The 122,261-nt window shown below is 40.0% G+C and overlaps 1 protein-coding gene and 1 long non-coding RNA gene across 3 annotated transcripts; one reads left to right on the forward strand and one right to left on the reverse strand.

Annotated features, from left to right (window-relative positions):
• Window positions 1-60,810: 60,810 nt before the first annotated feature.
• Window positions 60,811-105,149, reverse strand: LOC122219134. Its single transcript, XR_006202274.1, has 5 exons — window positions 104,685-105,149; window positions 96,983-97,070; window positions 93,490-93,613; window positions 87,024-87,110; window positions 60,811-60,902 (listed from the first exon to the last, which is right to left on the reverse strand). It is a non-coding gene; the product is annotated as an uncharacterized LOC122219134 (long non-coding RNA).
• A 2,026-nt stretch (window positions 105,150-107,175) lies between these two features.
• MARCKS (myristoylated alanine rich protein kinase C substrate) lies at window positions 107,176-111,823 on the forward strand. Of its 2 annotated transcripts, none has more exons than XM_042939648.1 (2): window positions 107,176-107,851; window positions 109,683-111,823. In XM_042939648.1, the coding sequence occupies exons 1-2, from the start codon at window positions 107,750-107,752 to the stop codon at window positions 110,586-110,588; spliced, it is 1,008 nt and encodes a 335-aa protein (XP_042795582.1). In that variant the 5' UTR covers window positions 107,176-107,749; the 3' UTR covers window positions 110,589-111,823. The 2 variants fall into 2 exon arrangements, with proteins under 2 accessions (XP_042795582.1, XP_042795583.1); XM_042939649.1 differs by lacking the exon at window positions 107,176-107,851 and adding an exon at window positions 108,315-108,566.
• The last annotated feature ends 10,438 nt before the right edge of the window (window positions 111,824-122,261 follow it).

A 122,261-nucleotide genomic window follows, 5' to 3' on the forward strand; every position in this document is an offset into this window, starting at 1 on the left:
ACTTCTTTATTTTGAGACAGAGTATAGGCAGGGAAGAACAGAGAGAGAGGGAGACACAGAAATCGAAGCAGGCTCCAGGCTCCGAGTTGTCAGCACAGAGCCTGACCTGGGGCTCAACCTCACAAACCGCGAGATCATGACCTGAGCTGAAATCGGACGCTTAACTGACTGAGCCACCCAGGCACCCCTGTAAATCAACTGTGAAAAATAAAACAAAATAAAATCAGAGTGATAAAATTTAGCCGCATGGTTTGAAAAAATCAATCAATCAAATGTTGATAGTTTCTAGTTGCAATTAACATTTTCTTGAGACCGTTTTATGATTTCTGTTAATCCAAGTCTATTTCTCATGAGCTCCAGTTGCTGTCCTATCACTATAATCTACGTTTAAGGATACTGTACTGCCAAATGAATTTGGGAAATTTAGACCTAAACATGCAAGAACATTCGTGCTTAGAGAATCCGACAAGTTTGGCTTCTAATCCAAACTCCATCCCTCAGCACCTGGTAAAACGAGATGATCTAATTAACTGTAGCGAGCTATACTTGATATTCACATTTCCAGGAACAGGGATAGAATGCAGAGACCTGCCATTAGGTAACTGCAGTTCAGAGGCAGCATTTCTCTCTTCTGACAACGAACTGTAAGAACTGTTTTCTAGAACCACAGAACTCCAGAACAGAAAGCACGATGGAGACCTTCAAGTAGAGGACTTAAAGTTCCCCACTTAGTAGCTGAATATCAGAGAATGTATTGTGCTGCATATTCAAGAAGCAATGATAAAGCTTAGGATAGATTGTATCACTACGCCCAATATTCACTTCCTTTTCCCATGAAAGGATTCGTCAATTCCACCCACTACCATATAACATGCCTTGCACAGGAGAGGTGTATATCCCCACTTTATTGCCATTGGGCCTGGCTGTGTGCTTCGTTTGGCCATTGGCACGTGAGGGGACACTGCATGTGACCCGGGAAGCAGAGGCTTTAGCAGTCATTGTGTGGTTTTGCCAACTCCCTATTCTTTTCCCTCTGCCACAGCCACAACGTCCTGGAGGGAACAGCTCCTGGAGGGAACAGCTCCCAGAGGGAGTAGCTCCCCAAGGGAGCTCTTTCAGGGCGGAACAAAAAGGACACATACCTCTTACCCATCTTCTCACACGTCAGGAACATAAAAATCAAACGTTGTTCGCTCTTTTTTGTTGTCAGCCACAGAAATTTTATACTTACTCACGACTAGAACAAGGCTGGGTAACTTAGAACACGAAACCAAACGGGACATGTGATTTGCTCAGGTTTGTACAATTAGGGAGCTAAATGGCAGAACCAGACTTAAAGCTCAGTTCTCTTGATGTCTAGTCCGGTAGTCTCTCAATATTTCTTAAGTGACAAATGTACATAGCTACACAGCATGTTTTACTGAGATAGTTAGAACATCCCCCAAAGTGACTTATTGCCTGGCTACAGCTTTGTCCAATTAATTTTTCCTTATTAGGCTGAGGGCAACTAAAAGGCTAGTCATAATCCAGGAAACTTTCACTCATTGCGGTCATTACTGACCGTACTGACCAGGCGCCATCCCTCCTGTGGTGAACTGGGTGGCATGGAGCTGGGGATTGAGTGAGATTTGCCCTTTTTCATCTGCTCTTGTTGGCCTGGTCATCTTCGAGTGCCTGTTATCTGGGCTGAGATAGAGGATTCTAGCCACACCTCCATTGTATAGTCTTATCTTAGGAACACATGGGCCCTTTCACACTTGGTTTCCACACTTGGTTTTATTTGCCTTTAAAAGCGATGGCAAATTCTGTCAACACTTCATACCTGTTTTGTGTCCTCTGTTCAGGAGTTTCCAGAAGCTCCTTCTACTATGGGGCTACTTCATGTCACTGTTTCACTTACTCGTGTAACCACTCTCTGCCAGAAGTATTGTCAAAATTTATGTCTTCAATAAGCCCTTTCAGTTAAAACTAGAACCTCCTGTCTATGAATTATGACGTCCTTTGGATCTTTATGTCGCATTTAAACAGCATGACATAGATTTTCTATATCCAGCTCAATGTTTGCTCCACATTCACTTTTGGGTAACTCTTGGTCTTGCCATCATATTAGACTGTTAAAATTTGGATGTGGAACTCAAGCCAAGTAATTCATTACTAGTGGTATGGACCTTTAAAGGTATTCAGTATATGCTACATGATGATAAGTTGGGCTTGTCTCATTAGGAGTTACTCCTCTTTGTTAACTCAAAGTTGGGATCTTGAGTTTGGGGAAGTTAGAAAACACACAGATAATATAAAGTGAAGGGTATTTTGTGCTGAGTAATCACTGTAGACTACCAATCTGAGCCATTCATTTCACTGATAGATTCAGTTTTTATTCCAAACTATAGAAAGGTTTTATTTTAGTTTTCCTGATTATATCAAAAGATGATTCATTGATCTATATCTGATATGATATACTGAGATAAGTTTCATAGGGATCAGAGATTTAAATATGAAAAATTAAACCATAGAATATTTAGAAGAAAAGGACAATCCTTTCACTTTGGAGTACTGAAGTCTTTTCTATGGATGTGTCAAAATTTAAAGGCCATAAAAGAAAAAGTTGGTAAGTTCAACATGTTTAAAAGAATTTTTGAAATACACACACACACACACACACACACACACACAAACAGGACATAATAAACAAGCAAAAATAATTTTTCAACTTAAATTGCAAAATGTTAATTTTCCTAATATATAAAGAGCTACTAAAAATCAACAATAAAAAGAATGACAACCCAAAAGTGGGAAAATTATATGAAGAGAGCATTCAAAAAGTGGGAAAATAAATGACTCATACATATAGAGAGACACTGGCTTCACTCATGATAAGGGTGACACAAATTTAAACTACACGAGGATATTATTTTTTGTCTAGGAGATTGGCAAAAATTAAAAAGTTTTGAATATGCCTGTGGGAAAATAGCCAATCTCTGATGTTACAAGTATATATTTGGACAGCCCCTATGATGATAATTTGTTAACATTAACAAGTTAATAAGTGCACACAGAAATTGTTCCAGTAATTCTATTTTTGAGGATTTATTTGATCATATACTTGCTTATTTGTAAAATGACAAATGTATAAATATATTCATCCAATCATTATTTACAATAGCAAAACATTGGAAACAACCTAAATGTGTATCAATAGAAGACGGGTTACATTAACTTTGGTATGTCCTTACCACCAAATACTCTGTAGCTATAAAAGAGAATGAGAAAGGGGCATCTGGGTGGCTCAGTCGGTCAAGTGTCCAACTCTTGACTTTGGCTCAAGTCACGATCTCACGGTTCGTGAGATCAAGCCCCGCGTCACACTCTGCTCTGACAGTGCAGCCTGTTTAGGATTCTCTCTCTCCCTCTCTCTTGGTCCCTCCCCTGCTCACACTCTTTCTCTCTCTCAAAATAAATAAATAAACATTAAAAAATAAAAATAGCTGCTTAAAAAAAAGAGAATGAGAAAACTCTTAATGTACAATATAAAGGAATATTGTTTACTGAAAAAAGATAGCAACGGGGGTACAGACAGGTAAGGGATTAAGACAGAAGAATTATCTGAATAGTTTTCATAACTTCCTGTTTTAGAACCATGAAATAATTTTACCTACTCAGAAAGTTTTAGCACATAAAGAAGAGACCATTTAAAGGGTAAGTGGAGTTCAACAGAACTCAAGGAATACAAATCAGTTAGGTTAGTTTTCAAAATCTACTTAGGATCAGTATAAGTAGAGTCTTAGACATTTTTATTCTTTTTTTCCTTTTTAAAACTCACTCTGGAGAAATGGTGTGGACTAGATCAATACTGCACTTCATAGTGTCATGAAGCAAAATCCGCATGAAGCGTGTTCTAACACATTTAAAATATATAGGCCCTGAACACTATTTCCTGGCACCTTTTTAAGAGTAAGTGTGTGAGAATAATTTGGGGATATAGCAATTTGTATTTTGGTATTCTTATACATTTCCTATGGTGTCTGAAGAGGTAATGGCATATTGCATTCCTTTGTTTTGGCAAAAGCCATACCGGTTAATCTATTTTCAACCATATGGTTTCACACCCAATGGCTATAGGGAAGGAGGGTCGTGTTGTGTTTCCTTGGAAATTATTAAAGATCCATGATACAAAATATTTTAAACACTAGGAGTATGGGGTTTTTGTAGTCAGATCACTATCCAGGAACCTCCTAGGTTGAACTGTTTAGTGAAAAGGGGAAAAAGGGGTGTGGGCAATAAACGCTCCTTGAATAATGAATAAAAAGAACAGATAGATAAGCCATATGTCTTCTCCATAGTGTGAAAGACAGAATTACAGGCACAAAAAGAAGCAGAGAGATTAATAGAATGATTCCTTCTTAATACAGTTCATCAAAATACAAATTGGAATGTAGTCAGTTGTTAAGAAGCAGATTTATGGAGCACAGAGAAATCACCTCCACCTGGACAGTTGCAATGTCAAGAAAAAACAAGAAATGAAAACTCAAACTTTTGAGCACAGCTTCACCATTGTGTAAGGAAGAGAGACCTTCTGAGGACTAATGAAGATGAGACAATTTCTCATCGTCCAGACAAAATAGTCCCCAAGATTTATGGGCTTCCCATTGTGTGTGGGCATTCTTTTCTCTCTGAGAAACCTTCTGGGTGGTTACTAACCTAGGATGTCTTGAGACTCAAGAATTCTTTGTAGTCCAGTTTCAACGACAGTCTATCTGTATTTCACATTACAAATGACTATCTATGAACAAGTCTCTTATAAGGAGATTAGCATGAGAGAGCCACCTCCAAACCCAGTCAACCCTGTATGGCCAGAAACCATCACATTTCAGGGGCTGCTGAGATGAGCACCAGGCGCAAGGCCTGCTGGGACCTCGGGGAAATGGCGGCGCCCAGAGCTGCTCAACCAGACACAAAGAGGCAGCTTCCCTCAAGCCCATGCTCAACAATGTCACTTCATCCAATAGCAAATTTTAATACTTTTGGAAACTAAAACTTGGGGAGCCAATAAATATGAAAACAGGGGACTATTTTCGAAGCAAATGCATGTTTTTCCAACAATGTGAGCAAGTCTGTTATAACAAGTCCCAGGACAGATGATCTAAAATATTTGCCAGAAGACTGTCCAACTTAAAAGCATGGTTGGGCAAAGCTTCATTTTTACAACCGATCATTAAACATTGATGAGTTACCTTCAGGTCGTTTGAGGTGTGTGTGTGTGTTTTGTGTGTGTTATAATCAGAATATATAATCTTATATATAAATACAACTTCAACAGAAACTTCACAAATTGTGAAACACTTCTAAAAATTGTAATATGGTGAATTAGGAATTTGCGAAGAAATTAATTCTTGTTTTAAAGCAGATTGCAACAAAAAAGTCTAATCTGAACTAATTTTTTTTTAAATGTTCATTCATTTTTGAGAGAGAGAGAGAAAGACAGACTGTGAACAGGGAAGGGACAGAGACAGAGAGGGAGTCACAGAATCCGAAGCAGGCTCCGGGCTCTGAGCTGTCAGCACAGAGCCCAACGCGGGGCTTAATTAAACCCACAAACCGTGAGATGATGACCTGAGCTGAAGTCAGACGCTTAACCAACTGAGCCACCCAGGTGCCCCAAATGTGAACTAATTTTTAAAGTAAGATGCATAGGATTATGCTAAGTGTAATCTAACTTCCTATCGGAGTATCATTCATATAGGCACTTATAGTTTTCTTCCAATACTAGCCTTTTTATGTTTGCGCATGTCTGGAGTACGCTGGGGCAATAGCGAAATTCTTCTCCAGGAACCTGAATCTTCTCCAGAGAGCTCGCTTTCCTTTCCTCCCTGTGTTTTTGTCTCCCTGCCATCCATCTGCTCTCACTCCTTTCACGCCTTTCTTGCAGTGTCAAAGTTATGAATCCTCAAACTACGCTTAAAATTTTGTTAGCAATAGCTTTATTATTTGGTCTCTGATTATACACCCTGCTCAGAGTTACATTTTCATTAAAGAGTTAAGGTTACCAAAGTTCACCATGTGTTTGGCGTTATTTTAAAAGGCGTAACTCTCTAGAAAGCTACAGAGACAATGTAAGCCTCCAAACCTGGAAACTAGCAACCAAAAGTGGATTTGCTGCTTTCTTGCAATAGAAATCTTCACTTTTTACAATAGGTGTATTTCCTCCTGATTTTGGTTAGATCAGCCTAAATGGGAAAGGACCCATGACACTATCACCAACAGCAAATTTCAGTTACAAACTAAGCACTGTATTTATGCAAGACGTGGTCTCTGCCCTCCCAGGAGGCAGACAACATCAAAATGCCTTCATCCTACAAAGATTAGAGAAAATCCTGGAGTCGAGCTGGGAGGATTCTAAACCCTTAAGAATGTTTAGAGGAAGGAAGTTTTGATACCAAGGTCTAATATGAAACAGGGAATCCATTTTCATTCTGGCCCTGGTATAAATTTTTTCATTTTTAATTGTGCTCCCCCCCCCCCCCCCAGTATATTCTCTTCCTTTAGCTGGAAGCAAATCACTAAATGACTTAAACTCACTCTATCCCTTCATTTGCCCACACCCCTGTGTGTGTGTGTATGTGTGTGCCTCTTTCTCTTTCTCCCCCATCCCTTCTCCCGTCTTTTTCTCCCTGTTTTAATAATACTTTACCTCAAAGTGTTGCTGGAAGGATTCGTAAGTATTTTAAGTGCTTTGAAGATGAAAAGCAATATATAAATGCTTAAGTATTACTATAAAAGTTCAAGTAAATGAGCTCATAGCATGTGATTTAAATGGAATGCATGTGAATACACAATCCACAGATAACCAAACAACTAAAGAAGCTTCAGCTAAGACTCATAACCCACATGACACTAAGCCTTTAATATCATAGAATGTTTTCAGAGCTGAAGAGCTCTCAGAGATCATTTAGTACAAGCCTTTTATTTTACAGATGGAGAAAAGGGAAGTCACAAATGACCAGTCCAAGGCACAGGCATGGATTGGGACACATGTGGGATAAGAAATCAAGTCTTTTTAAGTGCCCATCAATGCTTTTTATACCACGCCATGCTACCCACAAGATGTCAAATATACGGGGTGGGGGTGGGGGGAGGAAGAGCATGTTCAAATACTCACACTTCAATAATATATTGAAATGTTGATTATTTGTTGGCACACATCTGGATATTGGTAAATACACTGATTTAAGACTGAAATCTTCTTCATTCAGAGTAAGTATCCTCCTGTAAACATATCTTGACTCTTATTTGTATATTCAAAACTATTTTCCCATTAGAAGAGCAGTTGCAAGGATCTATATCTACATCTATATCATGTTCTGTTGATCCTCAAAAAACTATTCAAGGGCTGCTGTGCAAAATAGAGAAATGTGGGTGGGAGAGGAAATGGGAATACCTTCAATGGACACCACGCACAACTGGAGGAGTTGGCACGAATGAGTAAATGATCATTGACCCCACTCTGTAAACTGACAGCTGTTCTTTAGCAAACTTCTTAAATGAGACTCTCTGTGCTCCTTTGGAATTATATCTTTTTAAAAGAGACGTGTCAAAGTATCTATGAACAGCATAATAATACCCAGCATCATGTGGAATGTCACATAACCAGTGAGTTCTGGCTCTGGATGCTGGTAAGGAATTCATCTTATTGCCAACCCAGTAGATCTGTTTTGGTTTAATGAGGCTGCCTTAAATTCTCTTCAAGTAAATTGGGGCCCTCAAAGAGTTAGTGGGCATCCGAATCACATGGAGGGGCTTGTTAAAACAGATTTCTGGCTCCATTCCCAGAGTTGGTGATTCAGTAAAGCCGGGGGGTGGGGGGAGCTCATCTCAAATATGCCCAGTTGGGGTGGGCAAACCTAATGTGCATTTCTAGCAAGTTTCCAGATGATGATGATGATGATGATGATGATGTGATTTAGGACCACACTTTGAGAAACAGTAGATTAAAGAAAAACCATGCAAATAGTAGTCAACACAGTTTTGCCTCCACTTTGATTAGCTGCCTGGATAGAAATTTGTCCTGAGAGCAAAGAGGAGCTGGTAATTAACCAGGTAAAATTAATCCCTGAAGGCTGGAGTTTACAGATTAGTAAGGCCAAATCTGGCCCCACAGGTGTTTTGTTTGACTCCCATAGTATAATTTTTTAAATTGAATCTGTTGTCAACTTTTTTTTTCAAGTTTCTATTTAAATTCTAGTTTGTTGACATATAGTGTTATATTGGTTTCGGGAGTAGAAGTTACTGACTCATCACTTACATATGACACCCAGGGCTCATCACAAATGCCCTCTTTCATACTTGTCACCTATTTAAACCATCCCTCCCACTTCCCCTCCAGCAGCCCTCGGTTTGTTCTCTATAGTTAAAAGTCTCTTATGGTTTGTCACCCTCTTTATTTTTCCCACTCCCCTATGTTCATCTGTTTTGTTTCTGAAATTCCACATATGAGTGAAATTACATGGTATCTGTCTTTCCCTGATTGACTTATTTCATTTAGTCTAATACATTCCAGCTCCATCCATGTTATTGCAAATGGCAAGATTTCATTCTTTTTGATGGCTAATATTCCATTGTATATATACAATGTATATATGTATGTATCCATATATACATACATATACATACATACACACACACATATATATGTGTATATATATATGTGTGTGCGTATATATATACACCTGTATCTATATCATGTTCTATTGACCCTCAAAAAATATTCAAGGGCTGCTGTGCAAAACAGATAAATGTAGGGGGGAGAGGAAATGAGAATATCTTCGATGGACACCAAGCACAACTGGAGGAGTTGGCACAAATGAGTAAACGATCATTGACCCCAATCCCTAAACTGACAGCTGTTCTTTGGCCAACCACATCTTCTTTATCCATTCGTCAGTTGATGGACATTTGGGCTCTTTCCATAGTCTGCCTATTGTAAATAATGCTGCTCTGAACATCGGGATGTATGTGTCCCTTCGAATCACTATTTTTGCATCCTTTGGATGAATAGCTAGTAGTGCCATTGCTGGGTTGTGGGGCAGTTCTGTTTTCAACTTTTTGAGGAACGTCCATACACTTTTCCAGAGTGGCTGCACCAGTGTGCATTCCCACCAGTGGTATTTTCTGCATCCTCACCATTACCTGTTGTTTACTGTGTTGTTAATTTTAGCCATTCTGACAGGTGTGAAGTGATATCTCATTATCGTTATTGTCAACATTAAAAATTCACGACATTCCGTAGAAAAATCCAAGTCCTGGTTTTTCTCAATAAATCAACTGTCCAGCACAGGGCCATGGATGCCCCTGTTAGACAGGGTGCCATATCAAGGTATCTCAGTCTCCACCTGAACTGCTTCATTTGCTCATGTGGACTACTGCTCTTGACTTTTCATTCCTATGCAGATAATGATTCTAAGAATTTTAAACTTCCGAAATTTTTTCAGTTTAGTTACATACTATATACAGCTTTATTAAATAAACCAGGCATGTCCCCATTATTCCATTTCACTACATTCTGTTTGAAATCTATTTACATAAAGAAGAACACAATAAAATCTCATACCATTGGCTGGTATCCCTAGGATTGGCCAAGCAACTTCCATTTTTACTTCACTAAATATTATAATAATTAAGATTCAAAGCAATTCAGAAATAAGAAAAAGCTCAGAAATGGTATGATTTGTTATACAGAACTGATATTCTCTGGGGCGCCTGGGTGGCTCAGTTGGTTAAATATCTGACTTTGGTTCACGTCATGATCTCATGGTTCGTGAGTTCGAGCCCTGCATCAGGCTCTGTGCTGACAGCTCAAAGACTGGAGGCTGCTTTAGATTCTGTGTCTCCCTCTCTCTCTGCCCCTCCTCCACTTGTGCTCTGTCTCTCTTTCTCTCAAAAATAAATAAACATTAAAAAATACTTATAAAAAATAATTGATACTCTCAAATACATATTTTGATAAATAATGAAATAAATTTTATCTTCTTAAAATAATTCATTTCTATGTGTATGCGCTGTTTGATTTTTACTACTTAAATCTTCTCACCCAAATTTTCTTACATTTGTTTAATCAATTGTGTGTACTTTTAAATGTTTATTTATTTTGAGAGAGAGAGACACACACACACACACACATGTGCATGCAAGGAAGTGAGCAGGGGAAGGGCAGAGACAGAGGGAGAGACAGCCTCCCAAACAGTCTCTGTGCTGTCAGCATGGAACCAGACATGGGGCTCGATCTCATGAACACTGAGATCACGACCTGAGCTGAAATCAAGAGTTGGATGCTCAACCGAGCCACGCAGGCACCCCATGTTGTGTATACTTTCAGAGAATTGTTCAAATCCATTTTGGAATGCAACAAAATACTACTAAATTAAATATTCTCATTAGTCTTCACACCCTTATAATAAGCTTTTTTGGGGGAGGACCTCAAGCTCTACCTTAGTTTGCTGTGGTCCCAGCGTAACTAAACTAACTGAGTCTGCTTCTTGGTGAGTAACAGATAGAAACTGTACCAGATGAGCTGTTACCCAAAGGAAACTTTATCTGCAGCAATTAAAGAGACCACGGGGAATAATTTCCAAAGCTGTGACTCCCTTAGCAAGGGTACATGAGTTCCTTTTATTTAGGGTTGAAATGAATATTTAGAAAGGGTCGTCTTGTCACTGTATGGAGAAGCGGGGCATAAGGTGGCATATGAGCTTAAGGAAACATGTTTATACGTACATTTTATGTTACGTAAATGAGGCTTGTGCTCCTCCTCAGGCAAAGATCTTAGTATTATAATGAGGTAAAGGTAACAACCGGTTCGTGAGTCCATGGGTCACTCCATGGTCCATCTGTGGAGCATGAGTTAGGGCTTAAGTTCAACCTGGTCTGGGGTGGTCTGGGCCAGCCAGAACTTTGTCAGGGCAGTTGTTGTTGATTGAAGGGTAGTTTCCATTTCCATCACAGAGTGTTATGCCTCTCCGGTCTTTTGCCTGAGTTAAGAGATAAGCTGGAAAGAAGAACTTCAGGAAAAATGTGGGACAAAGGTCACTGAGTACAAGCCGGTAAACAGTAAAGATCAGATCTTGGGGATCCAGCTGGAGACACCAGAACACCTGGAAACTCACTAAAAATGAAATTATTGGGTCTCACCCCGGGAACCCCAAGAATGGGACCCAGCAATTTGGATGTCACAAGATCCCTGGGTGATCTGGATGCACGATAAAGTGTGAGAACCACTCCTTTAAAACATGAAATAGGTAGAGTCGATCCTTGAGCCAGTGCGAATAGTCAAGTGTAAAGTGAGAGGACTTTGTGAAAGTGATTCCTGAAGAATTTTAAAGCACGCTTATTTTTCAGTCAGAGAAAGACAGATACCATATGTTTTCACTCATAGGTGGATCTGGAGAAACTTAACAGAAGACCATGGGAGAGGGGAGTTAGGGAGGGAGGCAAACCACAAGAGACTCTTGGATACTGGGAACAAACTGAGGGTTGATGGGGGTGGGGGAGAGGGGAAAGGGGGTGATGGGCATGGAGGCAGGCACTTGTCGGGATGAGCACCAGGTGTTGTACGGAAACCAATTTGTCGATAAATTCTATTAAAAGAAAAAAAAGACAGCCACCCAGGTGTCCCTGAGACCTTGATCTTTGAGACCTTGACGGTAGGGGAAAAAAAAAATTACACTTATTTTGGTAAATATTGTTCTTTTCTATTCAGAACATGGAGATTTTTCTTTTTCGTTTTTCTGGAGGAACTTTCATGTTTTAGAACTTGCTTTCATCTCTAGTTTTGGGAAGTGTAAAGCACATTTGATTTTCAACTGATACAGAAGGCCACAAGGCTAGTGAAAAAGGCAAGAAGGTAAACCCACCCTGTCATTTTGCTTCATCTATTGTCAGAATTCTTAAAATGTCAAACGTCTGGGGACCATTTGGACAATTAAGCTAAAGAATTCTCTTTTTTATACTTCCCACCATCAGCATGATGACATCCAGGATGAATCAAATGAGTCTCAACCATAGATGCTTTCAAGTCACTGGGGAGCTTTTAGAAAATAGCCTGAGCAGGCACCTGGGTAGCTCAGTTGGTTAAGTGTCTGACTTCGGCTCAGGACACGATCTCGTGGTTCGTGAGTTCGAGCCCCGTGTTGAGCTCTGTACTGATGGCTCAGAGCCCGGTGCCTGCTTCAGATTCTGTGTCTATCTCCTTCTGCCCCTCCCTTGCTCATTCTCTCTCTCTCTCTGAAAAATAAGTAAACATTAAAAGAAAAAAGGAAGAAAAGAAAATATCCTGACCTAAGCCTCCTCCCTATGAATCCTGTGTTGGTTGGCCTTAGCTGGGACCAGGGCCATGGGTATGGTTTTAAAACCTCCTCAGATGATTTTTCTGCGCAGCTGGGGCTGAGAAGCCCTGCTTACATCCTCCCCCAGCATTGGCAGTAATGTAAAACCCAAATTTCAGACCTCGGCCCTTCTCTCCCTATGGATGTTGAAGCTACCTTTCCGGACATGAAAATAGTTAAGTTTAGTCATTTGAAAACCTTGAATAAGTATCAACTGAAATGGCCTGAACACTGTCACTCTGTTTGTACCAAGCAACTATGAGAATTTGTGTAAATAATTCAGGTTTCCAAACACTTTGGCCAGATAATTAAGGCCAAATTACTTTCTACGTGGCTTGAAATTTTGGATAATTGGCTTAAGTCTCCATCTTGCTCTTGGGTGAAGGCATAGCCCATAGGGGAAATAGTGCGTTCTGTTGTTTTCTTGACCTCAAGCTCAAGAGAGAGAAGGGGGGGGGAGGTGGTCATGGGTCCTTAATTTTACTTTGTGGGTGGAGTGTTGAAACAACAAAATCCCAATGCCTGAGTCTTTGGCTGGATTATTCCTTCCGAAAACATTACATTTGGATCAGGATTCAGCAACAAAATATTAATTCCTTCTCTCCATCCCTCTCAAAACTCTCCTCTGTATGTATGTATGTACGTATGTAAAAAACTCCCGGTGTTTTTGTAACAATGCTCTCTTCCCACTATTTCCTCGTGGCAAGCTAAAGGATCTTTGATTTTTGACCTTTTGATATAAAAACATGCATTAAGCCATGTTTTTGTGGGATTTTTTTTTTCTTTAATTTAGGGAAGTGGCAAAAATGTGTGGAACAATCACAAAGTTCACATTTCCTCTTACAAGCAAAGGAAAAGGGCAACTCTCTCGAGTTCCTCACTGACTTCAGGGACATTTTCTTTAAAATGAAAGAGAGAGAGACAAGAAAATTTAGAAAATATTCCATCTTATCATATCCACACAGACCATGGCGTCCGGATGGTCCAACATTCATTGTCAGTTTCAGGAAAATTGCTCGATTGTGTATGGCAGCATAGAGATCTGAGAAGGAATCAAAGCTTTATCCACAAACTCATTACCTAACTTCCCTAAACTTTGTTTTGTCGCCCATAAAATGATCTCACAGGATTCTTATGTAGATTAAATTAGATAATACAAACAAAGCGTTTGCACAGTGCCTGGCAAGGTGTATCGAGTCAATAAACGGTAACTCATCCTTATTATTACTCTAGGCAGATGCCCTGAGGGCGGGCTTGTCTCCACTTCTCAAACTCTTCCCACCAAACTGAGGTATTAAACAATTAGCAGAAAGTGAGCTGGGACACAGTTATAAGAAACGGAGAGAGCTAACAAACTAAAAACCACAGGGTATGTGAGATCTGCAGAGGCAGGCTTCCATAAAGCAGCATTCCCTCCGAGGAAAGGACCCACAAATACGAGGGCAATCAATCCAGTGCATCAGTCATTCCCAAACCCAAGGCCTAAGAGGAAACTGAGCGAGCATCGTAGGGGCTGACTCTTGTCGGAGTCTGGAGCGATGGGACTTTGACCGAAGCACTGGCACGAGGCGTCCCTTCAGCGGGCAGGACAGGATGAGCCCACGCCGGCCTGCGGCCGCCTTCCCCAGCGCTGTCATCTCTCGGAGAAGGCAGCTCCAGCTGACCTATTGGCTCGGAGCCTCGGTGGGACCACCCTGACCAGCAGCAACCCCACTTCCGGCTGCACTCGGGATTCCTCCCCAGGGGGTTGCATTCCAAGGCCTCCGGATTTTCCCTCCCAGGCGCTCCCCCCACCCCCACCCCCTCCCAGCCTGAGGAATGCTACCACTGTAAGAAGAAGCTCCAAGAAGACTGAGGATGGGAAGGAACTATTTTAACTCACAAACAAATCTGAAAGGGGAATGTGGCTGTGTACTCCCAGATGAAAGAGATTTAGGCCGGTGAATCACTCAAAATAGCAGGAAATCAGACAAGAAGGGCCTTGTCCCAGAGTCACAGCCTCACTCAGAAATTAAAATAGGTCTGACCTTTGTCTATGGGATTGTGTTGTTGCAGTCATATTTAGCTGCGCCAGCTGAGGACTTCTGAAACCGTCCATCTGCATGTTAGGAAACCGCATCTCTGGGTCAGGGGGTGGTCTCTCCCTGGGCACAGAGGAGCTACTTATTCAGCGTGGCACTTAACTGGAGCTTGTGGCTTCGAAACCAAGAACACAGAGTTCACTGAAATTCCAAAGTTGCTTTCCTTCCTGCTCAAATTCAGTTAGAACCCGTGAAATAGGGCAGTCAGAGACCTTGAGGTTCTCCAGCCAGCGCTGAAGTTATGTCACTGTCATCCACTCATCTTCGAGGGGACCTGCAAAGTCCAGATCTCTTTGTGTGGCTTGTCCACTTTGAGAGCTGATGAATGGAGCCAACTGTTGCTGTGTTTGGGGACTTTGGGGTACAGCTTTGTCGAGCAGGATCAACAGGACAGAGGGCAAGCCGTTTATACGCAGCAGGCCTGGAGATCAGGAAGAAGCAGCCTGTTTTCTACTTCATATCCCCTGCCAATGAGTCACTCCTTCAAACTCAAATTATTTCTCTGTGCCTCAGTTTCACCTTCTATAAAGTGAGGATAATAATACCTATTCCTCCCCACTTTCTCAGTATATCGTAAGTGGAAATTATTGCATATGTGAGCCCTGGGGAGGAGAGGCTTAAATCAAAGCATCATTATTACTATTTCTTCTTGGCAAATAGTCTCCATGGTAATCACAGCTTTCTTTAACTAATAACCCATGCCGCCACTGGCCTGGTAACCTCAATGTCAAAAGACAGATATCGCAGTACAGCTCTTGAAGGCCTCTGCTCATCAAAACTTTGCTCTTAATTCACATAACCTCTCATTTTGCTTGGCGTCATTTACTTCATTTTGCCAAAACTTCTTTTGCCTGAGCAACCCCAACTAAGATACAAGAGCTAAGTGGACATTCCGATCAGTAAATACAACAGCGATGAGTTTGAGAGGTGAACTCTCAATCTCAGAACATAGTCCAATTAGACAGTGGGGCCTGTTCACGATTTGCTCTTCTGCTGGTCCCTTTGATCTGGAAAGACTAAAGGGACACTGCTCAACTCCCTGTCCTACTTGAACCACGCCAACCGCTAAGCATCAAATTTTGCCAGTCATGCCATCAGATTCAAACTCCCCCCAAAATAGTCCTTTTAATTTAATATTAAGAGTGATGTGTAACAATCAAACTTGGAATTCTACTTTTAAAATTATCTTTTACCCCTGAAATACACATAATTATGTTCCTCATGTTGTTTTCTGGGATTAAGGAATAACTACTGTCAGATTCTCTCTCTCTCTCTCTCTCTTTGATTATGGTAAAACACACATAACATTAGTTTGTTTTTTGTTTCTTTTCTTTTTTTTGAGAGAGAGAGAAACAGCATGAGCAGGGGAACGGCAGAGAGAGAAGGGGAAAGAAAGAATCTCAAGCAAGCTCCTGCTATCAGTGCAAAGCCTGACGAGGGGCTCAATCTCACGAATTGTGAGATCGTGACCTGAGCTGAGATCAGAAGTCAGATGCTTAACCGACTGAGCCACCCAGGCACCCCACACCTTAACCATTTTTAAGTGTATAGTTCAGTAGTGTTACGTATAAATAATCACATTGCTGTACAAGAGTTAAATTTTATGCTAACCATTTGTAAGTGTACAATTCAGTGGCATTAAGTACATTCCTATGGTTATATCATCATCACCACCATCCATCTCTGAAACGCTTTCACTCATGAAATTCTGTACTCATTAAATAACTTCTCTCCCTTTTTCTCTCCCCCCAGTTCCTGGCAATCACATTCTGCTTTCTGTCTCTATGAATTTGGCTACTCTAGGTATCCTATGTAAAGGAAATTATATAATATTTGTCCTTTTGTGACTGTCTGATTTCACTTGGTGTCGCATCCTCAAGGTTCATCCGTGGCGTAAAATGTGCCAGAATCTCCTTCCTTTTAAGGTTGTCTCATATTTCATTGTATGTTTCTGACATTTTGTTTATCCATCCCTCCATTGATAGATACTTGGTAGCTTCCGCCTCTTGGCTATTTTGAATAAAGCTGCTACAAACACGGGTGTTCATATCTCCTCATGACCCTGCTTTCAATTCTTCAAGGTATATGCCCAGAAGTGGAAATCCTTGATCATCTATTAGTTGTATCTTCAGTTTTTTGAGGAACCATCATAGTATTTTCCATAGTGGCCGTACCATTTAACATTCTCACCAGGAGTGTTCAAGGGTTCCAATTTCTCGACATCCTCGCCAACACTTGTTATTTTCAGTTTGTGTTTCTGTTTTGTTTCTCACAGTAGCCATCCTAATGGGGATGTCGAAAGCATATTTTTGGTAAGAAAAAAGAAGATGGAGGGGCTGAGATTAAACATGATACAGGGAATTGGCCTATATTTGCATGAGACTTTCTCTTAATAAAGCAGAGTGGCTGAGAGCCATCTCAAAGAACTGTACTTCTTGGTTACTTTGCTCCTGCTGGAGAGGAAGTGCATAAAATGCCCGCAAAGGACTGTGGGGGCTTCCTTGCCAACTCTAAGTCAGCGAGAGCAGAGGGAACCAGAGAAGAGAAGAAAGTCAGAGAGAATGTAACTCGAAGCCCCCCTTCTTGCACCACGCACTGGGCATACAAAGCTTCTGCTGACCCTGAGATGCACTTTGGTGCTACACTGTTTTGCACAGTTCTCACCATGGAATTGCCTGACAGAAGCAGATAAGGCCCAGGAGGAAGAATGGGAGGGGTCTTCTCAGGAACTGGGCAACAGCAAGGGGAAAACATGTATGGGTAACCCTGGTCAAAGGTAGAAATGAAAAGTATGAGATGGGAAGTTAAGCCTAGAAAAACTGACTTCCTCCTGCTCTTTCCACCACCAGTCCAAGATGATCCCCAACAGAACTTAACATCAGGTCTTTGTTCTCCTGCTTACTTCCCTTTCTAAATTGCTGATGTCCTCGCTTTTCTGTCCCCAGGAGCCCAACGTTCGGCCGGCCGACTCCTTTCTGAGGGACCACAGACCCCTCCTGTGAGATTTCACCCATCCCCCACCCTCTCTTTTACTTAGGCGTCCAAAAAATATTTATTGGATACCCGCAAAAGGTCAAAGCCAATCTAAAGCAGATAACCTGAGACTTCTAACTTTATTTTTCCCTAAAATTGTGTTCAAAGCAAAATTAAGCTCTTCCATAGTAGGGTGCCAAGCAAAGGGCAATGGGAGTGGTCTGCCCCAAGTGCAAGCAATTCATCGTTGTCTGTAGAGAATTGAAGAAAGCAAAAATAACAAGAAGAATTTTAAATAATAAACGAAATAATGAACCGAAAGGCATGTTGCTTTTTATTTTCCCCATGCTCTGTCAACCCTCAACAATGTCAGTGATAAAATACTCCTCCCTCCCAAAATATCTTTTGTGGGTCCAAGTTCTAAACAATTGCTGTGGTTACTGTTGAGTTTCAATGACACATATGTAATCTTCAAATATGTAAAGAATATACTATTGTCTAAAAAGCATTACTTTCTATGCAGAAGTTAAATCCATTAACTCGCATTTGTACACCCAGGGACTCAGCTGTCCACATTTGTTTTTAGAGTAAGTTCAAAATGGTTTGGAATCCTTTGAGCTTGCCTGAGGGGTGGAGAGTGTCACCAACCCCTGGGGTATTTCAGCTTCATACGTTTAAAACAATAGATATTTAAAAAAAAAAAAAAAAAAAAAACAATGATGATGAAGAGAAGGAAAACTTGAGTCATTTCAACTCTGTCTCTAGAAGTAATGGAACGAAATAAAATATTTTCTCTTTTCTCAAGAAATCATTAATGTATTATACGGTAACTTACATATCATACATAACTAAAGTATTTTTGTTGTGTAATGCTTATTTTCTCTTTATTTTTTATTTATTTCCATGATGATATATATTAAATTGTATTACCTATTTTTCTTTTTTCTGGCTGCTATTATTCATTTTGTGTCACAGTTATCACTGAAACACATTTTTTATCTGGAGGAATGAAAAGTGATCAGTGCTGCGTGTCAAAAATACTAGATATATGACTGCTCTTACTACTTTATTTCTCTAACTGGTGAATGATTCACTGTTCAATCATCCGACAGAGCATCTGATGTCCGCCAGGCACTAGGCTCCGCTATGGACATAAAAGGACCACACTAAGCACAGATCAAGCCTTGAGGTCAGTGTCTCTGGGATATGGTGACTTGGAAAAGCCTTACTTAGAACTAGAATAGAAGGTCAAGCTAAACATACTGATACAAGTCTAACGCAATGGAGAACAAATTCTAGACATCCCAAGATCATATCGATCAGATGACTCACTTCATTCATTTTACCCATACATGACAGGCTTGGCATATACCTAAAAGAAGCGTCCTGAGGGTGCCTGGGTGGCTCAGTCGGTTAAGTGCCCAACTTCGGCTCAGGTCATGATCTCACAGTTTGTGGATTCAAGCCCTGCATCAGGCTCTGTGCTGACAGCTCGCAGCTGGGAGCCTGGAGCCTGCTTCGGATTCTGCGTCTCCCTCTCTCTCTCTGCCCCTCCCTCCTGGTGCTCTATCTCTCTCTGTTTCTCAAAAATAAATAAACGTTTAAAAAAAAACAATGTAAAAGAAAGGGTCTGATATTTTTCCCACCTACTTAAAAAAGATATTTATAAACCTTTTCTAATCCAGTTCTGTGATTATGTTTAAGAAATGCCCACTATAGGGACACCTGGGTGGCTCAGTCAGTTAAGCAGACGACTTCAGCTCAGGTCATGATCTCACAGTTCTTGAGTTCAAGTCCTGTATCGGGCTCTGTGCTGATGGCCTGGAGCCTGGAGCCTGGAGCCTGGAGCCTGGAGCCTGCTTCGGATTCTGTGTCTCCCTCTCTCTCTCTGCCCCTCCCCTTCTCACACTCTGTCTCTCTCTCTCTCTCAAAAATAAATAAACATTAAAAGAAATTAAAAAAAAAAAAGAAATGCCCACTATAATAATGTCCCTTTATGCAATGTCAATAAACATGCCATAAATAAAGAAGGCTTATGCAAATCAAATGTAAATGAAACCAGTTCTCCATAATTATTTTCAGGGTTTGGGGTTGAAAAGTAGAAAGGTACAGATGGAGAGCTTCCTCTTGTTCTTGGTATCTCGATGATCAGAAAGGATTAGAGAAGGAACAAGCTTAAGATAAAAAAAGTTAGAGGGAACACAGGGCCAAAGGCCCTGTGAAGAGAAGTGTTCAATATATTTCCATTTTATCCATACAACTCACACACACACACACACACACACACACGCGCGCGCGCGCACACACACACACACACACACACACACACACACAACCATATAACCCTCACTCTTTAGGGAAACCAGAGTTCCCTCAATTTTCTGGAAAAAAGGAATCACTCAACTGAATCTAAAATACAAGAGGATTGAGGCTTCTGGGGGCTCAGGCGGTTGAGCTTCCGACTTCAGAGCAAGTCATGATCTTGCGGTTAGTGAGTTCGAGCCCCTCATCGGGCATGCTGCTGTCAGCCTGTCAGCACAGAGCCTGCTTGGGATCTTCTGCCCCCGTGTCTCTGCCCCTCCCCCGCTTGTGCTCTCTCAAAAATAAACAAACATTAAACAACATTAACACAAAAATAAAATAAAATGCAAGAGGGTTGATTATTGCTGAGCAACTAAGACCTACGAATTTTTTCCTTGAAATGCTCTTCCGTAACTATGATCGACCTGAGACTCCGTATGTTCTTTTTTATCCTTAATGGACTTTGGCAGGGGGTTCCATTTCCTATCACACAGAGCACCTTGCAACCTTCTGTGAGAAACTGTACAGGTGGTCCAAGGGGTAATGAGTGAAATTGAGCAAAAGAAATTTGAGGTTGAAAATCAGGAAAAAACATATACCTACAGCACGTCCCATTCTTTTGTAGACTAATCTCCCAGGGGAATCGGTAATGGCCCCATCACTAGTGTAATTCTAAATGAGCATGGAAAATATTTCAGAGTATTTTATAAGGAAACAGCCTGTATTGGAAAAAAAAAAAAAAAAAGAGAGAGAGAGAAAATGACCTAATTTTCTATCTGTAATTTTCATGATTCTGCCTTGAATGGCCTCTTCACACATAATATCTGACAATGCGGGCCGGGAGGCTAAAAAACACAAAACTGATCTTTGGCTAATTCTTCAAGGCAAGAGTCAGAGAACTTTGAAAAGAAATAGTCGACAATAAAAATCCGACTTACAGTTAGGATAAGGTACTCATACTGATTTCATGCACGTTCATATACTTATTCAGTGTGTGTGGCTTATTCTAAGATCAAAATTCAAACGTGTTTCCATGTGCTAGTCACTGTTCCCACATCTCTGTCACTGCAGCTGATCCTGATCCTGCCGCTTCCCGTTAGGAGTCCAATCCCATTTTTTGAGACGGAGACAGGAAATACCACTCAGCACTGGAATACACATGACAATCAGAACACTTTCAAAGATGTAATGCAGGAAATCAACCAGGGAATATTCAAATAGTCACAATGTGCTTAACATTTTAAACATTTTCTTCCTCTTTTAAACAAATGCTGAGCAAGGCTTCCTGTGTTTCCAAAGCAAAATCAATGGACTCTCAAAATGGCAAGTCCCACATAGTTATTACTCCTTCCCTTCACACTTAATTTCCCTGGCTTTGTATGAGATTTCCAGGACTTTAGGGATGGCCTGGAGAGCACTTCTGTGCATTTCTGTTTAAAGTCCTGTCTTCAGGGAGTAGATAGAAAGCAGTATCAGTCACTAACATCAACAATTTGCTCCTTCGAGTTCCCACTACATGTGGGGGAATTAAGATGCCAAGAAGTAAGAAACCTGTTTGAATTTCTTGAGAAGCTTACAGGTTAGGTGGGAAGGGGTGATATAATGCTAATAACATAAGTACCTATTCAATGTTACCTGCATTTCCTTACCTATAAAACTTACCTGGTGGTAGCAACTGGAAAGAATGATTATTACAAAGCACTCAGCACAGTGCTTGGCACACGTAAGTGCTCTATCAGAAAATTGCCAGATAAGTACATTTTTAAAATAAAGGGGAGCTGGGAAGTTGGGGAGAAGCAGAGGTCAAGGAGAGGTGAGGCAGTCTGTGGCAACCCGGGAAAGTTTCTTGGACAAAGCAGGACTTACACTGGGCCTTGAAAAATGAGGAAGACCAGCCAAAAGACAAAAAAAAAGTCCCTGTTCACTTCCCAAAATGGCAATTGGCAGGACTATCCAAGTTGATGACACATTCTTTCAAACTTCTTTCTTGAATGATCCTGTGGCCTGATTTCCCGTATCTTTTAAACCTGTTTTTCCAGGTAAGGGCGAACATCAGAGCATTAGTTCATTTACAATGTAGTCCTAGTCCATTTTGGTCCCATTTCAAACTCTGTAGCACATCCCAAGAGCACTCATCAGCCAGTACTCCTGGGATATGTATGGGGTATTACCCAAAGACCCTTGGGAAACAACAGGGGATGGGATTTCAGAGTGGGCCTAAGTTAACATTTCAACATAAGTCAAAGCTAACCAGGTGATTCCTTTCTAGTAAGGATGGACCAGTGACAGCCCCACACCCTTTGAGTCAGTGGGAAATAGTTTCTTAACTCACTTTTGGGAAATGTTTCCAGTGATTCAGCACTACAGGCTGGATCACTAGGACATCATAAGGGATATATCCTTCAACAGCCTTCCCACCTCCTTGGTAAGAGATGAGTTTCCCAAACTGTAGTATTTCCCATAAGCACCCCTGCTATGATAGGAAAGCATATCAGAGGGTCTAGGACAGTGTTTTCTTTATCAACATTGTGGAGATTCTAGAATGCTCTCTGACTAGACACTTTATAATTTGTTATCCACACTGGAAACCTTTGGAAAATAATACGTGGCACTATTAATAATTATACCACAAGAGCAGACATAAATCAGGAATGTTCCAGGCAAATCAGGATATATGATCATCTTGTCTCAAGGTTTTGGGGCCCTGTCTTCTAAGAATGAATATATTCATTTGTCAAGCATTTATTAAACAAATACTATGTAGCAGTCACTATGATGTATGCTAGAAGTGATATATTAACTGGTTTTGCCCTAGAGGTCTCAGGCTGGTAGGGGAGAGAAACACATAAATACGCATTTATAAAGCTTTGTAGAGGTCAAGGAACCTGGGGAGTACCTAACTCAGCCTGAAGAGTGAGAAAAGACTTTCTAGAAAAGGTGCTGACCTACCTTCACCTTCATCGGACAGTGAGTAACAGTAACCAAACTCCAGGCTGAAGTGTCATTGAAAACCAGGAATATTTTATATTTATCGATCATTTACTATATATTGGCCCCTCTCTATATCACATCTCATTTAACCCACACTTCTAGTATCTCCGTTTTACAGATGAGAAAAATGAACACAGAAACAGTAATTTTCAAGGTATGACCATTTTAAAAGAGTGAGAGAACCTAGCTTCCCTTCCCATGAATCTTGTTCTGACCAATAGAGTACAGTGCGATGTGATTTTTGAGGCCAGGTGTTAAGCAGTCGAGTGACTACCACCTGATTTATTGGAACACATGTGTTGGATCCCTGAGCAGCTAATAAAATATCCCACAACCCGGAGATTGCCACGCAGAAGTGGCCACACAGAGTCATTCTGGCAGACCAGACCGGCTGAGTATATCCTTAAGTCCCAGCCCAAACACCAGATAGACATGTAAGAAGTCATCTTAAAAATGAATCCTCCAGGGGCCCCTGGGTGGCTCGGTCGGTGAAGTGTCCAACTTCGGCTCAGGTCACGATCTCATGGCTCGGCTCGTGGGTTTGAGCCCCGCATCGGGCTCTGTGCTGACCGCTCAGAGCCTGGAGCCTGCTTCAGATTCTGTGTCTCCCTCTCTCCCTGCCCAGCACCGCCCCCCCTCAAAAATAAATAAACATTAAAAAAAAAAGTGGATCCTCCAAAGAAGTGAAAGAGCTGTCCACACTGGCCCTTTTTCAGAATCCAGACCCACAGAATCTGTAGTCTTAAAATGGATATCATTTTGTACTAATAAGTTTTGGTACAGCAATAGTAACCGGATCACAAGAAACAGAATTCAAATCCAAAAAGTCTGGAATTTTTTAAAAAACACTTATTTTTATTTTTATTTTTTTACAACACAACGATTCAACAAGTAATTCTCTTTTAATTGTTGCTTCCCAAACAACATGACTTTTTTTGTACGCCTATAAGCACCTGTGGTAACTGACATAGAAAGTTCAGTGAAATGATTAGAGATGGTTTTAGAAAGAAAACAAGAGGGGCGCCTGGGTGGCTCAGTCGGTTAAGCGGCCGACTTTGGCTCAGGTCATGATCTCGCGGTCCGTGAGTTCGAGCCCCGTGTCGGGCTCTGTGCTGACAGCTCAGAACCTGGAGCCTGTTTCAGATTCTGTGTCTCCCTCTCTCTGACCCTCCCCCGTTCATGCTCTGTCTCTCTCTGTCTCAAAAATAAATAAACGTTAAAAAAAAAAAAAAAATTCAAAAAAAAAAAGAAAGAAAACAAGAATCCATCCAGTGACAGAAGTCCTCATAAATCGCGTCATGGTGTTTGGAGCAATAGCACAGCACTGAAAGATTGTAAAGCAGTTGAGTGTTGCACTCAGCTTTGTGGTTTAAAGGGATCGCTCTGGGGTTTATGCAGAAGAAGATCTTGAGGGGAACACGATGGAGAACAATTGAGGAGCCTATTAAAGCAATTCAAGGGTCGCCTGGGTGACTCAGTCAGTTACGCCTTGGACTCTTGGTTTCAACTCAGGTCTTGATCCCACCGTTCATGGCTTCAAGCCCCACATGGGGCCCCGTCCTGACTGTGCGGAGCCTGCTTGAGATTCTCTCTTTCTCGCCCTCTCTCTCTGCCCCTCCCCCACTTGCATGTTTGTGCACATTCTTTCTCTCTCTCTCAAACTAAATCAATAAACTTAAAAAAAAAAAAAACAGTTCAAGCAAAACAATGGCAGTGGCAGAACAGAAGAGGAGAAAGGGGGGTAAAATCTGTAAATAGCAGCTACACAGAGAAAATTGTTGAATGTTACTGACCACTCCACCAAATCTGGGGCCAGAGAGAAATTCAAAGACAGGTAAAATGATTAGTGAATGCACTGTAGTGAGAGTTCAGGACCATACCTGCCCAGTAAGTAGAAAGGTGCAGTGGTACCTGTCATTCCCTTCTCTTCCCTCCCTTTCTTTTCCCTTCCCTCTTCCCTTCCCTCTTCTGTTGATCCTTCCCTTTCTTTCTCTTTCTTTCTCTTCCCTCTCCTTTGAGATGGTGAAAGAGGAACAAAGCATGTTAGGAAGGTTAATTATAGACAATCATTTTGAGAAAATAGAACTATATTGTTCAATTATGAGAGTCAGGTTCCTCACTCTTAAAGAACATGAAAGAGGAAAGCTAGAAATAACTTTCAGATTATGAATTGGAGATGGAAATATTGGCGTGAAGTCAGTTTTAGATAGATGGATGATAGTTAAATACATTGCCATATGGAAAAAATAGATATAGATTTATGTGTATAAATATATGTACATCCATATATGTATCTGTGTGTGTGTGTGTGTGTGTGTGTGTGTGTATATATATATATATATATATATGTAAAATTTTAGCTCTGTTTCCCAAGAAGCAGTGACACTCCAGTGGCAATGAGCACTTTGAGAACACATTTTGGTTTCCAAATAACATTCTCTAACTAAAAGGAACTCCTTAGATAAACAATTGATTTCAGCCTTTGGGTAGGGAAGATACAAAATCAGTTTGGATTATCTTGTACCAGCAAGTAAGGAAGTGCTCAAAGAATGATGTAAACAATGTCAAAATGACCTGAGAGTCAACTTACAAGGGTTCTTACTGGCCAAATCTGGAAAACTTTGAGAATCAGTATAAAGAATGATAGTAATAGTTCACAATCTATTGAATAAATTAGGAATCCATAAATCTATACTGATAAAAATGATTGAATGAATTAATAAATTAAGGAGGTGAAAAAGATTTATCCAGTAGTAGAAAACCAACTAATAAACAATGGAAATAGAAAAATCACCGTTTGATAGCCATATAATGGTCATTAATTTAGGCAGGAATCAGGGAAGAATGCTAAGGGTGGTCAGTGCAGGCTTAATGAGTTTGAGGCTATTGGTATAATTCTGAAATATCTCAACACAAAATCATTATCAATTACAAAAGGAGAAGATGGGAATTTTAAGGTGAAGAAGACTGGCCACTTAACCAGGTTATCAAAGTTGGCATCCGCAGGTGTGGGATGGCTGGTCGCTTTGTGCCTTCCATCATGCAATCAACTGGGGAAGAACACAGCATCATTTCCAAGGTCTTCCTGCCAGGAATGGGTGATCTGAGTCTGGTCATAAGAAAACTTCATAAAGACCCAGGTTGAGGGGCATCCTACCAAATGAAACATCTATCTTCTTTAATCTCTCAAGGTCATGAATCGCAGGGAAAGACTAAGGAAATGCTCCAGATTAAAGAGGAGTACAAAGTGGTATAAACAAAAACACAAACAAACAAGGAAAAAGACACTCTTGGAATAACTGTCAAAATTTGAATGGGGCTTGTGGAGTGGAAGGTAGCATTGTATCAATTCCCTAATTTGGAAGATTACTTGGCATCAAGAAGAGAGTGTCTTTTTTTTGAGAAATGTACACGGGACTTTCAGGCATCGTGTCTACATGAATACATGAGATATGAAAGCATTGTGAACAGTTCTTTCAACTTTTCTGTAAGTTTGAAATATTTTTTTAAAAAAACCTTAAAGAAAAGTTAAAAAAAAAAAGAAATTTGCAACACATATGAAAAAAGAAATAAAGTACAGATGCTAGAATTTTCCTTCATAACAGGAGGTAGAACACGAAGCTTTAAATTCATTATTAAAAAAAAAAAAAAAAAAAAAAAAGTTAGGGGCTCCTGGCTGGCTCATGCGATTCTTGATCTCAGGATTGTAAATTTGAGTCCTACATTGGTTGTAGAGATTACTTAAAAAAAGAAATGTTACAGACCATTTTAAATGTATCAGACTCTGAAAACCATCAAGTACAGATGATAAAATACTTGCAGTTTTGACTCACCGGTATCATTGGCATTTAAATAAGTAAAAAAAAAGAAAGCAAGAAAGCAAGCAAGGGAAAGGGAAGGGAAAGGGAAAGGAAAGGGAAGGGAAGGGAAGGGAAGGGAAGGAAAGGAAAGGAAAGGAAAGAAAGGAAAGGAAAGGAAAGGAAAGGAAAGGAAAGGAAAGGAAAGGAAAGGAAAGGAAAGGAAAGGAAAGGAAGGAAAGGAAAGGAAAGGAAAGGAAAGGAAAGGAAAGGAAAGGAAAGTTAAGTTCATGGTTTTCAAACTGTCTTTCCCCGAATTTCAAGGAAGTGACTCAAGTGTTCCATAGATATTTAGTTTGAATTTCATTATAAAAATATGCTTTCAAATAAACAAAAATATTTAAAAATAACAAAAATACATTCAGCACTATATAAAAACAATAATTTTAAAAGAACATCTACACTATGATAAAATATGTTCTATACTGAATAAGAAGCCACCAATACATTAGCTTACCATCTCCATCTAGATATTTGAATTTACTGTAAATGTGTTATTTATTGATTAGATAGAGCTCTGATTTTTGCCTTTTATTCAGGACAGCTTCTATCAGCCTAGCTAAATTTATAAATTCAGATACTAATCACTATTGGTATGAAGTATAACTTCTCTTTAATCAATTTTATTTTTCGAATAAAAATACAGAAATTAATTTGATGGTAAAACTGATATAATCCAACAACTCTGTTTTCTAACTCGTAAAGTTCTTTTTCTTTTTTTCCCAAAGTTTTTAATTTTAATTCCAGTATAGTTAACATACAATGTTATATTAACTTCAGTATATACTAGTATATAGTAGTTTCAGGTATATAATGTAATGTAATTCATTATCTTTTCTTTTTTTTTTTTTTTTTAAGTGTATTTATTTTGAGAGACAGAGAGAGAGCACAAGCAGGAAAGGCGCAGAGAGAGAGGGAGTGAGAAGAATCCCAAGCAGGCTCTGCACTGTCATCACAGAGCCCAACGTGGGGCTCAAACTCACAAACTGTGAGACCATCACCTAAACTGAAATCAACTCAGATGCTTAACTGCCTGAGCCACACAAGCACCCTTCAACAGTATCTTTCCCAACTCTTGATTTTGAATACCAGTGTTCATAGGAACAGTTTCTTAACATGATTGACTTTATAATAAGCAAATACTATCAATTTCACCTTATAAACACACATATTAGTAAGATCCTAGTTTTATCTATTTTGTATACTGATTTTTTTCTAACGGATATCTAAGGAAAGAATTATACTAAAAATTATAACAATATACTGAATTGAAAGCCATTTGTATAAGATATTGCTTTAAAATAAGTTGTAGGATAAGATACATTTCCTCTTTCATTTTGTTAGGCAATTAGTAAGAACAAAATATAAAGGCAGCTCACTCTGGAAAAACGTGCCCCTGATCCTTTAAATGGCATATTTTGCCAGATAATCTGGAGGAGGGTAGAATTAATGACCAATAATGAAACACAATTGTGTATCATTTGATGTCTTCAGCTCCTTTGTGATACAAGAACCTGTGTTGTTCGCATCAGTCAAAGCCAACTGACAGCAGTAAATAGACTCTTCACGTTTGAGAACCATGCATTTCATTAATTGGTTTCTCCAACACTTGCAGAAGAAAACATCAAAAGAAAACAACACACACCAAGAAAAACTATTTTACTAAAGAATTGTGCCCTAATCCTCCCAGAGCCTTAGATCCTTGGGCTTCAACAAGAGAAATTTCGTACCTTGTCGCCTCTCGACATTTGGCAATGTTGAGGACACCTAACTGCCACTTCTGGGGGAATGCTACTGGCATCTAGTAAGTAGAATCCAGGAATGCTGCTAAAGCACCCTATGAAGCACAGGACAGCCCCCACCACAAATTGTCCAGCTCGAAGTATCAACAGGGCCACAGTTGAGAAATCCTGCCTTGAGGTGCCCTTACAGAAGATCCTCAAGTAAGTATTACTTTCTTACAGAAGAGCCAAGGAAAATTTTTAGACTGTTCTCGATTCATACCTGAGCTTCTAAGTGCTTTCCCCCCACCGCCCTTCATTCCCTGTTTCTTCTTAGCTCCCCAGTGATGGATTGATCTTTCAACTTCACTTCCTGTTTAACTCAGAAATGGGATTTATTATTCTATGATACTTAGACTTTTCCCCACCTCCCCCCAAATTCTAAATTCTAGACGATTTACTCTTCCTTATGTTTAAAGAGACAGGACAGTAAATGAGAAAGTCTTCACCAAAAAAGTAATACACAGCACAGTCTTCAGCTTTATAGGTCAAGAAATTTGACTTTACTGGGGCGCCTGGGTGGCTCAGTCGGTTGAGTGACCAACTTTGGCTCAGGTCATGATCTCACAGTTTGTGAGTTCAAGCCCCAGATCAGACTCTGTGCTGACAGCTCAGAACCTGGAGCCTGCTTCGGATTCTGGGTCTCCCTCTATCTCTGCCCCCCGCCCCCCTTGCTCACTCTCTGTCTCTCTCTGTCTCAGAAATAAATAAACATTAAAAAAGAATTAAAAAAAAAGAAATTTGACTTTACTAATTCAAACACAGTGTGTTTATTCAAACAGTGATTCCCATCCTGTTTCTAAGAAGGATTGCTGAGATTGTTTCCTTTTTACACCCAGCCATACTCTTTATATTTTAGAATACTTTGTCTAACAAACTGCATTTAATCATCTATTAGTCAAAAACATAATTGCTAGGGGCGCCTGGGTGGCGCAGTCGGTTAAGCGTCCGACTTCAGCCAGGTCACGATCTTGCGGTCCGTGAGTTCGAGCCCCGCGTCAGGCTCTGGGCTGATGGCTCGGAGCCTGGAGCCTGTTTCCGATTCTGTGTCTCCCTCTCTCTCTGCCCCTCCCCCGTTCATGCTCTGTCTCTCTCTGTCCCAAAAATAAAATAAAAAACATTGAAAAAAAAAATTAAAAAAAAAAAAAAAAAAAAAAAAAAACATAATTGCTAGAACCACTGAACAGTAACCAATGTAGCTGTCCTATGATGTGACAGAATTCTTGCAAAGAATCTTTAGCTAGAATAATCGGCTATTATAACCCAGTTGACAATAAGCATGTGATTTCTATAAGGTGTATTGATATATTGGCAATAGTTTGAAATTTCTCATTTCTACCTTCATGGACTAACCTTTTCCAAACTCTTAAGAAGTTAATTAAGACAATGACTTATATGATCAATTTATTTAAAAGGACTAGAACTGATGCAAAATAATAGCGCTTGTAATATATCCTGAGGTTTCCTTCCTGTTTGGGGCTTAGATAAAATATTGGCGAGAGACAAATGAGAGAAAATAAAGTTGGAAAGTTTCCCAAGGAAATTTCCACTAACCTGGTGGTCACATACGATTTCTCCAGAATGAATTTAGTCCAGGGGAATCAACACTTCATTTGGGAGAAGTTATTCCTGGTTCCTGGCAGGAGAAGCTGGAAGGTAGGTCTGGATTCCAAACAATTCCTGCCCTTAATTCATCCCTATCAGATTCCACCCCACTGAAATGACTTCAGTCTTTCTACATCATCACATTCCAGTCAGAAATCCTTTGCGAACACACCCACTCTCTAAATGAAGATTGGGGAAACACCCTCTGTGTATCAGCAAGGTGGGTTTCTCGTCACAGGAATATTCTGTCATTCTGTGTTGATTTTTTACTACATGGAGAAGACAAACTTCTCTTGACCTCTTTCTCATATTTGGGGACCATCTTACTGGAGTTCCCTATTAAATAAGTACACTGATAACATGAAATACTCAACTAAAAATGTCAGCTCAGGTGTAATTCTACCAAGAAGTACAACTGCCTTATGCCCCAACATCTGCGCCCTCATCTGTAGGCACAATTCCCAGATTCTCAACTTTTAATAATAGCAGGATGGATGGCTTTTCCTTTTCACAAGTTATCAGTGTTGACCAGACAGAAGAGAATTCATTTTAATTGAATGTCTCTGAAATCCTTACTAAAAGGAACTGAGTGGTTTTCCATCAATTTCCTTCTGAACCGTGTGTGACCTGATACTTCTCAACAATACACAACATTGGCACACTTCATTGGATGCTTCTTCCAGGTCAGGACTGAGATTTAAGAGCTGAGATTTACTGACCAAAAATCTTGTAGAAATTGTATGCTGGATTTGTATTATCTATCTCTTCCCTTCTTCACCTTTGCCCCAGGCAGCTTCAGATCACGTTGTATCTCCAAATCTAGATTCTGATTCAGCAGTCAGTGCCTTCAGTTAGTTTCCACTTAACTGATTTTTTTGAGGGATTTGGAAATGACAAATAATGATCTTTCTTTATTAAACAATTTAAAAATATCAATTACCAGGGCGCTTGGGTGGCTCAGTCAGTTAAGTGACTGACTCTTAGTTTCAGCTTAGGTCATCATCTCATGGTTTTGTGGGTTCAAGCCCCCAATAGGGCTCTCTTCTGATAACGTGGAGTCTGCCTGGGATTCTCTCTCTCTCTCCCTCTCTTGTACCTCCGCTGCTCGCTTGCTCTCTCTCTCTCTCTCAAAATAAACAAACATTTTTTTTTTTTAAATAGCAATTACCTTTAAAATGCTTTCATAGATAAGCTTAGTTTGAATTTCCTGAGAAAACTGAACATTTGTTTTCTCGGGTTTCCACAAATGGTAAGATTTCACCTAGAAACATAATTTTAGGAAATCATAGTCATCTTTACTAATTTTTAAAAACTGCTAATACATTTTAAGTTCACGAGATCTTCACCAGTAGAGTCCTCATTACAGTTTGGCAGCAGAGGTCAATGATGCAATTGTAGTTAACAGAAGATCCATTCTGTAGAAGTTATGCCCCTACGAAAGATCGATTCTGAAGAGGAAATTCTCTTTTAATTTAGTAATCTCCTACAACATATTCTGACTCACCTGATACAAGAGGTCATTTTCAAAAAAGAAGAAAATCAGAGTGATTTCTATTTTATATATGGAAGACATATTAAATGTATATTAAGTATATAAATTGAGCCTAAGGATCAGCACTTTACATAGAACTGGTTGTTGCTGAGTAATACCCTGCATTTTACATATATATGTACATGTGTATATGCAAACATATGTCTATGTGTAAATATATAATATATGCATGTTTGTAAATGCATAATGTTTGGGGTGCCTGGGTGGCTCAGTCAGTGAAAAGTCCGACTTTGGCTCAGGTCACGATCTCATGGTTCGTGGGTTCGAGCCCCGCATCGGGCTCTGTGCTGACAGCTCAGAGCCTGGACCCTGCTTCTGATTCTGTGTCTCCCTCTCTCTCTGTCCCTCCCCTGCTCACGCTCTGACTCTCTCTTTCAATAATAAATAAATGTAAAAAAAAAAAAATTTAAATGCATAATGTTCGTTTGTTTATTATAAAAATAGGATCTTCACCCAGCAGTGAACGGTGAGAGTGGCTATCACAGAAGTTAACCAGTCAGTGCTCAGATTCTACTAGAAGTGTGCAGGAGCTCACAGTCCATCCCCAGAGGCCTGTGTCTGCCAGGAGAGGAGGGCTGAAGCAATACAGGAACAAGCGAGGGGTGCAGATGGGGAGAAGGCTGTCAGAAATAAGCAGATACCATGAAAGCCATTCTAGCAGCAGAGGTGATTTCAGATCTCTTCAGCTACACATCAGAATCAGTCCTAGAGGCGGAGCCAGGCCTCAGCATGAGGGCAGAAGGGCCCCTTGCAAAAAAAGAGGGAAGAGCTAAAACTAAGAGCTGAGGGTGGCCTGCAGAAAATTTATAGCATGGAGGTTATGAGCCCCAGTCTGACCTAGACTGATCTGTTTACCAACCTCACATTGTTACTGGGAGACTTAAATGAGGTAGTAAATTTAGGAACACATAGAGAACCATGCGATATGGTTAAGCTCTCCACAAGCGCCAGTGGTTCTAATAATATTTGTTACCACCATTACTATTATGGCTAGATCCATAAAACAAATAATTATGGAAAACATTCATAGCCCAGATGTGATAGAAAAAGCACTACGACACAGATCTTTTATCTAGAACCTGCGTGATGGTGACATATCTCCCCCGGATGTCATTTCCTTATCTAATTGAACGAGCTGATTGAACCCCGGATACTTAAAATCTTTTTGAGTCTACATACTATGGGAAAATTGTCATATGGCAGAGGTATTTAAGAATCTCAGAAAATTTCACGTCATCAACCTATATTTAATTTTGTGGGGGAAAAAATGTATGTTACTTAAAGTTGCAAAAGCCTACCAATGCAGTGCAAAATCACTGCGGTATGAAACGACTCCACTCTCTGTTGAAAACAATTTAGTATCACTAAGATTTCTTTCATGTCATGCAAACTTGGGTTTGAACTTCAGCTCGGCTATATATTAACTACCTTGCGTAAATTATTTAGCTGCCATTGTAGCTGCCATAAGCTACAATTATGTACAAAATGAATTTTTCCAACGTTCTCATAAAACTAAAATACAAGAAAGTATGGAAAGTGCTTAGAATAATAATGAGTACTTAGTAAATCCACAAAAGTGGTATCTTATTATATGATATATTAATAAATATAAATAAATAAATAAATAAATAAATAAATAAATAAATAAATGCAAATATTCTTGTGCATTTTTTGGAATTTTTGGTAGAAACCACGGTAACATATTTATCTCTTGAAGAGATTACTGCTGCCCTTGAGCAAGTTATGTACTCTCTGACCCTTGATTATCTTGTGTATAAAATGGGAAAGTACTGCCTAGAATATTGTGAGAATAAAATAAAGTATAGAAGGGGTTCTAGCATAATGCCTGCCCAAAATAAAGGTTGCTTTGAAGTCAGTGTGAATGTAATTCATCACGCTTAACAAAACATTGTTTACATTTAACTATTTAAGGTGTAAATATTTACCCTTTTTTTTTTTTAATAGTGAAATGAATCGTATTTACAGTTGCCCTTGTTTTTAAGGAATGAGGAGACCCGAAGAATAGGCATGTGACTGGGAGGAGTGCTGGGAGATAGCTCTGAGTAGTGATCCAGACTTTAATCTACTTTCCTTGATGAGGTCATTTGTACAATAGAGAAAGCATTCACTTGTTTGTAAAGTGATCTGATTGAAAGTGCCAGGCATTGTTTGTTAAAATGCTTCTTTTCAGTTGTAGATCTCCAATCTTTGCTCTTATAGGCAGCCTGACCTATGAAGTGGAATGCCAATGACCTTTTCTCAACAAATTTAAGAGGGGATAGAGCAGAGAAGGAAAGAAATGTACTTAAAGAAATGGTCCAGGACTTCACAGACGACATATGCTTAGGAAAAAATAAAAAAATAAACTTTAGTTTTAGCTGAGGCAGAACAAGCTTCAGATTTTTCCACAATGTGAAACTGGGATTTATCCCATGTTGGATCCAAGTAATGCTAACAAATTAATCCCAATTGGTTTACTCATTTCACCTAGACACATACGAAAATCATCTGCTAAAGGCTCCACCTAGTTGATTGTTCATAGGTATTCCAACAATTTTCCAAAAGTACCAAGTACATCAAAAGCACTGGATTGGGGCGCATGGGTGGCTCAGATGGCTGAGCATCTGACTTTGGTTCAGGTCATGGTCTCATGGTTCATGAGTTTGAGCTGCACATCGGGGTCTCTGTTGTCAGTGTGGAGTCTGCTTTGGATCTTTCTGTCCCTTCCCCCCAACTCCCAGCCCTGCCCCATTCACTGCGCTCTCTCTCCCTCCCTCCCTCTCTCTCAAAAACAAAAAAATAAAAAAAAAAAAAAAACCACTTGATTGGCCTAATGTGTGTAAGTGCACAGTGAAAAAAGGGTAACAGCAAGTTTATTGGGTATATTATCTATACTTAATGAATTGCCATGGCTTCCCATAAACTTCTATTCGTGCAACTCTGGCATTGGCATTAGAAAATAGTTGGGGCACCTGGGTGGCTCAGTGGGTGAAGCATCTGACTCTTGATATTGGCTCAGTTCTAGATCTCATGGTCAAGCACCCTTGTGAGTTCAAGCCCCGACCATCGTGCTTGGCTCAGTTCTAGATCTCATGGTCAAGCACCCTTGTGAGTTCAAGCCCCGACCATCGTGCTTGGCTCAGTTCTAGATCTCATGGTCAAGCACCCTTGTGAGTTCAAGCCCCGACCATTGTGCTCCGCACTGGATGTGAAGCCTACTTTAAAAAAAAAAAAAAAAAAAAGAGCTAGTTATCTCCTTCCGCCACTTAATTCTGATAACCATTGCCTGCTTGTTCTCAGGTTCTTATCTTCTTGGCCTTTGCTCTCCCATCCCCTTTATTAGGTGAGCAAAGAGATTCAGTAGAGCACAGTGCACTGAAAATAATCCACAAATGCTGCGTGACGTTGGACACATTCACAAAATGCTCATCTGGAAAATGAGTATGATTCTTATCTCATAAAGTTTGAGAATTGAGCTAATTCGTGCAAAACTGTTTACAGTAAGACCTAGCACAAGATAGGTACTATTTAAGTTGGGGGATCACATGTCCCAGCTTGCCTGGGAGGGTCCCAATTTATGCTTGTTGTCTCAGCTTCCCAATTAGTTTGGCATTTGTCATTCTTAAGGTGTCCTGGTTTGGAGGATCATTCATGTGCCCAGCCCATGTGCAAGTAGCAAAGCTGCTATATTATTAATAATGATAAATTATACACATGTATTTCCGGTAGGTTAGTGGAGTCCTGATTATGAATGCACATACACATTGAAATACTAATACATGTCGAAATACTCCATAATCAGAAGAGTGTAATAAAAAGAACTAATTCTTACACACTCGCTGTGTGATTTGATGGAAGTTACCTAACCTTTCTCAAATACAGATCCTTTATGTCAAAGCCTATGAACTCAATGGTTGTAGGAATCCAATGAGAAAATATATATGAAAATAATTTGTAAATTATAGCACTTGATATAAGTGAAACATAATTCTTGGACTTTTGGAAGTCCAATCCTTGGAGATCCTTTTCCACTCCTTGGAAAATTTCAAGGATCATGTTTCTATAAATCCATATTTAGAAGCTGGCCCCATGCTGCCACAAGCCTTCTATGTTCCTAGTGTTACATACGTACTACTGAATTTATAATATTTGGTTAGAAAGAAGGCATCATGTAATCAAAATGATCTGCTTGCTCAACCATGCACTGAGACCTCTAGAACTTAACAGTTCCCACTTCTTGACTTGCTTGGGCACTTGAATAGGTACAATAGGATCAGTAGTTAGGTGTATGGGTTAAAGTCATTGTTTTGCCATTAGTGGGCCGAATAGCACTGAGCAAATTATTTAATGAATCTGGGTCTCAACGAGGGGAAGACTACTACCAATTTCACAAAATTATAATGAGACATAAATGAGATCATGATTATAAAAGTCCTAGCACAGTGACCTCATTGCGCTTGACACAGAGTAAAATCGACATAAATGTTAACTATTGCATATAATTTTTAAAGTTCTTAACAAAGTATCAAGGTGAGCTGAATCTTTCTATTTTAGGAGACATGTTATCACTGTGCAGTAGGAGGCTAATAGGCAGATGACTTAGCCCCTGACCTTAAGAAAATTCTAGATTGTGTCTTAAGGTTGCCGGGAAGGCAGCAGCTCATTCAGGTGGACAAATATGTATTAAGTAATTGTTATATGCAAAACACTGTGCTCAGCACAGTGGAATATAAGAAAATAAGTCAAGGTTGACGAGAAGCTTATACCAATAGCAGTCTAACAAATTATACAGGAAATAAGCAGAATACAGAAAGTGGTATAAGAAAGATATAATAAATATTTAAGCTCCGTGAAGATTATGATATTTGAAGCTAAATTTTAGAGATCTCATGAAGACAGGTCCATGGATGTTACATTTGGATTTGCTCTGAAAGTGTGGACAGGCAGGGGGGAAGGCAAGAACGTTCTAGGAACTGAAGGAAAAAAAGAAGGATTTATTCCCAATATTTAGCGGTCTGTCAGAGTCAAAGTGCATTCATGGGCTATTGGTGTGGAACTTAAAAACAAGGTAATAGATTTTTTAAATCTCTGCATCAACCCTGCTCAGGATAATCTATAAAATGTTACTACTCACTCACTAAGTTGTATCATTTTTAACTTGTCTTGCGTGCTTCAGGGATCAAAGATATTTGGCCCATTCTGATCGTTTGAAAACTATTTCAAGTAGGATGACTTGGCTTTTGATATTGTATGTTTTATGTATATAAACCCACATTATAATCATGATGCATAATCATGCTGATAAATTTTCTAATAATGAGTGGTATAGAGAAAATATGCCAATAAAACTAGTTTGAATTGTTAGCCCATTCAGTGGCATTCATTACTTTAGTAAAAGTTTAACATATATTTTGGAATATGTGTCAAGAATGTGAATAAGGAATTAAAAACTAAGATTATGGGACTTTCTCTACCGTTAATCTACTGTTAAACAACAGGAAATAAAGTTGGTTCATAGTTCCTATAGCCATATACTGTGCATACCAAAAATTGATTACGTCTGCTGTTTTTACTCCATTTGAACTGATGTAGTCTTTTCTAAATTGGTTTGTCTTTTTAGATAGATTTTTCTTGTTGTTGTTGTGATTGTGGTTGGATTTCAGAAAATGAGATTCTCTGCTTACATGTTGCAGTTGGGCTAAGGCACTATAAATCATTCCTATTGAAAAAGCTACCTAAGTGTGAATGCATTGAGTAAAATACAGTTGCTACATCTATCTAATGGATAAATTTAGCTTTTCAAGCAAATTAAAGCTGCCAATCCTTTATTGAAAGGGATGTTTTCAATCCTGATTGCAAATACATATATTTATTCTCTATGGATAATTGTATTTTCTCCTTTGGTAAAGCAGATATCCTTTCTGCATTTGGATATCAGAAAGAAATATAACGGGCTCTGTCTCTCTACCCTCTCCCACTCATGCTGTTTCTCTCTCTCAAAAACAAATAAACATTTAAAAAATTAAAAAAAAAAAAAAAGAAAAGAAAAAGGAGGCACCTGGGTGGCTCAGTCAGTTAAGCACCCAACTTCGGCTCAGGTCATGATCTCGTGGTTCATGGGTTCAAGCCCCACATCGGGCTCTGTGCTGACAGCTCAGAGTATGGAGCACAACTTGGAGTTCTGTCTGTCTGTCTCGCTGTCTGTCCCTCTCCTGCTCATGCTCTGTCTCTCTATCAAAAATAAATAAACATTTTTAAAAATTAAAAAAAAAAGAAATATAACTGGGATTATAACATCTCCCAATACTCTCATTTTCAACCTCAGATTCTTCCCCTCACTAATCTGATGTTCTGACTCTCTGTTATATCTTTTATAGATGTTTCATTGAATCGGCAACCATCTTGAAAAATGCATGTAGGCCAAAGAGTTTTACATGCTTTTAAATTGTCCATCTGCAAAATTACTTAAAGCTACTTATATACATCATCAAATCAATTATTCTGGTGTTCAACGCAATAAAAATAACACTCATAATTTTTAAAAGTGGAACCACTTTGGTTGAATTAGAAGCCTTCATATTAAACCAATCTACATGCATGACATCATAGATAAACTTAATTTGGATGCACTTTTGTATCCAAAACATGACATTTAAAGAAAAGATGTAAAAGGTAAATTTTTTGTTAAGAGGCAGATTAATTTTTTTTTTTCCCATGGTACCCAGGGCTACAGGCGAAAAGAACCCTGGAATAGAAAGTATCTCTAGGGGCGCCTGGGTGGCTCAGTCAGTAAAGTGACCGACTTGGGTTCAGGTCATGATCTCGTGGTTCATGGGTTCAAGCCCCACACCGGACTCTGTGTTGACAGCTCAGAGCCTGGAGCCTGCTTCAGAGTCTGTGTCTCCCTGTCTCTCTGCTCCCCCCCCCCCCCGACTTATGCTCTGTTTCTCTCCATCTCTCAAAAATGAATAAAAGTTAAAAAAAAAAAAAATAACGAAAAGAAAGTATCTCTGTATTCTAGTCCTAGAGCTGATTGATTCCAAGAAAGCCTTTTAGCTCCCTATGAAAAGCAAAAAGAAATACTTCTCCACAAACATTTTATAGATATATTGCTTTAAAAATGCAATAAAGAGGGGCCTGAGTGGCTCACTCGGATAAGCGTCCAACTTCGGCTCAGGTCATGATCTTACAGTTTGTAAGTTTGAGCCCCACATCGGGCTCTCTTCAGATCACAGCCCCCTTCAATCCTCTGTCGCCCTCTCTGTCTGCCCCCTCCCCCTCTCACATGTGTGTGCGCTCTCTCTCTCTAAAAAATAAATAAAAATTTTTTAAAAATGTAGTAAATATTATTGGTAATATCAGCAACAAAAATAATTTTATATTTTAAATAAATACTAAATGATCGCTTTAAAGAAAAGGGAGAATTTGAGTGCTGGCCTTGAACGTTGCTCAGCCAACCGAGTGAGAGGGTCACAGCCATGCTCTGCTTACAGTATCTCTAAGATCAAAGAAAATGCTGGGATTGGTCGGGCTGTGTGTGTGTTTAAGTGGTCCTACTTCTGTTATTGGGGTCATCAAAGTAATAACACCGAACCTGAAAAACATCGGTTTGGGGCAGAGGAAATAACCCTGAAATGTGATGACACAAAGCACTAATGTGTAGGAAAATGCAAAAGCTGGCTGGGCGGGGTGGTGAGCCTCCTCCTTAGGCTGCAATTCATTCTCAGCGTCCCTGACAACACTGATTTGGATATGCACGTTAGGCCTTCAGAATGAATGAAGCAGTCAAGTTGTCTTTTACCCACCCAAGAAGGCTTTTTGTCCATACTCCTCAGTAAGAAGGAATAAATGAGTTAACCCAAGATTTTTTTTTTTATTTTTACCATTAAGAATTTATTTTCTTCTATTACATTATGGAAGAAAATTCCACACCTACTTGCCCTTTGCTCTTTCAGTGACAGAACAGATGAACTCTTGAAGTCGCTTTTGGCTTTAAGATGTGGGCTCTCCATGCTCCCTTTGTGGAGTAAGGGACAAAGGGGGGTGCTGGGTGTAGGAAACGCAGGTGTAGGAAAGGGGCGAGTTAGTGCTCATTATCCTCCAATTTATCAGGGTGGTGCCATCGGCTGCAGAAGCATTGAACCCTGCTGAGCAAATAGCATAAATTCCAAAAGGCACTTTCTGGAACAGAGAGAACTAGGGCAGCATCAGTTCTACTACTGTTCTTCCAGCAACTCTGTGACATGCGGGAATATACACACTACAGGGGTCTGTGACATCGGTCTCTTAATTTCAGTAGCCTGCACAATGTTGGGCACTGACTGTCACTGTATTTTCCTCCACTCCCCTGTCTTTCCCTCAAAGGGAAAACCAGAGACATCCCTCCCTGACTAAATGGTCTCTAGATCCAAAAAAAAAAAAAAAAGTAACTACTGTAAGGAGAGAATAAAGAATCCAATATGTCTCCATTTCTATAATTACTTTTTTTCCCTAAAATCTGAACTGTACAATCTGTGAACACAGGCATTCCAACATGAGAGCTAGGTTCTTTAATTCTGTATCACTCTATTACCCCCCAAGGAATTCAAATTTAACATAGTCTGCAGCTTAAAAGCAGCATAAAATAAAATCTCAGAAAATGTCATGGCAGCACGTCAAATATTTAATGTCAGGTTCCCTTATGTTCATTGCATTGCAAAAGGCAACCACCAATTATGCAATTTTGGAATGATATTTTACTTTGTAATTAAAAACCAAGCTCCCCGTGCTTGGTATTTGTAGCACATATGTGCAAAGCAATTGCTCCTTGGGAAGGAAAGAGGGTATCTTTGCACTTTGAAAGACCTCTGCTTACAAGCTGTTATAAATAAGCTGTTCTTTGTTAGTGGAGAGCACCTCACGTGGCACTTGGGCACGTTATAGGGGAATCACCAAATGGCATACAAGAGTAAGCCCACTGTTCAGAAAGTGTTATTATACCGTTTCTTTGTTCAATATTACCAATAATATTGCCTTAATTTACTTATAAGACCGAAAGCGTCATCTCATATGTTCTCAGCTTCTCCTTGTCTTTCAGCCCGAAATTGGCATGATTGGACTATTTGAATATAATTTAAATAACAACATACCCCTTGATATGATGCTGTGGAACAAAAAGTACCTGTAAAACTTGAAACAAACACCATCTTGTTGATGGTCTCTTGCTTCTCCTTTATGTGTAGAGCTCCAAGAATGAGAAGCATGCATTTTAATGAGGTCTCTTCATTTGAAGTCCATTCCTCTTTATGAACTGCCCCTGTAGGCCGAGAATGTGGGCTTTCCTTCATTCTGATACAATGTAGCTCTCAACTTGCCTAAATAAGGAAGAGCACTACAAACATTTAAGTATTGGTTCACAATTTACTTTCAACCAATGGAATTAATGTTCTATCTTAACCAAGGGCCAGTTAAATTAAGGTACAATACTCATGTAATGCAATACTTATGCAAGCAAATACAATACTTTAATTGGGACACTAAGAAAATCTCAAATACCTATAGAGCAAAATTTTGCAGATAACCAAATCTTCACTTCCATGTATACCAAATCTTCTCCCCCCCAAATCCTTTTAATGTTTGCAAAGTTTTAGGTGGAAATCATTCTTAAATATATTACCCAATTTTCTACCACCTTCAATATTGATCGCAATAAAAATTTTTTCACAATGACTCAGGGCCACTTTAGAGCATCAGTTATTATTTAGTACTCTAATATAAGAATGACCTCAAGACCTAAAGCACTGTTTTCCCTGTTACTAAATTATTCCACCCAATTGTTTTCAACGTACCGTAGCATTTTACAGTTTTTGGTTCCTTCCTAGCTACTGAGAGTTTAAACTTTCCTTCTTAGTCTTGTCATTGTGCATACAAGGAGTAAAATATTGCCTTTTTTAAATGACTTTTACTCTACTTTGTTTTTTTTTTAATTTTTAAATGTTTATTTATTTTTGAGGGGAAGAGGGGCAAAGAGAGAGGAAGACACAGAATCCGAAGCAAGCTCCAGGCTCTGAGCTTTCAGCACAGAGCTTGACATGGGGCTCGAACACACGAACCACCAGATCATGACTTGAGCTGAAGTCGGTCGCTTAACCCACTGAGCCACCCAGGCGCCCCTACTCTACTTTGGACTCATGATAAGTTGTTGGAGCTATATTTGAACACGAACATACACACACCAATTAACAACTTCTGGGACATGTCTGTTGATAAAGGTCTGAGCTTTCTTGTGCAGATTTTGCAATGTTCATTTAGTCTATTCAGAGACCTTTATACCTAAAGTCCTAGTCTATTATTTCAGGTAGGTGAGCTACTGGTTTATTGAGTTCTCTATAAAAGGGGTATCACTGTACTATAACGGACTCAAACTTCAGAGAAGGCAGGTCATTTAGTATTGGTTCCTAGAAAAAGGCTTTAACAAGATGAAGTCCGTTGTTTTTTCCTTAACTATAAAAATATTTTAAGTAGTAAACGAAACAAAGCCAGGAAAAAAACAAAGTTGATAGTTGATTTTTAAAAAAATTCTTCCTTGGTTGGTACTATACTAAATTCTAAACATGTGACCTATTATAGGATGTAACTTAAAATACTAGGCCTATTTTATAGCTTACCCATGGTGCTGAGATAACAGAAGTATATAAAAGCCCACTTATAACATGGTCCCATAGTACAGACTCTTAAATGTACTGTTTTAGCAGAACTCCGGTATCAGACTGGAATTGTATTAAAGTTTGTACAGTGTAACATTAAGAATCTAGCACTGTAAAAATACAATGCTAGATATCAAACAGCAAAGTGCTAGGGAGGTATTTAAAACTGAGGAAAGAGGACTGGAAAATAGCTTTTATTTTACATTCTATATTTCTATATAGTTTAACTTTTTTAACAACACTTATGGGAGCATATGAATGCATATATGTGTATATATGTGTAGGTATATGTGTGTGTGTATAATTGTTTTTCAGTTAAAAAAAAGTCTTTTGATTACAAATAAAACCATACAAAAAAAGATACCCAGTTTCATTTCAAACAAACCAAATAAGTTTCACTTCTCTGTGGGAAGACTCCAATACAATCAGAATTTTTTGCTGCTTACTTATTCCTTGAATGTATTCAGGCTGAGTGTTGTGTCAGTTTTCTAGGGCTGCTGAACAAAGTACCACGACATGGGTTCCTTAAATAAGAGAAACTTATTATCTCACAGTTCAGGAGGCTAGAAATCCAAAATCAAGAGTTAAATTGGGTTGACTCCTTCTGATGGCAGTGTGGGGAGTTGATTCCTTCTGAGGGCTGTGTGGGAAGGGTCTGTTTTGGGCCTCACTCCTTGCCTTGTAGGAGGCTGTCTTCATGTTCCCATGGCCTTCTTCCCGTATATGTATGTTTCCATATTTCCCCTTTTAATACAAACAGCAGTTATATAATGGACTCGTTTTACCTGGATTACCTCTGCAAAGCCACTGTCTCCCCTTAAAGTCATATCCTGAGGTCCTAGGCGATAGGACTTCCACAAATGAATTTGAGAGGGACTCAGTTCAACCCACACCAGCTGTCAGCAATCGATAGCCCTCATGGAGATCCAGTCAGTCGGACCATTTTCCGCAAAAGCTTTGGGCCCACCGCCTCCCAGCCCCTCTGACCACACCTCCTGTCTCTTTCCTCTCAGCTTCTGTTCGCAACTCAGGTAAAGTTGGAGGCAGCCACAGGTCACTTCTGCCATCAAGCAAGTCGTGTTTTTAGGGAAATAATTCAAAAGGTAGCTGGGAAATCTCTTTTTGTAAAGACAGAAATTTTCCTGGAAGCCGAGAGTCCTGCCTACACACTGCCTACACAGACCACAACTGACAATTAATTTTTTTTCTTTAGGGAAAACGTTACTGCTTAAAAACTCATTTTGTTAGGGCAGGCACAGTTGCACATTAAAATGTAAAACCAAAACAATATTCCATACATGCACATACCAATCCTGGGATTTTCATTTCACCTAATCCTGAATGAGATTTTTTACATGAAAGTATATATCTGGCTAATTCCTGCTTATATCTTCCTGATTCCTATTTTCTTAAATTTTTATGCTAAAAGATCCCAAACTTCCCATATATCTTATGTTAAAAGGAAATCTCAAAAGTAATTGTTTTTATAGAATCACAAAAAGAGGACCCTTAGCAATTAGCCATGGCAAAACCTTCATTTCACAGATAAGGAAACTAGACCCAAAGGGGTATTTCTTGGTGATGTTGAGTGAATCACTGGAAGAAAATCATGTTCCTTAGGTGGATGACCTCTAAGGTTCCATGCCTGTCTTCTTAATATTAGCAATTACGATCAAGCTTACAAGACTCACAGAGTCTTTACAAAAGTAATGAATTTGTGGGAAAAAAACAAAAAACAAAAACAAGAAACAGAAAGCACTGCATATATACCTAAAATCAAGAATGTATTTGTTTAGTTTTTTTTGTAATGTTTTTATTTTTTTTTTTGAAAGAGACAGAACGTGAGCAGGGCTGGGGCAGAGAGAGAGGGAGACACAGAATCTGAAGCAGGCTCCAGGCTCCGAGCTGTCAGCACAAAGCCCGAAGCGGGCTTGAACTCCTGAACCACCAGATCATGACCTGAGTCGAAGTCAGACACTTAACCAACTGAGCCACCCAGGCTCCCCAGTGTATTTGTCTAGTTTTAAATAAGGCCTGGTGTGAAAGGAAGATAAAGCTCACCTCCAATAAGTGCACATTTATAATGAGCTTGCCCATGAAAACAGATTACTGACAGACATATAGCACATAAAATATTGACATGTTAAAACAGACCACATAAATCAATTTAAAGAGCTGGCTTCTATTTTTCATACAATGTTTGCATCATCTTTCTCTATAAAGATAGAGGCCTATTTTAAATATTTGTTTCATTGACTTACTAAATTATATTCTTCTTCTTGCCAAAATTGTCATCCACTCAAAATCTGGAATGAGATGGTTGGCCAAATTTCCTTTGTTATGGATATTACAAAACCATACAAATAATAATTTCCCAGGTCTTTGGGACCTTCCTTGTTGAGTAAATTAGCACCAATAGAAGTTAAACACAGACACACACACATACACAAATACACATTGTTCAAAGCAGATGATCATTTGATCATGACTACACGGATAATTCATTTGGGAGCAGAAAGGTAGTTTGAATTCCACGACACGCTAATATGAAATTTTAAGTGTTTTCAAAATTTCAGGAAACGGTTCTGGTAATTCCTAAATAGTTTATTCTTTTAGCGACTGAAATTCATTTTAGAAATACCAAGACCTAGCCCCGAACAAAATAGAAGGTTAAGACGGATTTAAATGGAATCCCTTTTTGTTTCAAACTTAGGGCTTGATAATTTTCCTAAAAATGTTCAGTAGGTTTCCTACGTTAGTAAGCGGAGTATATACAAATGGCTTTAATCCCTTTTTATGATTGAAACATTACAGTGCCTTAGAGTTACTGCCTGCTGACAATTACGAATACACGGTGATGCAGATTTGACTGGGAAAGTAGAAGCTGATGTGAATCTATGTTGACCCCGGGAAATAGCCCACAGTTATTTTGTTGCTCTGTAGTCTTTGAAGTGAGTTGCTTTTCTGTGCGTGTGTCTGTGTCTCTCATGGACACTGAGTAGATGTATGGCACAGTTCTGTTCTTTCCTCAAACAGACCACCATGCATCCTGCCAATTCCTGGGAGTTGTCTTCTTCTTATAGAGAAATCCTAAGAGGGGCGCCTGGGTGGCTCAGTGGGTTGAGCATCTGACTCTTGATTTCGGCTCAGGTCATGATCTCATGGTTCCTGGGATGGAGCCTGGCGTTGGGCTCTGCAGTGATAGCACGGAGCCTACGTGGGATCCTCTCTCTCCCTCTCTCCCTGCCCCTGCCCCTGCCCCCACTGGCATTCCCTCTGTCTCTCTCAAAATATAAAAGATAAAAAAATAAATAATAGATGTTTGAAAAGAAAAGAAATAAAGAATTCAAGCTACCTTTCTGCTCCCAAATTAATTACACATGTAGTCATGATCAAAGAAATACATTAATCCTATTGTACAATTACCTATACATATTAATCAGTCCCTTTGTATAAAAATTAGGATAAAGCACTCCCTTGAAGTCCCGCGTATTTCCTTAATTTTTTTGGCTGTTAATAGCTTAGAGAATAATTGCCTTTTTTTTCAGATGTTAGAAATAATGTATTACACTTTGATATCTAAGAAAGTATAAGTGTGTAGGAGGAGGTCATAGAGTACTAAAAGGAAAGAGTGCTTGAAATAAACAGGCTCTGAGAACAGTTTCATCGTGTAGAAATCTGCAATCTAATGGGTTTTACTGCAATGGAATTTCTACACAAATATCCATGTATACATGGGCATATATATGTACATATACATAAACATACATCGATTTAATGGGATTTCTCGTGAGGACCATTCTAAGAAAGCAAGGATATTGTTCAAACCGCCCCATAAAATACCTTAGAATAGCAACAGAAGAACCACCGTGCTAAAAAAGAGAGAGGTTTCTACCCTATTGTATCACAAGCATCCTGACTTATTCACAATATTCCTTAGCTACAGTTGGAAGAAAATGCCTCTTAAAAAATAAATATGTAGGGGCAACTGGGTGGCTTAGTCATTTGAGCATCTGACACTTCGGCTCAGGTCATGATCTTGCAGTTGAGAGGTTTGAGCCCTGCTTCGGGCTCTGTGCTGACAGCTCAGAGCCTGGAGCCTGCTTCAGATTCTGTGTCTCCCTCTCTTTCTGCCCCCTCCTTGCTCGCGCTCTCTCTTTCTCTCTCAAAATAAATAAACATAAATTTTTTTAAGAAGATAAATATGTAAAGTAAATGACTGCTGGTTTCATCGCCCCCAACACAGAAAGGACAGAGCTATGCTTTGATGGTGGGGCACAATGACCACGATCAGCCTATGCAGGGCCCGTGCCCGAAGAAATGTACACACTTGTCCAACAGGGCCTGCCAGACCCAAGATAACTCCCTGGAGGGCAGGAGCTGTGGCTCCACTGGTCCCACATCCATGGTGCCCTGTCACTTCAGGTCTCATCTGTGCTTCATCACTGGGTAGCAGGGTTCCCACACTCCTGTCATTGTTTCATCTCCTGTCCTGCTCCACTATGCACGGACTCAGTTTCTCAGTGTCAGTCATAAACATGTTTTAGATATTAAAAATATATCCTCTTCAAAATCAAATATTATTCAACGTCATTTATAATCCTGAGGAAAATTTTCAGCCACAGAAGATGAACAGTTTAATCAATACCTTGCAAGGGTTAACATTTTCCAAAAAGTTTTCTTTTTTTTCCGTGAGTAAAATAATATCTTCTGTGCTTAGCTTCAGGGAAATATTATTTGAGGCAGACTCAGACCTTACTTTTGTTACTTACACCCTTGACTTTCCACTGGCCCAACTTCTCATTGCTAATATGTGCCAAGAACACTGTAATAACTGGCTGCGGTATTTTAGGCATATTCTTTGCCTCTGCTCAATCTGATTCTTCTGCCTTCCTATTCCCCAAACCATCCCTGTCTGCTATTCATATTACTTATCACATATAATCTTCCCTTACAGCTATCTGTTTACATGTTGTTCTTCCCTACGAGGTTGACGACTTCTCAACACAATCTTTCTTACCCTTGAACCTTCTGTTCTGTCTTACAACCAGTGGACTCACAATGAACCAGAAGGCTTCCTTCAACCTTGGTCCATTTTGTTATGCATCATCTTGCCTTGCTCGCCTCTGGGAATGTTATGGAGGTCAGGGGAGATGCAGGACACGAAATTGTTGAAAATGAGACAAAAACCCCAATCCAAATGCAAGACGCAGCCATGAATGAATAGATAATAAACAATAAAACGGCTTTCTTTGAAGTGTTTAATTTTTATGGCTGATTTTTTGAGTCCATTATTCCAGCTCTCTATTGATGTCTTAAGTATATTAATCAATATAGAAAACAGCATGAACATTTCTAAAAGCCTTGTAAAAATCATATATGGTATGGAAGAAAGATGCAGTATTGATGTATAATATTGTGTGTGTGGCTCATGTTAAGTGAATCTGAGTAAGCAAAATTAGTCACAAGTACCATGTTAACCAGTAAGAGGTGATCATTTGGAGAAGCCAGCTGTGATGGTTAATTTTATGTGTCAGCTTGACTGGCTATGGGATGCACAGATTAAACATTATTTCTGGGTATATCTGTGTGGGTAGTTTCTGGATGAGAATAGCATTTCACCAGTGGATGCAGTAAATTAACCTCCCTATGTGGGTGGGTCTTTTCCAATCCTTTGAGGGCCCAAAAAGAACAAAAATCAAAGGAAGGAAGAATTGGTTCCTTTTCTTCTCCCTCACCAATTGATTTGGAACATCCCATTTCATCTTTTCTGACTCCTGGATTGAGATTTATACCATCAGCTCTCTTGGCTCTCAGGCCTTCAGACTCAGGCTGAATTATACCCACTGGCTCTCCTGGGTCTCTAGCTTGCAGACAGAAAATCATGGCATTTCTCAGCCAGCTGCTCATTATAAATCCTTCCCCTTCCATATATAGTATCTATAGAGATCTGTATAGAGATCTGTATAGAGATCTCTATCCTCACACCTGTTAGTTGGCTATCATCAAGAAGAGAAGAGGTAAGTGTTGGCAAGAATGTGGAGAAAAGGGAACTCTCACGCATTGTTGGTGAGGATGTAAATTGGATCAGCCATTATGAAAAACAGTACAGAAGCTGAAAAACACATATATATGGTTCTATTTTCTCTGAAGAATCTTCACTAGCATGAGAAGAAAGAAAATGTCAGGACTGAAAAGGTCTGACTTTATAGCTTCCTGCTGTTTCAAACCTGTCTGACTACAGAACACATTGGAAACTTCTGTGCTTCAGAAGTCTTGGTCCAAGTCACCATCATCTCTTACCCACATTTCAGCAATGGCCTGCTAACTGGTTTCCCTGCTTGGGCTCTTGATCCCTTTGAAAATGTAGGTCAGATCATGTCATTCCTCTGTTCTAAACCCTCAGTGGTTTCCCATAGTGCTCGGAATAAAAGTCCTGACCCGACTTTCTGTTACCTCTTTGAATTTACCCTTCCCTCTTCTCCCACTGTCTCCTGGCTGTCCTCTGAAAAAGCCTAGCTCATTTTTACTTCAGAGCTTTTGTACTTGCTGTTCCCAATGGGAGAACCTTCCTCTCTTCTTTAAATGGCTGGATAGTAATTTCTCATTGTTTGGTCTCTGCTCAAATGCCATCTCTTCCAAGAAGCCTTTCCTGACCACCTTAGTAAACTCTCACCCCATATCCAAATAATCTAGTCTCCCCGTATCTCACTCTCTAGTTTCCCTACATCCCACTGTCTAGTCTCCCCACATCCCACCATCCAGTCTCCCTGTATCCCACCCTCTAATCTCTCCACATCCCATTCTCTAGTCATCTCATATCCCACTACCTCATTTTCTTTTCTTAACACTTCTCACTTTCTGATACTGTATTTTTATTTGTTGGGAGGTTTACTTAGAGGGCTTATTTTTTATACGTTGGTTTCTTATCTTTTCCCACTAAGATACAAGTTCCGTTAGGCAGTCATCTTGTGTGTTTTACTTATTAATGTATCCCGAGGATCTAGAACTAAGCCTAGTGCATACCAGCTATGTTGGCTTTGTAAAGTGTTGACCTGGTTAAGCCAAACGGCAGACCCCAGAATTCCCTTTCTATTGTGTTTCCAAATAGGGTGGCCTACAAAGGACCCATAAGATCTGGAGAAAGGAAGGGAGGCGGTAGCCATTTTGGGGCACACATACATACATACATACATACTTCTCCCAGTTTCTCAATCAAACACTAAGCTAGGTGCTGCTATGAGGGGACTTCGCAAATGTAATTGAAGTCTCAAGTTGGCTTCAAATTAACCCAAGGAGAGACTACTTTTGGTGGGCCTGTCTAAGTCAGTTGGAAGGCCTTTAAAAGAAAGCTTAGGACTTCTCTGAGCTACAAGACTACAAACCAGCAGCTGAATGTTCACCTGTTCTCCCTTCCCTCTGGATCTTTCTTCCTGACTGATTGTTGCCTGTGGACAAACTTCAGCCTAAGCTCATGGGGCTCCAATCCACTTCTGATCATCCCTTCCTAACTGCCTGCCCCATGGACTTCAGGCTTGCTTAGACACCCCCATGCTGGCATATGTAGGTCAATTCGTTGTAATAAATACACACATACACATATTCCATTTATATTCCCTTCTGGTTCTGTTTCTCTGGTTTCATCCTCCCTGATGTAGCAAATGTTCAGTGAACATTTGCTGAATGAAAAAACAAATATAATAGAAAAAAGTGGAAGAATACTCTATTACGTATCTATTGTTGTATCACGAATCACCCCAAAATTCGTGCTTACAAACAACAATAATCATTTATTAGCTCTCATGGTTTTTACAGGTCAGAAATCTGGGAGCTTAGTTTGGTGGTTCTTGCTTCGGTTCTCTCATGGGGTTGTAAGCAGATGTTAGCTGGGGCAGTAGTCATCTGAAGGTGTGACCAGCACTGGAGACCCAATTCCAAGGTGGCTCACTCACATGGATGGTCAGCTGATGCTGGCTGTTGGTAGGAGGTTTCAGAACCTCCCTCCGTGGGCCTCTCCAGAGACGCTTGACTGTCTTCGAGCAGGGTGGTTGGAGTCCCTCAGCGGGAACAACCCCAAAGACCAAACAGAAGCTGTAACCCCTTTAGTGCCTTAGCCTTAAAAAGTCACACATCATCCCTTTCAAAGTCTTTTAATGTTCACACAGATCAGCTTGTTTCAATATACAAGGAAGCTCCTCGAGGGCCCGAGTACTAGGAGGTGAGGATCATTGGGCAGCCTCTTGGAAGCCAGCCACAAAACACAGAAAAATTTTAATATTCGTTATCTCTGAATACTGGGATAAAGTATATGCTTTTCCTCTTTGTACTTTTCTGTCTTTTCTAAAATCTTTACAATGGACGTATATTATTTTGATATCAGAGAAAAATATGTGTCTCTATCTGTATGTATATATACATGTGTGTATATTTATGTACACCCACATGTTTCTTGGTACTGGTAGATATATATGTCATCATCTATATGGACAGATCCAGGAAATAAAGTTCTCTAAATTCTTCTTATATTTAGGACTGAATTTCCATAGGCCTAAATATAAAATTTCATTCATTATAATGTAAATAATTCAAGTCATTTGTAAGAGGATGCACCTGGTTGTGTGTTAGGAAAAAAAAAAAATTTTTTTAAAAGAATCCATGACACTAAAATAGAGAAGGAGGAAAGAGGAAAAACACTGTTGTACAGAAGAATGCCAGCTAGTAAATGTGAAAAACAGGATAGAATTAGAAAAACATTTTGTAACTGTCACTGTAATAACTGAATCAGGTAAGAATCATTTGTTAATGTTAAAATTATTGGGTGAGTGGTACTGGAAGACAGGAGAGTCATATGATCACTCCACAGATGATATTTTATTTCCAAAGAGAAAATGGTGATCTGGTAAAAATATCCTCACCAAGAGATCAAACTTAATTTCAACAGTAAAATAACACAGTGACATTATATAATGTAACACATTATACACATCACTCATGCAGCGTTCTTGCCAAAAATGTTTAACCTGAACTTAATCATGAGGAAATAATCAGACAAATCCAGGTTGTGGAACATTCTACAAGACAGTTGTTTTGGACAGCTCAAAATACCAATATATGTCAGACAGAAAAAATATAGAGGGATTATTCTAGAATATGTTAAAGGAGATTAAGGAAATAACCAAATGCAATGCATTATCTTTGTTTGGATACTGACTCAAAAAACATATAAAGGACAGTTTGGGGACAATTTAGCAAATTTGAATATGCACTCTCTATTTTTTTTTTTAACATTTATTTATTTTTTGAGAGACAGACAGTGAGCAGGGGAGGGACAGAGAGAGAGGGAGTCACAGATTCTGAAGCAGGCTCCAGGCTCTGAGCTGTCAGCACAGAGCCCGACGCAGGGCTTGAACCCATAAATGTGAGATCATGACCTGAGATCAAGGCAGATGCTTAACCGACTGAGCCACCGAGGTGCCCTGAATATGCACTCTATATTTAACATTATTAAATACAACAACATTATTGCATCAATGTTAAGTTTATTGAGAGTAACCATTTTTGTTGTAATTTCATAGGTTATTACCTTTGTTTCCACATGCTGAAGTAACATGTACAACTTAAGAAAATGTGTATAAACACACACACACACACACACTCACAGAATGCAATGCGGCAAAATGTTAAGAATTAGTGAGCCTAGGTGAAGGATATTTAAGATATTCATTATACTCTTATTTTTCTGTAGGATTGAATTTTTTCAAAATAAAAAGTTGGCTAAAATATAATAGGCAGGAGGTGGGGAGGAGGGAGAAAGAAAGAGGGAAAAGAAGAGGGAGAGAGAAGAAGAAGGGGGGAGGAAGGAAGGAAAGAAATGAAAGAGGGAGGAAGGGATAAAGGATACAAGGAAAGAGAGAGGGAGGGAAGGAACGAGCGAATAAAGGAAGGAATGAAGGGACAGAGGAAGGGAGAAAGGATAGAAGGAAGGAAGGATAGAAGGGAGGGAGGGAAGAAGGAGGGAGGGAGGGAAAGAAGGAAGGAAGGAAAGAAGGTCCAGCAGGAAATACCTAATGATGAAAGACCTTTAATCCTCATTGCCTAATTAGGAACACCAGATTTCCTTGATATAAAACCTTAAATATAATGTTCCCATAATCACAAATGCACACAGAACAAGATACTTAAAAGAAAATTCATCCGTGCTTTTTTATAAAATTCAGGATTAATCTTAACATTTATAATTTCAATTTTAATATATTTCTATCATGAAACCATTATGTAGCCATCAAAACACTTTCTCAAACAATACTGAAGGGCACCAGAAAACATTCACAGTATAATATTATGTCAAAGAAGCAATAAATAAAACTCTGTGATCATTTTTATTTTCTATTACAGCATTATTAACATATAATAGAATGTACAGATCTTGGTGTCCAGTTTTATAAGTTTTGGAAATTGTGCACACTAGTGTAACTATCGTCCAAAACAAGAACTAGAACATTTTCAGAATCCCCCCAGATAGTCCCCTCTTGCCTCTTTCCAATTGATTCTCTTCTCCCATCCTCACTAGGCAACCATTTTCTTATTTTTATCTCTATAGACTAGTTTTGCCTATTCTTGGACTTCATAGAAATGGAATTATACAACATTTACTCTTTTGGGTCTGGCTTCTTTTGCTGAATCATTAGATCCTTACACTTTGAGTCTCACTCTTGATGTTGATGTTTTAGGAGCTCACTCTTTTGCATTGCTCAGTAATATTTGATTGTGTGAACATACCATTTTATAAGTATTCCATTGTCTAAGTCTGTTTTTCCTTCTCCCTGTCAATAAACATTAGAATGTTTCCAGTTTTAAATGTTTATGCATAAACTAATATAAATATTGCCACGTCTAAAGTTTTGTGGACATGTTTTTCTTTCTCTCGGGAAAATACCAGATGTGGAGTAAGCATTAAAGTTAACCTGATAAGACACTGCTAACCAAGTCACCAAAATGTTTGTCCTATTTTACATTCTCACCAGCGGCGATGAGAGGTCCAGTTGCTTCACATCCTCGTCAACATTTGGTGTTGTCGATCTTTTTCTTCCTAGCCATCCTAATGGGTTGAAATGGTACTTCACAGTGGATTTAATTTGCATGTATTAATTGACTGATGAAGTGGCCACGTGTCTTTCTATACGTATTGTTCATTTACATACATCATCTTTTGTGGTTGCTTTAAAACATGTGCAGAAAACATTGGCTATCCCTCCATCCAAAAGCGGAGCCTAGTTGCCCTCACCTTAAATATGGGCTGTACTTCGTGAGTTGCTTTTAATGAATAGACTATGGGAAAAGTGGTGCTGTGGATGTCTAAATTACAACATAAAGATATCATGACTTCCTCCTTGCTCTGCTTTTTGGATTGCTCGCTCTAGGGGAAGACAGCTGCTATATCATGAGGACATTCAAGCCGTCTAGAAAGAAGCCCACGTAGCAAGAGAATGAGGCCTCCTGCCAACGGCCCTGTGAGTAAGTCATCTTGGAAGTGAGTCCTCCAGCTCCAGTCAGGCCTTCAGTTGACTGCAGCCCCAGCTTGTACCTCAAATGCAGCCTCACGAGTGACACTAAAACATAGCCACCCACCTAATCTGCCCCCAAATTCCTGGTCCTCAGACAGCATGAGATAATAAATGTTTGTTGCTTTAAACTAAGTTGTAGACTAACTCATTATGTAGCAATAAATAATGCAGTCATTTTTAAATTCACTTGGCCTTTTATTATTGATTTTTAGGAGTTCTTTATATATTCTAGATACAAGTCTTTTATCACGTATATGTGTTCAGAATATTTTTTTCTCTCAGTTTATGACTTGTCTAGTCATTTCTGAATGGTGTCTTTTATAGAGCAGAAAAAACTGCACCATCCAATTTAACCTTTTCTTTCTCTGATGATTAATGCCTTATGTGTTTTTTTAAGTTTATTTATTTATTTTGAGAGAGAGAGAGAGAGAGAGAGAGAGAGAGAGCATGGTGGAGGGGAAAAGAGAAAAGGAGACAGAGAATCCCAAGCAAGCTTCGTGCTGTCAGCGCAGAGCCCGATGTAGGGCTCAAACTCACGAACTGTGAGATCATGACCTGGGCTGAAGTCAGACGCTTAACCGACTGAGCCACCCAGGCGCCCCATATCTTAAATAAATTTTTTATGTATGGAGTGAGATATGGGTCCAAGTTTATTTGTTTTCTTCCATATGGATATTCAGTTGCCCCAGCTGCATTGTTAAATCCTTTGGATGGACCGGCACATTAGTTGATTTTGATTTTTTTTTTGTTTCAAATAATATACAGACAAAAAGGCTACAAGTGATACTAAAAATGTTAATGACGATTACTATTAAGTGGTAAAATTGTAAGTGGTTTTCTTGCCTTTAGATTTTTCTGTATTTCCATGATTTTTAGCAATGAACCTGTAATACTTTATAATAAAAAGGTATAAAACATTTAATTTTTCTTGTTTATTTTTCCTCCTTTTCTTGAACTATAACATAAAATCTGTAAAATTGTGGCTTTTAAATGCACATAAACAAATGTAACAAAAAGCATCTTAACTAATTTAAATGGCGGTCCATCTGAATAAGTGGACACATTGTAAAAAGTACTGTAAAAATTATTTTATATTTGAACTCCATTTATGACCTTGCTTTACATTGAATAATTCTGAAAGTCCATACAATTTGCCGAGTAGAAAGCTGTGGACAGGGCTTTCAAATATGAACACTTTGTCATTTCAGTTTTGGAATTATTCATATTCTAATTGTCTCTGTGCTGGCAAAGTGTTTTTCGAAGGCTCCGAAGTCCCTTTTTCCTTGCCTAGGTTAAACAGTTATGTCACAAGCTACACCATTCTTTGGAAACTCTTTCTTGTAAGTTCAAAAGTAAACATCAATTTCTATGTGTCTGAGTATCACAAATGCAGTCAAAATGAAAGCAGTTTTCCTGTAACATGGTATTATGCCCGAAGAGATAAATATATACTGGCAAAAGAGGAAGACAGGCTAAGTATCAACAGTGAAAATTTATAACTCATCAGTTTCGATCACAGAAATGTCACATAAAACTCTCTTCTTTCTGTTTTGAATTGCCTTTGGATTCCCTGAGGTTCGCCTGAGGTTTGCATTTTTGCCTTAAATGATCAAACACCCGTTCTCTCAGTGTGGCTTTCTCACTTTAGCAGCAATTCAAAGGAGCTTAGAAAATTCAACTTCACCAAAATACAGGCAAACCTTTGGAAAACTCTTAGCACACCTGGCTGAGCAGCATATGTTTGAGCAGTATGCCAGCCTGGCTTTCAAGCGTCTCTGTGTTCATCCGTGGGACACGCATTAGCTGCACACTTTGAGGGGTGGGTTGTATCTCAACCCGGAGGTTGAAAGTGGGGGTACAGACAGGAGCCTGACAGCAGCTCTTCTAACAGATTACATCATCAAACCATTTACTTTTACTGCTAAAGCCACAGTGTCAAGTGTACTAACACACACGCCCCGGTGACACCAAATAGAACATCAGAAAACCGTGGGAGAGCAGCACTGTGAGAAACACATCTACCAGAGGGGACCTTGCAGCGTGGAACAAATAGTTAAAATGGATAAACGCTGGTGGGAAAAAAGGATCCTGGAAAAGTGATCCCCAAACTGCAAAATGACCGGTTAGGACTGAAAGATTTCATGTGGAAACTTTTCTGCAGCTGTGACCACTTGTCTGTATTAACAACAGACCTGTTTTGTTTTGTTTGGGGGTTTGACAAATTACAGTATCCTGTGCTGTTCTCTTGTCTTGTGGAAAACTGAGGGGAAATGTAACACTATGGACTCTTCGTCCTGTATTTTTTCATTTTCCCCAGTTCTCTTGAGCTCACACACAGTCGCAGAGGAGCTGAGAAAGTCTTCGCACTTCAACTGTAGAGTCAGAGGGAAAGGCTTGATCTTGGCGATTGTCAGTCAGGCACTAATGGAAATGAAATCTGTCCACTCTGGAAACCCTGGCTTTGGTGCTGGGCGATCATGTGCGAACTGGAGGGCAAGTGGCTGGGCCGGAACCTGGAACGCCTTCCCTCTGCCTTTGCCCAGTCTCCTGTCCTCACAGTTTCCATGACTGCCTCTCCCAACCCCACGTCTCTGCTTGCACTCATCCAATACCAATTAACAGTTTCATCAAAAGTAGTTGTGAAGCGCCTAATGCTGACAAAGGCAAGGTACCATACCAGGAAGTGAAATCATTTCCTCTCCTCCAGGACAAATGTGAAGTTGTAAGAAAACCAAAATGAGTTCAGAAAGGATTACTTTTCAAAGACCAGTAGATGCGATGCTTGTGTTTTATTTTTCAAGCTTAGGGGGAAGGAGTTGGTATGTCTTAGGCAAAAAGGAGAATATTCTTCGTGCTTGAACCAAGGCACCCAACATACACACACATACACACACACACGCACTTAATGATTTTTTTTTTAACAAAAATGAGTTTGTCTTTGGATGATAACTGATTGAGGAGAACTACAGTAACAGAGTGTATGTCTACTACCTTCTATCCATTGTTATTACATGGGATCTAGAAGGAAGATGAGGATTACCTGTCTCTTTCCAATTTCTATGTAGAGATACCATCTCTGTTTTTCTCGCAGTCCCTTCAGTGGGTTGAATGGTGGCCCCCAGCAAGATGTGTCCAGGTCCCAGCCACCAGAACTTGTGATGGGACCTTATTTGGAAAAAGGGTCCTTGCAGAGGAAATTAAGCTCAGGATCTCAAGATGAGGTCATCCTGGACTATCCAGATGGGCCCTAAAAACAGTAAGTGTTCTTATAAGAGACAGACTAGAAGAGGAGAAAATGGGACAGAGATTGAAGTGGTAACAGCAACAGGCCGAGGAATAGCTGGTCTGGAAAAGAAAAGGAAGGAATCTCTCCTTAGAGCCTTCAGAGAGTACACAGCCCCCCAACACTTTGACTTGAGGCTTCCGGCCTCCAGGACTCAGAGGGAATATATTTCGGTTCTTGTAAGCAGACTCGGGAGACTAATGCAGTCCCCAAAGGTCTTTATCAGCTGCTTCTCCCTCGATCACTGATTCATTCATTTGTTCAGAAAACAAGGTGACTGACGTGTCAGGCACTGAGCAATGCGCCAGGAACACCAGGCTGAAAAAATAATTTTTTTTGTTCTCAAGACTTTTATAATCCGGTATTACTGGCATCATCATCATCATGCGCGGGCACGAGAAGAAAGAACTCACTACTTCCTGGGATGGTCACAGTAAGGGTCCAGAGGAGAGACACATGAAAGTTGAGGTGTTTGGTAGTTTAGCAGGTTGGGAAAAATGGGAAGGGAAGAATTCTGGGAAGAGAAAGGAGCACAAAATCGTGTAGCCTCAATGGGAATTGGTTGTTTTTAAGGAAAATTCCAAAGTAGGTGTGGTGAGAGAAAAGGTGAGACAAGTCAGATTACAGAGAGCCAAGTCAGCCAAGCTGAAGAGTTTGGAAGGCATCTTGTGGCAAACGGGAAGCCACCAAGGGTTTTAAGCAGGGCGAGAATACCATCACTCCTGTATTTTATAAAGATCGCTCAGGTAGAGGTGGGGAGAATGGCTTGGAGACTCAACCAAGGCAGAAGGATTCAGTAGGAAAGTAGTGACATGATCTAGGTGGCAGATGATAAGGGGCTGAACTAAAGCACAGTTGTGGGGCTAAAGCACGGGGACGGAAAAAAAAGAGAAATTTACGTAAGAGTCTGAAATTAGAACAGAGTTAGAAAAGTAGGAAGCAAAAAGAGAAAATTCTATTACTGTACCCAAGAGAGATGAGGGTTCAAGAGGGGAGCAACAATGGTCAGAAGCCACTGAGAAGCCAAGAAATGTGAAGACCAAAAGGAACCCATTGGGTTTGTCCATCAAGAGACCACTAGTGATTCTGTCAGAGCTCTTTGAAGGTAGATGTTGTCCACTAGCAGTGGCAATTGTTGACAAGTCCCTTAGCATCAGCAAAATGAGAGGGGTGGTTAATAGCTCGTTAGCTGTCAGAGTGTGCTCCCTGCTCCTTCCCCAGCATCATCTGAGAATTCAGAAATGCAAACCCTGGGGCCTCATTCCCATTGATTGAGGTACTTGGGGTGGAGGCCAAAACTCCATGTTCTAACAAGCCCTCCATCCCTTCTGGCACTGGCTAAAATTAGAGAACCTACACACCTACACACACCAGACAGGGCCTCACTACTGAAAATGTAATGTTGTGGACCCACAACATCAATATTATTTGTGAATTTCTTACCCGGGCAGAATTGTGAACCCCACGCCTGGCCCACTGAATCAAAATCTGCATCTTTAACAAGATCCTAGGGGTTCAGATGCACTGCTGAAGAATTTCAATCTCAAGAACTTCCTTGGCCAATGTCTCAGATTATGTATTACATAAAGCCAGTGAATGGCTAATTCAAAGAACAGGAGAGAATGCAATATATAACACACCCAAATTTCCTCGTCTCAAATGGAATAATAAATAAGAGATAGAAAAGAGCCTAAATGTCCATCAACTGATGAATGGATAAAGAAACTGTGGTTTATATACACAATGGAATACTACTTGGCAATGAGAAAGAATGAAATCTGGCCTTTTGTGGCAACGTGGATGGAACTGGAGAGTGTTATGCTAAGTGAAATAAATCATACAGAGAAAGACAGATACCATATGGTTTCACTCTTATGTGGATCCTGAGAAACTTAACAGAAGACCATGGGGGGAGGGGAAGGGAAAAAAAAAAAGTTAGAGAGGGAGAGAGCCAAACCATAAGAGACTCTTAAAAACTGAGAAGAAACTGAGGGTTGATGGGGGGTGGGGGAGAAGGGAAAAGTTGGTGACAGGTATTGAGGAGGGCACCTGTTGGGATGAGCACTGTGTGTTGTATGGAAACCAATTTGACAATAAATTTCATGTTAAAAAAATGGGCTATAGCTTACATGAGCCTGGGAATATTCCAGGAATAAACAAGATAATGTAGGTGCTTTCTAGTTCTTTGGCATTCAATGCCAGGTTATAGAATATATGTTTTTCTTCAAAGAGCTAAAAAACTCACTGAAGTTCATTTTATTATTCGGGAACACTAGGACTGTGTTCAAAAAAGTCTCCTGCTATCCTCGATGGAGACAGGTAAATCTTCACATGACTTAGGAGGGAATTGCTTAGGGTAGCAAACCAAGACCATTATAATCTGTGCAATTCACTATGTATAAAAACATAGCTCAATTTAAAAAAAGCAGAGAACTACTATTTTTATTTTGTGTGACTATAGTATGACCCAGAGGTTCTCAAAGTGTCCTCAGACCGGCAGTCTCAGTGTCCCCCTCTGGACTTGTTAGAATTTGCATTAGGCTCCACTCTAACCTATTGGATCGGGATCCCTGCAGATGGGACTCAGGAAATTGTTCTAACAAGTCCTCCGGTCTATTCTGATGTACATTACAGCCTGCAAAGCACTGGTCTGGCATCAGAAACACTTCAATAGAAAACCCTTCTGCCTGGAGCGTCTCCTGTTTGGCTCTTAAACTCTTCTCCATTTAAGTGGTTTCATTTATCTTTCATGTCTTTTCAAGTCTCCTTCTTTCCTCCTTCCTCTTTTTTCTTCCTCTATCTACCTATGTCTTTCCGTTCTACTTTTTCACTTCCTATTTCTTTCCTAGCTCACTTTAGCTTCAAACTGCCCAATTCTCGAAGATGCATACAAATCTAGCACTTCTGCTCAAAAGTTTGCCAGCCTAAGCAAGTCTATCAGATACCCATGCTCAGCATTATGAAAGGAAAGAAACAGTACATCAGCCGCTTTGTCCTTGGAACAATGCAGCTTGCAGAAATGACAGTATAGAACCAGCCATTGTACAGTTCTTTGGTATTAATGCGACTTTAATTAGCAAGAGCACTCATGATAGTCATGTGCTAATTGTCCACAAAACGTCTGATGGCACGCAAGAGTACAAGATTTTCAGTCTACAGGCAATTTATCTGAACAATGGGCCCTGTTTTAGGATTAAGTATTCACGCCTTCACCGCAGGAGGTGGCTAATAAGCACAGCAGGAATAAATATTAATAATATTAATATTCGTAAAGAGTGTTCTTTTGTTCAACTAAAAATAGTTTGTCTTTATTATACAGCCTACTGTTAATAATAGAATTGCTCCTAATTACTTGGTAGTAAATACGGTCCAGGCCTTCTCCTAGGAGCTTTACAGTTATTAATGTATTGAAATCTCCCACAACCTTATGAGTTCGGTACAATTACCATCTCCATTTCACAGATAAAGAAATGGAGGCATGGAGACATTAAATAACTCAACTAGGTTCCCATTGCTGGTGAGTGCTAGAGATGGGATTTGTGTAGAGGGTACTGTATGGACCCTTTGGGGTCCCAGGTCAGAACCACTGTGTTATACAGTTTCTCAGGTGAAAATGAGTTGAACTACACAAGACACATTTGGCTTTCACACTCCCTCCTATTTCACATTAAGAGGCCAGATTTATTAAATATTTTCATGTCCTAACACTTTCCGTTGGAGAGCCTATGGTGTAGGAAGACAAACCCTAGACTGGGAGCCAGAAATCCTCAATTTTGATCTTCGTGTTATAGGCAGCTTGCGGGATGATTATGGGAAAGTCACGGGTTTAAGCTCAACAGGTAACAATTTCCTCTCCTGTGAAAAGAGGATTACATTTTATTAGATCATATTCACGGTTCTCTCCAGATCCAATATTCTAGGAATTCTAAGAATAAAAAGTAGTCCCAGGGAATAATTAAATGTAGGAATATAATGGTACACAGAGGCATAGTTAGTCAATTTGCTAGGTATTCCTTTAGCTATCATATAAACAATAACATGAAATAATTCTTGATTATTAAGGCAGAATGGAAGTATTTGCTATCACACACGTGAACAACATGCATAGAAATACATTAAAGACGAAGGTACATTTGCTCAATATAGTAAAGGCCAGAGCTGACGAACTATACTAATTTCCCATTGTTGTTGCAACAAATTATCACAAAAATAGTGGCTTGAAACGAAACAGATTGATTATCTCATAGCTCTGGAGGTTAGAAAACAAAAATGTGTTTCATGGGGCTAACATCAAAGTTTCAAAGGGCTGCATTCCTTCTGGAGGTTCTAGGGGAGAATCCATTTCTTTGACTTTTCCAGCTCTTAGAGGCTGCCCACATTCCTTGGCTGATGGGTCCCTTCATTCATTTTCAAAGCCAACAGTAGCAGGTTCATTTCTCACATCACATCACTCTCACCTCTTTCCTTTCCTCTTCCACATATAAGGACCCTTGTGATTAGATTGACCCCCACCTAGATAATCCAGGCTACCCTCTCCTTCTGGAGAGGGAGATTTTACTCACATCTATGTAAGCAACATATTAACAGGATTTGGGGGTTAAGACATGGGCATGCGAGGGGGGAGTCATTTTGTGCCTACTATACAGGATATTTTTGGGTTCTCCAGGAAGGCTTATATTTCATATACTTAAGAACAAAACAGTGTTCACAGTGAAGAGGAAAATACTCAATTCTGGAATATTGTCATCTTAATGAGGTTTTCACATTTAGAAAAGGAAGTGCAAATGTCTTACTGAACATTTTCTAGAGTTGAAATTGCTTTGAGCACAAAAGACTATCAGAGCCCAAAAAGACTACGGGGGTCATCCAGCGAAGTCAACCGTCCTTATTTAACATACACAGAAACTAAGGCCCAGTGGGGCCAGTGAGTTGCCAGTGATGATAGAAATGAGCCTCCGGCCTCCCGGCTTCGTTCTCAGGTGTAGGCCTCTTCTGTCACATCTCGAGGCTGTCTCTCATTTTTTTCACACTACCAGTAACTATTTAGCTAAATGTCCTTTGGCATATCATGCAACTCAGACACTCTTTCACAGCTACTACTAATGATTAGAATAGCCCTCTGACTCTTCCTTTTTCTTTAGGGAAGTATGTGGAGAAGCACAGTACTGCAGGGAAAAAAAAAAAAAAAAAAAGCCATGGTCTTTTGATTGCCATGTGACGATAAAGAGTAGGAGGAAAACTATGCTGTGGTAAGGAAAGCAGCTAAACCACAGACGAGGGGCTCACGGAAGAAACATTTTGTAAATACCTTTTCTCCCCCTTAAGATGCGTCCGATGCGATGCCTTACTTATCATGAGGAGACTGAATTCCATATGGGCCGTGTATGAAGCAAAAACTATATTAAACACACAAAAAATGTCAGGATCACAACAAACTTAGCTGACTCCTTAAAGTATGCCATCATTTTTCTCGGCCAAATGCTTGTTTTGAAAAGGAAAATCGTAACTTCTGCATGGCATAGAGCAGAAAGAGGGCAGTGCCCGCCCTAAACACAGGCAGCATGAATGGCATGGTCAACCTTCCCACCCTTTTCTTAAAAAGTAGAAAATTTTAGCTTCTCCTTGGAGAAGGGCAGCAAAGCCCTTCTGAAATACTGCTGTTAGAAACCCTACCATTAGGAAATTATACCGACAGATTAAAGGTTAAAGAGTATATGATGACTTCAGTAGATGCCAAGAAAACACTGCTGAAATACAAAATCCATCCCAGTTTTTTTTTTCTTTTCATCGTAACAAGCTAGTAATAGAAATTTTCCGAAATAAATTTGTTACGGAGGACCTACTAGAATTCTATCTAGTGCAGAAGTCATAATGGTGAAACCCCTGTTCCCAGATTCTAATTAGCTTTCTAATGCTTCACTCATAATATGAATAAATAGTCAAGGATCCTTAGACATTTGGTTAAAACCTCTAACAAGAGAGGCGCCTGCATGGCTCAGGCGGTTAAGCAGCGGGCTCTTGGTTTCGGCTCAGGCCATGATCTTACAGTTCATGCGTTTGAGCCCCAGGTCAGGCTTTGAGCTCTGACAGTGCAGAGTCTCTGTAGGATTCTCTCTTCCTCTTTCTCTGCCCCTCCCCCACTCTCACTCTTAAAATAAATAAACATTAAAAAATTAAAAAAACTCTAACAAGCTCATAGGTGGAAAAAACAGCACAGCATAGGGGGAAAATGAAGGAAGCAGAAAAGCACATAAAAAATTTTTTTAAAAAACAAAAACTACAGGGGCTCTTAGGTGGCTTAGTTGGTTAAGTGTCTGAGTTTGGGTCAGGTCATGATCTCCCAGTTCATGAGTTTGAGCCCTACATCGGGCTGTCTTCTGTCAGCACAGAGCCCCTTTTGGATCCTCTGTCCCCCTCTGTATGCCCCTCTCCTGCTCACTCTCTCTCCTCTCAAAAATAAATATTAAAAAAAAAAAAAAAAAAAACTATAGACAGGAAGGAAGGGTGGGAAGAGGGAGGGAGATAGAAAAGAAAGGAAAAAAAAAGAAAGAAAAATACATTCAGAAAAGAGCTCTGGAAATTTAAAAATAACATGGAAAAACAAAACAAAGCAAAAACAAGAGAAAGGTTGGAAGATAAAGTTGAGAACATCTCCAGGAAAGTAGAATGAAAAGATAAAGGCCTTGAAAATAGTGGAGAAAAGATAAGATAATTAGAGGATCAATGCAGGAGATCAATAGCTGAATAACAGAAATTCTGAAAAGAAAGCTCAGCTAAATTGGCAGACAGGACATTATTAAAGAAATAATATAAGAAATTTCCAGAACTAATAAGCATAGATTTCTGGACTCAATTTCAAGGCCTAAAGGCACACCAAGGCACATCACTGTGAAACTGCAGAGCACTTGGAACAAAGAGAAGATTCTGTAAGTTTCCAGAAGGTTACATAAAAATAGCATTGAATTTTGGGGCACCTACGTGGTTCAGTTGATTAAGCGTCTGACTTCAGCTCAGGTCACGATCTCACGGTTTGTGAGTTCAAGGCCTGCATCAGGCTCTGTACTGACAGCTCAGAGCCCTGGATCCTGCTTCAGTTCTATGTCTCCCCTTCTCTCTCTGTTCTCCCCCCCAAACCCCTGCTCAAGCTCTGTCTCTCTCTCTCTCTCTCAAAAATAAACATTAAAAAAATTAAAAATAAAAAAAATTACTAAAAAATAGCATCGAATTTCAAATAATAGCACTTTTAGTGAAAAATTAAAGAATTAACGTCTTCTAATTTTTGAGGGAAAAATATTTTGTTTTCAAGCTTATTTATTTATTTTGAGAGGAAGAAGCAGCAGAGACAGGGCAGATAAAGAGGGGGACAGAGGATCAGAAGCAGGCCCTGTGCTGACAGAGAAAGCCTGATGTGGGGCTCAAACTCACAAACCTTGAGATCATGACCTGAGACAAAGTTGGACACTTAGCCAACTGAGCCACCCAGGTGCACTGGGAAAGATATTCTTTCTTTTTCTTTTCTTTCTTTCTTTCTTTTGTGTTTTTTTTTTTAATGTTTATTTATTTTTGAGAGAGGGAGAGTGAGAGAGCACATGCATGTGAGAGAGAGAGAGAGAGAGAGAGAGAGAGAGAGTGCAAGGAGGGGAGGGGCAGTGAGAGAGGGAGAGATCATGACTTGAGCCGAAGTCAGATGCTTAATGAACTGAGTCACCCAGGTACCCGCCACCCCCCCGCCCCAGGAGTATAGTATAGTTTGTATCTTAGCGGTGAACAAAATTTTTAACCATGTCAATATTAACAAAAAACGCGTAATATAACAAATAGGAGTAAGTGGGACTAAAGAAGTCTGTGTTGGGATAATATAAGAGAGTTCAAACCTTATCTTTTAAAACATAAAATAAATAGGAAATAAAATAAATGGGAAAATAAAAAATAGAAGTGCAAGATCAATATTAAAAATATAAAGTAAATATTATTAGAAATAACTTAAAAATTGGAAAATATTTACCACAGTGGAGTGATTTTTTATCTGTGTCATTTCTGGATTAATTTCAATCGATTGCTATTTCCCACCCACCCCCATCTTGAGCTGCATTTTCTTGCTTATTTGAATGCTTGTTAATTTTTTACTGGATGTCAGATGTTATGAATTTTATTTTGTGGGGTCCTGGATGTTTTTGTATTCTTATGAATATCCTTGATTCTGCTCTGGGACATGGTTAAGGTACTTGGAAACCGTCTGACTCCTTTTAAGTTCTCTTTTAGAGGTGGGACTGAACGTCTAGACTAATCATCCAACCAAGTACCCCTTGTGAGGATTCTACCTGATATTGATACCTTGTGTCAATATCAAGGAGGTCTTTCCACTCTGGGTGGTAGGGATACAAACCATTTTCATCCTGTGTGAAGTTTGGGGACTGTCTGTTTGATCTTTTTGTGAAGGCCTTTTCCTGACTTTAAATAGTTTCTTTGCACACCTGTGCTGATCCTTAGCCAGCAGCAGATTCTCAAATCCTCTGCAGAATTCTAGAGTTCTTTTCAGCTCTCTCTCTCTTTTTTTTTTTTTAGAAAGAGACAGAACGAGTGCACACACAAGCCGGTGATTGGTAGAGGGAGAGGGGAGAGAGACTCTTTTTTTTTTTTCAATATATGAAGTTTATTGTCAAATTGGTTTCCATACAACACCCAGTGCTCATCCCAAAAGGTGCCCTCCTCAATACCCATCACCCACCCTCCCCTCCCTCCCACCCCCCATCAACCCTCAGTTTGTTCTCGGTTTTTAAGACTCTCTTATGCTTTGGCTCTCTCCCACTCTAACCTCCTTTTTTTGTTTTTCCTTCCCTTCCCCCATGGGTTTCTGTTAAGTTTCTCGGGATCCACATAAGAGTGAAACCATATGGTATCTGTCTTTCTCTGTATGGCTTATTTCACTTAGCATCACACTCTCCAGTTCCATCCACGTTGCTACAAAAGGCCATATTTCATTCTTTCTCATTGCCAAGTAGTATTTCATTGTGTATATAAACCACAATTTCTTTATCCATTCATCAGTTGATGGACATTTAGGCTCTTTCCGTAATTTGGCTATTGTTGAGCGTGCTGCTATAAACATTGGGGTACAAGTGCCCCTATGCATCAGTACTCCTGTATCCCTTGGGTAAATTCCTAGCAGTGCTATTGCTGGGTCATAGGGTAGGGGGAGAGAGACTCTTAAAAGGGCTCTATGCTGAGCATGCAGGGCTCAGTCCCCCAACCCTGGGATCATGACCTGAGGGGAAATCAAGAGTCCAACCCTTAACTGACTGAGCCCCCCAGGCGCCCCTCAGCTCTTTCATCTGCGTTGCTCTGCCTTGAGAATTCAGCAGCCCCGGTACCTTTGAATCTTGAGCTCAGTATCCTGGATTCAAGGAGCCCGCCAGGCTGTTCAGGTTCTCCCCCACTGTACTTCAGCCTGGAATTCTCCCCAGGTAACAAACAGGCATTTATAGGGCTCTCCTCATTTATTTTCCTTCCTCTAGGGCCACAGTTCTGCACTGCCTGTTGTCTAAAGTCTGAAAATCACTGTCTTATATACAAAATCAGTAGGCAAAATCAACTGAATTTCTAAGCTCCAGAAGCAAAATGTTAAAAATCTAGTTTTTAAAAAACATACCATTACAACATGGATCAATCATACAAACATAATGTTGAATAAAAGAAACACAACAGAGAATGCATAAAGATTCCGTTCATAAGAAGTCCAAAAACAGACAAAAGTAAACTACATTATTTAAGATGGTATATCTAGGTGTTAAAACTAAAAAAAGAAAAATAAAGTAAATTTGTGATTATTTAAAAAGTCAGGACAGTAGTTACTTCTGGAAGGGACTGGGGGTTGCAACTTGGAATATTTGCTACAAGGCTAAAAATACCCTATTGGTTGACCTGAGTACTGTTAATTAACATGGGTGTTCACTTTAAAATCATTTGTTAAACTGGGCCACCTGGGTCGCTCAGTAGGTTAAGCATCCAACCCTTGGTTTTGGTTCAGGTCATGATCTCAAGGTTTGTGAGTTCGAGCCCCAAGTTGGGCTCTGTGCTGACAGTGCAGAGCCTGCTTGGGATTCTCTCTTTCCTTCTCTCTCTGGTCCTCTCCCGCTTGTATTCTCTCTCTCTCTCTCTCAAAATAAATAAATCAACTTAAAAAAATTATTAAAATTATTTGTTAAACTCCAAATACAGGTGTATTTTCTATATATATTAAACTTCATGATTAAGAGAGTAAAGAATATATTATTTGTAATAATAAGAAAAATATAAGATCCATATGTTATCTAACAAATAAAGTATAATACCTTCATGGAGAGAATTATATAAGACATTAAAGAAAATCCTAAAAAACAAAAACCTTCAACGATACACCACATAATCTATAGGGAAATTTAATATTCTAGAGATGACAATTCTCATTAAATTAGCTTGTAGATACAAAGCAAACCCAAACAAAATCCTAAAAAGGATTTTTGTGGAATTGACAAATTTATTCTAAATTCATATGGAGCTGCAAATGGCCACAAATTGTCAAGATACTCTTGAAAGAAGTAAAGTGTTGGAAACTTTGGAAATCTGGTAATCAGGGTGGTGTGGTCCCAATACAAGAACAGATAAATAGATCGATGGAACAAAACACAGAGTCTAGAAACAAACCCATGAGTATATAGAAAGTTAATCTGTGACAGCGCTGGGATAGGAGTAGCTCAAAGAAGAAAAAAAGGGGGCTACTCCAAATATAATGCAGGGATGATTCAACTATATGTGGAAAAAAACAGAATTGAATTTCTTCTTCAAATGAGTCTCAAAAATCAGCTGCAAGTTGATTAAATACTTATAACCTAAAAGTTTTTAAAATTTTGAAAGATAAAACTATAAAACTTTCAGGTGTACACACCATGGAAATACATCTTTATTACTTTGAGTTAGGGAGGACATAACAGTGTATAAACTATAAAGGAAAAGACTGATATATTTGTCTATATTTTAGAAATATTACCTATCAAAAGGTGCACAGAGGATGCAAATATGTTAATAGAAGAGAATAGCACTGGAGGCACATGCATACAATCATCTGATTTATAACAAAGATGTCACCGCAATGCAGTGAAAAAATGTTTCAACAATTTGTTGAAATTGTCGGGCCAACTGGGTATCCATATAGGAAGAAAAATAGGAAGCCTGACTTCCTCACACTATACGACCAAAAGAATTTCAAATTTTGGGCATCGGGCTGGCTCAGTCGGTAGAGCATGAGACTCTTGATCTCGGGATTGTGAGTTCGAGCCCCACAACGGGCATGGTGTCTACTACTTAAAATTTTTTTTCAAAACGTACTATAGACCAAAACATGAAAGCTGAAACAGCCAGACTTCTAGATTGAGAACATATAACCTTGGCATAGGCAAAGATTTCTTAAAGATGAATGTTTAACGTAATGTTAAACATTATTATAAAAGTAATAAATCGGATATCATTAAAATTAAGCACATCTGTTTATCCAAACACAATACGAAGAGACTGAAAAGGCAAGTCATAAACTGAAAGAAGATAGTTGTGTTACATGTGTCTAACCACGGACTCGAATCCATAGTTTACAAAGAAATACAGATCAAAATCAGAAAAACTGACAATCCAAAAAAAAAAAGAAAAGAGCAAAAGAAAATAAAAGAAATTTACGAATGACGATTTAGCCTATGAAAAGTTGTTCAACATCGTTAGTCGTCAGGCGAATGTACACTAAAGAGAAAACGAGACAGTTTGGCAAACATGCAATACATCAATGCCCAGAAATTCCACTCCTGGGTATAAACCCAAGGAAACTGAGGACTGTTGTTCATCAAAAGACAAGTACAGGAATGTTTACAGCAAGAATATTTAATTGCTTGACACATGAACCCACGTGCACATCAACTGTAGAATGAAAAATTGCAAAATGGCTGCACCGTGGAATACTACACAGCAATAAAAAAGAAGAGCATTTTTACACACATCTCTCAAATACAATGTTGGGTCAAAGAACCCAGGTAAAAATAGTAGATGTTATTCCATTCTTTAAGAGTTAACACCAAATAAAATTAAACCAGCGTGGTAAAAGTAGAGTACTGTGAGTTTGTGCAGTTCAGGAGCTTCAAATAGAAGGGAGGCATAAGGGATTCTATTGCAGTCCTGGACATAGCTTATATCCTGATGTAGGTCATGGCTACCTGGGTATACAGAGAGACAGTAGCTCTGTACACGTAAGACCATTCACTTTGCAGAATACAAGTGAAACCTCCACGATAAAATATACATACGTTGTAAGTTTACCTGAGAAAATATATTTGCAAAGCATAATTTGCAAAGGAGTAGCATCCAAATATATGAAAATTTTCTGTATATTTGAAGAAGAATATTAACAATCCAATCGAAAAAAGAGGCATAAGTGAAAATAAAACAGAAATGTATGAAAACAATATTAGAAGATGTTCAAAGATGTCCAATCCTGTCAGTTATCATGGAAATGCAAACCAAAATTGCAAGATACCATTGCCAAACACCGGAAAGGCAAAATTTTTAAGTTTGTTGATATCAGGGGGTGGGAGGCCAGGCAAAATGAATGAAGGGGAGTGAAAGGTATAGGCTGCCAGTTATGGAATGAGTAAGCAACAGGGAATCAAAGGCACAGCGCGAAGAATACAGTCAACGATGGTGTAGTAGCGATGTAACAATGTAACAGCAAAGAGGGTAACTACACTTGTGGTGGACATACCAGAATGTACAAACGTGTTAGCTCACTGAGTTGCACATCTGAAACGAATGCAACATTGTGTGTCAACTATACTCCAATAAAAAAAGAAAAATGAAGTTCATCAGTACCAAGTGTTGGTGAGGACGGTAGAACGATCAGAACATAAATTCTGATTGTTGGTGGCACTGATGATCCCCATCTACATCAAGTTGCAAAAACAGACAAAACTAAGGTATATAGTGACTGGAATAAATACACAGATGTATGTGTTATTTTTCACAAATGTTTTCATTGAGCTTCTATATCATATTTATATTAAGAAAAAATTGATAATATTTGGTTTAGCTTCAGAGCCTAAGTGATCCTTTAAATATCTTGAAAAAAAAAAAACACTTTAGCCTTTTAAGTAATTTCTACACTCAACAGGGGCACAAGCCCACAGCCCTGAGATCAGGAGTTATATGTTCCACCAACTGAGCCAGCCAGGTCAGGTGCCCCTTAAATATCTTCTAATTCTAGTAAATCAAAGGGTTCATTAAAAGTCTTTCTACCTAGCTCTAATATTCTAGTTAGCTGTGCTTTCATAAATTGGAAGACTGAAAAGTTTTATATAGAAGCTGGACTAATAGGCACTCTTTTTCTTTTTGTAATATGGTACCTGGAAAAACATCATTTTGCACCCCTGCCTTTTTTCAAAGTATGTGAACACAATGTTCAAGGACATTGAAACAATTTACTTTACAAGTTCTACCAGACAGGGAGCTAGAAGGCAGGGAGAAAGAAAAAGATAAGATTTGATTCCCAAGGACCTTCTAATGTATGAAAAGTCTGTTGGAAAATTAGTACCTTTACAAAGTAAATACTTTAGTAATCATTCCATTCTGTTGGTGTTGCATAAGCCTAAAACAGATTTAAAGTGAGGAAGAAATGGAACTGACCAGCTGAAGCTGTACTGTGCTTTCAGAGTGTCATTCTCTTTAGACATTGCACATTTATTTATTTTATGTTTATTTATTTTTGAGACAGAGAGAGACAGAGCGTGAGCGGGGGGAGGGGCACAGAGAGAGGGAGACACAGAACCTGAAGCAGGCTCCAGCCTCTGAGCTGTCGGCACAGAGCCCGACGCGGGGCTTGAACTCACAATCCATGAGAACATGATCTGAAGTCAGACGCTTAACCGACTGAACCACTCAGGCGTCCCTGGACATTACACGTTTAGAAGACAAACTCCAAGTAAATAAAATTCAGTGTCACAAAAATGTACTTTTCTATTAGTAGTTATAGAGACATTACCAAAAACTCCTTCCACAGAACCTTTGGAATAATGAAATATCTCTGACTTGCCCATATTAACCATTGGACTAAGAAAACATGCCACAGTTATTCAAAACTATTACAAGGACACTTTGGTGCATATATTGTAATTTTCTTTTGGTTAAAGGTATGATATGGTATGTAGGGACCTTATAGAAATTGTCCATTTCTTCAGGATTATCTTTGTCATTTCATGAAATATTATTATTTATCCTTGGCATAATTAAATTACCCCAATAACCCTTAATTAGATATGTGAGTATTACTACCTTTTCTCCTCATTCTATCCCCTTATCCTCTAGATTCAAAACATAGCCCAACTTGCAAACTGGATATGTGTATTAATTTCACTTATAGGTTCTATCTGAAATTCATCTCTTAAACATTTACTTGCTATGCTGTTTCAGTGAATCAGGAGACACAAAAATCTTGCGTTAAAGCAAAACAAAACAAAAAAACCTCCTTCAGCATAACTCTTTATCTGTAATACCTCACAAACCTGAAACTGAAATTCATGTTGCTTTTTAAAATTGCTTTTCCCTTTTTTTTTTCATTTCTGTGGCGATAAGGAGAAGAAAGTGGTGGTTAGTAAATATTTGTGAAAGCAAAGTGAGCTTACTGACAACCTGACTTCCTGGTTCAAGGCCAGTCCAGCCACGGGGCTGTCCCAGCCACCCACAAGGCCAGGTAGAGTGGCACAATCCCTGCAGCAGTTACCTGAGGCTCTCAACAGCAGGGCCCAAACTGTTCCCTTGATCCAACACCTTCTCTATTACTCTTGCCCCATTTACAATGGAAGGCTTCTTGGTTAAATCATTGTCATTTTTCCGGTCAACTGTTGTGCCCTTTTGTTCAGCCATTTTGACATTATAGTGACCTTTAAAACTGAAAGTCCTTTGTAAACAAAAATGGAATTGGGGAGAAGCAGCAGTGTCCTTACTTTCTCTTACAGCTGTAAGAGGAAGAGAGAGCTACTTGCGAGACCCTCCCACCACATACAGTTGAATGGTACATTTGCTAAATAGAAAGCAAAAGGCTTTAATCTCCTTGAAAACATCTACCGAAGTGTGCACCACCTGTATGCTCTATTGCTAAATCCTTAATTTCAGTGTTTGTTCTGAAATAAATGGGGAATTTCAGCTATAAATCCATGTCAAATAAAATATAATAAAATCAAACTAAAAGGAAAATCAAAGTAAAAGCAAAGTTATTAAGCATATTTTCTGGAATGCTAATATGTCCTAGTATAATTTAGACTTCCCCCCTCTGGGAAATTTTAAATTGTAACATTTCCAAATAGACACCATAGGGGTAAGAAAGTGGGACTGAACGAGTAGATGTGTCGAAAGAAGAAAAAAACCAAAAAATCGATGGACTCTGTAACCCACCGTTAGTGTTTATTATAGAGTAGACATCTAGTTCACACCTACAAGTGTAAGTAAACAAAATGATGGAGTTTATAAAATAGTAAGAACAGTATGATTCGATTTCATTATTTTTAAATCTACGCATCTAAAAAAAATCTATACATACATTTGAGGAAAATACAGATATTTTCAGTTATGAGGTTGTGTATGTTTTGTCTTTTTTTTACTTTTCAAAAACTATATACATATACATAAGATGTATATGGTTTTATAATATGTATACTTAACTTATAATATGCATACTTAACAGATACACTATATATTCTATGTATGCATATTTTACATGTGCATATATATTATGTATTTTATATATAACTTTTCTTTTTATATATACTATTAGTCCTAACGCTAAAAATGATTTCAAATTTAAAAATAAATTACGCTATTTCATCGTGACTCAAGTGGTTGCTAAATTAAACTTTGAAAAGTTTGACAATTTATTTCATTCATTCATTTATTCAAACATTTATAGCAAATTTTGAGCATTCACCATATGTCAGGCCCTCTTATAGGGACCAAGGACTCAGCATAAGACATAGGATATATGGCAGTGCCCTGTTCTTTTCTCAGGCAACCAAGAGTCAAGTCCCAAACCCACAGAAGTCAGCTGTTTCCCAACACTCTCTAGATGATTTCAACAAATATTTATTGAGCAACTTCTACGTGCAGAATCTTGTGTTCAGTCTTCAGAGGATGAAAAGAAAAGAGACTGGGGTGAGACATAGCTTCAGACAGTGAAGACCAGTGAAACGTTGAATGTGTGTGAGTAAGTAGTGTTCACCGTGTGAAGACCCATTCTAAGCTCTATGTGAACTGACTCATTCAGTCTTTACAACAGCCTTATCAAGTAAGGTCCTATTATCATCTCCATATTAAAGATGAAGATATTGAGGCTCAGGTAGTTTAAGTGTCTTGTACAACAGGAATCAGATGGCAAATGGCAGAGCTAGAATTTGAACCCAGGACATCTGGCCCCTAGCACCCAAGCTCTAAGCCACTGCTCCATATAGACATGGATTTGGCAAATAAAAGGAAGGAGTGCATTCCAGAACAGGGGAAAAGACGTTGAGCACCTTTGGGAGTAGACCCGTGGGAGGGATATGACTGACAATGGCCAAGGCTTTATAGAAAAAGTATATGTAGCCTACAATGAGGAAACTTAAGTAATGGGAGTCTGGGAGCTTTGCCCTAAAAGTTACATGTGGATACATTAAAGGTAAAGCTAAACATGAGAAAAATCTGATAAAAGAATTTGAAGCCAAGTGGGTTGCAAACACACCAGAAAGTAAAGAAATTTTTGTTCTGAAATATTTTGTAGTGATCAAAGTTGAGAAACTTCACGTAGGGAGACCCAGTGAAGTTATAGGCATGGGATAACTAAGAATGAGAGGGTCCGTCACGGGCACAAGAATGCCAGGTTCTGGGACTGGCCAGGCGAGAACATGGGGCAGCGTTTTGAGTAGGGCGGCCAACAGTAGGACCTAAAGGAAGAGAATTTTCTATAGAAAATGACTTGACTTTTGTGACCAATCTATCAGGCAGTTATTGTTGCAGCAGACCCACCACAAGTCTGTCAGAGATGAGACCAGAGTGATGGACAGATACCTGGTTGGTGCTGTGGTCATCAGACCAGGATGAAGACATTACCTGATGGAGAAGGAACAAAATGCCGTGTGGATTCCACAGTGGACAAGGAAGGGAGACATCTCCAAAAGCGGAGACAGAAGTCAAGAAGGGAAAAATAAATGAAAACAAGAGGGGAAAAAAAGTCAATGCAAGACAGCCCAGATCAGAAAAAAGATTTTAAGGAGTTAAAAAAAATCAATATTTAATATTTTCACACATCTTCCATAATATTTGAAATATGTGCTTTCAGAACTTTACTGTGATCTTAAACTACATAAGTTGCCCATGTTAAAAATGAGAAAAAGTTGAATTCTGAAGGACACTGACTTTTTTTTTTTTTTTAGAAAACAACTATGATTGCAGTTATATTAATCACACACAAAGAAGCATGACAGTAACTTAACTTTCTTGGAGATTTCTGAAGTCAGATATACAAATCACATATTAATGTTGCTGCTTTTTAGAATCAATGCTGATCTATTCCTGTAGCCGAGCCCTGCAGTTCAAAGGTATTTAACGTTAAGATCTGAGCTCACTGCTGCTCTGTAGAGATACGGCGTCGCAGAATTGTCCCAATGCTTAACAGGCTCAGGTTCTCATTTGCTGAGCAGATCATGCTCCCTGCACAAATGGCTTCTGCAGAACTGACTGTCACTGGGGAGGAAACAACTATTGAAAAGCATCCCCTGTCCTGCTTGGGAACACAAAGAGCCATCACATTCGAGATAAAATAAAGGAGAATCCTTTTGCAATGCAGAGAATCAGAGTCCCGCATCAGAAAACTGGTTACTTCTTATGAACCATTTTTACTTCTTTAAAGCCTTACCCAGTAGGAGAAGGCAACAGGGAAGAAATTCTTTCAAACACACCAACTTCTGTTATATCTCATAGACAAAGAATCTGTAGTCTTTTTCAACGTTTAGGGTTCCCACCAACACACACAAAAGGTATCAAATTTTTACTTGTGCCAAAGACTGATCTTTTTCTCCAGCTGTTTACTTACCGCTCATCCACGAACCAATTACTAAGTGTTTCTAGAAGAAGAGTAACATGTGGTGACCCACCCCTGGCACGGAGATTCGTTTCATAAGACGCCCATGGCCAAGCGGACATGAACTGCCCCTTGAACATCTCCCAGACAGACGCCATGACCCATTCACTCCTGACGGACCATATTCTTCATAGCCTCTATTCTAGAGCACATGGGATGTCTGCTAAATTGTTATTTGTTCCAAAGCATGCTTTTGCTGTGACAGATGCCCCCAACCCCTTCTCCCCGCTGAGCTCACGGAATCACAGCTGTGTTGTACCACAAGTACAGTGTTGTCAAATCTTTGCTTTGTTTAATTATTCAAGTTGGTTCTACCACAGAATTAAGCTGCCTGGGGGACATTATGGGATTTCAGCGTGAACAACACGCATGAGCAGAGAGATGCCAACCCCCGCCAAGGGTCTGCACCAACCCCGTTTCCCACTCACAGTGGCAACCGAAAGCTCGCCCCCTAATAACCAGAAGCAGAGCTAGGTGGAAGGGTTTATTTAATCAGAAGCTGGTTTGCCTCCATGCTGTAACTTAGTCCTTCAGGCCGGGAGCCCCGCGTACACGTTCAAGGCCAGCCTACAAGTTCAGCCTACAAGTGGTTACCACCTCAAAACTCAGGTTCTGGCCAATTTATGAACCCTAGATCAAGGTTGTGGTTTCCCGAATTTAACAGAAAGGTGAAGGGCAATTTTATCCTCCGAACATACTTTTTCTTTATTCTTCCCAGGGTATTTAAAAAGCATAGAGAAGTGTTTATCTGTGACCTAGACATGGCCTAGTAATCCAGTGGTATTATGACAAGACTAACTTAAAGTGTTTATTTCTTTCACCCCATAAAATTGAAAAAGAATAGAATATTAGGAAAGGAAAGAGGCTTTAGAGATCATCTAGTTGGAGACCCACACTTTGCAAAGAGGAAATGCAGGCTCAGAGTGGGAGAGTAACTTGAAAAGAGCCACACAGCTAAGGAGTAGCACCCCTCCTGCTGTGTCCCAATTCAGGGCTTTGCGATGATGCCACACCTCCTCCAGTCACTGCAGCAGAAACCAAAAAAAGGCCCTTTCCTACCATCCTGCCGTCCTTTCTTTCTCTGCAGCTTGGCAGGGGTGCGTGTCTTTTTCAGAAGGGAGGAGAGACTTCCCTGTGTCGTCTCCGTGCTGCATTAGTGTAAACCGTAGTTTAGGCTAGAGCGAGGAGGAAGGGGGGCAACTCGGGGAGGTCATACTTATAGGGCAGAGCGCCTCCCCATTCCTTGCAACATCCTGGTGCCTCGGTGTCTACGGGCTGAGAAATCAGGGCATAGAAAGGGACTTTTCTTGGTCAGCGTGTAACCAGGAGCGCAGCTGCGCTGGCGGCCGCACAATTCTCCAGGAGCAACCAGGCATCGGTCCAGCACCTCTGAGAACTGACTTCTTCCCTGCACCCGTGGAAAGATGCATCGCTCCAGCACTCCCAGGCTGGGAGGAGAGAAGCAGACCACAAAGCTGCAGAAGTGGAACCAAAACGTCCCGTTCGCAAGTCTCAGTGATCATTTTCAGTACTGGATTACTTTACAGAGCAGCATGGGGCCAACGGGAGGGGTGTGTGGTGTAAAACACACGCTCAATATTTCAATGATTGGTAGGTTTAGCTAAGTTCTATTTGGTTTTTTTTTTTTTTACTTGACTTCAAGAAACATAGATTTCTGAGAATTTTAAGGGTCCTGAGAGCTCAGCGAGTACAAAATACCAATTAACTGAGGCATCCTGCCTGTAACAGGCTTAGAGCCTTTCAACATATTTTATATTTAAAACAAGTTATAAAACTTAATTTGGTAACTTGTACTAATAAAATATTTCCCAGGAGAGGGAGAAGACTAAGACTGTTACCTAAGTATTTTATGGGCTTGTGAATTCCACATTTAAGTGCTTTCGTTGTACCTTGAGCATAGACACAGGTGGCACAGGGCTGCTTATGATTCCAGGTAGCTTGCAAAAAAAAAAAAAAAAAAAAAAAGATTCACAAAATGCCTACTATGCGCCAGGCGCTTTACAAAAGGCAAAGGCAGATGGCAAAACCAAATAGGATTTTGTCCTGCCAGCTTATAACAAGAGCAAGTCGCTGGACTCTATCTGCATTAACTTCCTTACCTAGGACCCTCTTCCTAACCTCCAGTCCTGAACTTGAACAGCTGTCTCCTCTGTACCCGCCCATTCCAGTGCATTTCTCAAGCAGAAATGTCCAAAGCTGAATGCATTATTTTCCTTCCAAGATGGATTTTCTGATTATTATAAATATTTTCCGAGTCGTCCAAACACAGGAACGTGGAGTCAGTTTTCATTCCACCCTTTTCCTACTCCTCAACTCAGCCACACCCTCCTATTGATCCTTGCATTTGGTAATCTTTAGAGTCCCTTCCTCTGCTCTGGTCGCACTGCCTCACACCTCCATACCTGGGGCAAAGGTGCTCACACGCGCTTGCACGAGTAACTAATTCTTCTCTCTCGCCCCGCTGCCTGGCTCTCTCACTACCTTGCATACCATTCCCGAGAAATCTTCCTGAGATATCTCTTTGATCTTGTCACTCACTTGCTCAAGCATTTTTGAGCAGCTAGCCTTGGCTTTCAGAAGAATTTAATTGCCTTAGCTTGACATTCGCAATGTCCCCTCCTCTAGTGGTTACTTACTGTCTATCATCTCCTCCCGGCTCCCCAAAGATATATTCTCTTCCACGTGTGCCATTTGCTAATGCTTTTTCTCTACTTGAAATGCCTTCGCTCCCCCTCCACTCATTACCACCCTGGCGACTTCCAAGGGGCTGTGCCTCCTCATCAAGTCACTTTCTCCTAATTCTCTGAACAGATGTTATCTGTACCACCCATCTGCCCACATTGTATCATATACTGTCTTATACTACTGCTATTTTTCTATATCTTCTATTACATATTTATTGCGTTATCTGTAAAGTACAAAGGGATGTACAGGTTAGGGATTCGATGATAAATAAGAATTATAGTATAGGAAGAGAACATGTACACAAAGAACATTAATATTTACCATCACATAGGAACGTTAAAAAGTAGGAAACCAGAGCAAAGAAAGAGTACCTGCAAATAAAGGTCTCAAAGAACATTCATGGAGAAGGCAGCATTTGACCTAAACCCTAAAATTTGGATAGCATTTTATGATATCGTAGACATAGTGGATTCTCCAAGAACATGTGTTAATTGAATAAACAATAATGAGTTAATAAATCACAAAAATTGATACAAAGCACAAGGTAGTTTGTCAAAAATCACCTGCTAACTTAATGACAGAGATTAGAAATGTTTACGTAAATGGCTCCTGAGCAGTTCTCAATCCAGATAGACATTCCAGCATTTTTTTTTTTCTTTGCTCTCCAAGCCTGCCCAGATCCTGTATCATGATCTACTTGGAGACCTGCAATATGGTTGTGTTAAGCCAGAGCTGGGCAGGATCTGAGCGCCAGCAAAGCGAAGGGCGCAGACCGGCCTTTCCAGTGCCTGTAACTATGAGCTACTCCTGGAAGGAGCTTCTTTCCAGGGGGAAGAAAAAACTCCAGTTTTATCCTTCCTGAGAACAGGAGAATGTCTTGAAGTCAGCCTCCCAGACCTGCCATTTGTCCTGTTTGCAACAAGCTCCACGGAGCCAGTCTTTCAGTCCACATCACGAGTGGGGAAATGAAGGTATCGAACATCAAGGAACTGCTTGAAGTCACAGAGCAAACCAGTAGCGAGCGGCGATAGTAACATCGAGGGGCTGGGGTCCTCTGCCCCAAGTCCAATGGGTCATGCCACCTGCTACTTGGAGTGGCCAGAATGAGTCCCAGGGCTTTCTGTGACAGTGGAACCTTCGGACAACCCTGGTGTCTTTATGTATTAACAGACCGTATCAACCCTCCCGCCTGCCACGTACTGAGCTCCCCACTCCCACAGACACCGACATTACAGGTACCTAAAGAGCAGGCTATAAATATTAATCGAGAGAGTGAAGTTCATGCCTGAGAACGTTATGACAGCCGAAGTAACACATAGGACAGAAATTGCTTCCACGGAATAAGGAGACATCTTTTCTCTGCGTGAAGCCTCTGCCTGCAATGTAATTTCCTATGGCGGTGGCAGCGTGAAGGAAAGAGTAGGAAAGCCAACCAATGTGGTTCTGTATAATGAATACATTGATGAGGTCTTGTGAAAGTAAATAAAGTCCCTGTAAAACACTGGGAAGTTTCTTTGAAAATAGCCCGTAAATTGATCATAAAGGCTACCTCAGCCTAAAAGCCAAGGCCATGAATACAATTAGGACTCACTGAAAGAATCCAGACCGAGGGTGAGGGGGAGTCTAAGTACTGAGCCTACGAAGGGAGCAAGAAGAGAATGGTTAGGTAGGAATGTTAATTGCCTCTTGAACAGACCCCTGAGGAGATTCGGCTCCCTTCATCCTCTTTTGGGGTAAGGCCCAGTGATGGGGATAAGAAGTTAACGATAAAATTTCACAGCCAGACTAAGTTCTTGGCTTCATGCAGTCAAGAGCAGTTGTGATTATTCCCAGACTTGGGGTATTTCTCGAGTATGGTTGAGCTTAAAGACATAGGAAACGTACCAAGGGTGGTTCCAAAAATCCCTGAATTTTTATAAACCTACTAATTAAGAACTTAATTTTTTTTAAGTTTATTTATTTTGAGACACAGAGAGAGGGGTGGGGGGGGGGCAGAGAGAGAGAGAGAGAGAGAGAGAGAGTCCCAAGCAGGCTCCACACTGTCAGTGCAGAGCCTGAGGCAGGACTCAATCTCACAAACCATGAGATCATGACATCAGACGAAATTGGACACTTAACTGACTGAGCCACCCAGGTGCCCCATTAAAAGAAATCCTTTTTAACAAAACCAAGGCTAAAGTTTCTATAATCAGATCATCTTCAGAATTATATCACAAAGTTATAAGATAGGCTGAGTAAATTTAGTGCAATAAATGTCACAGTGATAACTTCCTGAAAAACTGAGAAGAAAAGTAACAAATCACTGAATCAACAAAATACGAAGGGATGTAGAAATATGGTTATGTTAGGATAGGAGGCATAGAAAAATATACTGAAAAAAGCGCTTTTCCAAAGATGATATAATTTAAATTGCACTAAAAAAAAACATACATGGTGGAATTTTTTAATTATACACATACAAAAACTTCTATAAATCACCTTAACAAAATCAAAACAGGAAATATTCATTCACATAAGGTATACATAAATGCTGTAAAATGCTGAGCACAAGAGACAGAACTTCAACTAAACATAGAAATGTGATGTAATTAAATAGTTATGACAGTACAGACTATTCCCCTTGCCAAATTAGCAACCATCAAAAGAAATTTTATCTGGATTAAATCCCACAAAAATGAGCAAATTATATTAATCAGATTGTAAAGGTCAATTAATAACCATAATACAATAGATAAAGCACATAATTATATGAACTGTAATACAAGTCAATAAAGTTTTATTGTACTTAACAGAATTGGGTAAATTATTATATTGTCCTAGATTTTTGTATCAAAAGTAAATTTAAAGTAACTGGACCACTGTATAAAAATGTTTAACGAATACTTATTCAGTGCCTACTATCTGTAAGTCAACCATTACACAGAATTTCTTTGTTCGATCGTAGCCCTGTTAATTTGAAGGTGGACCACGTTTTATCCCAAAACATCCCAATGAGTTTTATCACAAAAACTCATTTATGCCCTTATGTACACTTAACTTTCATTAGGACTCTGGCTACCACAAAATGCATGACTGCATTTCAGTAGAAAAAGAGGTGCTACCTTACAGACACTTTTGTGTGGCATCCTCTGGTCTCACCTCTTCCCACTACCCAAACCACATTGAACTATCCAAGCTGCCCTGAATATGCCACACTCTTTAACACCATCATAACTTCTGCACAGGCTGTTTTTTCCACCGCCTCCAACCACCATTGCCCTCCCAAGCACATACTGAAACACATACACACACTTAGCTGCTTTTCAAATCTTCAATACGTGCTTCAGGGCTACATTCAAATATCATGCTGCCTTATGAAGCCTTAATGTTTCCCCACAGTTAAGTCAGGCCACTATTCAGATCATTTTTAACAAATATGTATAAAATAACTTCCTTATAGCATCTAACAAACTGAACAACAATTTATCTATGTATGCATTTGTTTTCCATTAGACTGTAAGTTTCTCAAGACAGTCTGCATTTTATTCTCCTTTATATTCTCAGGTTTCAGCACAATAACTGGAATTTAATGGCTGCATAATAAATGATGAATAAAGAATGAATAAATGAATGAATGAATTCAGTGAATGAAAAGATGGGGGAAGAATCAGAGTGTCAAAATTACCCTTCCTGGCCTGCCGCTAACTATCCGAGGAACCGAGGAGCAATAAACCTTCTGAATCCAACTTCTTCCTGTTAAATAAGAGAGTTGGATTGGATCATCTAAAGATCTCTCCAATAGTAACAATAAAAAATAAATAACATTTTCTGAGCTCCTTCTAAATGTGAGACACCGGCTCGGTGCTTCACACGCACATTAACACTAATCTTTATGACACTTGTACAAAGTGGGTACTATTTATTCCTGTTTTGCAGATAAGAAAATTCAGAGTTAAAGTAACTTATGGCTCCACACATTGTGAGGGTAAATTTAGGACTCGTGCCCAGGTCTGTCTGGTTCCAAAGCCCACACTGTTCCCTAAGACACTAGTAATAGAGGATGTTGGCAACTTGCAGGCATATTGTAAGTGTTAAGATTATCCACTTTTGTATACAAGATTCCATGTCATCGAAGAATGGTGATAATTCGGCCATTCTGTTCTGGGCTACTAAGCACATATACCACACCAGTTATTACTGAAATCCACTTCAGATCCTGGCAATCAACTCCTACCTAGATCAAACTGAAGGTCACAAGATATCTCAATTCCCAGTAGATAAAACCTCTACTAAAATGTGTTGATGTAAAGCCTCACTAAAATATTGATGTCCTCGAAGAAGGTGGAGGGATATCTGTTTAGAATTTCTTTGTAGCAGAGAGAATAGATTCATTGCCAAACCCAAGGCCTAGCAAGTTTCTGAATAACAAGATTTATATATATATGTCATTACTTATGGTGGGTCGTTCTCTGCTTATTGGAATGAAAACAAAAACAAAAGATATATACCTTAAAATCAGGAAATATGACTTTTTCATACCCTGTTATCAGCATACTATGAGTTCAATGCATAATTAGATATCTACATATCTTCCTCTACTCACAATTTACATATCTTCCTCTACTCACTGATAAGCCCATCGTAAATTAAAAATATCTTTAGTTGAAAATTCAGGGGCACCCGGATGTCTCAGTCAGTTAAATGTCAGACTCTTGACCTCATCTCAGGTCTCGATTTCAGGGTCATGCATTCAAGCCCCGTATTGGGCTCTGCATTGGGCATGAAGCCTGCTTTTGTTAAAAAAAAAAAAAAAAAGAAGAAGAAGAAAGAAAGAAAATGCATTTAATACACCTAACCTACTGAACATCATAGTTTAGTCTAGCCTATCTTAAACATGCTCAGAACACTTGTAATAGCCTACAGTTGGGCAAAATCATCAACACAAAGCCTGCTTTATAACAACTGTTGAATATCACATATATTCTATTGAATACTGTACTGAGAGCAAAAAACAGAACTGGTACAGAGTGGTTATAAGTGTGTCAGTTGTTTATCCTCATGATCGCATGGCTGCCTGGGAGCTGTGGCTGGTTGCCACTGCCTGGTATAATATAATATAATTGTTATATATATATGAATAATGTTAGCCTCAGAAAAGATAAAAATTCAAACTTCAAAGTACAGTTTCTACCTTTTTTTTTAATGTTTATTTATTTTTGAAAGAGAGAGAGGGAGAGACAGAGAGCGTGAGTGGGGGAGGGTAGAGAGAGCGGGAGAAACAGAATCAGAAGCAGGCTCCAGGCTCTGAGCTGTCAGCAACCTCTATGTAAGGTTCCACATACTCAACACAGGGCTCGAAGTCATGAACCGCGATATCATGACCTGAGCCGAAGTCAGATGCTTCCCCGACTGAGCCACCCAAGAGCCCTGCCAAAGTACAGTTTCTACTGAATGCATACTACTTTTGTGCCATCATAAAGACAAAAAGTCAGAAGTCGAATCGTTGTTAGTTGGGGACTATCTGTATACCTAGTCATACGTTTTGCTCTTTACGTTCATGAGCTTTTTCCCTCCATCTCCTTGAAACATGGAAAATATCTGTTCAGTGTAGTTTTTCATTTGCTTTCGCAATTACATGGGGTGGAAATTTTTGGAAAAATAAATACCAAGATCTCAGAAATTATCTCTGGGAATTGGGATTATAGGAAACTTTCACTCTTTATATTACTCATTTTGGCATTATTCAAATTTCCTATAAAGATCATGCATCGGTTTTGCAATTTGAAAAGGCATATATATAATCACAGTCTTTCACAATGAGTTTAAAAAAGTGTATCATATACATCTGATGAAAAAGAATACACACGATAAATCAGAAAGTTCAGGTTTACTTTGCCTCTAGATGACTTGGGAACTCTTAGCATTAGAAGATAATGCAGATGTGCAGAGTATTATCTAATATCTGGCCTTGAATGGGTATCTAGGGATTGACAACATCTCAAAGGATGCCATGTAGTATTGAGTCATAAAATGCCTTTAATTTAAAATCACCTCCAAAGTATACTCCAACATTTGGCACAGGGAATACTACGAGCCCATGAGGGAAATGTTCTAATCCTTCAGCATAAGGACTCCAGGTCATGTTCTTCATTTAAGCCTGCATCACCTCTTAATCTTGACAACAAAATCCTCTCCAAAATTTTGGCAAGCGTATCAGGAATGATGCTGCCAAACAAGCATCATTACGGATCAGTCTGGTTTTCCCTCTGCTGAAACATGAAGCTATCTAACAAAAATTGCTTGATGCAAATCACAAACAGGTTTTCCACAAATTTGGCTCTTTGGTTTATGAGCAGAAGGAAGGAAAATTACCCGATAGTTACCTCTGTCTGCCCACCGACACTATCTATCAGATGTTGGCCAACTATGACCCGTGGGTCAAATCTGGCTCTTCCCTGTCCCATCTCTTAACTGTTTCTATGATCCACAAACTAAGAATAGTTTTTTACATTACTGGATAAAAATCAGAAGAAGAACAATGTTTCATGACATGTGAAAATCACATATAATTCACATTTCCGTGTCCATAAATAAAATTTTATTGGAACACAGCCCACTGATTCATTGATGTATTGTTTATTGCTGCTTATATGCTACAACAGGGTTGAGTCATTCCAACAGTAACCATATGGCCCTCTGGAATGGTGGAATAATATCTCCCAAAAATTCACATCCACCCAGAACCTCAGAATGTGAACTTATTTGGAAATAGGGGTCTTTGTAGATGAAATTAAGATGAGGTCATGTTGGGTTAGGGTAGGCCCTAGATTCAATGGCTAGTGTCCTTATAAAAACAGGAAGGTACACAGATACACAGAAGGAAGGAATTTATGTGGAGATAGAGGCTGAGATTGAAACGAGGCATCTACTAGTTCAGGAACACCAAGGATTGCCAGCAGCCATCAGAGGCTTGAAAGGAGACATGGAATGGTTTCTTTTTCAGAGCCTCCAAAACTCTAAGAGAGTAAATATCTGTTGATATGAACCACCAAAAGAAACAAATTTCAGTTTTTTGGTGGTATTTTATTATGGCAGCCTAGGAAACTAATAGATCTGTAAAATCTAAAGTATCTGGCTCCTTCCATGAAAATGTTGCTGACTCTTTTTTTTAAATTTTTTAAAAATTTATTTATTTTGAGAGAGAGACAGAGAAAGCCAGAAGGAAAGGGGCAGAGAGAGAGAGAGGGAGAGAGAGAGAGAATCCCAAGCAGGCTCCACACTGTCAGTGCAGAGCCTGACATGGGGCTCAAGCCCACAAACTGAGATCATGACCTGAGGCCAAAAACCAAGAGCTGGACACTTAACCGACTGAGCCACCAAGGTGACCCTGTTGCTGACTCTTAATACAGAGAATTGTGCCCTGGAAAAAAACTCAACACAGGATGTTACCCTAGGCCGATTTAACCAGGGCAATACTGGGTCTGGAAAGGGCATAAAAGAATTAAAAGACCACAGGGCAGATAGAGGACAAGGCAGTTCTCACCACACAGGCTCATACTTAACTTACAGTTTTTTCTTAAATTCACAGAAGTAAAGAATACTACTTCTTTATTTTAGTTGTTGACCACACACTGTTATGTCACACTGCATGAGTTTCAACAACAGCACTTTGACTTAAAAGTTCATGAGAACCTCACCATTCCATTTTCCGTGAGTGTAATAGGAAGTCAGTGTCTTAGTTATGTGGGGCCAATGGTCAAGAGCAGGCTGGGAGAGGTTATCTGACTCTCTCTAAGGAACGGTCCCCCTGTAACTACACCTGAATCTGGCTGAATACGAATGCCACCCCCCCATTTGAGTTTCTAGGAAGTGCTGTTGAGATCACTACAGAGTCTCACAGCAATACCTCAAACTTTTTAAACTCAGAGGCATTCAATAAATATGTGTTAATTGATTAATGAATATCCACTTCTATTCACTGGTAATATTTAAAGAAGACTCAGGGTTTTAGTACCTTCCATCATATTTGAGATCCTTGTAATCTCCAATACTGGTGTTCTACTGGATATAAAAACACGGTAAGAGGGTAATGAAATGCTTCCTTCTCAATAATCACTTAATTTTTGTGTCACCCGAATTTATCTGGCTCAAGACTAGATTTGTATCTTGGCTTACCTATTCAAATAAAGGATTAAACACACCTAGTGAGAAGAAGATGAAATGTCACGTGTAATTATAACACAAACACAAAAAACACACATGATGCCGGCCACGGAAGATCGGGAACTCTGTGCCCAGGATACCAAACAACTCAAAAAATACTCACATTTCAGTTATGCACCAAATTATAATTTGCCTCGCATGACAGAGAACTTCTAAGACGTTGCTGATTCTTACACCAACCACCACGATTCTCCAAGTGGAACTGAAGGTTCAAACTTGGTTTGATGAACCCCTTGCTTCTTGGCTAAGAAAACACCAAAATTGCCAACCAGGCAAGCTACATGATGCAAAGCTCCCTTCCAAATCTTCTTCAGTATAGAAGATATGGGTCAGCCAAAAAAGTATCAATTCCCCAGTAAAAAGCTGGTACATGGATATCCTGAGACAGCCATTTCCAGCCCATCTGGGCACCAGATCCCCAGTATTCTCATTTACGGTGTAGTTGCTACCTGAAAGAGTGGAGGCTTACCTGACCGAGCTTACGGGTTCGTGTGCACAGCCACGAGAACAAGGGACAAACAGAGATACTGAAGCTTACATGTAATTATTTTAAATGTTTTCATCTTTAAAATAAGAACATTTCATTTTTTAAAACAATACGCATTGGGGGCACCTGGATGGTTCAGTCAGTTAAGCATCTTACTCTTGACTTGGGCTTGGGTCATGGTCTCACAGTCCAAGAGTTCAAGCCCCAAGTTGGGCTCTGTGCTGTGTCAGCATGAAGCCTGCTTGGAATTCTCTCCCTCCCTCTTTGCCCCCACCACACTCATGCTCTCTCTCAAAAGAAATACATAAATTTAAAAAAATTGTTTTAAACATGTTTTCTGTCAAGAGGAACTGGACGAAGGGCAGCAAAACAAAGTACAAGAATCATAGTTAATGCACTGGATTACCTTCTGTGCCACATCTTCCCAGGATCCATTTCACCAGAGAGGAGCCACAGACTTCAACAGTAGGATCTAAGAAGTTCTGTGCGACTCCTGTGAACAGTGACATAAGGATTTTATTAAAATACAAGGCTTATCCACGTTCTGCCATTCACTTGTGGGAGGCTCCACCTGGCTTCTGAACACCCAAGGGGTGTCATGGAAGGTTCATAACTCGCTCATTACTGAGGTAGGAGCCACCCCTGAAAACAAGGATGTCAGATTCCTCATCCTCACGTACTGCTTCCATACGGCACCTAGACTTTCTCAAGCATTTTGATGACTATCTCCACAAGTGCTGGAAATTCAGATACCTCCTGAAAGCAAGACAAACCACGTCCTCTCTATTTTCTGCTGCGACCTTTACTTCTTCGACTGGCCTCCATTCTATGCAACCCAGCTCCCCTCATCTTTGGTCCTTTCAGTCTGTGCCTTTCCTAACTTTTTGGGGTTCAGAACAAGCCACGTTTTTATCATCTACTAAATCTACTTTTGACTGGATCAACATTTAAATGGGCTAGTCTACGCATTTCATTTTTTTTTTAATTTTTCCGTTTGATGTGATCTAACAGGCATCACTGGCATCTTACCTGAGGCACTGTACTTAAAAATAGAGAAAAATGATAGAGAGGCAGTTAGATCTTTCAGAGTTCTTCTCTTTCCAATATGGAATTAGCATAAATATCTGCTTACTTTAAAGAAAGTGTCGGGGCGCCTGGGTGGCTCAGTCGGTTAAGCGTCCGACTTCGGCTCAGGTCACGATCTCGCGGTCCGTGAGTTCGAGCCCCGCGTCGGGCTCTGGGCTGATGGCTCAGGGCCTGGAGCCTGCTTCCGATTCTGTGTTTCCCTCTCTCTCTGCCCCTCCCCCGTTCATGCTGTGTCTCTCTCTGTCTCAAAAATAAATAAACGTTAAAAAAAAAATTAAAAAAAAAAAAAAGAAAGAAAGTGTCTAAAGACCTCTGCATCATTGAGGGACACAATGCATCAGGCATCCCTCCTGACTAGCCACCTGTTGACATTGTTAGGATACATCACTAAGCCAGAATCTATCCATGTTACTGACCTTACTTTTTTTTTTTAACTTTGTTTAACATTTATTCATTTTTTGAGAGACAGAGAGAGACACAGCGTGAGTGGGGAGGGGCAGAGACAGAGGGGGACACAGAGTCTGAAGCAGGCTCCAGGCTCTGAGTTGTCAGTACAGAGCCTGACGCGTGGCTCAAACTCGTGGATGATGAGATCGTGACCTGAGCCGAAGTCAGACGCCCAACCGACTTAGCCACCCAGGCGCCCCTTACTGCCCTTACTTTAAGTTTTGATAAATAATGCTGATATCATATTTACTGAAATCTGCAGATTTCCCCTGACATTAAAGTACTTGATGATGGATTTACAGTGCCCTGATAATTGCTAAAACTACCATCAGTTTGTCAAGTGTTGACAGTGATCAAACAACTCTGCTTTGCAACCATACTAAATAAAAGACAAATGCTAAGCTTAATTATAATTATAATGCTTTTCAATTTTATGAACGGAATGATGTCGTATAGCTTTATTTTGTAGGTGAAGTTTGAAATCAGTGTTTAGAAAGATTTGTTGAGGTTTCACTTATGGGAAGCCTTAAAAAAGTTTTTTTTTAATGGGAATGCAAGCTGGTGCAGCCACTCTGGAAAACAGTATGGAGGTTCCTCAAAAAACTAAAAATAGAATTACCCTATGACCCAGCAAATGCACTACTAGGCATTTACCCACGAGATATAGGTATGCTGTTTGGAAGGGACACATGCACCCCCATGTTTATAGCAGCACTATCAACAATAGCCAAAGTATGGAAAGAGCCCAAATGTCCATCAATGGATAAATGGATAAAGAAGATGTGGTGTATACACACACACACACACACACACACACACACACACACACTGGAGTATTACTTGGCAATCAAAAAGAATGAAATCTTGCCATTTGCAACTACATGGATGGAACTGGAGGGTATTATGCTAAGTGAAATTAGTCACTCAGAGAAAGACAAAAATCATATGAGGACCTTCACTCATATGAGAACTTTAAGAGACAAAACAGGGGTGCCTGGGTGGCTCAGTCGGTTAAGCATCCGACTTTGGATCAGGTCATGATCTCATGGTCCATAAGTTCGAGCCCTGCGTCGGGCTCTGGGCTGACAGCTCAGAGCCTGGAGCCTGTTTCAGATTCTGTGTCTCCCTCTCTCTCTGCCCCTCCCCCGTTCATGCTCTGTCTCTCCCTGTCTCAAAAATAAATAAACGTTAAAAAAAAAAATAAGAGACAAAACAGATGAACATAAGGGAAGGGAAACAAAAATAATACAAAAACGGGGAGGGGGACAAAACAGAAGAGACTCATAAATATGGAGAACAAACTGAGGGTTACTGGAGGGGTTGTGGGAGGGGGGATGGGCTAAATGGGTAAGGGGCACTAAGGAATCTACTCCTGAAATCATTGTTTCATTATATGCTAACTAATTTGGATGTAAATTACAAAAAAAAAAAGACATCAGTGTGAATAATAAGCTAATATGTAAGTATGAATATCGTATATCTAATTTTAAAATAAACAGGATATACAAAACTGCAAAAAAAATTTTTAATATTTATTTATTTTTGAGAGACAGACAGACTGTGAGTGAGGGAGGGGTAGAGGAAGAGGGAGGCACAGAATCCGAAGCAGGCTCCAAGCTCTGTGCCTTCAGCAGAGAGCCCGATGCGGGGCTCGAACCCACAAACCACAAGATCACGACCTGAGCTGAAGTCGGATGCTTAACCAACGGAGCCACCCAGGCGCCCCACTTATGGGAAGCCTTTAAAGAAACATTAGGTTAAAAATAAATCTTCTCAGGGGCAGTTGACCTTTCGGTTGACTCTTGATTTCAGCTCAGGTCACAATCTGACAGTTTGTGGGTTCGAGCCCCACGTCAGGCTGTGTGGGGACAGTGCAGAGCCTGCTTGGGATTCTCTCTCTCTCTGCCCCTCCCACTAGCTCTTTCTCTCTCTCAAAAATGAATAATAAATAAACATTAAAAAAATAAATCTCCTGAAATTCTATCAACATACATATTACTCACTTTGAACATGAATTAAATTTGAGAAATTTTAACCTTATAAGAGTCTATTCTTCCAATTTCTTGTGATTCAGACTTACGGAATTATATTTCTTTCACTCAGATTCATTATTCAACTTGAAGTCACCTTTAAGAGAGAGAGGCAGCGACAAGAGTGAGACTGTAGGAAGAAGCTGAATTTTTGGGGAGTGGGACCAATCAGAAGTCTTGGTTTCTGATCTTTTTTCTGTTACTAACCAGTTAAATTTAAGCAAATCACCTACTATTTCTGGCCTTCGATCCTATAGTAACCCATTTACAAACAACAGGGACTATAATGTACAGCATGCTAGCTAGCTATAGTTAATAACGCGTTAAGAGACTAAATCTTAAACGGCCTCATCACACACACAAAAAATTTCATTACTGTGTATGGTGACAGATGGTAACTAGACTTATTATGGTGATCATTTTGTAGTGTATACAAATATTGAATCATCATGTTGTACACATGAAACTAATATGTTATACCTCAGTAAAAAAAGAAATAGAAAATAAAACAATCGGAGAAAGATAAAACAATAGATTGTCTCGGAATAATTTGCACAACATATAATGAAGACATCTCTAACTCTATACCTAAAGATGTAAAGGAGACCTGAAAACGGAGACCTGTGATGTTCCTGAAGGGTAAAGTCAATATTATAAAAAATGTCAATTTTACACAAATTGATTTTCAATTTGTATAACTTTACATAATCCCATCAAATATGTAGACAGAAAATGTTTCTGGAATTAAAAGGTTGTTTCCAAATTTCATTTGGAAGAATAAATGACTAAGAAAATTGACTTTTCAAAACAAAAGAACAAATATCCCTACCAGCTATCAAAATACATCACAAAGTTATACTAATTAAAAAAATAGGGGTGCCTGGGTGGTGCAGTCAGTTGAGCATCTGACTCTTGACGTCAGCTCAGGTCATGATCTCAAAGGTTCACGAGATCAAGCCCCACATCGGGCTTTGCAGTGACACCTTGGAGCCCGCTTGGGATTCTCTATCTCCTTCTCTCTCTGCCCCTCCCCTGCCTCACACTACCTTTCAAAATAAGTTCCAATTGAATTAATAATCACAACATTTTTAAAAATGTAACAAACACGAGAAAAATATATACGTAATTTTAAGGGAGCAAAGTCATTCCTAAATAAGACAGAAGACCCAGAAGCCATAAGGAAAGCAACAGACAGAAACTAAACTTTTATGCACAACAAAAGGCCACAAACTAAGTTAAAAGAGGTGACAGACTGGAAGAAAATATCTGCAACATGTAACAGTAAGGAGGTGGGGCACCTGGGTGGCTCAGTGAGTTAACCATCCCATGCTTGATTTCAGCTCAGGCCATGATCTCACGGGTTCGCGAGTTCGAGCCCTGTTATCAGGCTCTGCGCTCACAGCACGGAGTCTGCTTGGGATTCTCTCTCTGCCCTTCTCCCAACTGCATACATGTGCTCTCTCTATATACACCTAAAAATAAATAAACTTAAACAGAAAGGGGGTAAACTGCTATAATATGTAAAGAGTATAAAGCTCCTTCAAATCAAAAATAAAAAGACAGTCTGATATAATTAGGTAAAAGAGTAAGAATGAGCAGAAGAAAAAAAAATGATAAAAAATGTGAAACAACACTGATCTTACTAGTTATTTCCCATCAAATTACAAAACACCGAACAACCGATATTATGCAGTTTTCACAAGGAAATGGGGAACCAGGCATTTTCATCACTGCTCACCTGACTATAAAACAATCACATTTTTATAGGTCAATTCAGCAACATCATCAATATGCTATAGATTCTGATAACAAATCATAACCTTTGATGAAACAATATTACTTTGACAATCCATCCTGCAAAAATACCTACACACCTGGACAAATGTATATATGAGTATTAATAATATCATAGAGGGGCGCCTGGGTGGCTCAGTCGGTGAAGCGTCCGGCTTCGGCTCAGGTCATGATCTCACACTCCGTGAGTTCGAGCCCCGCGTCGGGCTCTGTGCTGACAGCTCAGAGCTTGGAGCTTGCTTTGGATTCTGTGTCTCCCTCTCTCTCTGCCCCTCCCCTGCTCATGCTCCGTCTCTCTCTGTCTCAAAAATAAATAAAACCATTTAAAAAAAAAAAAATAATAATAATATCATAGAGAAAAATTTAACACAGCTTACATATTCATCCGTAGGAAGAATTACTAAATACATTTTAAAAGTTCTATATGAACTCTGAAACGTGATGTGGTGGCTAAGAAGAATGAGGTTTTTTCTTGGGCCGCCTGGGTGGCTCAGTTGGTTGAGCATCTACTCTTGATTTTGGCTCAGGTCATGATCCCGGGGTCCTTGGATCTAGCCCTACGTGGGGCTCTGCACTGAGCACAGAGCCTGCGTAAGATTCTCTCTCTCTCCCCCTCCACACACTCCCTTGCTCTCTCTCTCTCTCTTTAAAAAAAAAAAAAATGAGGTTTTTCTATTTGTACTCTTAGGGGAATTCTTCAAGATACAAAGTTTTAAAAAGAAGCCACAAAATAGAATACAAAGACTATACAGAATAATTTCATTCACGGTACTTGTAAAACTCATGTACGTATCTGTGTGTGAGCATGAAAATGAACAGGAAAAAAAAAGCTCAGAAAGATACAGCACGACCAGCTAACAGAAGGTAGAGGAATTTCTAAAAGAAGGAATAATGAAAGGGAATATTTATATTCTTTCGCTTGTTAAAAATTGTAGCAAGCAGGTATACCTTTTCTCATTAAAAATTTTTATGGATGTTATGCTAAGTGACAAAAGTCATACAGAGAAAGACAGATACCATATGTTTTCACTCTTATGTGGATCCTGAGAAACTTAACAGAAGACCATGGGGAGGGGAAAGGAAAAAAAAGTTAGAGAGGGAGGGAGCCAAAGCATAAGAGACTCTTAAAAACTGAGAACAAACTGAGGGTTGATGGGGGGTGGGAGGAGGGGGAGGGTCGGTGATGGGCATTGAGGAAGGCACTTGTTGGGATGAGCACTGGGTGCTGTATGGAAACCAATTTGACAATAAATTTCATATTAAAAAAAAATTTTATGGAAAAATAGGAGTTACCAAGTGTAGTATTTTTATTAACATAGCTCCCACCTTATGCAGAGCTACTTGGTCATATATTAAACCTGCAGTGACAAAGTCTAGAGTTTTCTTTTGTGACACATTCATTTCTTTTCCTTATTTTTCATATTTATGTGAATAGCTCTAGTTTTTATAAGGTTAAACTAATACAGAAGCTTAACTTCTAATACTGAAACCTATAACACTGAGTACAGGCCTCACCTAAAAGGCTGTATTTCTTCCTAGAGGAAACAACAGCTCCAGAGGGCCACTACCGCTATGACACCTTCGGGACAGCCATGCTCTGGGCTGGACATCAACCCTGAATCACGTGACACTGGTGCCTCTGCAATACAGAGAACAAGATTTGAAACTGATATCCAATCTTCTACGAAATCCCAAGGTTGTTGCTCTGTAAGGGAAAGGGAATGTTTAAACCCAGTTACCAGGCCTCTGAGATCACTTTTTGCTACGTATTTGCAGGGCACTCTAGGGAAAATTGCTTCACCTTCCCCGGCCTCGGTATCTCTCCCATCACTGAAATGGTATCAGCGCTGACCTCACAGAGCTTGGACCCAAAGCTAAGTGTATTTGATTCCAGAACTCTTAACTGCTCCACTAGACAGAGCCCTGCCTCCGGCCATATTCACACATTTCACATTTTGTAATCATGATGACAGTCATAATCACCGTGAGGATTGCAATTGTTGAAAAATTATCTCTTTTTAATATTTTTTTTTTCTCAAGACTGGAAGAAAAAACATGCAAAAATAAAATTTGCATAAGGATAACAAAATATTGCCCAAAGAAATCCAGGGTACAAATAAAGTTAACAGATTGCTGCTAACAAGATTTTTAATTGGCTCTCAGGGAAAAAAAAAAAAAAAAAAAAAGGAGCGAGACAGAGAACCTGAAGAAAGCTCATTATTCTTTCTGGACTTTCTATGAGGAGGGTGGGATTTTAAAAAGACTAATGGTGCATATTTTTCTAATTGTCCTTTACCCTGACTCTCTCTGCTGGCTTTCCCAACGAAGACCGGATGAGATGTCCAAGGAGAGAGGACAAAACCACCGCTTATATTAAACAACTCTGGTTTGTAGGATATTTAAGGAAAAGCATAGATTAAGAAAAGATAGAAGGAAAGCAAAATGTGGGGATATGGCATTTGCTTAATCATGTAGAAGTCTAAACATTAATTAAAATTGACATTAATTAAGAAATATAATCCCACTTGCTTCATGAGAGCCGTTGGCTGGCTGGAAGAAAAAGACAACTACTCACATGGAATCGCCCATTCTACTACAGGCCTTCTAGGGCCTTCTGTAGTCTCTTGTCAGCTTCTCCCTTTGGGAATTCTGGGAATTCTCCCTTGGGAATTCTGCCCAAGGGAGAGGTTGAGAAATGGCGGGTTCACTGCAAATCCTTACTTTACAAATAAGTACTTAACAACTGTTCCGCTGATAGACGCTTTGATTATTTATTTTACTTCCAAATCTATTCAGGGGTTTTTTACCAAATCCCCTTTTTCCAAGATGAAAAGAAAACCCAGTATTTATTGAGAGCTTACTTACTAGGTGCCACCTCTAGCTGTCACACGTGTTACCTCAGAATATTCATTGTCTCTCCTATTTTTGTTCAAATCTCAACAGAAAACTTCTTACAAAGCACACCTTAAGACAACGATGATAATAAGACATTATCTTAACAACTCTTTAAGAGAGGAATTTTGATCCACATCTTACAAAGGAGGAAACTTGGGTTCAGGAAACTGAGTCAACTGTGGAAGGTCACAACATAGCTACCAACAGAACCTGAAATTGAACTCTTGTCCTCAAATCCCGTAGTCCTACTACACCACAGCTGTTTCATGCTGGGAGTGGTAAATTCTCTAAAGACAAGTAGTAATTTTAGAGACAGCCAAAGGCACGGTGAATAAACCTGTATTTTGAAACTTAATTGAATACTGAAATGTTTAATGTACCTAGAAGGTGTTAGTGTTATTAAAGTCAGTGATCAAAGTGGGTGATAGAGTACAGTAATAAAAATCATCATCATATAGTATAATTATGAAGTATTAAGACAGAGTTAGTTTCTCATGTGGCTTATAAGGTCCACCCCAAAGAGAAATTTTCCCCAGACTGATCTGAAGATTGGCATTGGTCTGATGGCTTCTGATAAAGTGATAAAGTGAACTGCTTGTTCCTATAAGTGCTAATATAATGACAACGGAAATCAATATTTTTAAAAATTTTTTTCAGTGTTTATTTATTTTTGAGAGAGAGAGAGAGAGAGAGAGAGAAAGACAGAGTGTGAGCGGGGGAGGGGAGAGAAAGAGGGAGACAGAACCCAAAGCAGGCTCCAGGTTCTGAGCTGTCAGCACAGAACCTGACGCGAGGCTCTAATGCATGGATAGCAAGATCATGACCTGAGTCAAAGTTGGGACGCTCAACCCACTGAGCCACCCAGGTGCCCCTAGAAATCAATATTCTTAACTTCATATTTTATCCTGTTTATGCATAACCATACACTCATAATTATATTATATATTATAATATATAATGTACTATATAAACAGTATCTTATATAACATATGTGTGTATATAATATGCAATATAATACATAACCATACAATGACATTAACTACATTTTAATATGTTTCATGAAATAGTCCTGACGACTAATTAAGGGCTTAATAAGTTCTTACATAAGAATTAAATGAAAAAATATGGAAAAACAATATAGGCAGATATTTGCCTATATTGTGTCAAGTTTTTACTGTTTTCCCTTACTAAATTGAATGAGTATTTTGATTGTGTCAATAAAAAGACAAATTGAAAATCAAATTATTTTTTAAAGAGTAGTGACAATGTCTACATTAAAAAAAATTTTTTAAAAAGGGGTGCCTGGGTGGCTCAGTCAGTTGAGCATCCAACTTCAGCTCAGGTCATGATCTCCCAGCTCCTGAGTTTAAGCCCTGCGTCAGGCTCTGGGCTGACAGCTCAGAGCCTGGAGCCTGCTTTGAATTCTGTGTCTCCCTGTCTCTCTGCTCCTCCCCTACTCACACTCTGTCTCTCTCTCTCCCTCAAAAATAAATAAACATCAAAAAACAAAGTAATGACAATATCTACAATATAACAGTTCTTTGTTTGCTTATTATAGGGTACTCTCAAAACATCACAATGATAATAATACAGATTCTGTAACTTCAAAAGCCACAGGTATTTTTTGCATCTGGTGAAAAGAATATAAAACAAATGTAGAGAAAATCACTATCTCTTTTAGTCAATTAATGGACAGAGTATAGTTTAAACTCACTAGAAATACTTAGGACATTTAAAGTACAGTGGGAAAAAAACAAGAGGCCCAGCCAAAAAAAAGTGTTAGTATGAGAAAATGAAATGCTGAGAACATGAAAAAATATTTTGAGGGGCGCTTGAGTCGGTTGGGCATCTGACTTCGGCTCAGGTCATGATCTCGCGGTCCGTGAGTTCCAGCCCCGCGTCGGGCTCTGTGCTGACAGCTCAGAGCCTGGAGCCTGTTTCGGATTCTGTGTCTCCCTCTCTCTCTGACCCTCCCCCGTTCATGCTGTCTGTCCCTGTCTCCAAAATAAATAAACGTTAAAAAAATTAAAAAAAAAAAAAAGAAAAAATATTTTGATCAAGAAGAAAAAACCTGTCTTAGCTACACAATCGGGAGGAAATGTCTATTACTTACCAATTGCTATTTTTTCTTCTCTACCTCTTGGGGGACATTTTGCCCCTCCCAGTGCAACTACTGCTGTAGCTGAGTCAAATGCACAAACCTGGAAAAAGGACATAGAAAGTTCAAAATCACGATTCTCTCCTCAGCAGAAAGGGAGATCAGTTCACAGTCCCCTTGAGACCTGCTCCTTTTTAACGCCTAAGGCAAGAAGCTGGTAGGGAACTGGTTTCTTAAATTGTTTGAAATTATGAAGTATCATTAAGTTCTTCAATCTTCTCTCTATAAAGTACATTAAATGGGGCTATACTAAGATCTTGTAATTACTAGTTCTTTGCCAGGAGGCAGATAAAACAATTGTAAGGGACAGCTTAATATATTGCTACTCAGTGACCCAAACTAGCCTCTGCCTAGAGATTAGAGGGACATGGGGCGCCTGGGTGTCTCAGTTGGTTAAGCATCCCACTTCGGCTCAGGTCATGATCTCACGGTCTGTGAGTTCCAGCCCCGCGTCGGGCTCTGTGCTGACAGCTCAGAGCCTGGAGCCTGTTTCAAATTCTGTGTCTCCCTCTCTCCCTGCCTCTCCCCCACTCACACTCTATCTTTCTGTTTCTCTCAAAAATAAATAAACATTAAAAAATTTTTAAAAAGATAGATTATATGGACAGAATCTTGCCGATTTTTGATCAAGGGAGTTACAGGGGAGATGACTGTGGCATAGAAGGCCCTGGAGCAGGCAGAGACTACCTACGAGGTAATTCAGACAAAAGAATCAAGAACCTTGAGCTTCGATTTTAGTTTGAAACTGAGAAGGGAGAAAATACCAGAGATGTTTGAAAGAAAAAAAAGCAACATAACTTGACAAGAATGATCCATGAGGTGTTCTGGGCTACAGTAAATGATAGAGTGAGAATTCCAGTCCTCTCTTTGCTATTTAACTATTTTTATATTTTGCAAAGTCAAATCAATGGTAATTTGAGTGGGAGAAAAGGCAACACAAGGGATCACGTGTTTAAAAAGATGGGAAAGAAAGATGGTGGCTAGGGAAAGACAGGTTTACAGGTTGCCCAAACAAGCAAAAATGTCAAGCTTTTAGTTTGTTAGGTAATTTTTTGTTTTAGTTTTTACTTCTTTTTTTTAATTTTTTTTTTAACATTTATTCATTTTTGAGAGTGAGAAAGACAGAGCATGAGTGGGGGAGGGGCAGAGAGAGAGGGAGACACAGAATCTGAAGCAGGATCCAGGCTCTGAGCTGTCAGCACAGAGCCAGAAGCAGGGCTCGAACTCACGGACTGCGAGATCATGACCTGAGCCAAAGTCGGACGCTCACCCAACTAAGCCACCCAGGCGCCCCTGTTTTAGTTTTTATTTCTAATTGGTAGTAGAGTGTTTAGCCATACTGAACCCTTCTGAGGTCTTATATCTGGTTCTGTTCTTTGCCTGGAAAATGTGGGAGAGGAATGATTCAAAAATGCCTCCAAGAAACCTAATGAAATTCTTTCAGAACGTGATGCTAATTTTGATGGAAAAATGATAACCTCAATTTGAGGCGGGGGTAAGAAATATACACACGGCAATGCCCAGCTCAGTAAGGGGGCAGCAGAAAATGAAGATCTGAGATTTGCGTTAGCTGTTAGGACAGGAAATGCTGACTGTAGTCTCATCGGCATAGAAGCAGTATTTGAAGCAATGAGAATAAAACTCAAAATCGATTACAAACATGCCGTGACTATCTTTTTTATTAAATATCAAAGTGGGATAGGAGTAGAAGGCATAAGCCCCTCGAGGGCAGAGACAGCAGGATGGGGCAGTGAGAAAGTCGACCCGTCCCTGCAGACCACAGGCACTGACTGATCTGGCCAGTTAAAGACAGGAGGACTTCAAGCAAATTATGTAACTCTCTTATAAGAGGGGATTAACTTAATTGGTATTTGAATTTACTGTAGGTATTAAATGAAATAATATATGCAAAACTGCTTTAACTTTAAAAATTTACACCTACAACCAAAATGTAAATCAAATTCCAACTGTGTCCTTAATGGAAGAATGCCTCATTGTCATCACCCCTCCATTTCCTGCTGAGATTCGCTTCCTTCCCAGGCACCCTTACCATCTTCCCAGAGCGACACTGTGAAGGTCTGTCTGTACCCTCTCACCTCTAATCTCATGTCCCAGCCACACGTCTCATGTGGATTTCCTTCCCAACTGTAACTTCCTCTCTGTAGTTCGACACACTCTTTTACCTACATTCCAAGTGACTTCACTCCCTTAAGCAGCACACACACTTTTGTCCCTAGGGAAGGTAGAGGTAAATTCTGGGTGCAACCTAACCATGTTTTTATTCAATTACACACAATCTAATTTGTGGTGACTGTATTCTGGATAAAGTTACCAAGTATGTTTCCAGGGTCAAGAATCTGACCTGAGATTCTGTGTGTGTGTGTGTGTGTGTGTGTGTGTGTGTGTGTGTTTCTTTAAATGCAAATTCTCATTTTATGGATGTGGCCCTAGATACTTCTCTCGGGATGCATAAATAAAGTTTCATATTCTTTGGTTAATTTTTAGTGTCTCGGGCATTTTTGTAGCCTCCAAGAGAACTGGAAACGTCCCATAAAATTCTTATTCTCTCTAAGGCAGCATGGTATCCAGGGAAACAGTGTCACAGGCTTTGGAACTACCAAGAGCTGGATACAGAACGCAGCCCAGACCACTTATGAGCAGCAAAAACTCCAGCCTGTTATGTAACGCCTGGAGGACTTGGTTTGGAATACAATGGAAATAATGGTTTCTACCTTGTAAGATTACCTTGGGGATTCAATGAGGCAGAGTAGGCAAAGCACTACCCAGTGCCTGGTTTAAAGTAGATACTTAATAACTATCTGTTGAGCAAACGAGTGTCAGTGACCTTCTCAGTCAGCCCATCCGAAAGCCTAACAGTGTGCTGAACATACTTGAAAGATCCATCCAACTGGAGCAGACCTAACAGGTCTGGTTTAGCAGCAGCTTAATAAAAACTTGTCCATTTACAGATTGCAACAAGTGATTTATAATGGTTAAACGTACCCTTTAAAAAAAAAAAAATGACATTATCGTTTGGAATAAAAATAAATGTTTGATATAACTCTATAATTTCAAGAAACACACAGTTCAATTACCTCATTCTAGGCAGGAAGTTAATCTACTTTTTAATATCAGAAAGTATTTATGGCTTTCAAATAACAATGAAAAATTATGCTTTGCATGGTTCCTACGCTATCACGCCTGAAAAGTCAACTTTTTTCCATATGAATTTTATACTGTCACTTCTGGTCGGCCAATTAATTAGGTAATTCTGTAAGACTAGAAACCTGATCTTTTTAATGTAAACTTTGATTGCTCTCTGTTAGTTGTCTGTTACCTTTGGAAACAAAGAGGAGATGGTAATTATCTCCCTCTCCCAACTCTGTTCTTTCATGAGATGATATGGAAAGTTTTCGGCCTACCCCTGGAGAGTAAATATTACAAATTCTAGGAAATGCTACTGTAGAAAAGCTTTGAGAATTTCTGGAGAAAACTTTTCCTTTAAAATTTTAATTTTTCCTGCTTTTTGTTTACCCTTCTATAATCTAGAATGTATCCCACCCTTTGGTAACTTTTTCAAATATAAAATCTTATGCTAATTGAACTGAGAGGCCTGAAGAGCAGTGACTAAAAATATACTCACACTTATAGTGGTTTTGTAGTAATCACCTATGTATCTGGAAGGCATTCAACATTCCAGAAACTTCATTCCTATTGTACAGGTATTAGTCCTTGAGTCTCCAGATCAGATAACCAGTGGCACTGATGTTTCCTGACTATGCAAGAATCTTTCTATTTGAGTGGTATTGGACAGTTAATAAGGAGCACTAAAACAAAGCCTAAAGTTAAAGAAAGTTTCAGTATTCGGTACAAATGAAAAAAATTAATAAAGCTCCTACTACATACAAAAATATTTGATCCCACTGCAATGTTACAACCAATTGAGACCTTATGAGAGTCCTAAAATCAGACATCCCTCAATAGACAATGGCTAACACACTAGCGGTATTTCACTTTTCAAACTTGCTGAGCATCAATTTCCAAATCTGTAAAATGGAGATAACAATATGAGTCCATGGGGTTTGTAGTTAGAGTGAAACACAAGCCTAGCATAGGCTCACACAGTGCAGTGCCTGGCACACAGTAAATTCTCTTCCCTTTCTCTTTAAGTTTATACACATCTGCATGAAATCATATAGGATTAACCGTAATGGAGCATTATGAGCTCTGAGTCATTTTAATCCATATTTTACTTCTGTGCAGCTATTGACTGTATCGGTGCAACACAATTTGGATATAGGCTGAGAAAGTGAATGGCTGGTGATTTTAAAGAGGATTGTAATGGACACTATCGTTCAGTTAAATCATCATATGAGAAAGCTTGATATGCTGATGAGGCATCAGTAGGATTTATCAACCTCAAATGGGCACTCATGATTGCTCTGAAGTCTTACTGTGTCCCCAAATCTCAATCAATCATCATTCCATACCTTCTGTAACACAATTAAACTCCAACTCTCCCTCACTCTTAGCTAATGACTCCAAGGACAAACAGAAACCATCAGAAGGGAATTCTCCCATTTTTCCTTCTAGTAAATCTCTTCTTTCCCTTTTTAAGGAAAGGAACAGGGTCTCTCGAAAGCCAGTTTCTCAGCATGTGCCCTGTATCTCCATCTCCTCCTGTATTCTTAGGGAACCTCATCCCATTCATTACTCCTTTTCTCGCTTATATCTTACATATATCTACCTAGAGTAGAAAGGTCTACTGCATTAATTTCCGGAGCAGTCAACTTTGCTCTAATATCTTCCATTCAAGACAACACAACCCAAAACAAAAAAGCAGTATAGCATCCTTTCTAGCTACTACCCTGTCTCTCCACACTCTACCCCGTCAAATTTCATAAAGAAAGGGCCATTTATGCTGTCATCTTCTTCACCTACCATTTACTCGTCAACACTGAATCGGGATTCCATTCTCAACATACTGTAAAAGCTTCTCTGGGGCCTGTTACTCATAACTTCTGTATTCTGTATACAGAATCCTGTTCTAAAGCCAGCCACATCCAATGGAAACTTTTCAGTCTTTATTTTATTTGACTTCTCACCAGCATTTTACAAAACTAACCACTACTCTTTGAAACACAATCTCCATTGATTTTTCCTGACGCCACATTTTCCTGGTTTTCTGTCTACTCCTTGGGGGTTCCTTCGCAGTCTTCTTTGCCAGCTAGGCTCTTTTTCTACCCAATCTCTCTCTCTCTCTCTCTCTTTTTTTCTATTCATTGTTTTATTATTTTATTTTATGTTATACTATCAAATTCTTTTTTTTTTTTTTTTTTTTTTTTTTAGCTCTTTTGAGATATAACTGGCTAATCTCTACCCAGCCTCTTAAAGAGGTTACTCAGGGTGTGATTCTGGAATCTCTTGCTTTTCGCATGTTCTCAGACTTGACTTCAGAAAATATTTATATATGGAATGGCCACAAATCTATATATATTTATATTCCAAACCAGTCTTTGAGCTCCAGATTCTTATATCTGCACATTTAATTTTTCCACTAAGATGTTTTACGAGCATGTCAAAATATGTCCAAACTAATCACGTGAGCTTCCTCCCAAACCCATTTGAACCCTTCCCTCCTCAGGAGCTTTGCTATTTTGTCCATCTGAACAAAACTCTCCAACTCTTTACCTAAGTAATGCCTACTTTCCCTTAGGTTTCCACTGACATGTCACTGCTTTTTTTTTTTTTTTTACATTAAAAAAAATGTTCATTTATTTTTAAGAGAGAGCAGGGGAGGGGCAGAGAGAGACATGACAGAGGATCCTAAGCAGGCTCTATACTGACAGCAGAAAGCTGGATATGGGGCTCAAACTCACAAACCATGAGATTGTGAACTGAGCCGGAGTCAGACGCTAAACCGACTAAGCCACCCAAATGCCCCTTCAACATTTTTTTTAGTATGTTTTATTTTAGAGAGAGAGAGAGAGAGCACACACATGCGGGAGAGAGACAGAGGGGGAGAGAGAGAGAGGGAGAGAGAGAGAGAGAGAGCACACACATGCAGGAGAGGGACAGAGGGGGAGAGAGAGAGAGGGAGAGAGAGAGAGAGAGAGAGAGAGAGTCTTAAAGGGGCTCCACGCTCAGTGCCCAACCGGATGCAAGGCTCAATTCCAGGACCCTGGAATCATGACCTGAACAAAAACCATGGAACACTAAGCCGTTCAACCGACTGAGCCACTCAAGTGTCCCTAAACGTCACTGTTTTAAAAGGGCCTTCTTTAACTCTCCTAACTAAATTAGACTATCCTATAGCACCCTGCATCTCCCTTCAGAGCACATATGACCACTCACAGTTATAAACTGATTTGCAATCTCAGTGTTAGATTCTGCCATTTCCCTTACTTTTCTCTGGCTCCCCCCTCCTCACGACACTTCCATGCTTCTAACATTCCATATAATTTGCTTATTTATAGTTATGAAGTTTTGTTTTTCTCTCCACTCTGGCATGTAAGGTGCGTAAAGATTTCTTGTCTCTTTTGTTCCCTGATACGTTCCAAATGTCCGGCACATGCTAGAAATTCAATAAATATCTGTTGAATGAATGAGAGACTATGTCTGTTTTGCTACTCACTATATTCCAAACTAATCAATTGCAATGGAATTGAAGTTCAGGTACTATAAAATCTAGGATGAAATATGGAGCACAACACCATAAACACAGTAGGATCTCATGCCCTGTGAATGAATGAAAGCTTTCGAATGAAAAAGGCATAGTTAATTTGGAATCTAGACAACGGTCCTCTTTACTATTTTTTGTTTGTTTTAGCACACAATCTTTTGTTCTCTTTCTCCACATTCTAAGAAGTTTTAAGAGATAATAATATGAAGCCAGAGCTCCATGAGAGGAAAGACCATGCCCTTGTCCTTCTGGTGTCAGCTGATGTCTAGCCCTCTTCCTGGTACTTAGCAGCAGCTGAATAAATAAATAAAATAGGAACCAATGAGGGGAACTACCCAGTGAATATGTGCCATCAGGTGAAGGCCAGACAGCACCAGGCTGCAGTGGAAGAAGCTGGGGACTTGGAATCAAGGGGGTGAGCTCCATTGCTGTGTCTACCTTCTGACAAAATCTCGCAACTTCCATAGGCCTGGTTTTTCACCTGGTGGGGGGGATGAAACTAGACGATCTACTAAAATGTAAGCTCCCTGAGGCTAGGGACCGCATCTGTCTTGTTCACTGATGTGAAAACAAGGCCTAGATCGGTATGTGTGGCACAGAGTAAGACCCCCAAGAATTTGTGTAAATATCTCTAAACATTCCTTCCAGTGCTAACAATTCAAGGGAAAAATAACTTTGAGGTATTCTAAATAAACATTTCTTTTGGTAGAATCATATACAGATTACCATCATCTTAGAAATAAAGAGCCTAGTCCCTGGTGAAAAAAAAAAAAAAAAAAAAAAAAAAAACAAAAAAACCTGTTTCCTCTCGGTGAGTTGGTTACGGGGATTTACCTGTTTTACATTTTCACCGTGCATTCTGGGGTTCTTTAATTATATTTAGATAAATAATCATATTTGTACACTTAGCGTTTGATCTGGAACCTTTAGCTCTGGGCGCGAGAACACCCAACTCCTGAGGGACTGTATACTCACAACTGTGCAACTTGTACTGGTTCCAGTCTTGCTGGCGGTCCTTCCCTGCCATTATGTAGTTTCCGAGGCAGGATGGGCTCTTGCCATTTCTCAGCCCTTTCCTTCCTCACCCATCCTCTGCCTTCAACCCTCTCTCCCATTCGATGCTTTCCCCTTGGCTGGCCCGACGCAGGGAGAGGTCAGGAGAAACTGCCCCAGCGCTCAGCGCCCCGGGCAACCGCAAACCGCCTCCCCCAGCCAGTTACTGCGGACCGCCGGCTCTCCGAACTACGCTCTACACGCGCTTTCGTATCGAAAGGAAATCGTGTTTTCTACCGTAAACTAGGGACCGCTGGTGGGGCGAGAATCTCTGCGTCTACACTTATTTTCTAGCCCCGGAGCGGCTGCGGGAATTGATTGGTTCCCTCGCGCCCCGACGCTTGGGGTTCCCCCGCGCTCCGCCTGGACCCCGCCTCCTCGCGCGGCCATCTGCTACGCTGTCTGTCTGACTCTCTCGCTCGGCCTCTCTTTCCCCTCCACCACTCCCTGACCACCCCCCGGCTCCGCCCCTTTCCCCTCCCCCCGTCCGGGGCTCCGAATCTTTCGTGGCCGTTGCCAGGGAGACAAGCCGATACCAGGCAAATAGGCATTCGAGAAAGAAAAGGGGGGAAAGCTACACGGCAGTCTGGTAACAAAGGAGCAATAAAAGCAGCCCCCAAATGGAGGGCTGAGGACGCGTCTGCGAGAAAATCCGAAAGCGAGCTAGCAATCCCCCCAAGTTAAAACTAGGAGGGGGATGCAGAGGAAGGGGCATGATTCACGTTGGGGGTGGGGGCTAGCAACAACCTTAAATGAGCTTTTGGGAATCGCCTGGATGGTGGTTTTGGATCAGCCCAGCTGGGTTTTCAAGTTGGAACTCCGCTAATACAAGAAATTCGCGTCCACCTCGGCGGCTGGGGGCTTGGGCCAGGCCAGCGGGCTCCCTTAAGGGTGATAACATGTTTGGCAGGATACACTTCTACGGAAACGTCTTTCCATCAGCTCTGGGGAATATGACTTCGCGAGTGAATGATGCATCTGAAGGCAGTGGACAGTGAGAAGACGAAGCTTCGTGTAACGATGTACAGCTTGGTGATTTTCAAAGCAATACTTGAACAAAGAGTTATTGGCTTGAACCAACCATCTTTTTCACTCAAAGTGTGACCCATTTCCCTACAATAAGCAGAAAATAAAACTGAGAGAATTCCGAGCCAACACCAGGAGAAATGAACCATTCTCTCGACTGCTTCTCCTCTCCATAAGCAAAAGATTATTCATTTCAGGATTACTAACCGTAAACGAGAAAAGGGTCTGATGTGGAAACGAGTGAAAACTCTGGGAGCAAAAATGTAGGCGGTAGGAGAATGTTTATTAGGCTGTATCCTTGATTTTTGACCGCCTCCTCCCCTTCTTTAAATCAGTGCCTTGTCTTTCACACACAAATAGCGTCTGGTTCTTTGGTGGCGAGGGGTGCAGATGGAGGTGCTCGGTGTCCCCTTACAGAAGCTTTTTCTCTAACCCAAGCTAGACCGGAGCGTTCAGGGATCTTCTTGCTATTTTTCAACATGCAGTTTCTCGTTAGAACTGTAATCGTCAATCCGGTTGTTTAGCATTTCATCGCTGCTGCCTCCCTCCCTTCCAAGAAAGAACACACTCGCTTGCATGCACACTTACACATGTTCAGAAAAAGTCCATCCGATCCTGGCAATCGGCTGAAAATGATTCATATCTACGTGAATTGCTTCCCAACCGCGTATTTGGATTCATACACTCGAGGCTGTGTCTCGTTTCACCATAGAGAAAAATTGTCATTTCATACAGTGATAAAATGCGAACCGTTATGATCTTTTGTAAATGGCCCTCACTTTATATTGTGGGGGAAAAAATCACTATTTGGCAATAGTCGGGAGTGGGGGGATTCGATGAGCGTCGCAGGCCAATATCAAAATATTTTATTTCATGCCAATGCGGGATAGGGAAGGGAGTGTGGCTTAGGCTCCTTGCCGCTTTTGCATTTTCCACATCTGGCCTACAGACCTAATTCTAACTCGAGATGTCGTTTGATGAAATTCGATCTTCGTGGTTTAAATACCTTTCAATTTGGGGGCGATATAACATTTGAAACCGTTAAAGAAACAAACCCTGTGCAATATCTGTGAAACCAATATGGAACACGGAGAAAGAAAACATGCTGCACACAAATCCTAACCATTGTCTTTAACACTCGCATACACACACATACACATAAACACACAGGGAAGATGGGGGAGGGGAGCGAGTGGAGAGAGACAGACACGGATACAGACCGACAAGAGTCAAAGCGAGTCAAGTTAACGCTTTCTCCGCCCCCAGCCACAAGTACCCCCCTCCCGCGTTAATTAATTCCAAACAAAGCAAGCCAATCAAGTGATGCATTATTATTTTCAAGCAGAGGGAGGCGAGAGGCATGTATTTTTTAATTGATTTATTTATTTGGAGGACATTAATTCTCGGTCTGAGGCTGATTTTCAAACCATTTGCAAAGCGCGGCTCCATTGTTCGCCGGGCGCGCAGGCTCCGCCCCCTGCTTTGTGTGCGGTGCGCGGATTGGCCGGCGCGCGCGGGGGCCGCGTCAGCGCCCGCGAGCCCATTCATCTGTGCACTTGGGCGTTGGACCCCGCATCTTATTAGCAACCAGGGAGATTTCTCCATTTTCCTCTTGTCTACATTGCGGCTACAAATCTGGGATTTTTTTATTACTTCTTTTTTTTAAAAAACTACACTTGGGCTCCTTTTTTTGTGCTCGACTTTTCCTCCCTTTTTCCCTCCCTCCTGCGCTGCTGCTTTTTTATCTCTTCGACTTAAATTTTTTTATCCGGAGTGTATTTAATCGGTTCTGTTCTGTCCTCTTCACCACCCCCACTCCCCCCTCCCTCCGGTGTGTGTGCTGCTGCCGCCGCCGCTGCTGCCGCCGCCGCTGCTACTGCCGCTCGCCCCGTCGTTACACCAACCGGAGGCTCTTTGTTCCCCCCTTGGATCTGTTGAGTTTCTTTGTTGAAGAAGCCAGCATGGGTGCCCAGTTCTCCAAGACCGCTGCGAAGGGAGAAGCCACCGCGGAGAGGCCCGGGGAGGCGGCTGTGGCCTCGTCGCCTTCCAAAGCGAACGGGCAGGTAAATTCTACCTGTGTTTCTGGTCATTTCTTTGGTGTCTTTCTCTAGTCCCGACGCTTCTTTTTCCCTCCTGGTCGCGCCCGAGGCGCATTCGGCGGAGAGAGGAGCGTGGCCAGATTCCAGTCTGAAAGTTGAATGGAAAGCGATAGCTTAAATTGTCAATTTCTCATGGGGGGGGGGTCCTCTCCTCCACCCCCAAAGGAGTGGTTCCCGGAGAATCCTGGCAAATTCTTGTGTTGACGCGAGGAAAGAAGTGGTAAATCGTCTAAAATGGCGTGTTTGGAGCTTGGCAGAACGTGACTAGCTAGGTGCTAACCCCCCTCCCCCAGTCAGGTTGCAAATGTGTTTGGTGGGCACAAAGGTGTTTGGGTGGCTCTCCGTGTTTGCTGTCGAGATTGGGTCGCTTTCAAGATTTCTGAACTGGTGTGATTGTTGGGAGGGGGAGGGGGTGGGGGGAATGGGGAAGGTGGTGGAGAAAGGCTAGGAGGGAAAAGCTGTCTTATTGTATGCTGAGGCGGCAAGCCCTGGGTTCTTGGAAAGGTTGCTGGCTGGCTGGCTGGAGCTGGGCACAAGGGTTTCAGTATCTGCTGGGCAGAAGGGTTACAGTGTCTTTCGGTGGGGCTTTCCCACTGTTCTAAGCCTTTATTCGTTAGCTGTCTGTGGAATTACACACCCATCCGACTTTTAAATGGTATCCCTGGGGTGGGAAGACTCGGTGAGTCCTTGAAGCCCCTCTCCAGATGGTCAAGAAGAGACAGTTCGGGTGTTTCGGATGGGATTGTGCGTGTGCTTGGCGCCTAGACCACTGCGGGGGGCCACCCCGGAGCTGCCCGGACCCAGGCAGATGGCCACGGTTGGGTGGGCGCGAGAGGTCGGCCATGGGTGGCTGCTTTGAAAACACTGGGCACCCACCACGCCTCTTTTCCTAGAGTAGAGGCCGTGTAGCTTCGCCTGCTCTAACCTAATGGGGAAGGCGAGCTCTGCCAAGAGGCTCTGAACCCGTTGAAAATGTAAGATGAGCCGCCGTGGCGCGCCCCGGCTACACAGAATCGTAGGCGAAGGTGGGCGTGGAAGCGGAGGCAAGATCTTAGAAATAATGGGTTTCCCCCTGCCTTGTTGGTTTTATTCGGACCAGGATGCCGGGAAGCCACCTGAGCTTTGTTTGTGGACTCTCGGCTGCGCGATCCGGGCTCGGGGGCGCCTCGGCCGGCGGGCAGGGCCGGGCTGGGCAGGGCGGGGTGGCCCCGCGGCCCCGCCCCTCCGCGCCCGCCCGCGCCCAGCTCTGCGCGGTGGAGGCGCAGCGCCCCCTGGCGACCCCAAGCCCTAGGGGGCGTAGGACCTTTGCGCGCGCAGCCCAGGCGCTTCTGGCTGGAGCGCTGATGCCCCTGGGAGTTCTCGCTGTTTGGAAGAGCCCTTTAGGGTTTAGGGGAAAGGGGGACTGTGTACCGACTCTGGCTCTGTGCCTTCTCCCAAAGGGCGCTTGGTGTATCCTGTGTTACGTGGCTTTTTTTGCATAGCCCGTGAGGCGAAGGCTGGAATGGGTTACCCTTTGCTTTCTACGTCTGGGGTTCGGCCCTCTTCAATCCGCAGGGCATTTGTTGAGGGGTCGAAGCTCCTGCTGTGTCTTTAGGGCGCCCCCAACGGCACTGCCCCGCTTCTTCGGAGAGCGCTCGTCTAGGCAGGCAACCCTGTCTCCCCATGAGGGGGTGGGGGGGTCTCCAAAGCGAGAGGGGCCCAGGGGGGAAGCCTGTCCCTCCCGGCGCCAGGGTGGGGGCGGCGATGGCGGCGCCCGGGCCGCTTCAGTGACAATCCCGCCTTCTCTGCCCCGCAGGAAAATGGCCACGTGAAGGTAAACGGCGACGCTTCTCCTGCGGCCGCCGAGCCGGGCGCCAAGGAGGAGCTGCAGGCCAACGGCAGCGCCCCGGCCGCCGACAAGGAGGAGCCCGCGGGCGCCGGGAGCGGGGCGGCGTCGCCCGCCGCGGCCGAGAAGGAGGAGCCGGCCGCCGCCGCCGCCCCCGAGGCCGGGGCCAGCCCCGCGGAGAAGGAGGCTCCCGCCGAGGGCGAGGCCGCCGAGCCCGGCTCGCCCTCGGCCGCGGAGGGGGAGGCCGCGTCGGCCGCCTCCTCGACGTCTTCGCCCAAGGCGGAGGACGGGGCCACGCCCTCGCCCAGCAACGAGACCCCGAAAAAAAAAAAGAAGCGCTTTTCCTTCAAGAAGTCTTTCAAGCTGAGCGGCTTCTCCTTCAAGAAGAACAAGAAGGAAGCGGGAGAGGGCGGGGAGGCCGAGGGCGCAGCCGGCGCCTCTGCCGAAGGCGGCAAGGACGAGGCCTCCGGGAGCGCCGCTGCGGCCGCCGCAGAGGCGGGCGCGGCCTCCGGGGAGCAGGCGGCCGCGGCGCCGGGCGAGGAGGCCGCGGCGGGTGAGGAGGGGGCGGCGGGCGGCGACCCGCAGGAGGCCAAGCCCGAAGAGGCCGCCGTCGCGCCCGAGAAGCCAGCCGCCAGCGAGGAGGCCAAGCCCCCCGAGGAGCCCAGCAAGGCCGAGGAGAAGGCCGAGGAGGCCGGGGCCAGCGCCGCTGCCTGCGAGGCGCCCTCAGCCGCCGGGCCCGGTGCGCCCCCGGAGCAGGAGGCGGCGCCGGCGGAGGAAGCGGCGGCCGCGACAGCCTCGTCAGCCTGCGCAGCCCCGTCACAGGAGGCCCAGCCCGAGTGCAGTCCAGAAGCCCCCCCAGCGGAGGCGGCAGAGTAAAAGGGCCCGAGTTTTGAGATAATCGAAGAACTTTTCTCCCCCTCCCCCCCCTCCCCGTTTGTTTGTTGGAGTGGTGCCAGGTACTGGTTTTGGAGAACTTGTCTACAACCAGGGATTGATTTTAAAGATGTCTTTTTTTTATTTTCCTTTTCTTTTTAAGCAGCAAATTTTGTTCCCCCACCCCCTCCTCCCCCCACAGATCCCATCTCAGATCATTCTGTTACCACCATTCCAACAGGTCGAGGAGAGCTTAAACACCTTCCTCTGCCTTGTTTCTCTTTTGTTTTTATTTTTTGCATCAGTATTAATGTTTTTTGCATACTTTGCATCTTTATTCAAAAATGTAAACTTTCTTTGTCAATCTATGGACATGCCCATATATGAAGGAGATGGGTGGGTCAAAAGGGATATCAGATGAAGTGATAGGGGCCACGATGGGGAAGTTTAAGTGGTGCGTGACATTGCCAAGAGTAACGTACCGCTAGAAATAAATGATGGTGTAAAGGCTTAGTCTTTTTCTTTTTTTTTTAAAGAAAAGTTATTACGATGTATTTTGTGAGGCAGGTTTACAACACTACAAGTCTTGACTAAGAAGGAAAGAGAAGAAAAAAAAAAAAAACACCAATACCCAGATTTTAAAAAAGATCATAGTCTTAGGAGTTCATTTAAACCATAGGAACTTTTCACTTATCTCATGTTAGCTGTACCAGTCAGTGATTAAGTAGAACTACAAGTTGTATAGGCTTTATTGTTTATTGCTGGTTTATGACCTTAATAAAGTGTAATTATGTATTACCAGCAGGGTGTTTTTAACTGTGACTATTGTATAAAAACAAATCTTGATATCCAGAAGCACATGAAGTTTGCAACTTTCCACCCTGCCCATTTTTGTAAAACTGCAGTCATCTTGGACCTTTTAAACACAAATTTTAAACTCAACCAAGCTGTGATAAGTGGAATGGTTACTGTTTATACTGTGGTATGTTTTTGATTACAGCAGACAATGCTTTCTTTTCCAGTCGTCTTTGAGAATAAAGGAAAAAAATCTTCAGATGCAATGGTTTTGTGTAGCATCTTGTCTATCATGTTTTGTAAATACTGGAGAAGCTTTGACCAATTTGACTTAGAGATGGAATGTAACTTTGCTTACAAAAATTGCTATTAAACTCCTGCTTAAGGTGTTCTAATTTTCTGTGAGCACACTAAAAGCGAAAAATAAATGTGAATAAAATGTACAAATTTGTTGTGTTTATTTATGTTCTACTAAGACTTCTAGGTCTTAAGGTTAATTTTGAGGAACATCTTGCATGCCATCAAGAGTAAATTTTATTGTGGTTTTTAATCTGAAGTTTTCAAACTGAAATTCATAATCAGAGGTGTCAGATTACATACAGGAAGCTCTTAGAACATTCCATGTCTGTAACCATTTACCTGCATTGAATTTTCATTTAAAAACTCAACAATTATTTTTATTGTAGTTATATAGCATGTCAGAAAATACTCATTTAATACGAAAGTGATGTGACCCGAAGACTCTTTAAATGTCATATGGAAGTTTCCTAAAATACATTTTTTGTCATGCAGGTCCAGAAACTTAAATTTATACTGAGTGAGAGTCTATTTAATCCAAACTGCAGATGGGCCGCAAAACTGGCCAAATGTGTTTCAGAAATTGATGGTGTTTTACCTGCCGTTGTAATTGCTTAGTGCTTGGCTAATTTCCAAATATTGCTTAGATTATGTGTTATACCTTAGGAAAACAGGCTTATGTAAAGAAGTGATGGTGATGAATGGGCAACATTGTCAGTTTATGGGCCTTTTAGTACTTGCCTCAATTCAATAGTTGCAAACTTTTTTTTTTAAATGAAAGTAGTGTGTTAGTATCTTGTTACTCAAAGGAGAAAAGGTAGAGAATAATACTTCCTTATGTAGTAATAATCCTTACTAGTTTCACCTTTGCTCTTACCACCCCATAACTGGATTTTTTTTTCTTCGCTGGACCCTAAACTGAATTGAATTTGAAGATAAAGATGTATCAAATACCATTACTTCATTAAATGCGAAGGAAAATAGTTTACGCACACCTGCTTCGCTGTTTTTGAGCAGTGTGCCTTGTAGGGTTCACAGTGAGTCGGTGAACCACATTTGTAGCAGCCGAACACGGAATCTTAAACCCATTAGAAAAATAAATTAGCTCTTGAGATGTGCTATTAACTGGAATAATGGATCATAAATAATAGTTCATGACCTCTCTTACCTAATACCCTCCCCACTAATAAAATAGCACTCGGAAAAGTATGTACTTTTAGTTGGGGTTTCTCGATCTTGAAGGATGTTTGAAAGGTAAAAGTCAAATCTGGTAACCAAAGGACTGCTATATGGGGTCTTTCCAACCTTAGCAACTTTTTCTCAAATACCTACTCTGCCAAGTACAGGGCCTGGTATGTGGTAGGACTCAAAAAAAACGGGGGGGGGGGGGAGGTTAAAAATTAACTCGCCAGTAGTCAAAAATACTATGTAGCCAACTATATTGCTAGGCTTGTTTTTTTAACAGCTTGAATTAAGGTGCATTATTTTGATTTTAATCTTTGCCTAAAACACTTTGGGTGGTATTGATGGAGTGGTGGATTTTCCACCAAGTGATTAAATGAAATTTGACATATATCTTTTCATCCAAAGTTTTGTACATCACATTGTTTTCTAATGGAAAAATGTTAATATGGCTTTTTGTATTACTAACAATAGCTTTGAGATTAAGGAAAAATAAATAACTCTTGTACAGTTCAGTATTGTCTATTAAATCTGTATTGGCAGTATGTATAACAGCATTTGCTATGGTTATGAAATACTTCCTCTGGATTATAATAATCATTTGATTCAATTCCTATTGTAAAATAAAGTTTTACCAGTTGATATAATCAAGCTTGCTAAAATAGGATTTTTTACAAACTTAATTTTAAAATGGAAGTTTTAGAGAAAAACAAATCTTAAGTGTTGATGGTAAGTATAACTATTACTCAGTTTAAGGGATTTGGAAGGTATGCGTGACGGACTTAGGATACAAAGTTAGATCCACTGAAGGTGAGTTAGCTCATCTGTTAACAAGTCGACTGAAAACTTTAATGATAGGTCTTGATATACGTTTGAGAAACGATGTAGTGTATCTACATTTTCCCCTCATGTATCTAAACAATAAAATTTTGCAATTAAAAATTTGGGGAAAGGGTGCTTTTTGCATTCATATATTTTGGAAGGGGGGTATAGTCTAATGTAATTCAAGTTAGCTTTAAAAATTAAAAAAAAATTGGTTAAGTAACAGAGCTATGAGCTTTAGTTTTCCTTTAATCATTCACTGTGCAATATCAAGCATTTTTTTTTTCCTTCCCACTTCCCAGCTATGTGAAAGTGCTTCAAGCAGGGTGTGGCAAATTTGAATTTTAAAATGCTTTCAGTCTGTAAATGTTCCAGTCCCTGCTGGGGATTCAAGTTCCAGCACTCCTTTAAATTACACCCAACAGTGCTATTTTTAAAATGGGAAATAAATACTTCTGAAAGATGTGAATGTTACCTATATTTTATGTACCTGAAAAAGTAATAAATTACTGATCCCTGAAATACTTCTGTCTACAGTTCCCGTCAACTGCTCAACAGCAACGTACAACCCCGAGATCTAGAGTCATGCTCAACCAACTGAGCCAGCCAGGCACCCCTCAACAGCAACTTTGAAACAAAACAAAATACCCCATAAGATTTAGCAGCTGCGAATATATAAAATAATTACTACAAGATTTCTAGGAATCCTGATAACCCCACTTTTAGTGTTTTGATAAAATGAGAGCACAAGACTTTTTAAGTACTACTAGTAAATGAAAAACGAGAGTATCTTTGTCAATTACTGTTACAACTTCTTTCTGGGAAAGGTGACTTTTTGCTTAGGATTTCAATACAACACATTTCAACTGAATTCGTTAAGTTAGCATTACAAGCTGTCTTCCTAGCAAGTGGGACACTGTTCCTTAGGTTTGAAATGTGAGTTAAGGACTGGCTGGAAATAGTGCTACAATTCAATACTTGTGTAGTGGGGTGGGGGAGGGGTGGAGAAAAGGGAAGGGATTCTTGATAAAATCGGAAGTGTAAGAAAGACTTCAAAGCAAGACTTTTGCTTTGATACATCCATATTTTGGAAAGCACCGTCCAACAGAAATATGAGAGCCACATGTAATTTTAAACTTTTTAAATAATCACATTTTTAAAAAAATAACATTAAATTAATAATCCAAAAAATCTTCAACATGTAATCAACATGAAAAGCATTGAGACATATTACTTTTTTTTTTTTTCTTACTAAGTATTTGGAATCCCAGTGTATTATATACTAACAACGTACCTCAGTTTGGAGCAACCACATTTCAGGTGCACTCTCGTCACATGTGGCTGCCACATTGGAGAGGACAGGTCTGAAGAACCAGAATCTGAGAGTCGAGGACTAAGTAGGAATGTTGAGTACAGACTTTGCAAAGGGTAATTTATGTGATTAATTTCATGAGCTTCGTTTAGCTTTGGAGCTAACAGTCAACTTTTATTTCTAAAGTACAAACCACTCTAAGCTGTTAATACGGCATTAGTGTTATCAATAAATATGTTGAGATTCTGAATCGTCTTGTTATAGACTGAACTTTTGGCCCTCCTCCCGTCCCGTTCATATTGAAGCGCTAACCCCCAGTACTTTAGAACGTGACTGTATTTGGACACAGGGTCTTTAAAGAGGTGATTAAGTTCAAATAAAGGTGTTATGGTGGGCCCTAATCCAACATGACTCGTGTTATTATAAGAAGAAATAGATTGTCCACATTGAGAAACACCAGGGGCGCATGTGCATGGAGAGAAAAGAATCATGTGAAGACACAATGAAAAAGTGGTCATCTACAAGCCAAGGAGAGAGGCCTCAGAAGATACCAAACTTGTCAGCACTTTGATTTTGGACTTGCAGTCTCCAGAATCCAGAGAAAATAAATATCTGTTGTTTAAGCCACCCAGTCTGTGGTACTTTGTTATGGCAGCCATAAGAAACCCATACAGAACTTCTAGGTAAGATTGGAAAGATTGTCCCTTCCCAGGGATGTAAAGAATTTTACAGGCTTTTTTTTTCTCTTCCCTCAATGGAAAAGAAACTGCTTTCTAGCTTGAGAATTTTATTCTTGTTTTTGTTACCTTAAAAGAGAAATGATAATTTAAAAATTAGAAAGGTAAATTATATTGCTATCTTAATTATTAATGAGTTGATAGGAAAGATCTCTGGAACACAAATAGTAAAAAATATTGTCTAAAAACACTATGTTATGTTTTGTCTGAATACGTAACTAATGTTATGCCTGAATTAACCATCTCTATTTTCCCTTGCAATTACTTGTGCAAGAAACTGAGTTATTTGTTCTACAGTATCCAAGTATTTTGCTGATTGCCCTCATGCTGTCATTTACTACATTATTTTGTCTTTCCTGTATTTCTTGTATTTTCTGTGAATTGATCAACAGACCTAGAGAGGCTTGATCAGATTCAAAGGGCTGTATCACACAGGTGATGTATTTCTATCAGGAGGCACACAATGTTTGGTCATTTCTCTTTTTGTGATGTTTAAAGCCATTGATTTTTTGCTTAAATCCATTAATACAGAGTTGCCAAATGGTGTTATTCTGATTGTCATTCCTTTTTCATTTATTTGTTCAGTTATTTCTATAAAGAGAAACTATCCCTCATCAACCATTTGGTTGTCCATCGGTTGTCCTTTGTTAATGGAAATGCAGAATAAATGTTTAATTCTCTCACTTTATTTACGGATTTTCAGAATAATGAGTTGGTTCCCTAACACCCTTCAAGGGTGACCAATGATGGTATTTGTTTGTTTAGTATCATTATACATTTATAGATTTAAACTTACTAATGTAAGTAATATAAATGATGCTCAAACTGGCTCATGGCAGATTATGCTTTGAAGTTATAGAATTCAATAAATGCAATCAGTTTACATTTTATTAAGATGCTACTCAAGTATGTGCTAAAAGGTAAATGAAACTCTATTTTATTCACATGAAATGGTTTTACGTATTTAAGTGTTGGCACATCCCTAATTTTAGTTGGGGTTTCATGCTGAGAAGCCGTCTGTTTATACAATTTCAAAGAAATGGGAGGCATCGCAATTTTTTTCTTACCCTCTAATTACTGCTGTATAATCATATTTAAATGTCATCAAAATCTACCAATATAACACCTTATTCCATGTAGTAAGAAAAATGTCTGGAAATGTATGAGTTTGAGGAGACTCAGCAGTCTCCGGTCACAGAGACTTACGTGTTGGTACTTGATAACGCAGCGCACCAAATAGAACACGTTGTGAACGTACATTACTAATTCCGCCAGCAAGATACTAAAACTGCTCTCCTGGGGTATGGGTCAGTGAAATTGGTAATTTTGAAAGAAAAAATATGCTTATTATATAGCCCAGAGTCTCCTGTGGCAGGATTAATTAATGGCTCTCATAAAGAAGTTTTGAAGAAGTTGAATTTAAGTGACCATACGGTAATAATCTTTTCTAAGCAAACTACCAACTAGAGCTACTTATTTTAATGTTTTGGAAAAACTGGTAAGCATTGGCTGAGGCAACAGGTCATCTAAAATAGGTAATATGTTAATAGATTTGAAGACGCTTGGTGAATTGTAAAGAAAAAGGGGCCTACGGACTTGGTCAGGTCAATTTCTAAAATATTAATTATTAAGAATAAAACTGAATTATCTCAACAAGGGTCATTTTTCTCTTCTTTAGAATGCTATCTAGTTCATGAATTGGATTATAGTAGGACAAAGAATGTCTTACTTTCCTTTTTTCATATGCTTCCCAATATTTTAAAAGCCTAAGTTATTGCTAAGAATTTAAAAAATTTTTAAGTGAGAATTTAAATTTTTTAAATTTATTAGTATATAGCTTCTACACTTAAAATTTTATCTGGTCTAGAAGTGAAATTTATCAGAACTCCAATGATGAATTTATTTAAAACAAACCCAAAATATGCAAATACCAGAGTTTCCTCCAAACAATAATGAAAGTTATTCAAATCACTTGAGGAAATCTACATTTTTTAGCATTCTTATACAGAGCACAAAGATTTTGCATGCTTATTAATGCTTAGTGAACAAAGAAGAACTTAATATACAATCAGTAACAAATACAGTAATATCAAATGAAGATTATTTCTTGTGAAGTATTTCTGCCATAACTTCTGGAGACTTGAAACACAGAATAAGCATATTTATTGAGAAAGTGCAGGGGTTTTTTGTTTGTTTAGATCAGGAAGACTCGTTAAAACTAGTTGTTCATAAAGCATGCTTCCTCCCTACTTTCTTACTGTTCTGAATTCCAATTTTGTTATCAAAAGTATATTTAGAAGTAATATATGCATATTTTAGATATGTAAACTTATATACAAAATAAATTAATAATAGAAACACATTCATACTTACGCATAATTTGATATATATTTTTCTAAAGACATAAATATGATTTTATAGTTACATTTATTTAATACAAATATACCTCTACAATATATTATAAAATCAAGCATAAATCTGAATGTGTGCTCTCTATTTTTAATAATAAAAATTTTAGGGGCACCTGCGTGGCTCAGTTGGTCAAGCATCAATCAGACCCTTGATTTCAGCTCAGGTCATGATCCCAGGGTCATGGGATTGAGCCCGGCATTGGATTTGGTGCTAGGCATAGAGCCTGCTTAAGATTCTCTCTCTCTCTGTCTCTCTCTTTCTCTCACTCTGTTCCTCTTCCCAGCTCATGCACACTCCCTTTATTTCTCTCAAATTAAAAAAAAAAAAATTTTTTTAAGAAATCTTTAAAAAAATATTTTTAAACAAAATTTCTGTATTTTTAAATTTTGTCACCTCCTTTATTTGTTCCTTGAAGTTTTTGGAACGTACCATATCTACCAAACGCTCCCTAAGATTATAGGTAACAATGGTTGAATGAGGTTTTAGATTTGGTTAAAGGAGGGTATTTTGACCAGAAGTTGAATTCGCTAAAGATTCTTTAGTTGAAAATCTATAATTTCGTTTCAGTGCTCATTAATTTTTTAAAACATAACATCTGGTTATAATAATAACCATCATGGGTCTCTGACCTCTGGTAAAGAAGAACCAGTCCCAATAAAGGCTACTGACTTGTCTTTCTTTTTTGTTCTTCTATACATCTCCTTCTTATTGGTTAGACTTGTGATTATAATATTATTTACTAATGAAAGTACAAGAATGAAGTGATGATTAGGCACTTAGGTGCTGGAGTCAAGATCTGGTTCTGCCACATGCAAACTTTTAATTTTTTTTTTTTTTTTTAACATTTATTCATTTCTGAGACAGAGAGAGACAGAGCATGAACGGGGGAGGGTCAGAGAGAGGGAGACACAGAATCTGAAACAGGCTCCAGGCTCTGAGCCGTCAGCACAGAGCCCGACGCGGGGCTCGAACTCACATACCGCGAGATCGTGACCTGAGCCGAAGTCCGACGCTTAACCGACTGAGCCACCCAGGCGCCCTGCAAACTTTTTATATTAGGTACATCACTTCATCTATCTGAGCCTCAGTGTTCTCATATGTCCAATTGAGAGTTAAAAGAGTGCCAGCTATTAGGAATGAGTGTACCTAGTCTACTGTCTAGGAGTTGAGACGTATTCAATGGATGTTTGCTATTATTATTTATTTCATAGTATTTACATTTTTTTGGTTCAACATTGAGTAATACCTTAGATACTCTGCTGGTACCCTGAAATCATTTGCAATATGTTTTAATTAAGATGTTTAACATAAAGATTTTTTTACAAGACAGATTTCTACTTAAGAATCTATGTTATACTTCATTTTTCATTTTGGCAAACATAATATGTTCTAGGGAAAGGACTGCAATCTAGAAACATAAGAGTGAATGTACTGCATATCTAGAATCTGTTCTGGAGGGAAAATCACACATTAAAAATAATACCAATACTACTACTAATAATTTATAATGTGATTTTTTAAAATGTCAAACACAGTTAATTATCATATGGCCTTGATTACAGACATTAGATGAAAATTAATTCAAATATTCTACAAAACAATACTTGGTATATCTTTTAAATTTATATGTCAAGTTTATATTTGATAACGTTTTAGTAAACAGCAGAAAAACATAAAATACGGAAGATACATATTCAGTTTATCTACTGTCAGATTATAAACCATCTGAAAACTCAGTAGTATAAAACAACAACAATTTATTTTTTCTTTTTTTAAAGCATTATTGATGTGCAATTGCTATACAGTACACTTCACAGAGTTAAAGGGCACAATTTGATGTGTACACATCTGTGAAACCATCACCAGAATCAAGATAACAATCATATCCATGAAGATTCTGTGGGTCAGGGATTGGAGCAGGCACAGCAGGGACAGCTAGTCTCTGATACATGATGCTTGTGGTCACCAGTTAGTGTTGCTTGAATAACTGGAGACTGCTGGGATAGCGAGATTGGGGCCATATGTCTGGGATCTTCATGCTTCTTCATGGGTGTTTGCTAGGATTAGAAGGCCTCAGATGGTTCCTCGACACTGGTCTTGGTTCCTGAGCTGGGATGGCTGGAACAGCAGAGAGAGATCTAGCAGGTCTCTGCACCCTCTACACTCACGGCTGTTTCAGGATACTTAGACATGCTGAGAGGCAGCTGGCTTCTCCCAGAGGTGGAGTTTCAAGACAGTGTTCCAAGGGACAGGAAATAGAGGCTGCCAATCTCTCATAGCCTTGTCTCAGAAACTGGCACAGCTCACTTCCGCTATACTTTATTTGTCAAAATAGTCACAGAACCCATTCAGACTCTAGGACAGAAGTACATGGACACCACCTCTCGGTGGGAGAAGTGTCAAAGAGATTTTGGCCATCTTGAAATCACGACAATGCCTATTGGATATGCTGTATTCCTGAGTAAAGGAAGGCTTCAAATTGAAAACTTGAATAAACTATTTTTTGGTGGATTACAAGGGCAGTAGTAGGGGAAGGAGGTGGAAGAATTTCCATCAACTCCTCTGCCTTTATTGCTCTTTATCAAGTAATGTTCTTCAAATAACCTGGAGCTGTTATGCCCTGATATATTATAAATGGGTGCATTTGGATACAAATACATATGATCAAGCCATATGGTAAATACTTTTGTTTTTTATTATAGGATATTGTATCCTTTAATGGTATATTTTAGCCATACAAATTATTATCAAGATTCAAAAACCACTGAGACATAATTTATGCAGTAAAACCATTTGAGATGTACATATCAGATTCCATTTATGTTATCTTCTTTATTTACTTTTGTAAATTTTGTACTTTATTTACTTTTGTAAAAATCCTTTTTTTTTTTTTTAAGACAGATAGCCTATACGTGGAGAAGGGGGCAGAGGGAGAGATAGAATCTCTCCACGCAGAGCCTGACGTGAGGCTCGATTCCACCACCCCTGGGATCATGACCTGAGCTGAAATCAAAAGTCAGCTGCTCAACCCAGGTGCCCCCATTTTTTTCCCTTAAAGTTGGCTGGGGCAGGGATGGGATGTAAGGGGTGGGGAGGATTATAGCCCTACAAGTAGATGTGTTATATTTTAACAAGCTTTACTAGAGATAATTTCAAATAGATGGTTTCACATTTTCTGAATAAATATAATCTACTATGAAGATCGCATATTGAAGAAGAGTCATTAGCCATATATATTTAAGTATAAAGATATATATTTCTTATATGTTCAACCACTAGGTGAAATGTGTACGTCTAGCATAAAACCGAACAAAAAAATTTTTTAGTTGGTGAAATATACCAACTAAAGCTCGACCTCTCAGGAGAATGTTTTCCCTGTAGTCTTTTGAGAAACACAAGGGAAAGGCAGTATATAAGCAGAGTGTACCCATGGAAGAGGGGTTCCTGATTCACTTGAAGGGGGTTAAATAAGTGTGTATTAATCATTAGTTGTAATATTTATCTTTACAGGGAAGAGGCCATTCTTGGAAAGAAAGAATGACCTCCTATCATCCTTTTTGGTCCCTCTCAACCACAGCTCTCTCAAGCTATACTCTGGTGGTTTCTTAAGTTTCTCACGATACCTTTATTCCTAAAACATTTCCTCTTTTGACTGAAGCACACAGGAATGAAAAGAAGCGAGACAGAATGTTTGCGTGCACATGTGCTTGCCTACATGTATCCCCCTATCGGGGAGATTACCAAGAACCATTACAAATGTTAGTTACCTGGGGGGCGCCCGAGTGGCTCAGTCAGTTAAGCGACCACTTCGGCTCAGGTCATGATCTGGAGGTTTCTGATTTCCATCCCTGCCTCGGGCTCTAAGCTGACAGCTCAGAGCCTGGAGCCTGCTTCAGATTCTGTGCCTCCCTCTCTCTCTGCCCCTTCCCTGCTCACAATCTGTCTCTCTCTCAAAAATAAATAAACTTAAAAAAAAAATGTTAGTCACTTGGAATACTAGAGTTAGAGCGTGAGCAGGTGGTAAAGACTTTTGATCATTAGATACATCTGAAGGTGATTTACAGAAGCAGGCGGTGTCTGTTGAGGAATAGAGTTTAAGGCAGTGATATTCTTTGGGAG

The sequence above is a fragment of the Panthera leo genome, chromosome B2, assembly GCF_018350215.1.
Source record: "Panthera leo isolate Ple1 chromosome B2, P.leo_Ple1_pat1.1, whole genome shotgun sequence".
Classification (NCBI taxonomy): domain Eukaryota; kingdom Metazoa; phylum Chordata; class Mammalia; order Carnivora; family Felidae; genus Panthera; species Panthera leo.

Coding starts and splice junctions, on each gene's coding strand:
- MARCKS (XM_042939648.1), top strand. CDS start 107,750: ATGGGTGCCCAGTTCTCCAAGACCGCTGCGAAGGGAGAAGCCACCGCG. Junction 107,852..109,682: donor CTTCCAAAGCGAACGGGCAG/GTAAATTCTACC, acceptor TCTGCCCCGCAG/GAAAATGGCCACGTGAAGGT.